The following is a 119,398-nucleotide window of genomic DNA, read 5'->3' on the forward strand; positions in this document are numbered from 1 at the left end:
GGCAGCTGGGAAAGCCCCCTGGCCACTTTGGGCTCCTCATGCTTTTGGATCGACAGGTCAGGAAGGGTGTCACTGTACTAAGTGGTGTGATTGATCCTGATTACTAAGGAGAAATTGGACTGGTGTTACATCATGGAGGTAAAGAAGAATATGTCTGGAATCCAGGAGATCCCACAGGCCGACTCTTAGTGCTACCATGCCCTGTGATTATAGTAAATGGTAAATTACAGCAACCCAATCCTGACAGGACTTATAAATACCCAGACCCCTCAGGAATGAAGGTCTGGGTCACCCCGCCAGGCCAAAAACCACAGCCAGCTGAGGTGCTTGCTGAGGGCAAAGGTAATACAGAATGGGTAGTAGTAGAAGGTAGTTCTATTACGACCACGTGATCAATTGCAAAAGCGAGGTTTGTAATTGTCAATGTATTTTCTTTTTATGTGCTTATTGCATATCTTTCCTTTGTTCACGTATGATATATCAGATACAATTGGACTCAGTGTGTTTTCTTTCATTTATATGTATGATAGATGATTGATGATGTGTGATTTCATCAATGTCCGGAAATTAGGTAAGTATGTATGGTTAAAGGATTGTGTTGAGGTGTCAGGTTGGCAAGGGGTAGATTGAAATACTTTATTGTGCCAGTCTGGCCGATAAACACATATGGGATTAATTGAAGGGCCGAGAGATAAATGGCTTGGTGAGCCTCGCCTTTCTTGTCTCTCGCTCTTTGATCATCGGACCAGTGTGAGGCTGCCTTGTTTGTTCTCTGCCTCAATTTGCAAACTACACTACCTGTGGGACACCTAATCTGTGAACTGTGTCGCTGTAAGTTGAGGTCCCTTTAAGACTTGCCTCACCAGAGAATTGGAATGTACATCTCTGGAGCTGGGGACTGATGGTTGATGACCTGCCTTGCTGTTTGCTGCCTGTGCTGAGATAGCCTAGCTCTCTCTACAGAGGACTACCTGGCGGCCCTCAAGACTTGAAGGACTGAGTGTGTCTCATAACTCTCTCACGGGAGTGAGTTGCACTGAGCCATTTGTACTGCTTTATAATTTAACTGTTCATTTCTTATGAAAGGCTGCAGGTCCCTTTGGGGAAGGCTAGAAGGAAGACTAACAGTATAGACCTTTGGTGTTGTAGCAGGGTCCTCCTTCAAAGGGACCCGACCTTCCCCTCATTCAAGGGATTATGGGTCTGTAAACTAGCTCAGGTCTGGGAATTGGTTGAGCGATCGTGACTGTCTATTCTGCTGTTCACCTGATCTACCATTCTTCTGCTTGTATAGATCACATAAATATTTAGTAGGTTTTCCATCTATTTCATTCCTAGGGACACCGTGGCTAAGTCGCCAATGCTATAATTCCATACAAGACAGGCTGCTTTGATTACTATGGAAACTTTGTTGTCTATTATAACCATGCCCAACCTGTCTCTGTCAACAGAGACACCTGCCCTCTACCATCACAGGGACCAATCAGTCCCATTGTGGCCAAATGTCAGAGTTTGCTTAGGGCAGTGCCCACTGTTAATCCTGGTGAATATAAAATATCAATTACAGGAGTCTTCAGAGATGCTGGGACCCACTTCACTAACTTGTTCCTTATGGTTGTGGTAAAGGGTATGTTCTCAGGACACCCCCTTTTTGGGTCTATGGGAATATCCTGATAGATCCATTCCAACATACCAATTTCTCTAAGCTTTTGGATGCCTTCCTCTACGGTGTACCAAGGTAGGTCAGGTACTTCAAGTTGGTCTAATCTAGGCCATCGGGCAGTCCATGCTTCATTGAACCAACCAAATGAAAAATTAGATCATCTCTTAGCCTCTCTCGTAGAGACATTGAATTAAGAGTCTGTGCTTAGGGGTCCCATATCCAGAAACTCAGACCGGTCTAACATTACATTTCGTGCACCAGTATCCCACACCCTTGGTAACCATTCCCAGGGATATTCCCCAGGCATTTGCTTGCACGTATTTGAAAACTCGAGCAGATCTTTATGAGTATAGCACGCTTCTTCTTGGGTAATCATCTCAACCTCACCTTTAGGAGGTTTCTGAGACTTAATTTTAGTGACAGGTCTAGGGGAAATAATGGGTGGTGAGGATGTTTCCCGGGTGCTCTCAGCAATATCTGGTAAAGCATCTCCCTCAGGCAATGCTACCCATGCAGTCCCACCTGGCACATCAACTTGAATAGTTTGGCTAATCTGCTCAGGTGTGGATTGTGAAACAATACTTTCATCTGGGAGGGGTTGATCTATAGACTGGGTTAGGCCAATTGTTTCTAAGGGCTCAATATCCTCTTCTTCTGTATCATCAGCCCATATGTTGCTATCCCATGTCTCAGGGTCCCAACTTTTCCCAATCAATGCCCTTACTTTGGTTTCAGACACTGCTCTAGATCTGCAATTCAGCTGCCACTGATTCAGCCACTCGTATGAGACTATGGACCTGGTTCTCAGCAATGTCGCCTCTTTTACTAGAGAAGGCTCTCCTTTGCAGCACAGATGGAAGCTTTCTGAGGCGCGCTTCTGAGGCTCTGAGACCATCCCTCTCCTTAATCACACTTTCCATGGTAAGAAGGACCAGCCAACCAGCTTCCCTATACTTGTCATAACTCCTGAAAAATATCAAACATACGATCACTCAGAGCCTCTCTCCTTTAGTCAGCATCTTATCTATTGGTGGTGCTACTTTAGGTATTATCTTTGCTATTTCACACCATGGGTTAGGAAGAGTAGAATTATTCATGCTTTGGGGTGTTGAAGCAGCATTACTAGTGTTAAGACTAGTCAGGCTGGAGAGCCAATTTAAGAAGCCCATTTTTATGACTTTATTTCTCTAGAAGCAATCCTGGTACCAAAATGTGTTAGACAGGGTTCTCTAGAGAGACAAAACCAGATTGCTGATAATTATATTATATATATATATAACACAAGAAATGAACTGTTAAATTATAAAGCAGTACAAATGGCTCAGTGCAACTCACTCCCATGAGAGTTGTGAGACACTGTCAGTCCTTCAAGTCTTGAGGGCCGCCAGGTAGTCCTCTGTAGAGAGAGCTAGGCTATCTCAGCACAGGCAGCAAACAGCAAGGCAGGTCACCAACCATCAGTCCCCAGCTCCAGAGATGTACATTCCAATTCTCTGGTGAGGCAAGTCTTAAAGGGACCTCAACTTACAGCGACACAGTTCACAGATTAGGTGTCCCACAAGTAGTGCAGCTTGCAAATTGAGGCACAGAACAAGCAAGGCAGCCTCACACTGGTCCGATGATCAAAGAGCGAGAGACAAGAAAGGCGAGGCTCACCAAGCCATTTATCTCTCCACTCTTCAATTAACTCCACATGTTTATCAGCTAGGCTGGCACAATAAACTATCTCACTCCACTACAAATGAAGTTGAGGTTTTCCAAAGGGTAGGCCCAGGAGTTGGGCCTGGCAGCAGGCCCTCAAAAACTGGGAGTCTGAGAAAGCATCCAAGTGAACTGTTCCTTCTCAGAATGGAGCTGGGTGAGCATACGGAAGTCCAAAGGGACAATAAGTGGCCTCTGCTGAAGCTTCAGTAGCTGTATACCCCTATAGCATTCTCCAAGGTGGATCTGGAGGCTGTGCTAGACCCCACGCAGATGAAAAGCGAGGGCTGTTTATGCTTGGGCTAGCAGCATCTACGTGCTGTAGATCACCTACAATGTTTGCACACAAGTAACCAAAGAGGCCTCACAGGGGCCCATTTTTTACATGTCTTGACCATTGTCCTAGGGTGGAATCCCACCACAGACAACCCAAGAAATATCAGAAATTGTTACCCTTCTCTCCCATTATGACCTGTGCTTGCACGTTTCTCATGAACAAGGGTTCATGGGAAAAATTGCAATCCCTGAACCCCAACATGAATGAGGTCAACAGGTTATCTGCCCAGGTTGGGATAGGGTAGGCACATGCTGAGCCAGTCAGTGTAGCTGGTGTGCCTGGACATCTAAAGCCATCACAGTCCTGTTATCAATCTGTTATCACTGACCACCACCTGCCCCAAAATTTGTGTAATACCAATTAATATGTTTCAACAAGCTGATGAAGCACTGGAAGGACTCACTCTTCTATACTGGAAATCTGGAAGACAACCACTTGGCCAACTGACTGGAAGAGATCTATACTTGTACCCATTTGAATAAAAGGTGACCCAACAGAATGTGTAAAGTATTATCATTGAGATCACATGCAAGTAAAAATCTGCTTAAGATAATCCAACAACAGTTACAGCAGTACATGGCCAGGCAGCTGCAGCAGAGGTTTGGGTCAGATTCAGAAGAGGTCATGGTTTGAGAACAAATTCCACAACACTTGTGTTCACGCAGAACTTGTACAGGGAGCAATATAGGCAGTTGTGTGAACAGAACTAGGGAACATTGCCTGGTTCTTAAAAACAGGAAAGCTGTGCATCAGGGCTGTATCCTATCAAAATACTTAATCTGTATGCTGAGCAAATACTCAGAGAAGCTGGATTATATGCAGTACCAGGATTGGAGGTAGCTTATTAACAGGATGAGAGATGCAGATGAAACAACCTTGCATGCTGAAAGCACGAAGGACTTAAAGCACTTGTTGATGAAGATCAAGGACTGCAGCCTTCAGTATGGATTATGACTAAATGTACAGAATATAAAAATCCTCAACTGGAACAATATGTAGTATCATGATAAATGGAGAAAACGTTGAATTGTCTGGATTTTTGTCTTGCTTGAATCCATAATCAATGCTCACGGAAGCAGCAGTGGAGAAACCAGAAGACGTGTTGATTAGGTAAATCTGCTGCATAAGACCTCTTTAAAAGTGTTGAAAAGCAAGGATGTTACTTTGGGGACTAAGGTGCACCCTCACCCAAGCCATGTTATTTTCAATTGCCTCATATGCATGTGAAAGTTGGACAATCAATAAGAATGCAAAAAAACTGATTTCAACTATGGTATTGGTGAAGAATCTTTAAAGTACCATGGGCTGCCAAAAGAAGAAAGTACAGCCAAAATCCTTGGAGGCAAGGATGGCAACATTTCCCCTTACATACTTTGGATATGTTATCAGGAGAGCCCAGTCCCTGGAGCTCATCAGGCTTGGTCAAGTGGAGGCGCACTGAAGAGGAGGAAGGTCCCAATGATATGGATTGACACAGTCACTGCAATAATAGGCTTAAACCTAAGTACAATTGTGTGCATGGTGGGGTAAAGTGTTTTGTTCTGTAGTTCAGAACATGGAGTCGCTAGGAGTTGGAAGCGATTTCATGGCCCCTAACAACTACTGTCCCCTTGCCTCACACCTTGGACAAAAGGGACAAAATCAGAATTCTGCTGCAACGTGTTTATTATGTGCCAAAAAAACTACACCACAGCTTACTCCACACATCCGTGGGAGAGTGCAGTCTTGCCTGCATCTGCTACAATGAGGTAGAGACTTCACACACAGCTTCACAAAACCCACAGAGTAGCTGGGATATGCAAAAATGCAACATCAGTTCAGCAGGAGGGGAGAGGGGAGGGGAGTTATGACACTGATTCTTTGGCACACAGCTTCCCAAAGAGGGGCAAGTAGTTTAAAAGAAAAAAAAAAAGAGAGAAAGGAAAAAGTCAAGTTTCCAAATTCCAGTAGCATTTCAGTCGACTGCAACTGTTGTTTCATACATTTCTCAAATGAAAGCAATAAAGAAAGGGTACTTGCCCCTCCAAGAGAAAGGGCTCCTGTGAGCCTTCATCTGCCCCCACCAAAAAGCAGCCCTTTTTAGCTGTTACAAAAAAGAAAAAAGTCCTGTGACTTTGTGATTAAAAACTTCTATCAACCCTCCCCCCAGACATCAGTGCAACTTAGAAAGGTGCAGTACACCATTTAAAACTATATACAGCAGCCATTCAAATGTCATTTTATCCGGTCCAGTTTCAAATTAAAAAAAAATTCTCCTTGGTCACAAACGTCTTGACTTGCAACGGTGAGAAACAGTGACCAGCAGTCCCCCAGACACAAATTTGCTATAATGTTAAAAGCTGCCAGGAAAGAAAAAAATCTCTTGTTCCAAACGACTTAAAAACTGTTTTAAGGAGTGTAAAAAGGAACTGGTAAAAACCCTCGAGCGTAAAATATGAAATATGATTTTGGTTTAAATGAAGAGCAAAGTCTCCTTGTTGTTTACAGTAAAAAACACCAGCTGAACACTCAGTTTATGCCGTTCAGGTGGGGGTTAAATCAATGGAAAGGCACTGTATGGCAGCTGCAAGAACGAAGCCAACGAGACCTGCGCGTCATCACCATCAGTATTGCAAGGAATGTAAAAAAGCGCTTTCAATAAATAAACCTAGATGTAGGCATCCGTGTCAACACCTTCTGGACACGTAGTTTCTTTGCTTTGTTTTTTGCTTTTCATTGGCAAAATGAGGAACTAAAATCTGGGAAAACTGCAGAGTCGCTTGGAGGGTGAGCCAGAAGGTCCTTGCCCTGGCACACCCCCTGAAAACAAAACCCGACAAAACTCATTGTGCATTAATTAGTGCAGAAACAAAGACAGATTCAGCAAGTGCAAAGGTGACTACAATTTTCCCTCGTCCTCGGGAAGCCAGCTCCTGGCCACCAGGGGCAGGTGGTAGAGGCTGAAGCCTGGTGGGCCAGCGCCTTGGTTGCCATCTTCTAGCTGGAGTCTCGGTTCTTCTGGTTCCGCATCAGTGGGCTGTGGTGGCGCAAGCCCTCCATGCTGTGCCGCCAGTGCCAGCAGCTCCGGCAGAAGTACTTGAAGCAGACCTGGGTTGAGGGGAAAGAAGAATGGAGATGACATGCCTGTGTGGGCACCAGCCAGGGAAGCTGCTGCATAAGCTGTTTGCTCTGCTTGGAGAAGAAATGGGGGGACTCCACCCCAGTGGCATCTGTGGGGTGAAGAGAGGAGGTTTCTAGAAATTGCCTTATCTTTAACAGAGAGGACTTAACCACCAAGACAAATCTATTGAGCACATTTCTGTGGGTGCCCTTGTCTTAGTCCAGCACACTGGGCTCCACCTGTGTAGAGAGGCTGTGCCGCTCTTCCTCCTCCTCTCTCATGCCCATAGCTATTCTTTTTACATTTTATTAGGGGCTCACACAACTCTTATCACAGTCCACACATATACATACATCAATTGTATAAAGCACATGTGTACATTCCCTGCCCTAATCACTCTCAAAGCATTTGCTCTCCACCTAAGCCCTCTGCATCAGGTCCTCTTCTTTTTTTTCTCCCTCCCTCCCCACTCCCCCTTCCCTCATAATCCACAGATTGTTATTTTGTCATATCTTGCTCTATCCGGAGTCTCCCTTCCCCCGCTTCTCTGCCGTCCATCTCCCAGGGAGGAGGTCACATGTGGATCTTTGTAATCGGTTTCCCCTTTCCAACCCACTCACCCTCCACTCTCCCAGCATCGCCCCTCACACCCTTGGTCCTGAAGGTATGGTCCACCCTGGATTCTCTGTGCATCCAGCCCCCATATGCATCAGTGTACAACCTCTGCCCTATCCAGTCCCGCAAGGTAGAATTCGGATCATGGTGGTTGGGGGGAGGAAGCATTCAGGATCTGGGGGGAAAGCTCTGTTCTTCATTGGTACTACCTCGCACCCTGACTGACCCATCTCCTCTCCTAAACCCCTCTATGAGGGGATCTCCAGTGGCCGACAAATAGGCCTTGGGTCTCCACTCTGCACTTCCCCCTTCATTCACTATGGTATATATATACACTTTTTTTTTTGCATGATGCCTTTTGCATGGTCCCTTTGGCACCTCGTGATCGCACAGGCTGGTGTACTTCTTCCATGTGGGCTTTATTGCTTCTGAGCTAGATGGCCGCTTGTTCACCCTTCAAGCCTTTAAGACCCCAGACACTATCTTTTTTGATAGCTGGGCACCGTCAGCTTTCTTCCCCACATTTACAGCTATTTTTTTTAATAAATAAAATTTTACTGGGAGCTCAGACAACTCTTATCACAATCCATCCATCCATTGTGTCAAGCACACTGGTTGCCATCATTCTCAAAACATTTTCTTCCTACTTGAGCCCTTGGTATCAGCTCCTCATTTTCTCCCCTCCCTCCCTCACAAACCCTTGATAACTTATAAATTATTATTTTTCCAAGTCTTACACTGTCTGATGTCCCCCTTTACCCACTTTTCTCTTGTCTTTCCCCCAGGGAGGGGGTATATGTAGATCATTGAGACCAGTTCCCCCTTTCTCCCCCCACCTTCCCCTTCCCCTCCTGGGTTTGCTACTCTCATTATTGGTCACATGAAGGGATCATCTGTCCTAGATTCCCTGTGTTTCCAGCTCTTATCTGTACCAGTGTACATCCTCTGGTCTAGCTGGATTTGTAAGGTAGAATTGGGATGATAGTGGGGGAAGAGGAGGAAACATTAAAGAATTAGAGGAAAGCTGTATGCTTCATCAGTACTATACTGCACCCTGATTGGCTCGTCTCCTCCCCAAGACCCTTCTGTAAGGGGGTGTCCAGTTGCCTACAGATGGGTTTTGCGTCTCCATTCTGCACTCCCCCTCATTCACAATGATATGATTTTTTTGTTCTTTGATGCCTGACCCCTTCGACACCTCGTGATCACACAGGCTGGTGTGCTTCTTCCATGTGGGCTTTGTTGCTTCTCAGCTAGATTGCGGCTTGTTTACCCTTCAAGCCTTTAAGATCCCAGATGCTATATCTTTTGATAGTTGGGCACCATTGGCTTTCTTCATATTTGCTTATATATCCACTTTGTCTTCAGCGATTGTGTCGGGAAGGTGAGCATCACAGAATGCCAATTTAAAAGAACAAAGTATTCTTGAATTGAGGGAGTACTTGAGTGGAGGCCCAATGTCCATCTGCTACCTTAATACTAAACCTATAAATATATGCACATAGATCTATTTTCCCATCCTTATAAATATATTTACATATGTACATGTCTGTATTTAGACCTTTATAAATGCCCTTTGCCTCCTAGTTCTTTCCTCTATTTCCTTTTACTTTCCTCTTGTCCCACTATCATGCTCAGCCTTCATTTGGGTTTCAGTAATTCCTTTCTGTTACATTGGCCTGATCAAGCTCTACCAGGCCTCCTTGTCATTGATTTTGGATCACTTGTTATTCCCTTGTCCCTGGGTTTGTTAGCACCCACTTCCTTCCCTCCTGCCCCCGGCCTCTCCCCGTTGTCCCCACATAATCATAGCTCCCATTGTTTTCTCCTCCAGATTGTTAATCCTGCCTATTTTATCGAGACCTGCAGAGATAATAATGTGCATAAAAAACAAGACAGAGCAAAACAACAACAATAAAACCAACAACAAAAAAGATAAAAGCCTGTAAATAGTTCAAGGTCTATTTGTTGACCTTTAGAAATGTTTTCCAGTCGAGTCTGATGGGGTGCCATGCCTTTGCCCCAAAGTCTATTTTTAGTATTCCCTGGGGACTTAGTTGCTCTGTCCCCCTTCCTGTTCTGTTGCACCTCCTTAGTGTTTCACCTCGGTGTGGTGGGATCAGATTGGGCGCAATTACCACACTGTTTCCAGTGTTGTCCCCAGTCAATGAAAGACGTCATGTCTTGTATTGGGGCTAGCCTTATGGTCCTCTCTGTGCTTTGGCTGCTCTGAGCTGTAATATTCTCCTCAGGGCTTGGTGGGCCAGGATGTGTTCCACTCTCTCTTCCTCTCCATTCATTTGCTCCCTTGTGCTCTGATCAGACATGTCCCTCTCCCTGAGCTGTACCTTCAGTGCTGTCCTCTGAAGTGAATTCTTCTGTGGGGATAGGGACTGTCCACATAGTTGGGATTGGGGCTGGCCCCTCAGACCTCCACAGCTGTTCTTCCTGCCCTGGTCTCCCTTGTATCTACCTACAGAGAGGTGTATCACATGGCTGCATCAGGGAGAAATGTGAAAGGCAGTGACCACAGGTTCCAATGCTATGCAACATAAGCCTTCATCTTCAGGGTAACTCAGCAGAGGCGACTGGGCTTGCACCCCAGTCTTGGTCCTCCTCTTGCTAGCTGTGCAGCCTAAGGGAAGCTTCCCAGGAATGATCTGAAAGTGGGAGTCATCTGTAAAGCACTAACCCCCCCAAAGCCTCGAGAAGAGGCTGACAAGAAGGGTGCTTTCAGGCTTACTCAGCAACCTCCTTACTGCAGCAAGTCTTCATTCCGGAGCCTCCGTCTAACTGCATCTACTCAGACCCTCTAAACCTAAGTGAGTAATGAAAATGACCCAAAATGGGTTGACTTCTAGTATCCTGAGGGTCTCCGGCTTCGCTTACCATGCTCTTCTGCCTAAGTGTGGTAAAGAGCAATAATATCAGCACCACTTGGGAATGGGTGAGGAACAGACCCACTGAATACAATCTGCATGAAACAAGACCCTGAGGTGGTTTTCATATGCATCAGACTCCTGTTTCTGACAGCTAGTAGATCAGGTCCACCCACGACATGCCGCCACAATCCACAGGGGAGAAGCGCACTCTAGCAGCAATCAGAGCAGCACGCAGCTTTCTGCAGGCTACAAAACACCCAATGAGGGGTATGATATGTGAAGACTGCACCAAGAAAACAAAACAGAACCAGACTGGACCAATGTTTCCCATGGCTGAAGGGGAAAGACATTTAAGGGGAACTGAGACTATGTCCATGGTAGTGGAATCTGCAAAAAGGAAATCAATGGCTGTACAACATGAAGAGTATAATCAATGGCACTGATTTATACAAGTAGAAATTGTGGAATTGGAGAATGTTTTGTTGTGTGTATTTTTGCCACAATTAGAAAAAATTACATGAATATCAATGGGCACAAGGAAGAAAATATGTCTAGAATTGAGTATGTTGACAGTTGTACAGCTCTTCTTGATAAGATTAAATTTTTGAGTTGTATAACATGTGGATAAAGTGCTTAAAAAAAAAAAAGCAAAAGCACCTATTCAGCAATAGTGCCCTACTGCAGCACAACATCCCAGGCAAGAAGAAAGGCTCAGTGCTGATTCCATTTCCCAAGAGTCTGAGTCAAGCTGTTTGTAGCGTAGCCCTCATTTGATCACCAGCAAGCATCACGACTGCCTCCTCCATGCTCTCTGAGGCAAGCAGGAAGCTCACAGACTGCTCACGTGTTCTCAACTCACCTGGTCTCGACAGAAGAAAGGGCCAGGCTGAGAGCTGCAGACATGACACAGAGAGTCTTCTAGGTAGGGGTCAATCTGAACCTGCACAAAATGCAAACAGGAGAATGAGGAGGTGAATCTTCTCTCAAGGAGACCAGAGGCTAGAAGGAACGGAGCACCACTGGGTTACAAAGAAGAAAGCAGGATGCTTGCCTGTTTTAAAGGCGGTCTAGGGAATTATCAGACAAGGACCCACACAGCAGGAATCACACCAGGCCAAGCTGGACACATCTGTGATATGAGTGATATGAGCACCCACACTTTACTCTAGGCCCAATACTCCAGCCGTCCACCATTTGGCATGTGAGTAAGGGCTGGAAAATGGAAAATCAAGCTACTCAGCAATGCTAAGTAAAATTCAGTCAGGGAAGGCACCCACAAACTATGGAGGTCCCAGAGTCTTAGTTCCCATTCCTTCCTGAGCCTATCCAGACCAGGCCCAGTCTAAAACATAGTCTCATTGAGTACCATTAGGATAGGTCCAAACTTTCGTCTCTGATCTGCCCTGGGTCATATTGGCCCAGGCCTCTCAAATGCCCCTGGAATAAGGGCATGAACCAGCCTACTCACCTTCTTGGTAAACTTGGTGGTTTTGATCTCCACAAAAGCTGCACTAACTGCCTTCAGGTAACTGCGTTGGTTGTTGAAAGTCACACGTCCAGATCCTAGGAACCAGAAAAACAAGTTACTTTCCTGTTAAATTTTCCGAAATGCTACCTGGCAACATGTAGAAAACCTTTTTTTTCTAAACTAGTGCAGCCAAATAGAAATATGACGTGAACTACTCACTTTAAAATTTTCTAGTAGTCACATTATAGTGAGAAATAAACCAGTAAAATTAATTTTAAGAATATGACTCCTATAGTCTAGCAGGCACAAGGAAGGACCCAGATGATGTTGTGGGACAAGATCAGCAGTTCAAAACCCACTAGGCTGCTCTGTGAAAAATAAGGCTTTCTCTACTCCTGCAAAAGGGTTATAGTCTTAAAAAATCATAGAGTTCTCTTCTGCTCTGTAGGGTCACTGTGAGTCAGAGTGACTTGGTGGCCATGGGTTAGTGTAGGCAGATGCATAGTTAAGGTCAAAAGGGTTCCAAGCTTGGGAGTAGGAACCTAAATGCTAACCAAACACCTCTCTTCAAGACTGGGCCCAGCAGTCAAGCCTGGTCTAGAGAGGTATTTGGAGATCTAGCTGGAGAGCCAGAAAAAGCTCCATCCTGCCAAGTACCGCCTCCATCCCTGCAGCCTCTGAAGTCCTTGTTCTCAATCTGCGGTGCAGTACTGATGAGCACACAGAACTCCTTCCTGGCCAGATTCCGTGTGAGTGGGCAGACAGGGCTTTGGGGAGGTGGGTTAGATCAGAAAGCTCAAGGCTCTGCTGCACCATCAAATGCCACCACTGTGCCCCGACTTGGGAAACCGATCTCCTCTCTCAGATTCCGTACAGGTACCCAGGTCAGAGTTTAAGGCCATGGACGCAACTAAAATGGGACAGCAGTAGCTATGACTATAACTGTTGTCACTGGAGCCACTCTGAGTCCTCCAGCAGTTTGACCTGATTTCTAAAACTAAGACAAAGCAAACAGATCTTTTTGAGAGCCCTTAATGAAGGACGTCAGGTAGGTTCCAAAAGGTCCTGGCCTCTTAACAGACCAACTACTGTCTGTCCCAGAATGATGTTGCTGTGAACTTGGGGCTTCCAACCAGTTTCTGCCTATCTCATATCCTGTCACTTCATATAGTCTCATCACTTTAGGGCGGGGGGGCAGGCACACATGAGGTAGGCAGAGTGGGGTGCAGAGAGGCCACTGCTGGTGATTTATCTAGGGGAAAATGTTATGCGGCATGGTAATGCAGATCTGCAAACCTGGGTCCGGCCTCTCTCCCCACTCTCACGGGGAAGTAGCACAATCCTGGTTCACATCCCAGGGGCCACGAAGCCTTCCCACACAGAAGTGGGACACTTACCAATGGGATACTTGTGCTTATCTGTGTCAATCCCAGCATACACCACTCCACCAAATAGGTCATTCAAGATGGCTGCCAGGGCCTCGGCGTTGAGCATCCCGTGCAGAGCGCCGACAAACACTGTCCTGCTGGGGTCAAGTCTCTGAGATGGGCTCCGGACAAAGTTGCTGTCAGCCAAGACCCAGGGGATCACCTGCACCTAAAAACCACCCAAAGATGCATCAGCCCTACCACAAATAAAGAGGTTCTTGTGTGCCAAGTTACCTGCTATGGAAATACTAAAGTTGGGTCTGCCAAGCCCTTACAGTGCATAAGTAGGGGTGATGACCTGTCCTAGACACACAGACATCCCAAAAGTCACCCTTTACTGCAACCCAGCTGACGTTAATTTGTCCTGAGGGCTCCCCCTGTGCATAATAGTGAAAATAAGTGGTATAGGACACCACTCACTCATGCTGGAGAGCAGGCCAAAAAGTATTTAATGGTCATATCCAGGAACCAAACCCTCTGTCCTAACCTCCAGCTGTGTTCTAAGAAAGGAGGCTCGGACAATGATGAACAGAGAACATGATCTGAAGTCCTTAAGAGTAGAAGGGCTCAAAGAGAAATGAAAGGATAAGAGCTTGGTGGACAAAGGGGGTGGGGGTTTACGCTGCATGTATGGGACAGCTACTAGTCTAACCCAGAAGCAGTGGGAAATCACTGGAGAGGTAGGGTGGAAAAGTCATGCACAGAAAACCACTGAAGTTGTGTGGAGTGGAGTACCACTATAGCAGGTGTTGACCATGTCTTTTGCCTGAGTTCCCTGAGCCTATAAAAAAAATCTGGTACAGTAGGCAGAAGACTCCACAACCAAGTGAACTGACAGATGTCCATTAAATGTTTAAAAGATTAACATGTGAGGATTTTAAAAATGTCTGGAAATAGGAAGAGTTCTAAGAAAGAAACCAGCAATCAGGAAAAAGCCATAGTTGGAGGAAAAAATATTAAGGTTTGGACAAACTAATGTCACTGGACACAGAACAAGCCCAGGCCAAGGATATGATTCTACTCAAGAGTTTACAAACTGACGGGGCATGGTGAGTAAACAAAGAAGAATCAGAACCAATGGGCTGCACTCTGGGTGAATGTGGGATGGGGAGGCCTGGCAGAAGTTACCAGGGGAGCCATTTTCATTGGAAGCTAAAAAAAAAGCACACAGACGAGTGGCCCTAAGGAGTTCCAATGGAAGTGGGGGCTGAGGTAAGCTAAGAGGCTGGAGAGCAAAGTGTGGGTCTCAAGACATGAACAAAACCAAACCACACTGCCGTCAGGTAATTCCATCTCCTAGCAACCCTACATGGGGCTTCTTAGACTTAAATCTTTACAGGAGCACATAGCCTCATCTTTCTTCCTTGGAGAGGCTGGTGGGTTTGAGCCAACACTCAGAACAGACGTGAAAATAAATAATTTATCTGAAATGGGAAAGAACCGATGAGGTAGTCAAGTACTGACTACGCTGTGATGGGAGGAGGGAGACACAATGGAAAAAGACAGAAGAAGCAATCAATCAAAGAAAAATTATACCACTACAAGGTGCTCAGGGAAAAATGGGAAATAGAAAGGTATTGGCAGGGACACTGAGAAAAGGAAAAGGGTCTAAAGAGTAAGTCCCTTGTGAAATCAGGGGACAGGAAGGAAGGCCCTGCTATCCAAGTCCCCCACCAGAATACACTGGGTTAAGTACATGAGTTCCATGCAGCAAAGGAGTTGGGAAACTTTCCAAGGACACCCATAAAATGACTTTCATCTCCAAGACAGAATATGCTCTAACACCAGGAAACTACAAAATGAAAGCCCAGCTTTAGTACTCAGATCATTTTAAATCATAGGTGGCCATCTCCCAATAAAATAGGCATTTTAACTCCCCATTTCATAGATAATAAGCTTCAAAAATGTTCAAATACTTTGTCCTATGTCACAGAAGTGACATCCTCTGGAATCAGATCTTAAAGACCCCAACACTGAACTAAAAATGTCCTTTGCCAAGTGTTTCTCAAACATGATCCATTAGGCCCACTTGTTGAGCTTGGTCAAAGTGGATACTCCTGAGGTCCATCTGGCTGAGTCAGCTAGTCTGGGATAGGGCCCAGATGTCTTCAGTGAGGTTCCCAGGTAAGAAAACTGTTTAGGGATCCATGCTATCAAGGACAAACCAGGATGACAGCAAGAAAAGTGTAAGGAAAGAGAATCTTATGGAGAAAACATCGTACTAGTAAAGCCTTGTGTGGGAGCAACAAAATGTAAATGGGTAGCAAGGGATTTATCTAACTCAGACTAGGAGGTCAGACATCTACCCTGAGGCCAGGGCTATGGAGAAATAGCTGTAGGTTTTTTTGTTCTTGCTATTTGAGATCATTTTTTTAAGATCATTTTATCGGGGGCTCTTACAGCTTTTATAACAATCCACATATCAACTGAATCAAGCATTATCTGTACATATGTTGCCATCATCATTCTCTAAACATTTACTTTCTGTTTGAGCCCTTGGTATCAGGGTCCTCTTTTATCCCTCCTTCCCCCACCCTCATACCTTCCTAAACCCTTGATACATTATAAATTATTATTATTCCCATGTCTTACACGGACCACTTTCTCCCTTCACCTATGTTTCTGTTGTTTGTGCTCCTGGGAGTGGGTGGGTTATGCATCAATCATTTTGATCGGTTCCCCCTTCCTCAGCTGTACCTTCCCCCTACACTCCTGGTATTGTTACTCCCATTTCTGTTCCTGAGGGGTATAGCTGACCTGGATTCCATGTGTCGTGAGCTCTTATCTGTACCTGTAAAGATGCTCCAGTCTAGCCACAACTGAAAGGTAGGACTGGGGTCATGATAGTGGGGAGTGAGGAAGCCTCAAAGAACCAGAGGAATAGTGTGTGTTTCATAGGTGCTATACTACACTCTGGTTGACTCATCCCTTCCTTGTGACTCTTCTGTGAGGGAACACCCTACTGGTCTACAGATAGGTTTTGCTTCTCTGTTAGTTGGCCACTTGTTTAACTTCAAGCTTTTAAGACCCCAGACACTATATCTTTTAATATCCAGGTACCATCAGCTTTCTTCACAGTTGCTTATGCACCCATTTTGACTTCAGCAATCGTGTTGAGAGGGTGAGCATCACTGATTGAGAGGCTGTCAGAACAAAGTGTTCTTGCATTGAGGGAGGGCTTGAGCAGAGGCCCAAAGTCTGCCCACTTCCTCAAAGTACTGCCATTTAAATATATATATATATATATATATATATATATATATATATATATGTATGTGTGTAGGCCAATACCTTTATTTTTATGAATTAACATATAATTCTATGTATATATCTACAGGAAATAGATGTAGAATTTATCAGTTAAATTCAAATAGAGAAAATTGCTTTAAATTTTACCTATAAGCAAGAGATTTGGGACAGACATATTGGCTAAATAAAGGTAAAATAAGGATTGGAAGATACTATGATCTCCATGGGCAGGAATGTACAGATACATGTGTCTGTGCGTGTAAGTGCGCGCACACACACACGTCCAAAGGTTAATTTGCTTTTTGGTGTAATTCAGAGGATTCTGTCTGTATTGTAGGGCAACGAGAACAGCCTTGTCTTGGCAGGAATTGGTGGTGTCACTAGGTAGGTGCAGACCACACCAGGTAACACTGTCAGAGGATTGACACCAAAATGAGGATTGTGCGGTGGTTCAGTTGTAATGCATTATTTTTAATAATTTCTGTAGCTAGCTGTAACAATGTAAGCCTAGCTTACATGTATCATACCTACAAGGCTAAAATCCTAATTTACTTCTTGAATCTCCTAAGACATTTCTGGTATAAGCACATGTTTCCATTGCTGCAGTGTTGATATAGATAGTGCCTTTGTCAAATACTCTGGTGTCTTAACCACAATGTAGTGGTAATTAGTACTGGGTAAACCTCTATCATTAACTTTTCTGACAATGTAGTAGTAAGAAAAGAGGCAGAAAAATTTAAAAGGAAATTACAACTGTATTTGTTTCACAGTATTCTATGATTAAAATCAGTAACAGTCATTACTAAAGGTTCTATGTGGTCTGGTCCAGAAATCCATGGGGGCGGGGGAGCATGAGACCAGCCCTAGAAACAGCACTGGCAAGCATCTGTGGCCTGCAGAGCCACCCAGCCCAAGGAGTGCAGTGTCTCGTGCCAATTACTTTGTGTAGAAAGGAAAAGCACTCTCTCACCTCTTTGCAGCGCATCCTTCGGCTGGACATCTTGAAATAATATTCACTCAGGCCATCTGGGCTCAGTGGGTCATGAGAGCAAGCCTGAAGCAAGGCTCGGACAGATTTCTCTAGTTCAAAGACCAGATACACATACCCTATTCCCAATGAAAGGAGAAATCACATTACTATCACTGCCTCATGGTTATTTTTCAGTCTTGACTTTAAAGAAGTTTCCACTAAAGAAGAGGTCTTATGAGTCAGGTTCATTTTGACCCAACTTCTGACAAGTCCTGATTGGAAGGCACATTCTTTCTATATCAGATGCCTGGGCCAGGGGAGGGAGAGGCACACCATTCCCCCACCCTAATAAGGAGGGGGACTGGCAAGCTGTGACAGAGGATGGGACCAGTATCACATAATTCTCTATTCCAGAACAGGCCAGCACAGCCAGGCAAGACAGCACTTCTGTGTCTGGTCTGCCAGAGTATGGAGGTATTATTTTAAAAGCCTAGTTAAAGCCCTGGTTCAGTTCATGGCAACATTTTCAGTGAAGTTGGGACAGAGTGAAAATAGAACCTACATTCCTTTCTACAGGGAGGGGTTCTCGTTTGAGACCAGTGAGAAATCAGATGCTTGGTTCTCATTCCTGCCAACTCCAAAGGGATCTCAGAATTAGGTCAGACAACAACTTAACTAGGCAGAGAAGGCAGATGAGGGAAAACTTTCCAGATGCCTCATTTTAAAAGGAAAGGTGCTGCCAGGGGATTCAGGTTTACAGTGAAGGGCCCAGAGTAGGGGGACTGAGTGGCAGCTCCCACTGCAATATAAGTTTGGACAGGTGAAGCATTAGTCAGAAGAAACAGAGGGGTGTGCTAGGTTGAAAAGAAAGAGGAGCCAGCTGAAGGGTGTGTGCCCATACCATGTTACCAGCATGCAGCTGTGACATCCCAGCAACCACTCAGTGCAGTTATGTAGGAGGGAAGGGAAAAAAAAGTTCCTACCATGTCTTTATTACCTTTAGGCATATTACCTTTGGGAGGACACCGGGGGTGCTTGCCATCCTTACCAGGCCACTCGACACTCAAAGAGCCAAAAACACGGAAGGTGTTAACCAATCCAGCTACAGAGAGACAGAAGAAAATGGCAAAGTTGAGGCACTGTTCTTCCCCAGGAGGGACACAGTGAAGAACACCAGTGTTCTCACCCCCAGGCTCAATCCCCTTGACAAATAACTCAGAAGTGACTTTTGGTCTCAGGAGACAAGCACAAATACATGACACAGAGGCACTGTGGGAGTTCATGAAATGCACCCGCAGCCCCCTCAGCTGCTACTCTACCCACGTGTGCTCAGGCAGATGACCTTCAATCCAAGTTTCAGGCTCCTGAAAGACGTGCTCCAGTGTCAACTCTTGTAGCAGGAAACTCAAAGTCATCTCACCTTCTGTAATATCCCAGGGAACACCTCCTAGGAACACCTTGCAAGAGTAGATGGGGTTCTTGTAGTTCCGGGGAGGAAGCTGGCCGCTCCAGGTACAAGTGGCTTCATTCACAGCTTTGGTAGCAGAGAGAAATAGGGGCCAGAGAATCAACAGTCACTAACCTTACACCTAGAATTTATCTAGGAAGAACTACACTGGCCACAATCATAACCCAGCTGCCTGGCTATTCTGAAAGCTAAGAAATCTTGGGTCTCACCAGCCCAATCAATGATCATCCTAATTCACTAATTCTGCTGCCATTGAAATTGCAATGACTATCAAATAGGATATTTACAGTAAGAAGTGTCATACCTTCCAATGCATTTCCAAACCATTACCATAACTGATAATAAGGCCTGACAGAACAATGGACTAAGCTTGGGCTGCTAGCTGAAAGGTTGGTGGTTCAAATACATCAGCAGTACTTCCACAGGATAAAGATGAAGTGGCCTATTCCCATAAAGATTTACATTCTCAGAAGTTCAACAGAGCAGTTCTACTGTCTTAAGGACCCTATGAGATGTCATTTCCTTGACAGCTGTGAGAAAAAAAATGGCAACCAATAAGCTAATCACAAAGCAGTTTTAGCTAGCTATTGTTTATAGAACTTATTAATTTAAATTTATAATTATTTGAAAACAACCAGAGCAATTTGGTATAATGTGATTACAATGTCCTATAGGCTATTCCTTTACTAGTCAAGACAGGCCTTCTACCTATTTAAATGAGAGCCAGTCTACTTTCTCCCTGGCTTGACTCTGAGCTCATCAATCACTAAAGTTAGGACAAAGCCAACAACAACAAAAAACGAATCACTACAATAGTCCAAAATGAGAATGTCACAACTGTTCCTTAAGTCAGACCATGGCCTATCCTTGTGACAGTTATTCTCACAGTACTTGAACAGAAACCAGATCTTCCAGATTTATAAGATAGTGAATTTTCCTTCAACCACTCAAGCTTCCTATTCATGCCAAATGCAAGTTTATTCAAACTCACTGTTAAGTTTCTTTGACTCAAGCACTATGTTAAGAAACAAGTTCTAAGTGCTTTCTCCTCTTTGCTATACAGACGGATTCCAAGTTACAAACTAGATCCATTCAGAACTCTGTCTTTAAGAATTTGTAAGGTAGCTGGTAGGGTGGATACAGTTCTTTTTTAGCCTTACTTTAGTACCAAAAAAGGAACACGCCTCAATGGCATAATGGGTTATAAGTTGCGTTGTTAACAGCAACTGAAAGATGGTTGGTTTGAACTCACCCAAAGTTCCTAACTGCAAGGGCCAGCTGTTCCAACCCACCAGCCACTCCTAGGGAGAACAATGAGGGTCTTTTTTTTGCTTCCATAAATCTTTATGGCCTCAAAAATCAAAGGAGTTCTACTCTGTCCTACAGGTTCGATACAAGTCAGACCTGATGTCAATGAGTGTAGTTTGGGTTTGAGTGCAAAAAAAGACTTGAAGACTTTTCAATGATTCAAAACTTGCACATGCAACAAACAAGGTGATTATGTTGAGGAATTTTCTACGAGTAGGAGGGTTGGTGCTATCACTTCAAAATGAAGGCAAAATTATATAACCTTAAAGGGAAACTAGGGGTTGTCAGAGAATAACTTGGGGTCTGACCCCATTTCCTTTTTGACCTACCCTTAATATCTGTAGAGGCCTCCCTCTTTTTGTGACCACTCCAGCCTTCTATAAATCTTTAATCATGTCCCCACCGCCAGTCTATGCCTTTTCAGATCAGACTTGTCTCTCTGCCCCTTCTACCTTCCTCCTTTAGCACTGAGGCAGAGCCAATGAAATAAACATCATTTTAAATCAAGGCAAGGATCTGAAAAGTCAATCCCTAAAAGGCTTAAACTAATTGTGTTGCTCTATCAAGAAAGTGAGTACTGTCAGCAATAATCTTCAAACAAACTCAGAAGTTTATATAATGGTCTCATCCAAAAGCCTGGTAATGTTTCTCAGGACAACACTGGCACTAGAGACAGTACACGGCCATTAGTGAACAGGGTAGCTGCAGTCTAGGGAGACTGAGATCAGGACTGATTCTATGAGTACCAATGTCTATGGAAACAAACAAAATGGAGAAACTGAAACCTCAGTCATCAACCTCAGGACTTCAAAACAAGGGTGATGCTCTCCCTGCAGCATCGGACAATGCGTAATCTAATTCACTCACTTCCAAATACTAAGATGAAAAACAAATTCAGTAAGTCATTAAGGTAACTTAAAAAAAAACCAACAGGACACTTGCAGGATCCCTCACACCTTGCTGTTGTTAACTTCAACTCACAGTCATACCATGCTGTGCAAAGCAGCACTGCTCCTAAGAGGTTTTAAGACTGTGGCTTGTTGGAAGCAGACTGCCAGGTCTGTAGTCCAAGTGACCTCTGGATGCGTTCAAACCAAACATCTTTCAGCTAATGCTGGGCCATTTGTGCTACTCAAAGACTCCTTCCCTTACCTCAGAGGTTGACACATGCCAACTACCCACCTCCCAGTGCATCATCTCTGAGTGTACCAGAGTCTTTGGGAAGAGAACTCCAGCATAGGATATTTTCTGAAGTAGAAAATGGGAAGCTAGACAAGATTCTGGGCATCAATCACAGAGTTTGTTTTAAGGATACCCACCTGTGAAAGAATTAAAAGCAATAGTAGCAACAGCACATAAGCAAGTGAGAGGCAAAGCAAATCCCTATGGGGAGTGTGTGTGTTCCTGTGCAGCAGATTATTTGCCTCTTTCCTCTCTATTCAACCTGAAAGATGTTGCTGAGTTTGCCCCACATCTTTCTTTGTATATCTGGATCCTTCACCATACAATTAACTCTCTTGTCTCTGGACAATTCACCAATATGTGTGCTAAGGTCACTTTCTGTTTCCAGGATGGGGTCCCAAGCCTCATGCCTGGCCACAGCCACACTTACCTGCAGCTTGCCGGTGCAGCCTGGCCTCCCTCTCTATGCTGAAGGGGTCTTTAGGAGCTTCAAGAAGGTCCCAGGATGGCCACACAGATGTTCCTGGCCATTTCTTTGATGCACTGGTTGGGGAGGGTGTGACGGCAGCAAGAGCAGCTTGATCTTGGTCCATCCGGGACCCAACCCCCATCTTTAAAGGGTCTCTGGGACACCCACCCGTCAGAGACAGGAAGGGAAGAGGAGGAGAAATTCGAAGGCTTGACTACAGAAAGAAAAATGAAGATATAAATTTTTAAAGTAAAGTTGTGATATAAAAATGAGGGGACTTCACAAAGTTTAGAGTATAGAAAATATGAAATACTATTATGCTAATATACAAGGGCAAGTCAAAAGTATTCCTATAAAAATCATGGAAACCTTTACTAGAAAAAAAAACCTTTACTAAACACAATTATCAAAATGTAAGGCTATTGTCTCTCAACATCTCCTCCACATAGGTCTATAAACTTCTGAAGGTAGTGTCTCCATCTCTCTAGCCCTTCTCCAGGAGTCCTGCACTTGATTTATACTATAGCAAAATGGCAGGTTTGGCATCTCTGGGGGACTCAACTTGTGCTCCTTTTAAATGCTCTTTGAGTTTTGGGAAAAGTCTGAAGGAGCAAGATCAGGGCTGTACAGTGGGTGGGGTAAAATTCACCAAGATAATTCTCACAGGACAGCCCTTGCTACCCTTGAAAAATGGGTAGGTGCATTGTCATGATGGAAACCAGTTCCTTTGTGCATTCCCCCCAGCTTTTTTCTCATCAATGCACTTTTAAATCTTCATAAAACTTCCTTCCTAATAAGCCCCATGGTGGTCCTAATGTTCCTTGAAAAAAAAATCTGTCAAGATTACTCCTTTGGGATGCCACAAAACTGTAGCCCTATCCCCTTGTGAGCTAACCTTCCTGCCCAGCAAATCCCCGCAGAAGCCACTGTTTTGATTGGACCTTCTCTCTGGATTATAATAGTCAATTCAAGATTTGTCCCAGGCTCTTATTTGTTCCATAAAATCATCTTCATGAACTCTGATCTTGCTTGAAAGGCAAGAAAGATCACCTCTCTGAGCTAACCTTCATGAAACATTTTTGGCATTCACCGAGTGAAAAGCTAACTGAGGTCAATTATGTTTGCTTAAATGGGCAATGCAGAATCATGAGACTTAGACTTCTGTCACTATCATGTCAATGGTAATTTTACGGGTTTCCTCCACCACTTTCTGAACTTCCGCCACAATTTCTTCATTTGTTGATGGTCTTCCCTCTCTTGATCCTTCATTGAGGTCTTCCTCACTTTCCTTAAAATGGTTGATCCTCTAAAAACAGTAGTTTTATGAGAGTCAGAATTGCGGTAAACTTGCTGCACAGCTTCAAGGCTTTTCGAAGATGATCACTTGAGTTTTGTTTTCTCTTATGGCCCAAAAATATTTATGTATATTTTTTGTTTAAAGGTATCCTAAACCAGACTAAGACAAGTGTATTACTGAGAGAACTTATCTGCATCTAACCACTGATCACCCAAACATGTGCAAACACATTTTGTTTGGGATATGTGCACCTGTGCATGTGTGAACTGGAGCCCCAGCAGCAACACTTTTTGACTTACCCATGTACATTTGCCATTTGCCTTCCTTTTAGATTTTCTCTCTATCCATCTTGAAGATTAATTGTACTTTACTGTGACATATTTTTCTTCTCTCCCAAATGTTTTTCATGTTACAAGAGACATCTTCATAGTGGTTGTACATTAATTTATGGCATTCTATTTAAGGAACAAGCTACCTCCCATTGACCCATTCCACTACTGTTGAACATATAGGTACTTTCCAGGATTATTGATAACAATTTTAAGCCTCTTCATATTGTGTGTTTTCTTTGGTCACATTCCTAGGAGTGTCAAAAAGCTTTCTATGAGAATGCTATTTCTATTTTAAAAATGTATGACAACACCACTTCCACTACAAGCTTATGCCAAGGTTTTCATTGGGTAAAAACAAGATCACATTATGGATAAATAGTTGATAGAATATTTTCTGACAGTCTAGATACTGCCTCTATTAGTTCTTATATGAATACTATCTGTCTTATGTCCCATCCCCATTTGTTCCCTTGTGTGTGTGGGGTAGGGTTTATGAATGTTCTTTATTAAAAATAGCAGAATATGAAAGTTAGGGGAGGTAAACTTCCTAGACTGAGTCATATATAGAATAACAGAAACATAGCTAGAAGCACCTCATCTGGCCCCATTTAAAGGGGCATAAGCTGCAGCCCAGAAAAATAAAGGGACCTGTGCTTGTGGTTTCTCCTCTGGAAATGGGATCGCAACAGCAAAGCCAAAGGATAGTGGGAACTCCAAATGCCAATGCCAGCTCTCATATTCTAGGACCAGCTGAGGGGAGACAACAGGTGAACCCTACATGGAAAACTGTTAGCACAACCACTGTGGTCAGTCTGAATGTGAATGAGAAGAGGATGAGAAATAGACTGTGTTTTCAGTTATTAAACATTCAGTCAATGGGATTTAGCAATAGAAAAGCCAGGCTCAGAAGGTATCTGAAATTGCATCTTCTTTTAGGATAATTTCTTACTGCCAACATCACATATTTATTTCTACTACCTCCTTCCCCACATCTGTTCTAATCCATTTACCAACTACTCTCAAAGCATGGGTACTGCCTTTGTCATATAGGACTGTAGATAAGAGCATTAGATATACAAGTGAATTTTAAGGCAGTATTTCATAAATTCACCACCACCTCAGATTGAGTTCACATGGATCAGTACAAAGAACAGAGGAGCTAAAGTCATCTAATCTAGATCAAACCCTACTCCTGCTACCTAATAACCATGTAATTTTAAAAATTATCACTTAAAATATCAGAATTAGTAAAAGCACATACATATTGTTTTAAAGTTAAAGGAATTGTCATTTGATTCAAGAAACAGAACATTGCCAAGATGGCCATGTTTACGTTTAAAATGAACTGTTTCCAACAGCAAAAGGAGAACCCTCAGTTCCATTACGAAGTGTACTGTTCAAAAGGAGATACAAAGAAGCCCTGATTCTGTTGAGCAAGAAAAGCTCCATTCACTCCTCCCTACATCCCACCTTTTAGTGGGCATTCTAGCAGATCTGCAGTCCCACTCCAAGCTCCAAAGGAGGTACTGTACCCTTCCCACCCGGACTGGGCCCCCATGAGCAAGTTACATACAATCAAATCAGAGAGATGATCTGATCCAGAGCTGAAGCCACTGGTATCTGAATCAGAGGGGCTGCTGGAACGAGAGTCCAGGATGGGCCGGGTGTCCAGGCGGGATCCTCTTAATGTGGGTGTTGGAAACTTGTCCATCAAGTCAGCTCCCAAGGGATCCAGAGGCAGGAAGCTCAACGAGGGTTTCCCCAGGACATTTCCCAATGGTTTATGGAGCATGCTCAATACTAGGAGGAAAACAAACAAAAAGAACCCTCATGATTTTATAGTTTTCTTCCCAAGAATAGGCTTCCAATAGCTCTTCTCTTCTCTCCTACAGCTACTCAATAAGATACACCTAGGCAGGGTCCCTAAAAGGATGCTGGTATATAATGAACCAATTCTGATATTCACCAGTACTGAGAACTAACCACCCAGGGCCCATCAGAGGTGATCACAGGATGAATGACTGAAGACTAGAACTCCTACTATTCACAGTAAAAACAAACAAACAAACAAAAAAACAACAACAACTGCTGAGCCCAGGCTTCTGAATTAATGACAGCATTTGGAAAATCTCTGTGCCACATGGGACCCTATCACAACTGTTATTAATATCTACATACACCTGCTTATGCCACTACAGGACATGATGTCAGCACAACTAGGGAATAAATCATACTCTCTCCTTTGTGCCTATCTATAAGGATTAAGTTTAAAAAACCGCATGCTCTATATTAGTATAGCAAGAGCTCTAATACACGAGTTACGGAGAGCTACCAAGCCGTTCCCTTATGAAACTTTTTATGACAGGGATAGTCTCAGCTATGTATCCCAGGTTTTCCAACATTTAGAAAGGGTACAGAATGATGATGTGGTTAAGCCTACTCTTACTTAAAACAAACCCGAATTGAAACTCTAGCTCTGCATTTCCTGTATGTGGCTCTGTGTTCTGGGAAACTGAGGTAGTCCAAGCCTCCATTTCCTTATTGGCACTTTGGGTGAAACACGAGCTACTTCCTAACATTGTTAAGCGGGCGCAACAATGAAATAGCAGATGCAAATGCGCAGTAATCTATTGGCCGGCACACAATAAATATGTACATATCAAACAATGAAAGAGAAGGGAGTAGAGGGGTTCAAAAAGAAAAGGGAGATAGAGAGCAGAAGGGTTTCTTCCACAGCTGGTTTCCTCTCAGGTCTCCACGTCAGTCTGAATGCCTGCTGGGGCTACGGGACTGAGTGGCAGAAGTCAGGGTATCAGACATACATGCCACTACCACCACATCATAGGCACAAATTTCAAAACAAGTGTTATTATGGGATCAGATTGGTCCACTCACTTTTAGGCACTTTATGATAAAATTAGTTCTTTTATGTGGCCATTTGCCTGGCTTCTTTGAAAACCACAATTCAGGATTTCTTTCTCCTAAGCCCTGAGGAGTTCACCTTTGCCCCCAGTTTTCTACCTTGGAGGGTTTGTTTCTTTATTCTCGGCTTATTGATGTTTCCTAGTTAAGTTGCAAAGAACATGATGGTTTGATACTTTTTGTCAGGCCCTGCACTGTAGCCTGCCATGTGCCTTGCAGGGACTCGTCAATATACTATGCAAATGAAGTGACCAAGGCCTAATACAAGATCAGTTTGTGGATGCGCGCATGCACATGCATGTATGATGACTTGATTTGACCAATTTGTTTACACAAGTATGTGACATTATTTGTTTGGGTAACATCCATCTGACACACATATATCTGTAAGCTGGGGCACCCCAGAATCTGAGTGCCACGTTGCCAGGCCTTCATTTTGGGGTCAGAGCCCCATTTCTGCCTAGCTATTGCATGGCCCAGAAGTAACCTTGTCTGCAGGTATGGAGGCCCAGGCCCAGGCCCAACCCCGTACTCCCTTGGCCCTAGTATGGTCCTGTAGGGTACAAATAGAAATGTATGCACCTGGCCACACCTTTGGTCTGTACCATGTCCTCCCAGAGCAGGTTCTCATGGGCAAATTGGTCTTCCCTGCAGGTGGCTTATCAAAGAAAGCAATGACAGCTGGGCAGGATGCAGTCAAGCACTTACTTGATGTTTTCCAAGCCAGAAGTGCCCAGACTGCTCACTGGCCAAGTATCCACCTGAGACATCCCCAGCAAGAGCTATCCACTGATAGTAGCCCCAAGAAGCTCTAAAGCCCCATGGGCATAAGTGTTCACAATGTCCAAATCATAAAACATGAACATTAAGGAACACATGTATGAGGGGCTTCAAAATATTCATGGAAAAATAGAATTAAAAGATAAGTTTTCCCACAAACCTTTAAAAAATTTTAAATCACTTTATTGGGGGCTCATACAATTCTTATCACAATCCATACATCCATCCATTGTGTAAAGAACATATGGACATTTGTTGCCATCATCATTCTCAAAACATCTGCCTTCTGCTTGAGCCCTTAAAATCTGCTGCTCATTTTCCCCCTCCCTCATGAACCCTTCATCAATCATAAATTATTATTATTTTGTCATAGATTACACCGTCCAATGTCTCCCTCCACCTTCTTCTCTGCTGTCCCTCCCCCAGGGAGGAGGCTACACATAGATTCTTGTAATCAGTTTCCCCTTTCTACCCCACATTCTCTCCACCCTCCAGGCATCGCCACTCTCACCACTGGTCCTGGAGGAGTCATCTGTGCTGGATTTCCTCTGTTTCCAGTTGCTATCTGTACCAATGTACATCCTCTGGTCTAACCAGATTTGTAAGGTAGAATTGGGATCATGATAGTGAGGGGGAGGAAGTATTTATGAACTAGAGGAAAGTTATATGTTTCATCATTGCTACCCTGTACCCTGTCTGGTTCATTTCCTCCCCACAACCCTTCAGTAAGGGGTGTCCGGTTGGCTACCATTGGGCTTTGAGTCTCCATTCTGCACTCACCCACATTTTCAATTACATGATTTTTTTGTTCCTTGATACCTGATTTCTTCAACAGCTCGTGGTCACACAGGCTGGTGTGTTTCTTCCATGAGGGCTTTGTTACTTCTGAGCTATATGGCCACTTGTTTATCTTCGTGCCTTTAAGACCCCAGATGCTATATCTTTTGATAGCTGGGCACCATCAGCTTTCTTCACCACATGTGCTTATGCACACATTTGTCTTCATTGATCGTATCAGGGAGGTGGGCACCCATTGATATGATTTTTAGTTGTTTGATATCTGATAACTGGTCCCTTCTGCTCCTTGTGGTCAGACAGGCTGGTTTGCTTCTTCCATGTGGGCTTTGATGCTTCTCAGTTAGATGGCCACTTGTTTATCTTCAAGCCTTTAAGATCCCAGACTCTATATCTTTTGATAGCCGGGCACCTTTAGCTTTCTTGACCACATTTACTTTTGCACACGTTTGTCTTCAGTCCCACAAACCATATATGTATATAAAACCAACCCCAGAGTTTTGCAGACCGAGAAGCAAAAAGGAGAAAGGCTCGAAGAAGAAAGCAGGGATGAGGAGCCTCCTAAAAGAGCTACAGTACAGGTCAAAGGCTTTAACTCTGAAGAGATGGTGGCACCAGGCCCAGAAGGGGCCCGGAGGCAGAGTTAGTGGTAACAGCAGAAACCTGTTGTGAGGAATGCAGCTAAGAGAACTGAACAAAACAGCTGAGCTGAGTGATTAGCAGTGAAGAGGAGGAAAGCTGAGGCCAAAATCAGAAAAAACTTGTCCTGAAGGGACTGAGAGAACATCTGTCTCTTAGAGGGTCCAGAGGGAGATCTTCCTCAGGAGGTGTGCATAGCCCAGAGGGAGAGAGAATGTTAGCCCAGAAAAGAGTTGGCTTGCTTGTATGACTGAGAGGAGCTGGGGGTTGGGGTTGGGGGTGGTGGTCTCACACTGAAGAAAAGAGGGATGCACTCACTACTTAGGAGGAGACATCCACATTTTGCCTAAATTGCAGCCTGTTGATCCTGATCTCAAATTGTACCTGGCTACCCTTAGTAAACCACCTAACTATAAGTATGATCTGAATTATGAAGCCCAGCAGAAAAGTAAAGTATACTGTGGGAAGGATGGCTGGTGTCAGAATTGGTAAAAATATGGTGAGTGGAGGTTTTGCCTGGAGGTATGTCTGATTTCCAGACTTTACAGGGATCAACTTTGGGGTGACTTGATTTACATTATATCCCCTTTGAAGTTAGGACAGGTTCTAATGCTACTACTACCACTTCACAAACACCTTTTTGGGTAAAAATATAGTAGGTGCATCTTAACTTTTTAAATACACGACAGACTGTTTTAGACAAAAGGAATCACTGTATATTTCCGCCAGGTAGCAGTGATAATTTGGGTCCTTCCCACATCCTCACCAACACTTGACGGGTTCAGTCTTTCGGTTTTAGACAATCCAATAAGTGTGTAGGGGTAGGCAGGTTAAGGGTTGCAATATATCAAGAAATTCATTTATTATTTTTTAGTTTTTCAATGAAATTATTTTTTGCCTCGGTAGTTTAAAAGTAGTTTCCAAAGCAAAGTAACTTTCTTTAATTGCATGCTGCACTTAAGAGTCTTACAATGTTTGGATTCTGGTGGTGGTAGTGGCTTAAGTTAGTGTTCAGGAAATCGCGCATGACTGGGAAGAAAAGAGGTACAAAGAATAAGCATATTATATTCTACTAAATGCAAATTATATTTCAGTGAAGCTGATTTGAAAAATAACTGCTTAAAGGAATAATTAGGTGATAAATTCTATAGCTGCAAGAGGCAATAAAAAGCAAGAGATAGAAAGAGATAAAGAACAAGATTTAAAAATTTTAAGATGGAAAGGATTTGAACATTCTCAAAAATTCAGAAAAGGTAAGGCTGAAGATATAGGAAAAAATCGAAGAAACTACAGAATTAAGTAAGATCAAGGAAATCAATATAAATAAGAAGATAATTACTTCCAGAAGGTAGGGAAGAAGTATGAGTGGAAGCAGTTTAAGTGATCCGACTTGATCTGGGAAGTTAAGGCCAGATAGGTACTCTCTCTGCCATGCAAAGTAGTGCAGATGAACAGGCAGTGGTCTGAAACAACTGTTGTGGGAATGACAACCTGAGATATCTGTCTGAGATATCTACTGCTATTATGGCAGAAATACCAAAAATAAGTGGCTTTAAAAAGGCAGAAATTAATTTTCTCACAGTTTAAGAGGTTAGAAGTCTGATTTCAGATCTAAGACAAAAGGTATTGCAGGCCAGACCCCAGAGAAACTCCCCTTACACACACACATCAGGCCATGATAGGATTCAGGGTGTTTCATCCCACCACTGAGGAGCCCAAGTGTTGCTGTCTGCTAAGTGTCGGGCTACTAACCACCAGGTTGGTGGTTCAAACCCACCAGCTACTCAGGAGCAAGATGAGTCTGTTTGCTCCTGTAAAGACTTACAATCTCAGAACCTTGTACAGGATCTCTGAGAGTCAGAACTGACTTGATGACAGTGGGTTTGGTTTTGGATCTATCCTACTGTTAATCTTTTCACAACTGATTGATTTGGCTTATCACATCAGATCACACCATGGGGGCATCATTATATAACTGCCCGACCACTGAGGATCATGGCCCAGCTACGTTGACATATTTGGGTGGGGGAACACATTCAAAGCTTAAAAAAATAGTTTTATTAGGGGCTCATACAACTCTCATCACAATCCCTATGCACATCAACTGTGTCAAGCACATTTCTACTAATTCATTGCCCTCATTCGCAAAACATTTGCTCTCCACTTAAGCCCCTGGCATCAGTTCCTCATTTTCCCCCTCTCCCCACTGCCCCCTTCTTCATGAAACCTTGATAATTTATTATTATTTTGCCATATCTTGCCCTGTCCGACGTCTCCCTGTTGTTCATCCCCCAGGGAGGAGGTCACATGTAGATCCTTGTAATCAGTCCCCCTTTCCAACCCACCCCCTCCCTCAACTTTCCCAGTATTGCCACTCACACCACTGGTCCTGAAGGGATCATCTGCCCTGGATTCTCTGTTTCCAGTTCATATCTGTACCAGTGTACATCCTCTGATCTAGCCAGACTTGCAAGGTAGAATTGGGATGATAGGGGGACGAGGAAGGAAGCATTTAGGGACTAGAGGAAAGTTGTATGTTTCATCATTACTACATCGCACCCTGACTGACTCATCTCCTCCCGGAGACCCCTCTGTAAGAGGATATCCAGTGGCCTCCAAATGGGCTTTGGATCTCCACTCTGCACTTCCCCCCTCATTCACTATGGTTAAGATTGTTTTGTTCTGATGATGCCTGATACCTGATCACATTCAAACCTTATAAGCATCTCTTCCCCCAAATCTCTTTGTTAACCTGTGCTTAATCTTTTATATCTCGAAAGATAATTACTCAAGATATACTCTACACCAGGGTTTCTCAACCTGTGGGTCGTGACCCCTTTTGTGTATATGTGTGTGTGTGTGTGTGTGTGTGTGTGAGAGAGAGAGAGAGAGAGAGAGAGAAACAACCCTTTCACAGGGGTCGCCTGATTCATAACAGTAGCAAGATTACAGTTAAGTAACAATGAAAATAATTTTATGGTTGGGGTGGTCACCACAACACAAGGAATGGTATTAAAGGGTCGCGGCATTAGGAAGCTTGAGAACCACTGCCCTACACTAATCCTGCCTCATCTTACATACTTTGGACATATTTTCAGGAGAGACCAGTCCCTGGAAGAGGACATTATGTTTGGGTAAAGTGGAGTAGCAGCGAGCAGAGGCAGGCCCTCGACAAGATGGATGGATACAGTGACTGCAACAATGGCATAGGAACAATTATGGGGGTGGCACAGGACCATGCAGTGTTTCATTCTGGTTGTCCTTGGGGCCACTATGGGGCAGAACTGATCTGATGGCACCTAATAACAAAAGTCCTGCCCCACTAACACAACAAAGACTGTTAAGAACCCAAAATAAAATTATTTAATACAATAAAAACTACAACAAAGGCAACCTATTCCCCAATAGAATTATAATCACTGACAGAGATATTAGAATTTACAACCCATATTCATGTTTTTGGGAGACACAACTCATTACCATTCTACCCTGTAGCCCCTAAGATTCTTATTCTTGCAGCATGCAAAACACATTCACCTCACTGTATCATCCCAAAAGTGTTAAATCAACTCCAAAGTCCTAAACCTCATCTTCTGAATCTTATTCATGCGTGAGAATTTAGGAATATCCATCCTAAGGCAAAATTTCTCTTCTATTGTAAACCTACAGAACAGCTAATACCTTTGCAAAGGACAATGGTAAAACCGGAAAAAGGAAGACATCATTAGAAATGGAAGAAAGTGAAAGGAAAGAAGGGGTCATAGGCACCAAAGTATAAAGCCCAGGAGATCTTATATTAGCTCTCAAGGTTTGAAAACATCTGTGCAATGGCCCTGCCCTCCAGACTCTATTCTACTTGGAAGCTTCTTGGCTCCTGGCTTCAGCTCTGCCTTACAGGTCTTCTGGATTCACTCTCAGCTTTAGCTGGCACCATTTTCCTAATCCATCTGCGTGTCGTTCCTAAACCCTTAGCCCCAGCAGGCTATGCTCTTCTGCTCCTTGAGCATGGTGACCCTATTACCACAGCGCACCTTAGCATCAGCTCCATACTCTCAGCTGGCGTCCAGGAGACGGTGGTCCTTGATTCTGAAGCTGAGAAGGCCCAGGATCTTTAAACAGGTCTTTCGGATCATCCAAGCTATTCCAGGATGGTCCTTTGCTTTTCTTGAAGGATAACAGATGTAGCTCCTTGGAACATTTCCTGCTGTAGAATTCCAGAAAAGCAATGGCATCCTCTCCCTTTTTTTCTCTGTCTCCTTCAGTCTAAATGGATGGCTTTTCTACTGGTGTAGTTGGTTAGCTCTATCACTAAAGATTGGGTAGCCAAATCTTTGGTGAACATTCTAGGATCTATGTCCTTAGTTTTCATTTGGCACAGTCTTTTTAAAGCACATTTCTTTCCTCTAGCATTTTACTCTTCAATCTTTCACCAAACATTTGAATAGAATGTTCAGACAAATTCTCTGACACTTCCTAAAAGCATTACCCTTCCTTAATTGTCCAATGATATGTTCATCATTTTAAAGCCTTACCAGAAGCATACTTAACCATCCACATTTCTAGCAACTTTTTGTCTGTATATTATCAAAGACAGTAAGAAACTTTTTCCTCATTTTCTTCTAGCCTCTCACTAGAAATGTCTTTGATGGCTATAATTCTATCAAGAATCTCTTCAAGGCAATCTAGGCTTTGTTATTAGGCACTTTAAAACTCTTCTAGTTTCTATTACTCAATTCCAAAACCACTTCCAATTTTGGTTCTGTTAGAGCCGTACCCAACTTTCACAGTACCGAATTTTGCCTTAGTTATCTAAGTGCTACTGTAACAAATGCCACAGTGAGTGGCTTTAAAAAACAGAAAATTATTTTTTTCACAGTTTAGAAGGCTAGAAGTCCAAATTCAGAGCTTTCTCCTTGGGAGAGCTCTCTCTGTGTCAGTTCTAGAGAAGCCATACAGATATTAAAGGACACTGAAAATGGTACCGAGGGCCCAGCTGAACAGGAAATTGAGTACTGGGTTTGTGAGATTTTCTCCAGGAATGCGCAGGAACTTGGAGACATTGGATCCAAGGGGGCATGTAAGAGCAAACAGGGCAAGAGAGTTGATGGTAACACTAACTAAGGAGGTAAAGAATGGCCCATGTATTATACACTAAGGCAGAGAAAAGTCAATAGAGTGGGAGCAGCTGTAGGAGTCAGCAATTTCTATGGGTTGACATCTACAAAAATAAAGATGTCAAGCAGAACAGACAACAGTAGGTGGAATTGTGGCGTTTTAAGAGTTCTGAGGTGGCAAAGTCCATGTTACAGGGCAATATAGGTGGGTGAAGCAGAATGTGTTCGGTTGAAAATATTAACTGTACAAATATTAAATGTACATTAGATACTTTTGACAATACCTGGACTTGAGGTTTAAAACAAAACAACAGGTATAAAGAACTTCTGTGAAGAAAGGGGAAGGAACCAAGAAATGAGGAAAAAAGATTAAGGTAGTATGATGGGCATATGGAACTGATAAGACAAATTTATCCTTCAAAAGTATAAGCAGTATAGTTCACAAAAACATAGTTTTTGTACTAGTACTGCTTTAACAGAAACCACAAAATGGATTTTAAAAAACAAATTTATTCTCTCATAGTTTTGGACACTAGAAGTTCAATTCGTCCAATTCATAGCACTGTCTCTAGGAAGGCTTACTTTTCTCTTTCAGTTCTGGGAAAGGTCTTCGTCTCCTTTCTTTATCTAAAGGTACGGCATTCCTTAGAGATCTCTGTGTGTTTTGGCATCGATATTCCTCCAGTTCTAGGAGTTTCTCAGTGCAGGACTCCAGGTCCAAAGGGTCCAGCTCCACTCCTGCTCTTTTCTCTTGATGGCAGTAAGACCTTTTGATTTCTGCTTGCTTTCTCTCTTTTTTCAATCATTTTATTAGGGGCTCATACAACTCTTATCACAATCCATACATACATCAATTGTGTAAAGCACATCTGTACATTCATTGCCCTCAGTAGTCTCAAAACATTTGCTCTCCACTTAAGCCCTTGGCATCAGGTCCTCATTTTTCCCCTCCTCCCTCCCCGCTCCCCCTCCCTCTGAACCCTTGATAATTTATAAATTATTATTTTGTCATATCTTGACTTGTCCGTCTTGTAAGATGAAGGTTGTTCCAGGACAAGCCCTAAGGAAGTTCTCCTTACAAGGTTTAAGGACACGACAAGATGAAAGGTGCTGTATTCTACCCTTAATCTTCTTATTGGTTAATCATCACATCAGATCAAGCTATGTGAGCTCAGTTATTAAATCAATTATAATTCACAGCAACCCTACAGGGCAAAGTATAACCACCCTTGTGCATTTCAGAGACTGTAAATCTTTATAGAAGAAAAAGTAGAAAATCTCCTCTTTATTCCAAGGAGCTGCTGGTAGTTTTGAACTGCCACCTTGCAGTTAATGGCCCAACATATAATTTACTTTTAACTGCCACATTACATAATTGCCAAACCATGGAGAATCGTGGCTCATATTCTGACGTACAAGGGGGTACTTTCCCCAAGACCAGAATTGCGCTGGGCGGTGTGGAGCTTTTGTAATACGCATTCTTTTTTCCTGCTAGGTGAGAATTGAACAACTTGATCTGAGTTAGTACATCTAGTGGCATCGCCTGGGAAGGTTCTCTCTGGTCACAGTGAATTTTTTCATAATAGCCGTTTCACTCAAACCTCATTTTTTTGTGATGGCCGATTTAAGAGAACAGCGCATGTGACAGAGAAATTTTGTTTCCTGCTCCAGAAAAAAACCTGTAGAAACTGTTGTGGAGCTGAACACAGCACACAAGGACAGCACTATGTGTAACATTCAAGTGCACTTGTGGTTTTCTCATTTCAAAAAAGGTGAAATATCAATTGATGACAAACCTTGTTCTGGATATCCTTCAACTTCTCACAGGAATGAAAATGTGGACTCCGTGTTGGAGTTTGTTCCACCAGGTCAGACTGTTAATCAAGCTTTCTATTTAGACGTTCTTAAAAGACTGTGTAACAGTGTACAACTGAAAAGGTCTGATTTGTGGCAGACAGGGTACTGGTTTTGGCATGGCAACAATGCACCTGCTCTAGCGACAGTTTTGGCCAAAAAAAGCAAACCTCTCTGGCCCCACGCACCTTACTCACTTGACCTTGCTCAGTGTGACTTCTTTTTGTTTCCATGAATGAAGAGTGACATGAAAGTATATTGATTTGATGATAGAGAAGCGATGAAGAAAAAACCAGAGGTGCTGTCAGTCATCCAAACAGATGAGTTTGAAAAATGTTTCCAAGAATGGAATCGCAAAAAAAAAAAAAGAATGGAATCACAGGTTTGACAATTAAGTGTAATGGAGAGTAAGTTGAAGGTGGTTAAGGTTGTTTTGTTAAAAAAAATTAAATATATAGCTTAGGAGAAAAATAGTTCAGTTTTCTGGGATTTTTTTAAAAACAATTTTATTGGGAGCTCATACAGCTTTTATCATAATCCATACATATATCAATTGCATAAAGCACACTTGTACATTCGTTACCATCATTCTGAAAACATCTGCTCTCCACATATGCCCCTGGCATCAGCTCCATTTTCCCCCTCCCTCCCTGCTCCCCCTTTCCTCATGAATCCTTGATAATTTATAAATTATTATTTTGTCATATCTTACACTGACGTCTCCTTCACCCACTTTTCTGTTGTCCGCTCCTCAGGGAGGAGGTTATGTGTAGATCCATGTAATCGGTTCCCCCTCTCTACCCCATCCTCCCTCCCCCCTCCCTGTATCAGCACTCAGTTCTCTTTTTTGGTACCCCCCTCCCCAATATCTTTTGAGGGGACATAATTTAGTCAATGACAATAAAAAGTCAAACTCACTGTTACTGAATCAATTTCAACTCATTAGGTCAGTGTAGAACTGCCCCTGTGGGTTTCTGATATTATAACGGTCAATGGGAGTAGAAAGTCTCCTCTGTCTCCAAAGAGAAGTTAGTGGTTTCCAACTGCTGAATTTGTGGTTAGTACATACATGAGGGTAAGGTAAAATGTAAAGCAATTACTTCTTGTTATATTCTTCCTCTAGCTCTATACACTTCAGATGCAGTTTGGGAGAAAGTGTAGATGCTATTTGATCATCCTACAAGATGCAGAAGTTGGAGGAAGCATTCACCAGGGACAAGATAAAGGGTAATTTTTTTTAATACTGGAAAACTATTAAACAAAAGTTCTTGAGGAAGATGTAAAACAGTAAGCAAAAGAATACTTATGAGGAAACACTGGACCAAAGAGTTTTATCTGAGGATGACATGGATAGAGTCTGGTGATGTGTCCTAACTCCAGGTTTAAACAAGTATGCTAAAAAATAATAAAAAAGCAACACAAGTGGCCACTAATCTTCATCCGCACAAATTTGCATTGACGCATCTGTTCTACCAGTCACAGATTTCAACATTTCCTACAATTCCACCCAGAGATAATTCCTTGACACTTTGTCAAATTCTTATGGGAAGTTAAGAATTAGGACTATAGCAACCCTCTAATCTAGTAAATAACCCGATCTAAAACAGCATGGCAACCCACAATGGCCACTGATAAGCTCTACTTTAAGTTCATGGACAATAATCTAGGCCAGGTTCAATCAAGCTCCTATCATTCATTAACATGAAGCATCTAGGATGTACTAGACACTAGCACAAGCACTTTAGGTAAGTAATCTTCACCAAATCTTAGATGTGGGTTTTATTACCCTATTTTCAAAACAGGAAACCACATTAGTATATGCTAAGTAAAGCAAGAGTAAGACTCCTTCCGACTCTAATCTTCCATCTTCTGTAGCGCTGCACTCACTAGCTACCTTTGTTTTAAATAGAACCTGGCATCAACTTGTCTTCATGCTTGTCACACCTTTGTAAACTAAACTTTAAAGCCATCCATTGTAGACAATCAATTTCTTCTAACTGAAAGTGCCTTGGGATCAAACTTACCCAGGTCTTAAAACTTATCAAGGGCCTTGCTCCTCTGGGAAGCCCCATTGAGGCCTTGTTTTGGAGATTAAGTTGTCCCGATTAGACCAATGGGCTCTTTCTATAGGATTTCACTGGCTGAATTTCAAAAGTAGATCATCAGGTCCTTTTTCTGTCTAGTCCATCGTAGTCTGGAAACTACTGAAACCAGCTCAACATAACAACATATAAGCTTCCTTAGACAAACAGGAGATGGCTGTACCTGAGGTCAATTGGCCAGGAATGGAACCCAAGTCTCCCCTATAAAAGATAGAAAATTTACCATTGAAACAGCAATGCCTCATACCCTAGGATCTTCTGAATCAGAATCTGTATGTAGCAAGAGTCCCAGAAGATTCTTATGTACATTAAAAGGATGAGAAGCACTGATCTAGAAAAACCTGAGACTTGCTACTTCACATTTCTAATCAATCCTCTTACCATACTCTAAAACACTTTCAGGTATGGTTATCTCTCTTAGAGGACTACAGGTTATTTAAATACAATTCTGACAGCACAATGTAAATAATACCCGAGAGGTAAAATAAGAGAGGCCCTAAAGAAATTATGGCAGCAATATTGGCCACCTTCCAAAGAGTTAGGCCTCTGAAAATAGTGTTGGCAGAAGGAATGGTATACCAGGATGCTGTACAGCACTGTTCTAACACATAACTTTCCTCCAGTTCTTTAATATTTCCTCCCCCTATTAGTATGGTTTTGGCTTTACCTCATTAATCCTGTTAGACCTGCATACATTCAGTGTATAATTAAGACCATTTGATGTGTGAAATCCAAGATAGATAAACCCTGCAGGAATTGTACCAATAGTGATTCCCTGAGGGTAAAGAAAGGGTGCAAGAGACAAGGGGAAATAATATATAGCAATGATGACTACATAAACTCACTCTCAAGGGGAACGAATGTCATAAGGGCAGGTATACAGATACATTGGATGGTGCAAGATATGGGGAGAAGAAAAAGGAATAATAATATTTAATAAAATAACAAGACTTCTTTTGGGGGGAGGGACAAAGGAGAGCTGATACCAAAGAGTGCAAGAAGTAAATGCTTTGAAAATGATGATGGCAGCAATTGTACAATCATGCTTGATCTAATTGAATTATATATTGTTATAATATCTGTAGAGCTCCCAATAAGATGGGGTAAAATACTCTGCTTTTCAAGACATATCTTAGTCTAGCAGGCATAGTTCTGCCTTAGTGAAGGAGCATTATTGAACATTTTGCTCTATCTTCAACACTTACTGCACAGTGTCCAGTTACTTCGGTGTTTAAGCTGTACAAATCAACAATCTATATATTTTAGTCTAAAAGCTGTCCGATATATGTATATTTTCATTTTCTCAACCTATACCATTGGCTAAATGAATGATACTATCAATAGAATTAACCACATGCCCTCTGGGAATGATTTATAATGTTCCCCAATAAAATGATAGCGATGTCTCTAACATGGACTAGGGATATATATAAAGGAAATATATATCAACAGCTTTTGAGCTCTCACTTAATTGTAGCCTCAATCCAAGAACAATCATTTCTTATGATGTAACCCTACTCAATAATTGCCTGCATGAAGTGATCATTGAAGATATAGGTGCTATAGCAAAGTGTGGTGAAGAAATCAGAGTTGGTTATCAGAAATAGCATCTGGCGTCTTAAAGGCTTGTCTTCAAACAAGCAGCCATCTAAGTGAGGCATCAGCTAAGTCTACATGAATACACACACCAGCCTGTGGGATCCGAGAATTGTAAATTATAAAAAAAATAAAACTCCCTATCAGTGGAAAGAACAATATTAAGAGTTTAACTTCTGAGCATCCAGTGTGCAGAAGCCTATGGCTGACAGTGCAGGGTCCCTATGTAGACTAAGCCTCCAGGGAAATGTCCTCACCATTGGCTAGGGATTTGAATAGCCTTGATAGACAGAGTACAGTAGAGAAAGTGGGCCCATGCAGTGATCATTTGTTCTCCTTTTTGATCAATTTTAAATTTGTTCTAGTTTTTATTATTTTGTTTTTCCTTTGAGATTTTTTTGGTTGCTGGTTTTCTTGCATAGTTTTCTTTATATGGAATCCAAGAAAAGAGAAATCTATAGAGGCAGTAACTGGATTAATAATGTTTTAGGGTTATGGCAAGAGAGATTGAGGAGTATAAGGAGCTATTAATGAGTAAAAGAAGAAACTTTCAAAATTTATCGCACAATTTTTTATTTTGTTTAAATCACTGAATTGTATGATATGTGAATTTTATGTCAATAAACTGTTAAAAATTAAGAGCTGGTGGTTAGGTACCTTTAAGTCAGTTCTGACCCTACTTACAACAGAGGAAAACATGTCCCTGCCCAATCCTGTGCCATCCTCACAATTGTTCCTTATGTTTGAGGCCATTCTTCTAGCCACTGTGTCAATTCGTCTCTTTATAGGTCTTCTTTTTCGCGGACACTCACTTTACCTAGCATGTTATCATCCTACAGGGATTGGTTCATTCTGATGACCTCTCCAAAGCACGAGATAAACTCTCCCACCTGCACTTCTAAAGGAGCATTCTGGCTGTACTTCTAAGACAGATTTGTTTGTTGTTCTGACAGCTATGGCATATTCAGTACTTTTTTACAACAGCATAATTTAAAGGTATCAATTATTCTTAGTCTTGCTTAGTTTCAAGAGTATCATATAAATTTAAAATTACTGAAGTTGATAACTATTTAGCTATGTATAAAAGTATTCCTATTCTTAACAGTGCAGAAAAGAAAGAGATACAAAGAGAGAAGAAAGAAAAATTTAAACTATAGGAGATTTTTGGTAAAGGAAATACAAGTATCCTTTGTATACTTTTAATTTTAAAATAATTTTCAAATACAAAGTCCTATAAAAAAATGAGAGAAAAGAAAACTAGTCAATTCCCGTTTAGCTTTCTTCGACTCTTTCAAAACACAATTGATCTATACAGAAAAGGGAAATCAAGCACAAAGTAATAAGGACATGAATCACCAGGGAAGAGATGGTAACTGCGTACCTTTGGAGTCTGTGCCCATGAGAGGAAGTAATCTTTTTATAAACAAGCTTTTTAAAGCCTCAAAAACATTTGTATAGATTTTTGTAGGTACATACGAAGTATCTGTACAAACCCGTTTTCTTGACCAAACATATCAAAGGTCATTGTTACCATTCCACTCTACCAGTAATTAGCTCAACACCTGTCAGAGACTAAGTGATCAGTATTGCTGAATATTATAAAGAAAAAAAAGAAATATCATTATCAACCAGGATGCTCACAGTTATGCTCAAGCTTATTAATCTTAAGGATGCATTGCTGACTTAGATAGAACCCAAGAAGGGAAGAACCTCCCCAGCCCACCACCAACACAGAGGTTTAGAGAGAAGTACAGTGACCATCTGCCATCTGATTTCAAGCACTTTCCTCAAAAGGAACAAACATACAAAACATACAGACTGAAGAGTTTCTCAGGTTTAGGAAGGACATGGTAGAATTTACCTCCTTCCCAAGCCCAATCCTCCCCAGCAACTGTTGGGACTCCCAGAGCCAGTAAAAAATGCTTCTGCATTCAAGTACAAAGAACAGGAAAGAGAGCCCCAACAAACACTACACTAACCACACAGAAAACCAAAAGTAAACACAAAAAAAACACCCTTAAATAGGGCAATATGGCTTAGATTGATGGCATAGAAAGGGGCAATGCCATTTGGTAGAGATGGAAGATCAAAATGCCCCTAAATTAAAACACCCACTCAAGCATATGAAAGTTGGACACTGAGTAAGGAAGACCAAAGAAAAATTGATGCATTTGAACTATGGTGTTGATGAAGAATTTTCAAAGTATCCTGGACTGCCAAAAGAACAACTAGATCTACACTGGAAGAAGTACAGCCAAAATGCTCCTCAGAGGTAAGAATGGCAAGATTTTGTCTCATGTATTTTGGACATTTCGTAAGAAGAGACTAGTCCTTGGAGAAGGACATCATGCTTGATACAGTGTAAGCGCAGCGAAAACTAGGAAGGCCCTCAATGAGATGGATTGACACAGTGGCTACAATGGGCTCAAACATTAAGAGAAATTTTAAGAATGTGGCAAAACAAGGTGGTGTGCCCTTCTATTGTACATATGGTAGCTACGAATTGGAACTGACTTGATGTAACCTAACAACAACAGCAGCATTGACCAGTTTCCTGCGTATACAACCGAAAGACCAAAAGTACTGCCTAGAAGGTTCAAGGAAGTCAAGAAAGATTAAGAAGACTAGAATTTTCTGGCTGTTACGGTTAAGCTGTGTGAAGAGCCAAATTTTTGTTAACTGGTCATCCATGGCCAGATGTCCTAGAATGGCCTGAGTGTCCTCCTATAGCCCAATCTCACACAGCACCTGGCCAGGTAGTTCTTTCAAGTACCTACAGATCAAAGCAAAGAAAGCAGAAGAGCCATCAGACTCTGGCAAAAAGTAAGACCTCATTTTGGGAGATGGAATTGGTCCCAGATTGATTCAGGAGATGCTTCCTCCCATATATGGTTGCTAAACAAGCAGAAACAATTCTTACCAGTGGGAGGTAGCAGCATAGCCAGCAATGGCTCATTCCCTGGGCTTGCTCCATCTTCCTTAACTCAAAGGAAACCAACTGAAAAGTCACTCTCACTAAGCCATACAAGCAAAAATCCAGTGAACCCTTAAGGCCACTACTCCCCACCACAGGGCACAGAGCTTCATGAGGTCTTATGTCATGTATTAACCTAGAAAATTTGGTGGGTGGGTTGAGGAAGAGAAGTTCCATAGTCCCTCCAATGGTGGCCAAGGCTCTGACTTCTTTGTTCTAACTTCGGGACATCAAGGAAGTCTGAGGCTTACCAAGGGCCTCCTCTGGCTCTGGTGGCCAAGTGTCCAACAAATCCACATCTTCCAGAGGTGACTAAGAAAGGCAGTGTGCCCGTACTGGCACAGAGGCAACAGCCTCACTCACAAGCTGGCAGCAATTGGCAACAGCTACAGACAGCTCTCGGGAAAGTCATGGGGAGGAGAGGACCTGGCAAAGGGTTCCACCTCATTAAAGCTACCTCAGAGGGTACAAGACACCAAATCAGCAGTAATATTTTTAGACCGATTGTTAACTTACTCCACTTTCAGCCTTCTGTGCCAGATTCTGTGGGTTGTACACAGCTGAGTCATTGCTCGAATTTTCTCGAGCCTTCCCCCGAAGTACAAAGGCACTCAGAATCTGACAGTGGTAGCAGCAACAGCAGTATGAGCCTGTCACTGGATGCTTACACTGCAAAGTCTTAGTCTGAACTTGGGCTCAGATGGGGTGGAAACTAGGTCCAATATATCAAAGTCAGGTGCCTGTTATCTAACCTTGAGTGGATCATATGAAAAATCTGAATTAACAGAAACAAAAAACTCACTGCCATCAAGCTGATTCTGACTCATAGAAATCCTAGTAATAAGGAGCTCAATATATATAGATATAAAGTCTCATACCTGGAATCCTTTCTCCCTATCTCCTGTGGTGAGGTTAGTTGTTCAGGGTCTAACAGAAAGCATAGAGGAGGGAAGGGGAGAGGGCAGCACCTGCCCCATGTAAGAAGACAGATAAAACTTTTGTCTGTGACCCTAAACCTGCACCTCTATTCCATGTCTTCATTCAAGTGGTGACCTTCTGAACTGGGTTCTTCCCATTCATTTTGAATCCTCAGTTCCAAGATGGTACCAAATGTTTCTCTTTTTCCCAATGTCATTCCCAGTCTTGCACTTTGGACAAGTTCTATTAATTGCAGAAAAGACACACCCAAGTCAAATATACAGTGAAAGCACACAATGCCCCAGTATCCAAACACCTTAATGTCTCTCTCACCTATGAGGTACACCATTGCTATTCTGCTTCCTAAATTCTCCCACCTCTCTGTGCTGAGTATCATTCCTAAATATGAGGATTAAGTAAAAATATTGCTATGACAGTTCCAGTTCATATAATATGCATGGCTTTATTATAAAGAAAATAAGTTTAAACAAGTCTCTGAGAACAGCACATGGCTTCAGACAATTTCTCTTTTAAAAACAGTAGCTTCTATGGGGATCTGTTGGGCTAGTTAAAATTCAAGGCAGAGAGGTCAGTTCAGAAGGTTGTGGTGACTATCCCAAAGGGGTAATCTTGATTGATTTTCTTCAGGAAAATAGGATGACAACAGGGGCTTATTATAAAGAAGTTTTAAGAAAATGGCTTTGATGAGAAAAAGATCAGGGAAGGTATGTCAAGGAATTGTTTTCCATCATGACAATGCACCTTGCTCATTCTTCAGGGCAACCAGACTATTCTATAAGAATTTCACTGGGAAAGCTTACCTGTATACCCTCCAGCCCTGATCTTGACCCTTCAGACATCTCTTTGTCCCCCAAACTCACAGAACATTAAAAAGGAACACAATTTGAGTCCGTTAAGGATGCTAAGACTGCTGTTTTGATATGCAAAATCAAGAAGTGTGGAATATTTCAAGAAATAGGAAGATGAAACACCACATTCAAAAGTATATAAACCTAGATAGAAGACATGTTGAAAAACAATAGCTTCACATTTTGATATTTTTTAATAAAGGTTTCTATATTTTGTAGCTATACTTTTTGACATACACTCATAGACTATTAGATTCTATGATAGCACTCATGCATGTTCCTGAACACAACAAAAACTTTCCATAAATGCATCACCATCCTTAGAAGTTATGGGGGTCCGTAAAGAACCTGCCCATTTAGCATAAGAATGGGAGAGAATGGTATGAACTAAACAACACCCAGGATTAACACAATGGCTCAAGCAATCATCATTCACGCAATAAATATTTACTAAAAACCCTTGAGCCAGGTACTGTGCTACTGCCTGGACTGCACTGTTAGAGAATTAAACCATCAAGATAGATTGTCAGGAGACCATGGCTGGGCCCAGGAAATCCATGTTCTACACGGAAGGGGACCAACCCAACTCTGAAGACTACCTTGGAAAAACTGGAAGAATTTGGGAAAAAAGCAGAAGCAGCAAAATAGTGAGAAGCAGCCTCTATCCTAGGCCGAGCTAGCTGGCAGGCCACTAGGGAGCCTGTTAGTGATATAGCACAAGGAATATTCCATTCACTAAGTAGAAACTGGAGAGAATGAATAGGTCAATCCCCAAGGAACTCCTAAAAGTGAGTGGGAGGAAACAGGACATGTCCTCTGGCATCCTCAGACTGAGCATCTGCTCCTCCCACTGGGCTTTTGTATAAGTCAGCCATCAGGAGTCCTTATTTTCAGTTTCCCCCAAAAGTAGATTATTGGAGTTACCCTACTTTCTCTTGCTGAGTAATGCTGCACTCAAAAAAGAGTCACAAGGAGAAGGCAGGAAGACAAATCCATCTAGAGATGCAGATGATGAGCTGACACTTAAGGGTGAAAGGGAGACAAAACTATTGATCATGTGCCTCAGTCTTCAGGAATCTCAGCAAGAAAACACAAAACCTCTGGCTAAATAGCCTATTTTCCCACACACTTTTTTGAAGCTCCTTTTATACAAAAGGCCCACCTTGAAATAAGAATTCTTGCCAACATACTAACGTTATGCTTAAAGGAACACAAGTGTAATAGAACACCTAGGACTTTTGGAACCAAAGGGGTCTGAATTGGAATTCTAGCAGTTGTGTCACTTTGACATTTTGCAACCTCTGTGAATCCATTTGCTAGTCTGTGAAACAGGATTAAGGAACCCTGGTGGCACAGTGATTCAGTGCTGGGCTGCTAATCAAGAGGTCAGTTGTTTGAACCCACCAGCTGCTCCACAAAAGATATGACAGTTTGCTTCCTTGGATACTTTTGGAGGCAGATCTACTCTCTTATAAGGTCATAAATTGAAAGTGCAACAGGTTTAAGATAAGAGTATTAGTAGTATCCACTTCACAGGGCTGTGCAAGCACTAACATCACTTGATGCACTTAGCAAAGGAAAAAGTCAATAAATGATAGCTATTAGTCACCCCATCCCTTCAACCTAGCCAGGATATTTAGGAAAGCTCCCCTTGCCCTGTTGTTCCATTATAGAAACTTCACACTACAAATAGGACCAAAGGTAGCCTGGACACATGCCACTGGGGGGGCGGGGGTCTCAAAAGAAAACTAACTTTTAACATTCACTTTGTCCTAAAGGGTTTTCCTCCCCAGGAAGAGGTGGGCCTCAGGGTAGCACAGTCTAGAGGAGGAAGACCTTCAAAAATACCACCATACAAACCAATGCTGGCTTTGCAAACAACTCTCCAGGACAGACGTCACTCCAGGATCTGAGGCCAGTAATATTCAGACAGTAGAAGAACCCTACCTAGGCACCGGAGAGTGGTCCTCATGGACCAGAGTTTCAGGCTGAGTCAATGAAAGGGTATCATAACACAGAGTCCTTAGGGGAAAAATATAAGTCTTCATCATAGCAACTTCTCAGTGCCATTGAGTTGGTGCCAACTCATAGAACAGAATATAACTGCCCCTATGAGTTTCTGAAATGGTAACTCTTTGGAACTAGAAAGCCCCATCTTTCTCCCAAGGAGCAGCTGGTGGTTTCCAAACCTCTGGATAGCAGTGCAACGCACAACCACTATGTGACTAGGGCTCCTATCAAAGCAATTATCATCCTGTATTTGGTATGCATTCCTATCTTGTTTTCCTTAGGACAGTTAAGGAGATGTAAAAAAAAATCATTTTATTGGGGGCTCATACAACTCTTACCACAATCCATACATCCATCGTGTCAAGCACATTTGTTGTGCCATCATCATTCTCAAAACATTGTCTTTCTACTTGAGCCCTTGGTATCAGCTCATCCCCGCCCCCGTCCCCCCACCACCCTGTGAAGATTCTTAAGAGCAACACTTTTATTCACTGATGTATCTTCAGTGCCTCACAATGCTTGGCACATAGCCAGTGAGCAATGGTTGCAGAATGAATTTATTCAAGATTTTCAGTCAAGAGTCCTGCTATCTCTAACCTTGCTCCATATATTGCTCAATACTTAAAGAGTGGTAAAATAAAAGTCAATGTGAAATCACATCTACTGAGGCAGAGGATCACCAAGCTTGCACTCTGGGCCCCATGGATACCCCTAGGGTACCAGACTATTTACAAGAATAAATTCCAGATGGTTTTATGTCCTGGAAGACCAAGTCAGACAGTCTTCTTCCACCTGAAGCCCTGCCCTGGAGCAATAGTTGAGTGCCCATAACTAGAAATAACCCCGCCCCTTCCACTGAGAAATTGAGCTAGACCTTTTTCAGAAGGAAAGGCAGTGTAGGCACTAGAATGTGGGCTGCATGTTCCAGCAATGCTGGCGAGAATGCGCGATCTGGTGCTGCAGCTGGCTGGTGGGAGGGCTGCATCCCACTCCAGGAGGCAGTACTCTTATGTGGAACTTCTAAAGGGCCCAGGGTTCACTCAGCAAGAGAGGTGGTCATCATAATGGATTCAAAAACCAAAGCAAGGCAATCAAGATGGCTATGTCCTCAGGCCTTATAAAGGAAAACAAGGAGGCTTCAAAAAGTTCATGGAAAAATTAAATTAATGGATAGTAATTTTCCCACAAACTTTTTGAGGTCCCCTTGTACATACTGATTCATAGCTAAATGTGTGGATAGCAAGATCATGCCGCTGTGGCAACCCTCTAGTACAGTGGTTCTCAACCTTCCTAATGCCGTGACCCTTTACTACAGTTCCTCATGTGTGATGAACCCTAACCATAAAACTATTTTTGTTGCTACTTCATAACTTTAATTTTGCTACTGTTATAGATCGGACAACCCCTATGAAAGGGTCATTTGACCCCCAAAGGGGTCGAGACCCACAGGTTGAGAACCACTGCTCTAGTCCTTTATAAATTCTGCACCTCTCACAAAGTCAAGTAATAGTCATCACTAATGTGATGGATATAAAAGGTAGAAAAGCTAATCCATCCCTAATTCAGAGACAAATAGCTACAGGTGCAAGTGGTGGTGAAGCTGAAATTGCGGTTGGATCCAAGTTATTTTTTTACAGTGAAATTCTATAATAACTTTGAGGTCTAAGACCCATGGTAGGCCCATTTAACATTTTATGTGACGTACTGCGGAAGGCCTCTTAAGCTAAGAGACACCAGAGCCCAAAAAGGACCATGTCCCAACTTGTTACTATTGAAAGTGAGTACACCTTATCAAACCCTATAGCATACATATAGGCACTCATCTCTAAGAGGATTATTCTGTTATTTGTTCAGACGCAGTGGTAGTGTGCAAGTTCAGCTTCACAGGCAACCCAGGTTGGCTTAGAAGTACTACCACAAGAACCCGCCAGGGCCTCCAAGTCAAGGTTCTCCACACAGAGGATATCAATGATACCACACTTCTCTGCACAATGGATTCAGGGCAGTTACCAACCTGTCTGAAAAGGTCTAAATAAGCTGAAAGACAATCCTCAAGAAACTCTACCTCAACCTAGAAGCATTTTCTTAAAATTAAAGCAGTTTTTCCCACCCACATTACATTAAAAAAAAATTCCAACCTCCTCCTTCACCAACCAAGAGATTTTACATAAACAACTGGGCATTCAAATGCCACAAAGACAAAACAGTTCCAGGTTCTGCAAAGCAATCTAAAATAAGGCCTGTGCCAACAGGGTGGAGGCCACAGACATCAACTAGACAGTGTCTTGCTGCCCCGTGAGGGGTGGGGAGGGGAAGGAATGGGCAAAGCAAGGAATCATTTTATCCTACTGTCAGCACCAGAAGCAAATGGTTTCCCCTCATCTCACCACTACTACCTACTTTTCCATCTTCCTATAGCCTCTGCTGCTAGTACTCTTTTTTCTAAGTTATTATTTGTATAAAGTGAAATATGTAGGTTTTTAAAAGTATACCTAGAATATTTCTCAAGTTCATATTTCGTCCCAAATACGCAAAGACTTGGGTCTGGCTAAAGTATCAGCTTGTATCACTAAAGAAAATAAATGGGCAACAGTGGAGAAGGTGTTTGCACAGAAGCAGTTCACGAGTTACTACAAAGCTCCTTCAATCAGTCCCATTGGATTCTATACTGAGGTGACAAGAGATCCCAAAAGGTAGTTGCTCATTCTTAATCTACCTGGTTACCCTCAATACAAAGGAAAAAGCCTTTGTAGCCGGAGTCACCCTATCCCTCTCACCCTGCCTACCCGATCTGCAGGATCAAGCCTCTGATGCTGTCAATTCCAATATCCCAGCACTACCTAACCTTGCCCAGGAGGGTAAGATTATTTCCTTCTCATGATGCAGAGACCACCCATATAGCTCCCTAGTTTTAAAAGTCATTGAGAAAAAGAATCTGGACATCCAGTGATCAGCCCTATAAGTCCCCTCCCCCACCTAAAGTGTTTTGCTTCATCATCTCTAAGACAGGCCTGGGCACCAGGGGGTTAGCTGGATCTTTTCTGCATAAGGCTGTCACCTTGGGGACTCTTCTCAGGGCTACCCCAGGTGCAGACTAACAACTCCAGGGAATTTGTCTGGATAAGTGGAAAAGCCATGCCTGTCTTTACATGCAACCATCTGTCCTGCCACACTTACAGCCAGCATTTACATCTCTTGCAAAACAGCTCCATGTTGTGTGTGTGGAGGGAGGGACGAGTGATGCAAGGGGGAAAGAACAACTGTTGCTGTGGATATCTTCGCTCACCACCCCACATGCCCCCTCCCCCAGTTCGCTTGCCTCCGGCACTCACCCGAGTGTGTGCTGCTCTGGGCTGAGGAATCTGAGTCTTGGGTGCTCCAGGGTCTCTCCCAGCCTGTCAGACTGAGGGATTGCAGGCCAAGGCACAAGTCATTTGCATCTGGGAGGCCACGAGAAGATTCTTGCGCAGAGGTGGGGAAAAGCATCCTGTTCGTAACTGTTTCTTCGGAGTCCTGGAAGTCTGCTTTGGATGAGAGGATAGATAGCGGAACCCCAGAGTTAAAGGTTGTTTTCCCCAATATTATCAATAATAACTATTATTAATAATAGTTTCCCCAGCCTCGGAGACCAGATATCCAAGCTAACTGGATGCCGCAACCACTGCCTCTGCACTTTTGGGGGCGTTAGAGCAAGAGCAGTTGCCATACAGCCCCCTCTTGACACACACACCCCTATCCCGTCTGCATTACAGACTGGGACAGCATGTGATCAGGCTGCTGATGCTTCCCGCTGCCAGTGACATCAGCCGGCTGAGCCGTGCAATAGAGAGCAGCATCATCCCTCACAGAACGGGGGAGGAGCAGGAGGGGATGACAAGGAGGAGACTTGCCTCCCAGGGAAAAGACAACACAACAGCCACTTGGAATATTCAGGGTGCAGTGCTGATAAGTCAGGGTGGAAAGCAGCAGGCTCCACTCTCCAGCAATGGTGGCCAATCGGCCTTAAGGCAGACTGAAGTAAGTCCTCACTGCCTACAGCAAAGCCAAAGCAGCCGACTGCCTGCTTGTGTAGCTCTGCCCTCCTGCCCCTCCCCTCCATTCTCCACCCACAAGCCCCAAAACACTCTAGTCCTGGACTCTCTCCAGCTGCTGGCTCAAGCCCTGGTTTTACAGCCCAATGCGAAGCTTCCAATCTTGCTTTCAAAAATTGAGTGCTTCCAGTAGCCCCTAAGCAGCACCCTGACACAGCTGTATTTACAACTAAGAGATGGGATAATATTCAGGAAAACACTGAATACTGGCCTCTGGGGAACAGCACCTTGTCTGGAGCAGCTTATTACACAGAAAAAAAATCAGTCAGGTTTGACAGGAGGGGGAGTCACCAGACTGTTCTATAAGTCATGTCACCTCATAGGGCAGGGCCCACAACCCAAGTTAAGACCTGCTCTGACTTGGGATAGACCTTAGTCCTAGGGTCCCTCACCCTCAAAAGGATGAGCATTTAGTCCTGAGCAGGCTTAGCATCTCCCCTCACTCCTGCAACTGTGGGCAAATACTAAGAAAACACTCCCCCAAGCAGTGTCTGACAGATAAAAACAAGAGAAACTCTCTAATGTATTATTTAAGTCTATAATAAACACTGCTTACATCACTTGGCTCTGTCAAATCTACACCTGCACTTATACCTTTAAGTGCCAGGGTCCCCGGTCCCCTCCCAAGGTAGCCTCCAGTGCGAACACCCATTTCTATGGCCATGAGCAGTTCCAGCAAATTACAGCTCTGCCCAGAGTTTCTGGAGTCTCCAGCAGTTCTTCTTCACTGAAGACCCCACCACTAGGCTTCCTCCTCAGAAAGGGAGGTGGAACAAAAGACCCATCCCCAGGCAGGCTCCTCACACCTGGGCTAGTTTGGCAGCAATCAATTCAGCCCTTTCTCCCCTGGATGCAAGGAGAAATAACCCAATACAGCAAGTACTCCCACCTGGAACCTTCCATAACAGAGCCTGAAGGGCAGGAGAGAAGATAATGAAATAAGCTTCAGGAATAGCTGGCCAGAGGTTCCTGCAGTATACCATATGTCCACAAGCAGATAGTCACGGCAAGGACTCCTTCCTTTGGAGACTCTTTTAAAAGCTCAGCTGCTGTGTCATCCATCCACTCCTTTCCTGTCTGGCTTTAGATACTCTGCTTGCTCCCCCCAGTCTGTCAAAGTCATATTTACTTCTGCACAGGCTGTCACCTCTGCATACAATGAACAAATACCAAACTCTTACAGACCCTGTCCCCACCCAGGCCATTCTGTTTGTTTATCTATAGTTCTTCCAGGCTGAAGACACACTTTAAAAAAACAAAACAAAACATGCATGTTAATAGCAAAAACATACCGCAGGTCTAAGATAAACTGGATGAACAATCTGGAAGAGATTGGGGGGACGTGGGAGAGGGGAAGGTTGGGGGTAAAGGAAGTGGTGTTAACAAACCCAGTTACTAGGGAACAAGTGATCCAAATCGGTGGTGAGGAGAGTGTAAGAGGCCTGGTAGGACGTGATCAAGGGTAATGTAACTGAGAGGAATTACTGGAACCCAAATAAAGGGTGAGCATGATAGTGGGACAAGAGGAAAGTCAAAGGAAAGAGGAAAGAGATAGGAGGCAAAGGGCATTTACAGAGGTCTAACTAAAGTCATGTACATATTATGTAAGTATATTTATATATGGACATGGAAATAGATCTATGAGCATATATTTATAGGTTTAGCATTAAGGTAGCATATGGACATTGGGCCTCCACTCAAGTACTCCCTCAATGCAAGAATACTTTGTTCTATTAAACTGGTCATTCCATGATGTTCACCTTCCTGACATGATGATTGAAGAAAAAGTGGGTGAATAAGCAAATGTGGTGAAGAAAGCTGATGGTGCCTGGTTATCAAAAGATATAGCATCTGGGGTCTTAAAGGTAAACAAGCGGCCATCTAGCTCAGAAGCAACAAAGCCCACATGCAAGAGGCACACTAGCCTGCGTGATCATGAGGTGCTGAAGGGATCAGTTATCAGGCATCAAAGAACAAAAAAAATCATATAATTGTATGCTCACCTTCCCACTATGATCACTGAAAGGCAAGTAGGTGCATACGCAAATGTGGTAAAGAAAGCCGATGGTGCCTGGCTATCAAAAGATAGTGTCTGGGGTCTTGTCTTAAAGGCTTGAAGATAAACAAGCAGCCATCTAGCTCAGTAACAACAAAGCCCACATAGAAGAAGCACATCAGTCTGTATGATCACGAGGTGTGGAAGGGACAATGTATCAGGCATCAAAGAACAAAAATAACATTGTGAATGAGGGGGAGTGCAGAGTGGGGACCCAAAACCCATCTGTAGGCAACTGGACATCCCCTTATGGAAAGATTGCAGGGAAGAGATAAGTCAATCCGGGTGCACTGTAGCAACAATGAAACATACAACTTTCCTCTAGTTCCTAAATGCTTCTGCCCCCCGCCCCCCACTATCATGATCCCAATTCTACCTTACAAATCTTGCTAAACCAGAGGATGTAAACTGGTACAGATGGGAACTGGAAACACAGGAAATCCAGGAAAAATGATCCCTTCAGGACCAGTGGTGAGAGTGGTGATACCAGAAGGGTGGAGGGAGGGTGGGGTGCAAAGGGGGAACCGGTGACAGGGATCTACATATAACCTCTTCCATGGGGGATGGTCAACAGAAAAGTGGGTGAAGGGAGATGTCGGACAGTGTAAGATATGGCAAAATAATAATTTATAAATTATCAAGAGTTCATGAGGGAGGGGGGAAAATGAGGAGCTGATGCTAAGGGCTTAAGTGGAGAGCAAATGTTTTGAGAATGATGAGGGCAATGAATGTACAAATGTGCTTGACACAATTGGATGTATATATGGATTGTGATGAGTTGTATGAGCCCCCAATAAAATGATTTTTAAAAATAAAGATATAATGCTTCTTTTAAAAACTATCATATTTAGGCAACAATTCTCCCCTAAACCATTAATCTATTCTGGTTCCTTGTACCTCAATCTGATGACTTCTATGACTACAAGTAGCCATCCTGCTCCTCCCCCGGCCCCTCCCCACCCACACACACACCTAAAATCAGGCTAGGTTTGTGTATGGCAAGACCTCTTTTGGTACAGTGGTTAAGCACTGGGCTTCTAACTGTAAGGTCTACAGTTCAAGCCCATTAACCATTCTGTAGGAGAAAAATGTAGCAACCCGATTCCATAAAGATTCACAGCCCTGGAAACTCAAGGGAGCAGTTCAGTTCTACTCTGTCCTACAGGGTCTCTGAGTTGGAATCAACTGGCTGGCAACAGCTTTGTTTTGATTTGAAATGTGTTCAAGTTAACTGAGGCTGAGAATTTTATCTTCAACTACACTTTTCCTACTCAGAAACATTGCTTGGCAGACAATATCAACATCACCAGGAGCTTTTGTTATAAATGCACAGGCTCAGATCCCATTTTAAACCTCTGGAATAAATCTGCATTTAACAAGATTCTGTCATGGAAGTTTGTGCAGTATTGATCTATTGATTACCACCACCACTCCCTTCACCCAAACTGAAGGGTCCCAGGTTTAACAGCAGGGTTTATTCAAGTTCTCAAGACAAAAAAGGCTACAAGTATCCAGGAGCTTAAGAAACAAAACACAACTCTGTCCTACTCCAGCATCCCCCCGTTCCCCATCGTTTCTTCCAGGTAAAAGGCTTTCACTAGCACTGTAGGGTTATTTCACTTGGCCCCAAAAGATCAACGGAGGCCACAAGCAATAAACCTTTATTAACAATGGTTTAGAAAATTAAGTAAAAGTCTGATAGACTGTTTTTTTTCCCCCTAGTTCTGCCATGGTACAAGCTCAGTCATGCTACTTATCCCTACTGAGCATCTTCACATTTGAAAAGTGTCAACATCAGTTACCTTTGGTATAGTATCTGTCACAAGGTATTTGCCTATAGGATGACTGTACAATTTGTCATCTAAACCAGGTGTGGAAGTTACATAATTTCATGTCACCTTGATAAACAGAGTGAAGGAATGGAGTTTAGCCTGTCAATCAAGTCATCCTGGTGATGCCTCCTTGTGGGTGTAGTCTTCTCATGAAGATTCTGGGAACTTCCTCTCTTCCTCCTTGGAGGCAGGACACTCTCTCCCTCTGCTTCATATTCCTGTTGACAAGCTACATGTAGCTGCGCCAATGGCAATTAGAGCCCTGGAGATACATCTACTGCCATTGGATCCACAGGACTTTGTACCCACTGGCCTGCGATCTTCCTACATTTTGCATCATTGCATGTGACATTACTCTGAAGAGGAATTTATGGACTAGTATCAGACATATGGACTTGTTCTGGACTGGGTTGGGATATTTACTCAATATACAACTGTTCTTTGATATAAAGCTCTCTCCTCCATGCATATAAGCGTCTCTGGATTTGTTTCACTAGTCAACCCAGACTAAAACACCAGTATAGTTTTGTTTTTTGCTTTACAATTTTAAGGATAACATTTACTAAGTCTTAAACAGAGTTAGGACAAGACAAAGACAAAAATCATTAGCATGAGGTCATAATGGCACCCAAGGTAAACCAGGATACTTCTGAGAATTAAAGGGACAACTAATAATCATTTGGGGCAAAGTTCAGTAAGGAATATTTCCAGGCAAATTGTGTACATGGCTACTCTTACAGATGGTATGCTCAGCCATGTGTTTGGAACCATTTACTCAAAACGTCTCCTTTCTAGTTGCTTCCTGGTCCCATCTCTCCACTTTACTCATCTGCTCTCTCTTAACTCCGTAAAATTTGCAAAGTGAACTATCAACACAGACTAGGATCTGAGTCAGAAAGATCTGAAAGCAAAAGACCTATTTTACTGATTAACAGCATCTGAAATTCACATCTGAAACAGAACAGGCACTTGACCCTTTTAATTGAAGGCTAGCTTTTATAATCATTTGCCAAACATCAATTTATCAGTCTTAAGATACTAAAAGTTGATCAACTTATCAGTCTTAAGATACTAAAAGACGGAAACAATTCCCATTCTAAGGCTATCTATTTGAACCACGTCTCAGTGTCGTCTTTCTCCCACACGTTTCTTTTATAAATACCTAGAAACGTTTCTGTTCCCTGGATGATGGCAAATGGTTAAGTGCTTGACAGCTAATCACAAAGTGGGGGCTTGAACCTACCCAGAGGGACCTTGGGAGACAGGCCAGGTGACCTGCTTCTGAATGAGTACAGCTATGAAACCCTATGGACTGGTTCTACTCTGCATGCATGGGGTTGCTGTGAGTCAGAACCAGCAACTAAGAGCAACATATAAAGATTTCAACATAAAAGGGGGATTATAAGGATCTACATAGAACCTCCTCCCTGGGGGGACAGACAACAGAAACCTGGGTGAAGGGAGATGTTGAGCTGAGAACAGTTATATTTTCAGCTAAACTCCCAAATTTCTCAGCCACTGAATGCCATGCATTTAGTAAACTAAACCCAGAATTACATTCACCATAGTCTAGAACAGAGCTGCCTTTGGCAGACTCAAAATATAGGCAGGAAAGTCAGTGACTCTGGCTCAGAAAGCATCATCTTTCTCCTGGAAAGCTGCTGGAGGGTTCAAACTGCTGACCTGGCAGTTAGCAGTCCAACAAGTAACCCACTATGCTTTCAGGGCTCCTGGTTCCTTACTGCAAAATCACTCAGAATCCTCTGCAGCTATCTTTACTGAGCACCTGTGTCAAGCAGGGGAAGTAAGAGAATATCCTCTTTATGCCTCTACTTGGGGAATGCTATAAAGGCCCCATTATATAGGGTCACTCAGAATTCACATCAACTAGATGGCAATGGGTTAAGATATAAGGCTCTGTAAGAAGATAGCTTCATGTGCCTCGGAAACCCATGTTGGCTTCACCAAAAAGGGCTTCATGAAACAGATACATCACAAGCAGGTCCTTGAAAAAAGTCTACTAGTTTTGAGGAGGTGATAGGAGAGAAAATAAGCAAGGTGTGCCATGGTTGGCCAGAAGAACTGAGGCTAGATTATAAAATTGATACTTAGGTACGTAGAGAAATAGGGAGTGAGGAAGAAATCTCTGTAAACTCTTAAATATGAGGTAATATAGTAGGGGCTCCAAAATGAACCAAGATCCGAGCTATGGAAGCAAAAGTCAGAGAAGCCAGAGTGCATGGGGAAAGGTTGAAGATGAGGAAAATATTAAATTACAAACGTAGATTACACCTTTGCAGCTATTTCATGATCCTAATATCCATGTGAAAATTCTGTGTTGATGAATAATGTTGGTAAAGGAGCACAGAAAAAATATGGACAGCTAATGCATGAGGGTTAATAGATTTTCTTTTGTTATAAAACATTTAAATACAAAATGAACACTGTCCTCTCCTATCTTTTTCCATCTAGAGTCTGAACAAATATACTCTATCCCAGCTTGTATAGTGACACACTTGAGGTCTCTTACAAAATCTCTACTTTATCCCCAAATTACAACCCCAGGGAAAAGCAGACAGGGCATTAAGCCATTTGTCCTCATTAGCTTCTTCAAAAGGAACGAATGCTTTTACAGACAACGGAGAGTACGTTAAGTCAATGATTAACAATTCTTCTTAAAGTTTTAACAAGTCCATAAAGTAGAATTTCTAAGAAAGTAGCCCTGAAAAGATACTTTGGGATACCATGTCCCAATAACCCCACAAACAAAACAAAAAGGCCCCACCAAAATCCAAATTGTGAAAAACCAATTTTAAATAGCTTAAAGAGAGACCAAAATAGCCATGAAGTCAAACATCTGTTAAGACCATTTCAACTGTCCTTTGCACTGTGGCCATATCCATATCCACATATTAAAGGGTGACTGTGTTTCTTAGTAGAGATTTTCAAATTTGAATATGCATACTAATCACCTTGTAATCTTTTTAAAACACTGAGTCTGATTTTGTGGGTTTTGGGTAGTTCTCCAGAATTTATAGTTCTATCCAACTTCCAGGTGATGTCCAGTGTCAATGGATCAACATCTCCTATTTGACTAGCAAGCGTTTCAAGTGTTCGTTCCAGAGTTTCTCCAAGTAATACATTCACTGCATCCTTATTCAACACTACTTTCTTCTTGGTTGGTAAGTAAGTGCCTTCAATGGTTCCCTATCACCTTTCAGATCAGAGCCAATCTTCAGCGTTACTTATTAACATTCTTGCACATTATTCACCAGACATAAAAAGGCCAAGGATGAGTTACAACTCACAAGAAGGTTACAAATTAGTGGAGGGTGAGTGGGTTGGAGAGGGGGAACTGATTACAAGGATCCACATGTGACCTCCCTGGGAGATGGACAGCAGCGAAGGGGGGGAAGGGAGACTCCAGATAGGGCAAGATATGACAAAATAACAATCTATAAATTATCAAGGGCTCATGAGGGAGGGGGGAGTGGGGAGGGAGGGGAGAAAAAAAAAAAGAGGACCTGATGCAAAGGGCATAAGTGGAAAGCAAATGCTTTGAAAATGATTAGGGCAAAGAATGTACGGATGTGCTTTATACAATTGATGTATGTATTATGTATGGATTGTGATAAGAGTTGTATGAGCCCCTAATAAAATGTAAAAAAAGAAAAAAAATTAAAAACAAAAAAACTCCAAAAAAAAGGTTACAAATTTTTGTAACAGAGAACAAATTATTGTTGACCTGTGTGGTAATAGAGTATGTATAGCAGTAAAACTCTGAAGAAAAATAGACTATTCCAGAAAGCAATCCTTATAATTGTAGCAATACATTAAATTGTATTGTTACATTTAAATATAAAAAACATTTTATACTTACCATTACAAAAATATAATTATTAGGTTTTAATCCCAACTGCTTTGAATAATTTTAACATTAATTCTGTGATCTTAAAAGTGATTTTTGTAGTATTTTAAAATATTTAAAAATTTTAAAATATCACACCATGTTCACATATTGGAAGATTCAATCAATATTGTTAAGAAGTTAATTCATATTAAATTGATCTACAGTCAATGTAATCCCAATACTACCTCTCCTTCAAGCAAGTTAGTGGGGGAATTATTTTTTAATAGTGCTGGAACTAAATATATACATAAGGTAAAAAAAAGTCGTGAATTTTGACACCCTACCCATCCCACTTATAACATGGATCAGATCAGAGAGATCGGAAAGTAAAAATTAAAACTATTTAGGACTTCTTTAAGAAAAAAAACTACCCATGATCTGGGGAGAGGGCTAAAGTGGGGAGGCAGAGGTTTCTTTCTTTTTTAGAGAAAGTAAGCTTTTATAAGATAGTGTTTTTAATTAAAAGATCGTTTTATTGGGGGCTTTTACAACTCTTATTATAATCCATACATCAATTGTTATCAGGCATATTTGTACATACGTTGCCATTATTCTTTTCTAGACATTAACTTTCTAGTGAGCTCTTGGTATCAGCTTTTTTCCCTCCCCCCCCCCCCGTGGCCCTTTGATTTTTAAATTATTATATTTATATCTCACACCATCCACTGTCTCCCTTTCCCCATGATTTCTGTTATTCTTCCCCCTGGAGAGTGGGGGGTGTCATTATGTATTGATCATTGCCTCAGTTTCCCCTTCCTCCCCTCCTCTTTCCACCTTCCCCTACCCTTCTGTTATCGCTATTCGCATTCCTGTTCCTGGATTCTGTGTGTCCTACGCTTTTATATCTTATCTGTACCTGTGCACATGCTCTGGTCTCGTTCAGCGTGAGAAGCGGCACAGGGGTCATAGGGGGAGTGAGGAAGCCTAAAGGAACAAGTGGAATATTGTGTGTTCTACTGTTGCTTTACTGTGCATCCTGGTTGACTCATCCCTTCGCTGCGACCCCTCTTGTGGGGGAATATTCCATTTCTACAGATGGGTTTTGAGTCTCTTCTCTGACCCCCCTCATTCTCAACAATATGTTTTTGTTTGTTAAGGGTCTTCTGATGCTGATTATCCGGTCCTGATGACACTTCCATGATCACACCGCTGGTGTGCTTCTTCCATGGAAAGTAAAGTTTTTGATAGAACATTCTCACAGACAAGAACAGTTCATATCCAAAAAGGGAAAAGCAAAGGTTTCTTATATGCAGAACACAGAAAGCAACAATTTAAGAAAGATTTGATAAATTCAACTAACCAAAATTAAAGTCCAGTGTTAAGATATCATTAAGAAAAATTATTAGACAAGCCACAACATGGGAGAGAACATCTACAACCATTCCTGGAAAATAGCTATTATCTAGGAAATAGAAGAAATCTCATACTCTGGTTTCTCTTCAGATCGTATAAATCTTTCGCCTTTAAAAAAAAAACAAAAAAGAAATCTCAAAAGAAGGCAGGCAGGCTTAGTTAGGCAAAGTCTATAAAAAGCACTTAACCAAAATAAAAGTGGCCAATGAGCACATCATCATTAGTTAATGTCTAACACGTGGATGCGTAATAAAACACAACAATTCAAGAGACCAAACATCCAAATTCAGGACACCACTTCTAGGGGAAATCTTTCTGTCTCTTTCAGCTCTGGGAAAAGGTCCTTGTCTCCTTTCACTATCTGTGGGTGTAGGGTCCCTTGAAGGTCTCTGTTTATCTTGGCATCAATATTCTCCTGGGTCTAAGTTTCTCAGCACCAGAGACCTTGAGTCCAAAGGATGCACACTCTGCTCTTGGCTCTACTTTCTTGGTAGTCCTGTGCTTGCTTCTCTTTTTCTTCTTTGAAAACATTCATGATAAAACGTTGGGGAAAGTTGATCATTTTTTTTCCTGTCAAAAAGCAAATCTGACTGAACTAATTTGGTCTGACAGTAAGAAATGACTTTGTTAAAGTGCTTTTATGGTTGACATTTTTCTTTCAATAACCAAACCCAACTCACTGTCATCAGGTTGGTTCTAACTCATAGTGACCCTGGAGAGCAAAGAACTGCTCCCACAGTTTCCAAAGTAATATTCTTTACCAAAGCAACCTCCTACACTTTCAGAGTGAGTGAAAACTTGTGCTTATGGTCTTGAGAGAAGTATACTTAATTAAAGCCAAGTAGCAAAAGGTATTTTAAAGTATTATATTGGCAAATGTATATTTTCTAATTAAAAATATTTTTCTAACCTTTTTGGTATATTAACTTTACTAAGATGTATCTAAGAGAAAGAGTAAAAGGTCATATGAAATCACGATAAAGAATTACTGTTTCATTTTCAAGAAATTTAAAACTAATGACCAGGTAACAAATCTCATAAATGAGATGATTTCCAGTTCCTGTTTTTCAACAAATAGGAAGTGAGGTGAATGGAACTGTCAGCAAGTAGCCCACTAAAAATAATGTTTGTTGACACTGAGCTTTTTTACACAAAATTCAAGAGTTCAAAGAATCAAATGATACTATATTTTTTGTAACTTTTCTCCTCTAATCTTCACAATAGAATAAGTAACACAAACATAGAATGTTTATATGAAGTCTGATAATAAGAAGCTACTGGAACTCAGGTTTATGATTCCCAATCCTAGAAGAATCTGGAAGTAATGATTTTAAGCAGGGAGTAAACTACCTACACTAGTCTCTGAGTTCTTGATCCTGGTTCTTTTTAAAATTTAAACATATTATCATGTCATATACTTCAGGTTTTTTTCTTCTAGCCGGAAAAAGACAGAGATTTTTATTGCAAAGAGTTATAGTCTCAGAAATACACAAGGGCAGTTCTATCCTGTGCTATAAGGTCACTGTGTGTCAGAATTGACTTGATAGGAAGTTTTTTGTTGGTTTTATTATTTTTCTCTTATAATATCACTATGGGGAATTCCCTTGCTTACCCTTCATGTCTATGTTCCAACAAAGGACTGGAAAATTTCCAACCCTCAGAACTTTAATTCTAGACAAAGTTAGTAAAATAAGACACAGATTTAAATGATTTAAAGGGACAGTGATCCCTTACCCTTTTCCTAGTTACTCCACTTTATTAGTAGGCAGTAGAAAAACATCACATTTCATCAATGTAAATCATGGGGGGGCGGAGAAATCAGCAACGAGACAATTTTAATACATTTAAATAATCTTTAGAAAGAACAAACTCACTGCCATGCAGTTGATGCTAACTTACAGAAACCCTGTAGGGCAGCATAGAACTGCCCTGTGGGTTTCCAAGACTGTAACTCTTTTTTTAAAGTTACTATAATTAAATTTTCTTCATTCAAACAATATTAGAGTATCTACACTTTTCTTTTTTAATTAATCATTTTACTGAAAGTTCTTATACAGATCTAATAACAAGCCATAATTCAGTTAGATCAAGTATAATTGTACAATTGCTGCCACCATCAGTTTCAAAACATTTTCTTTCTTATTGAACTCTTTAATCTCAGGTTCCCTTTATCCCCTTTTTCCCTTCCTCATCCTACCCACCAGGAAGCCTGATTATTATATAGCAGTAGTATTTTTTTACCCCTATCTTACAGCATCCAATGTATCCATTCACCTACAATTCTGTTATTCATTCCCCTTGAGTGGGGTTATACAGTCATCATTGCTATCAGTCATCCCTCCACCCCCGCCTTCCTATACCCCTAGGGAATCATTACTCCTGATACTGTTTCTGAAGGGTTATCTTGGAGTTCATACATCAAACCAACTTAATTATACAAATAAACATATCCAGGTCTAACAAGATTAATGAGTAAAACAAAGACCATGATAGTAAGGGGAGGAAATAATAAAGAACTAGAGGATAGTTAAATGCTTCATCAGTGCTATATCACACCCTGGATATGCAAATGATACTATTTTAACAACACCTACATTCCCTGTCCATTTATATATGTGAACAGTGTTGTTCAAAGCATAGATCTATGAATAATTTTTAAAATATATACTTTAAAAAAGCATTATACTTAATGTTGAAAACCCAAAGTGATTCTAACAAGTGAGTCATCCCAAAATATACGAGTCTTATAAAAGCTTCATACATCTTGTTGGGAAGCATTTCCAATAAGTGAATATTAAATAAACAAAAACTTTATCAAAACATATCTATATGATCTTAATCAATTATACTAAAAATCAATTGTCCTAGCAATCCAAAATCATTGTCTTTGTTACATAAATATTTAAAATTTCAATGTATGTACATGTTTTTGTTGCAGAGAAGCGTGGAATGAGCAACAAAGACTCCTACCCATAAAATATTACAGTAAGATAAAACTCTATGGAAGAAATAGGTTGGAAGCGAGGGGGGAACAGGGAGGGAGGGGAAAAATGAGGAGCTGATGCCAGGGGCTTACGTGGAGAGCAAATGTTTTGAGAATGATGAGGGTAAGGGATGTACAAATGTGTTTTATACAATTGATGCATGTATGGATGTGATAAGAGTTGTATGAGCCCCCAATAAAATGATTTAAAAAAAGAAATAGGCTGGAAATATGAGTAAGAGAGAAAATAATAAATTTTCCATTGTTAAAGACATATTTTGATGTATTTTAGATAATGGGTATCAAATCTCTAGTACTGCAATTTCATTGGATAAAGTTTCACTTATGAAAATATAGGTATCAAGTTAAATAAAGAGTATTTAAAAGGTTAATATGTTCATATATAAATGTTTGATACTTGCTGCCACCTACTATAGAACTCGAGATCGTGCTTATAAAATCTCCCAAACACCAGGCCTCACTGAAATATTTTTCTTTATGCCACCCAAGTGACCCGAAAGGTACATGCAATCTTCTGGAAGGATGAACATCTGACCCAAACTGGGCCAGAACAATCCAACCTATGACTATAGTGACAAGTCCAGGTACTGGTATGGCTCAAGCCAGGCTAATTTGGAATGTTTTCTAGAGAGTTTTCCTACTGGACACAGCAGATGCAGAACAACTTCCTGTTTGCTCAATGGACCAAGAGAACAGAAGTGCATCCCCTTCCTCAGGAATAAGTCTGAAAAATGAGGCAGGTACAGGGAGAGAAAAGGAAAAACAATCCTACAAAATTAGAGGCCACAGTGTGTTGGAATACACAGGATCAAACTGACACTGCGAGAAAACACAATAGACAAGTTCAGTATCATCAGCCAAAACAAGGCCAGGGCCGACCGTGACGCAGACGCATTGCTTGCCACATATCCAAGCTCACCTGTAAGTTCAGGTTGAAGCTGAGAAAACTGTAATAAACCCTTGACAGAAAATACAACCTCAAGTACAGACCACCTCAAAAACAGACTTGACTAATTAAATACTAATGATATAAGACCTGAGAAGTTGTAAAATAACACCAAAAACATCATAAAGAAAAATTTTAAAGAAGGAAAGAAAAGACCAAAGTGGTTATCAAAGAGACTCTGAAACTTGCTCTTGAATGTACAGTAGTTAAAACAAATGAAGAGATGAACAGAAATGTTTAAAGAGCTTGAGAAAACTCTTAGAATGAAATGCAGAAAGACCTAAGCTTTATAAGCCAAAAAGGACGAACAGGCTCAGCATATCTTAGGTTGAAAGAACTAAAGAAAAAATTAAATCAGCGTAATGAGGAAGAACTCCCTTGGTGAAACAGTACACAATGCAGGAAGCATCAAAAGTCAGTGGAAGAAATACATATCACTGTACCAAAAAGAACTGGTTCTCATTCAACCATTTTAAGACAGCATATGAGCAAGAACCAATGATACCGAAGGAAAAGGTCCAAGTTGCACTGTATTAGTGAAAATCAAGGTTCCAGAAACTGATGGAATACTGACTAAAGTGTTCTAGGAACTGATGGAATACGGACTAAAGTATTTCAATAAGCTAATGACTCACTGAAGCACTCATTCTTCTATGCCAAAGAATTTGGAAGACAGCTACTGGGCCAATTAAATTGGAACAGAACCATATTTGTACCCACACTCACTTCAAAGAAAGGGGACCCAAAAGAATGTAGAAATTATTGAGTATCAATAACACATGAAGGTAAAATGTTGCTAAAGGTTAATTCAAAACTGGTTATAGCAGCATGCTGCCAGAAATTCAAGTCAGATTCAGAAAAGCACGTGACATGAAATTATCACTGTTGATCTCAGCAAAAGTATATAATACCAGAAAGATGTGTCTTACTGATTATGCAAAGGCACTCAACTGTGAGGATAACAAATTATAGATCATCTTGAGAAGAATGGGAATTTCAGAACATGTTGCACCTGTACATGGACCAAGAAGCAGCAAACAGAACAAGCGAATACTGCAAGGTTTAAAATCAAGGAAGGTGGTGTGCCTCAGGGTCCTATCCTTTCACCGTATTTGTTCAATCTTTATGTTAAGCAAATCATTCAGAAACTGAGCTATATAAATTAAGAATGCAGCATAAGGATTGGATAACTTTAATATGCAAATGACACGACTTTGCTTGCTAGAAGAGGACTTGAAGATGATCAGGGACTTCAACCTTTAAAATGGATTACAACTCAATATAAAGACAACCAAATCCTCACAACTAAATCAATAGAGAGCATCATGATAAATGCAGAAATGACTAAAGTTGACCAATATTTCAATTTACTTGGATCTACAGTCAATGCTCAAGGAAGCAGCAGCCAAGGAATCAAAAGATGTCACTTTGGCAAATCTGCACTAACCCCCCTTAAACACTGAAGAACAAAGATGTCACACTGAGTATTAAGGTACACCTGACCCAAGCCATGGTATTTTCGAATGTTTTGGATAATGAATAAGAAATACCACAGAAGAAGTGATACATTTGAATTATGGTGTTGGCAAAGAATACTTAACACATTGCAATGGATTCCGAGTTTACTCATGTTTCGTGCGCCATCTGTTACGGACGGATCACGATAACCCGTGATTTCTACACGCTGTCTTCAGATGCCATCTGCTTAGATATATTTTAACTACTTGGTCTATTTAGGTGTTTACATCAGTAGTGAATGTATCAAACTTGATTATCTTCATGTTCTTTTTGTTTATTTAGCGTTTTAGTGCGTTTTGGTTAAATCAAATAGTGACTATTTGTTTGAATTGCTTTGCAAGGAGTTGTGCACTGATCATGATCAAACCTCAGTGAAATGTCAAACATCACCTAAATCACTCAAGTGGTCTCCCATTACACAAAAAGACACGAAGAAATTCTTAGCCCTAATCTTCTAATTTTTCAAAGTAATATGGATTATGTTGATTATTTTTACAAGTTTATAATTTCATGAAGATTATAGTTCATAAAAGTAATAATGTTCCACATATATTGCAAAATAGTTTCATAATGTGAGGCGTTTTATATTCAAAAACTGAAAGTTACAAATAAATATGATAAAAAGTTGATGAGATGTAAACCAATTTATGGTTTAATGCAAAACAAACAAACAAACAACCTAACAGTGAAAAAAAATACCCGACCACTTGGTTAAGTTGGTAAAAAAAATCCGATCTTTAATGTGTTGAGAGTACCAAAAATCTGTTTTGGAAGAAGTAGTTAGAATGCGCCTTAGCAGAATGGGAAGACTTTGCTCTTATTTTTGGATATGCTAACAAGGGAGACAAGTCCCTGAAAAAGGACATCATGCTTGGAGAAATAAAAGGTCAGTGGGAAAAAGAGAAAGACTCTCAAAGAGATAGGCTGATTCAGTGACTGCAACAATGGGCTCAAAGATAACAATTGTGGGAAGTCTAGGAAGTGCTTTGTTTGGTTGTGCATACTTTCTGAGTCAAAACTGACTCAACAGCATCGACAACAACATAAGTAGAGGATTAACTTGCTTTCTTGCTATCTGAAAGGCTAGAGGCTGAAGTCTAATCAGAGGTGTCTTGGAATAAAGATTCAGGATATGCTTCCAAAAATTAGCCCTTGAAAACTCTTTAGAGCAGTACTATTCTGACACAATACTACATTTCCATGATTTGAAACTGACTCTGGGAATTGGTAGAGATGATTAATTTTTCAGTAATTCCTTCCTATTCGGTGAATTAAATACCAAGAGTCTTCTGGCACAACCTAGGTTTTGCTAAAGCTAGTTCTGATTAGGTTTTTGTAATGCAGGATGAGAACTTCTGGGAACAAAGTCCCTAACACCTGGCATGGAATGAGAGAGTCATGAGAGAAAGGAGCGAAATGATTTTTATTCAAATCTGCTTTTTACTCGAGAGCAACCAAGAAAAAGGACCAAAGTGACAAAGGTGGGATCCAAATATAGGTTTGTTGGGACTCAAGAAAACCTACCCCCACCCTCCACCCCCCACCCCCTACACAGAAGCACTTTCTCGGGTTTGGATTTGTACTAACATATCTACAACTTGGAGTTATAACAATGGATTTTCTCTTTTCCACTTAGGTCCAAATGGAGCTTTATACTACCCATCTCATTCTATCAGGAGTCCAAAACCTAACACTAGACTCCTCCTCCTAACCTGCTCCCTCCAATCTCTGTTTCGTAAAATTAAAAAGCCATTAGTATTCTAGAGTTCTCAAGATCACAAGGCCCCATACATGGATTGTTTCTGAAGGTGACAATTTCAACACTCCCCATGGAAAGCAAAAGAGAAGACTGCTGATTCAAGGCATTATCTACTCAATTTTCTGTTTTAGTATAGAGTGTTTCTGCCACGTACTCTCTAGGCCTGGAATGAAATGTGCTATTCAGGATGTGTCCCCAGTTATATGTAGAACTGGTATAATGAAAACACAATGAAATGCTACTTTACCTGATGCTATACTGTGAGAAACAGGACTGGGAGGAGAGTGTATATGGATGAATTCTTTATTCTCAAATTTTAAGAAGCCTGATAGACCATGATTCTGGGGTGGAGGGAGGTCTTCACACTTGTGAGTTAGAGATGAGTCCCAATCACAATCTCCTAATTAATATTGACCCCCACAATATCTTACCTTAAAGTTACCTCTTACAAGCACAGGCTGATTGTTATCTGGCTGACAACTTTAACTATAGGAGTAGATATGGTATTGCTCTTGCAGTTCAGGAGACAGTCACTCACCCTTACTTGAAACTCCACCCCGACAGACACAGACATAGACACACACACGCACGCACGCACGCACGCACGCACGCACGCACGCACGCACGCGCTAGGTTACTCCTCCAATGAACTCAGGGACCTTTGTTACGGGCTTGCATGCCCCTAGAAGAGTAAAATGATAATGAGAATACAATCTCTCTGTGAGAACCTGGTTTCTGAAGTTATGGCAGAGGTGAGCACCCCAAAACTTTTGTCCATCTCTTAATTTCTTCCCTTCAATTATACAACTGCCCCTTTAGGACCCACCCAGATGTGGGGCTGGATCCCAAACTACATTGTTCAATTTGTGTTTGAGGAAGTTCCTTGAACAGAAACGAGAGACCCCTACAGATACCACAATGGATCTCAAGAATATAAAATTCAGTGCCTAAAAAAAAAGATTTTAAGAGGGAGGAATGGGTACTTTCATATATGGTATAAAGAGGTACATTTCTGGCAAATCTTACATTTGCTTTGAAAGTATTAATGGATACCTATTCTTTGATGAAGGAGGGTTCCAAATAATCACAGATGCAGGTAAAATTTTTCTCAGGCATTTCTTTTCAGTATTCTAAATACACACCTATTTAAACAAATTGTCCTTGAAATATGGGGTTGAATACATGAGGCTCTTAACCTTTTTATCATTTAACCGTTTAACCATTTGGCAGTTGGCCAAAGCTTATGGATGCTTCCCCAATGTTTAAAAGGTGTGAAATATTAGTTATAATTTTGAAAGTGATAAAATGGTAACATATGAAGACATTCACAATTGATACTGATATCGATCATGCTAATATTATGATTCATTTCCTTCATTCACAATTAAAGATTAAAATGCTACATACATTCAGCTAAATGTGCCACTGAAAATAAAGATGCAACTTTTTACCCATCCCAGTTACTGGACCCTTGAATTCTATCTGCATAGAACAGAGCTCTGGGAGGCATAGTGGGTTGCACCTTAAACTGCTAGTCAAAAGGCCAACAGTTCAAACACCAGCCACTCCACAAGAGAAAGATAAGGCTATCTACTCCTATAAAGATTTAAAGTCTCAGAAACCCAAAGGGGCACTTCTACCCTGTCCTACACAGTTACTGTGAGTCAGAATCAACTCAATGGCAATGAATCTGAGTTTTGATCTACACAGAACATGAATAACATAGAAATTGAAAGAAAAAGGGGAACATTTTATACTTGTACAGTGTGCTCAGAAAGATTTAACTTTACATGTGTGTACGTTAGAAAAATACTAGAAATATCAAAATGTTAATAAGTTCTCTCTGGTTAGTAGAGGCACTCTGGTAGCTTTTCTTTCTTTTTTTTTTCCTCTCAACTTTTTACTGTGATTTATTTTTTTAAGTCATTTTATTGGGGCTCAGGTAGCTTTTCTTTCTAATTTGTCTTCTTCAAAAAATTTTTAAATGAATATATTTACTCTAAGAAAAAATACAAACTATTAAACAGGGCGATGGGATTCAGATTTAAAATAAATTTCAATTAATTTTTTTTGCTAAGAAAAGCTCCTATCGCTTTCCTGGGCTGCCGCTTGGGTTCTGGACGCCGCCTCGGAAGCGGGAGCGGTCATACCCCCTTGTCTCGCCATTACCGATCAATAAAGACTGCGAGCCACATACACACACAAAAAAGAAAAGCTCCTATCAGGAGAAAAAATTTAATACTAGGAGCTTAATATGAAATTAAGATAGATTAATTTAAACATAATAAAGCCACAGAATATTAAAAATCAAAGGAAGTTTAGACTCTACTTAGTTTCAGTCCATTTCACAGCAGAAATACTTTGATTCCAAAAGTCTTAACTCCTGATTTCTGCACAGTCCCCTCCCTCCCCTGTATTTTCTTCTTCAGTCAACAAGACAAAAAACATCAATTAACATTTGGGTATTGGAAAGCACACCCTGAGTTGGACGTGATTTTCTTGACTGTGATTAAGACACAATCAATCCTTAGCTTTTAGTGGTAGAGCCCTAACATTCCAGCAGATGGGGATGGTACCATACTCACAACCAAGGCTTTTAGAAGTTAATGAAAACACATTTCCCTACTGTTTGAAGAAAAATAAGAGAAAAATCTATTTTTGAGATCAAGAGATGTTACGCAACTTAGAGCAATGGCCATAATAAAAACAATGGCATAAAGAAGGCATATATACCCATTTTACCCGTATTGAAGTCAAGACTCAGAAGAGACTTAAACAATCTAACCAATATCACACAGCTACCATTAAAGTTCATGCACCTTTAAACAATTTTTAGATTTTAATGTAAAATTCTATCTTGAAATACAAAGTAATTCAAGACAACACAAATACAATCAAAAGCAAACCATAATTGTCTTATCTCTACTAACACTCCTTGTCCTTATTCCTAACAGTATAAGATCTTTTCTGTTTTCTGTGCATTTGCAAACACCTTGACCAATATGAATATCATCTGATTTCAAGTTTTTCCAGTGTGGTAGGTTAAAAAAATTTACTTAATGAATGTCCATTTATCAGGCACTACTTGAGAACAGGAAGATGTGAACACAGCTACTGCTTTTGCCTTCACGGGTTTACAAATTTAGCAGTAGATGTAGAACCCAAATAAATCATATTATGATATGCTTTAATTGTGAATGTGGGGCTAAGAAGAAAACATAATATAGAAATACATTAATTGACAATACAGTAATGCTGATTTAAAATTTTCCTGGGGACGTGTACTTATAAATTTCATTTGTAATGTCCTTATTTATTAAATGACTGAAACACCTTTCTCAAAACAAATAAAAACAGCCAGTAGCTACCAATGTTCAGTTCATAGCCTGCTTTATTATTTTTTTGATGTGATTTTTATCTATGGCTAGCATTATCATCCTCTGAAAGATACTCTAAAAAAACTATTGCACTTTTCTAAGCAGTATGTAAGCACTAGGTATTTATAGAGGTCCCTATGGTTTTCAAATGTTATTCCCTTAAAACAAAATTTAAAAAGAACTCATTTATTGATTAGATCCAAGATAGCCTAGATCTTTGTCTGGGATAGCTGGAGTGCTGATTCAAAACGGAGCTGAAATTGGTCTACATAAAGATGAACAGTATTCCTTCCAGGTTAGTTCCTGTTATGTTCCTGAGAAGAATCCAGGCAAAGAAGCATAGATTCAAGTTGGTTTCACAGCTCTTCTAAATTCAGATTCACATCTTCACAAATCCTTTATACTCAGATTCAGAAATGCACAGGTGTGAAATCATGATGCTTACTATTCCTAGCAATCATTAACATTTCAAAAAGCTAAAGTTGTCTGTGTAAAATATATGTTATCTAAATCCACTTTAAAGCATTCTCTTACATATTGGGAATAAAACATGCATTAATCTAAGAGTTACATACTTCCACTTAACTTTCCAAAAGAGGAATCAGTTGTCCCTTTGGCATTGAGTTTTCAGACAATCTAATAATTAGTTTCCCCCAAACTTTTGGAGGGGAAAGGGTTAACAGAATTTCTAATGGGAAAAGGTTAAAATGCTAATATTAAAAATACTTGGCAGCTTCACTTATTTTTTAAATGTGAATTTAAATAAGAATTCTGCTTATAAGACAAGCATCAGATAGTTAAGTTTGGCGAATGAAGTCATTGCGAGGACCTGTGTGTGTGAGACAGAGCTTTTGGGGGCCTCCCCCAATAAAATAAAAACTGAGATACTCAACAATGTTCATGTGTCACTTGGTAATTTTCTTCCCTAGATGTACAAGTATGATGAGAAACGTATTCTCAAGCTTCTAGAGGGATGAGCGACCATGTTTCCATAAGTCACCAAGAATTTTAAAAATACTTAAACAGCTTGGCCAGTAATTTTATTGCTGAAAAACCACACAAATTAGTACTCCTAAATGCAGAGGGTTATCTATAAAGAAATGTCACAATGCTATTAATGGTGGAAAACAAAATAATGATTTCTCTTATAATAAAGAATTTAGGCAATAAAATTTCTATCAGTGACATAACCAAGAAAAATACTTAGGTGGTTGAACGCATGCTTACAGCTACATGAAAACATCCAGAAATATGCAGAGACCATGAAAGCCATCAAAACAACCAATCATACATGGGCTCTACATAGGAGGAAGTATAATATTTTATTTTTATTTCTCTGAATTTTCCAAATTGTCCAAACAAAATCCAACGAAGCCCAATGGAATCAAGTTTATTATGTCTCATAGTGTCTTTATAGAGCAGAACAAAAATGCTCTCTAGAGTTAGAGGCTGAAAATTTTTACAAGAGCAGAAAGTCTCATCTTTCTCCAAAGGAGGATCTGGTGGGTCCAAATTGCTGACCTAGTAGTCAGCAATCGAATACTTAATTAGACATTGCCCAAAAAATGTCAAACAATTTTAGCAATTTAAAATCAGGTGTGGCTTTTTGACAATGGGCTTCATTAAATACATTTTTAAAGTATACTTATGGGTAAAAAAACAGCATATCTAGATAAAAATGAATTGCTTAATTGCCTTTAATAATTTGGTAAAACCTTTTCTAGGACGCTATGTGGTACTATGTCTGTTTATGACTATACCCAGTAAAAACGTCAGTACATTAATGCTAGGATTTTATTAATGGAAAAAGGAGTTAAGGTCAAAGATTTTCTTACAGGGAAGTTAATCTCATTTAAATAAAAGTATCATTCATGTGGTAAAACTTCACATAAGAAAGGAAAATTATGACATGGAATGATTCCCTTCTTCTGACTTATAATCCTATGGGTGTCTTTTTCATTCATGCACACCAAGCACACACCAAATTTCCAATTATATACATACTTAAATATATAAGTTTATAACTTTAAAAAATATTACCCTTTGAAGATTTTTCCTATCAGTACATTTTTTATGGTTGGATGGCAGTCCATTTCATAAACATAACATTTCCCCTACTGATAGGTCTTCAAAGACTTTGTTCCCCCCAGGTTTCACTTCTTGTTCTTCTACACATATAAAGCAATGGATCTCCTTCCACATTTATCTTTACTTATGTGGGCAAGCATATCTGATAAATGTATATATGCTTCATGGTCCCGCATGTGAAAAAAAAATCGACAGATCTTGGCCAAAACTATCTCTTAAAAGCCATTTTATACCTACAGCAACTAAGTGGTTCTTAAATGCTTTTATTGCATTTTATAACATGTACCTAAAATCTACCACTATTGCTTCTAGCTTTTGCCTATTTCTCCAACATCAGGCTCATACAATTTCCCCTTTCTCTTTCCTGTGTTACCTAGCCTTGCCATCTCCTAATCTCTCCTAAAATATGCTAACATCAGGTCCTCCTGCTCTACTCATTGTTTGATTTGCTTTTAACATTCTTAGCCTGGTCTCAAATCAGTCTACAGGGTTGATGCTTGTCACTCAAGTCTTCAGCTTAAATATCAATTCGTCAGAGAGAAACCTTCCCTAAATAGTAGTACGAGGGAAGGACACATTTTGCTACCTGTACCATTTTTACAAACACAAGTTTATTACAAATAAAATGTGTTGTTCAAGGTTAGAGCTGATAAATAGCACGATTCATTCTTAAGTCATCTGCATCCAGAATCTGTACTTAATGGCAACGACTATCAAACTTTGCTATGCACTTCTGTGTCCTTCCAGCGTTGTCCCTGGGTGTTGTTAACAGTTAAGTACTCTAAATGAAAGATTGTTGGCTCAAATGCATTACACAGAGGTATCTTGGAAGAAAGTCATGGCAATCTACTTCTGAAAGTTCCCAACAGAAAAACCAACTGCACCTACAGAGTAATTAGTGAACTTTATTGGGAGACTGGATTGCAGGGGGGGTGGGGAGGTGTCATGCCTATATTGGAGGGGGCAACTGCACTTCTGATGGTGAGTGGGCCAAGTGAGGTACTCCACCAGCGGGGGAAAATGTTTCATATTCTTTTGAGACCTAATTCTTAATGAACCCCTAGTGACCCAGACCAGGGATAGGCTAGCTTCTGAGACTGAAGAGCCAATCCTATCTCTCACAACAATTTAACAATTATTTGAGAGCCATAAATATATTTTTACAAGAATTGAGTCCCTTGGTGAATCCCCATTGCACATTAAGTTAAGAACATTAACAGCCCTCCCTAATATCAGACAAAGAACAGTGTAAAGCTGGAATTTTAATAGCTGTATTTACACTGGAATGTAACACCTTGTAATTTTATCTCCCTCTGGACTCCATATGAATTTATTCTAAAATTTTAATATTTTCTGATTTCTTTTAGATTGAAGTATTTTTCTGTCTTATACAGTCATTGTTGCTGGGTCCTTGTCTGTTGTTTGCCTTTATTTCATATGTCCAGCTACAAAGTGAAACCAGGAAGGTGGGATTTATGAAGAGAGCAGCTAGATAAAGGATTGCCTGGGCACACAGAAGAGGAGGGTGGTGGTAGTAGGGACCCAACAGCAACAGGTCCAATAAAGAAAAAGATTCCAAAGTTGATTGTGGTAATGACTATATAACCCTTCTTGGTATGATTGAACTACTGAATTGTACATGTTAATTACAGCTAAAACAACAAACAACTACTGCTGAGTTGGTCCCAACTCAGGGGAGAATTGCCCTGCAAGGCTTCCATAGTTATAAAGTTTTAAAAATTCTTTTATTGGCAGATACTTCACACATCACACAACTTAACTGTTCAACCACATTAAGCAAAAATGTGCAACTACCACCACAATTAATTTCAGAACATTTTCTTGTTAGTTCCCCAATTCCCTCCGTTCTACCCTGTCATGCTCCAAACTCAAAAACAAACTCATTGCCATATCATAGGCACCCTGATGGAAAGGGTACAACTTGCTCCTGTGACTTTCCTAGACTGTAGCTCTTGATAGGAGTAGAAAGCTTGGTCTTTCTCCTTTGGAGCAGCTGATGGTTTCAAGCTGCTAGGTAACTATTAATCTGGTTAATATTTCTATAGATGTGGCTATCGTGGATTTCACATACAGAAATAATACAAAAAAGGAAGCAAAACGAAATCCAACTAGATAAACTTTGAAAAACCTCAATCAAAAAGAAGGCAGAAAATATGAAAAATGTGTCAAAAGGAAGATCAAATGATAAGGTATTGCATTTAACCTAACATCTGCCATAATGGACTTCAGGCTGTAAATCTTTATGAAACCAAAATCTGCTGTATATTTCTTCCACATTACAGAGGGAGTTAGTGAGTTCAAACTACTGATTTTTTAGTTAGCAGCTAATTGCTTTAACCACTGTACTACCAAGGCTCCTCTCCAAAAACTCAGTCTTTAAAGACTTTTAAGCCTACTCTAAACACATGGGGCTACCATGAATTTAAAGTAACTCAAGAGCAAACGATTTTGATTGGTTTTGGATTTTAGATAGTAGCTAGTAGTCACGTGTGGTTCGTTAAATTTAATTTAAATTAAGTACAATAAAATTCAGTTATACTAGCCACATTTCAAGTGCTCAATATCCGATTTATCTAGGGAATATTGCACTACACAAATAAAGAACATTTCCATCATCACAGAAGTTATATTGAACAGCACTGAGGTATGGCACCTTCCCATGAATGAAGTACAGTTACTCAAAAAAGACAAGGGCAGTTAGGCACATTTGTTCCTAGAAATATAAAATCAGTGTAGTGGGAATAGAGAGCAGAGATGCAAACAGAAGCAACAATGTAGCTGAACATTATTTACATTCTGAGCAAAGATTCCACTTAAGAATATTAATCAAAAAGAGAAAATAAAAACAGAATTTCAAATTCTCATTGAATCCAGACTTTCTGAGGGTCATGAAAGTTGGATGAATCCCTGAAACTATTGCCCTGAGGTAATCTTTAAATATGAAGTATTTAAAAATCCTCTTAAGTCTTCTTAACCAAAAAGTTTGACATAAGTAGTAAGTGTTTGCCTTGAGCATGATGCTCTCTTAAGAACTATTTACGACTTCCGGGAAGACGGCTACCGGAGGGACTCCACAGAATCCAACCCAGGAGTTGCTTAGAGGGAAATTCAACGCTGCTGGATCGCAGGAGGCACATCATAAAGATAAGTAGGCACAGACCCACAGGATTTTGAGGGGCTGGGGGCTTTTGGCTTACCTCAGTGGAAGCCGACTGGGGCTTGACCTTAGCCTAGCCACTGTATCTGCCGGAGCTGGGACCATTTGGAGCCCAGTCACTGTATCTGCCAGAGCCGGGACCATTTGGAGCCTGTGGTGGGGCTTGGTCTCAGCACAGTCACAGTTTTCCCCTGCCTGCCTCAGGGCAGGGATGGGGTTCAGCTACACGGTTGCTTCTGTTTGCATCTCTGCTCTCTATTCCCACACAGGCTCTGAAGGTTGCGCAGGGGCTTTTTCACGGCACAGTCACAGCTTGCCGCCAGGGACTAAACCCAAACCCTCACAGCTCCACGGGCAGGGATCAGGGTGCAGATACATTGCGGCTTCTGTTAACATCTCTGCTCTCTGTCCCCCCACTTCTCTTAGGGCTGCTCAGCAGCTTTCTTGCCACTCTTCTTGCGGCTCAGCTGCGGCCTGCCACTGGGGCTTGGGGCAGGGAGTAAGCCGCCCTTGCAGATTCACAGGCAGGGAGTGGGACTCAGCTACATAGTTGCTTTTGCTTCCCTTGCTTCCTCGCTTCCCTCTACCCCTACACAGTCTAAACTGTCTTACTTTTTAATTTTTCTCCTCCTAATTTCTGCCCTGTTCTCTCACACTCCACTGTGGATTTAAGAGGCACTCCCTTTGCCCTAGGGCATTTGCGCCTGGGCCACACCCAGCTAGGTTAGCTCCACCCTGCAGAGATAGCCCAAGGCTAGGGAAAGGCCTGCTTTCTCTCCAGGGGGCATAAGGCAGCTCAGCCAACACTTATCAACATTCCAAGCAATAGCAGGCACTTCTGCCCAGCCTCTGCAACATTGGGTCAGGCAGCGGAAGGCCATCTGGGGCACTCCCCTGATAGGGAAGCCACAGGAGGATAAAGTGTTAGGTTAATCTCATAGTAAAATCAGCTGTAGGCAGCTCGAAGAAGCATTACTATAAGTCTCCCAGAGAGAGCCTAGAAATGGCACCTGGTTCCTCTAAAACAACTCAAAGCAAACAGCCATCAGCCCCAACCACCTCAACGAAAAAACAGGAGAAACAAAAGGCAAAGGCAGAAATTGTCCTGAACATAACAACATACATAGAAGCAGACATTGAGATGCCATACAAAGAAACTCTCAGAATGCTGCTTGGAGCCATACAGGATATGAGGGAAACAATACAGAAAAAGGGATGAAACGATAGAGGAGATAAAAGCCACGCACCGAAGGGAAATACAGGAACTTAGTGAGGAGATAACAAAAAACAATAGCAGAATCACAGTCCTTGAGAATCGATTGGAGGAATCAGAGAACCGCATCAGTGACTTGGAGGACAGCCTAGCAGACTTTAAAAAACGTATACAAAAATCTAATAAGAGCATCAGAGAAGCTGAAGAAAACCTAAGAGCTATGTCTGATGCTATGAAGCAGAAGAACATTAGAATTATTGGCCTACTGGAGAGGAAGACACAACAAAGAAGTCATCTGCAACAATAGCAAGATAATTTTTTTAAATTAATTTTAACAATTTATTGGGGCTCATACAATTCTTATCACAGTTCATACATATACATACATCAATTGTATAAAGCACATCTGTACAGTCTTTGCCCTAATCATTTTTTTCTCTTTTCTTTTTTTTACATTTTATTAGGGACTCATACAACTCTTATCACCATCCATACATATACATACATCAATTGTATAAAGCACATCCATAAATTCCCTGCCCCAATCATTCTCAAAGCATTTGCTCTCCACTTAAGCCCCTTGCATCAGGTCCTCTTTTTTTTTTCCCCTCCCTCCCTCATGTGCCCTTTGTAATTTATACATCGTTATTTTGTCATATCTTGCCCTATCCGGAGTCTCCCTTCCCCCCTTCTCTGCTGTCCCTCTCCCAGGGAAGAGGTCACATGTGGATCCTTGTAATCAGTTCCCCCTTTCCAACCCACTCACCCTCCACTCTCCCAGCATCGCCCCTCACACCCTTGGTCCTGAAGGTATCATCCACCCTGGATTCCCTGTACCTCCAGCCCTCATATGCACCAGTGTACAGCCTCTGTCCTATCCAGGCCTGCAAGGTAGAATTCGGGTCATGGTAGTTGGGGGGAGGGCAAGAGAATTCTTGGAGGAAAACTTCCCCAGCCTAATGAATGAAAACCAGGCAACCATCCAGGAGACTGAAAGAACACCAGCACGATGGGACCCCAAGAAGAAACCACCAAGGCACATAATAATTAAACTATCCAACTTTGAGGAAAAGAAGAACATCATGAGAGCAGCTAAGGAAAAACAAGCAATCACATATAAAGGTTCCCACATAATATGCTCAGATCTATCAGCAGAAACTATGAAAAAAAGGAGAGAGTGGAGTAACATATTCCAAAAATTGAAGGAAAACAATCCAAATCCAAGAATACTCTACCCAGCCAAATTATCGATCAAGATCGATGGAGAATTAAGTCTTCCCAGACAAGGAAAAACTCAAAAAATACGTTACAACAAACCCAGCCTTACAAGAGATCCTCGCCGACTCAGTATGGGCAGAAGAACAACACTCACCAAGCATAAATAAGAGACCATCACATATAACCACCTCACCCAGAGGGCAAAAAAGAGAAAACAGACCCCAAGATAGCAATGGCTTAAGGATGGAAAGAAATCAAGAATGATACACACTAATGAGAAAGGAAAGTAGGAAAACTCCCAACATAAAAGGTATAAAATGACATCACAGAGTCCGCAGATGGAGATAATAACCCTGAATATCAATGGTCTGAACTCAGGCATTAAAAGACTTGAGACTAGCAGACTGGCTTAGAAAACACAACCCATCAATCTACTGCCTACAGGAGACACATCGCAAGGCTACAGACAAAAATAGGCTGAGAATCAAAGGCTGGAGAAGGACCTACCAAGCAAACAGCAATACACAAAAAAAGCAGGGGTTGCAATCCTAATCTCGGATAAAATTAACCTCAAAGTGCAAACCATAAAGAGAGATAAGTAGGGACACTATATAATGCTCAAGGGAATCATAGACAATGAACCACTAAGCATTGTAAGCATATATTCCCTGAATGAGAGAACAGCTCAATACGTCAACCAAACACTCCAAAAGATTAAGAAATCACAGACTCGACAATGATAGTGGGTGACTTCAACACACCACTCACTGAGAAAGATAGATCACAGGGAAAGAAACTCAAGGACACTAGAGAGCTAAACTCCACAATTAGACAATTTGACTTGATAGATATTTACAGAGCTTTTCATCCAAATATAAAATATTTCACATTCTTTTCAAGTCCCCATGGCACATATTCGAAGATAGACCACATGCTGGGGCATAAGGCAAATCTACATACATTTAAGCACATTGATATCATACAGACCTCTCTCTCTCTGACCACTGTGCCATGAGACTGGAAATCAACAAAAGGAAGACAAAGAAAATAAGAGCAAATAATTGGAGGATGAATAACTCTCTACTGCAAAAGGAGTGCGTACTGGTGCATATCTGAGACGAAATCAGGAAATTTCTCGAAACCAACGAAAATGAGCACATGACGTACCAAAACTTATGGGACACAGCAAAGGCAGTCATCAGAGGAAGGTTCATAGCAATACAAGCACACCTAAGAAAGGAAGAGAGACTCGTGACGGATACGCTGACACAAAATTTACATAAACTAGAGCTGAGTCAGCAGGACAACCCTACTAATAGCAAAAGAAAAGAAATTATAAAAATCAAGGCTGAGATTCAGGAGAGGGAAAATAAAAAAACTATGGAAAAAAATTAATATCGCTAAAAGTTGGTTCTTTGAAAAGATAAACAGGATCGATAGACCATTGGCAAACCTAACCAAAGAAAGGAGGGAACAAATCTCAATAGCAAGAATAAGGGATGAAAGAGGGGTCATTACAACAGACCCTAATGAAATCAAAAGAATAGTTATACAATACTATGAAGGATTGTACTCCAATGAATTCAACAATTTGGAAGACATGGACAAATTCCTGGAAAAACAATCCCTCCCTAGACTATCCTCGGCGGACATCAAGAATCTCAACAGACCCATAGCAATAGAAGAAATAGAAAAGGTTATCAAGGGATTACCAACAAAAAAATCCCCTGGACCAGATGGATACACTGGAGAATTCTATCAAGCATTCAGGGAAGAACTAATACCAATCCTACACAAACTTTTCCAGAACATAGAAAAAGATGGCAAACTCCCAAACTCCTTCTATGAAGCTAGTATAACTCTGATACCCAAACCGGGCAAGGATCCCACAAGAATCGAGAACTACAGACCGATATCCCTAATGACCATTGATGCAAAAATCCTTAACAAAATACTAGCCAACAGAATACAAACGTATATAAAACAAATAATTCACCATGACCAAGTGGGATTCATACCAGGGATGCAGGGATGGTTCAACATACGAAAGACCATTAGTATTATTCGTCACATTGACATGAAAAAGTATAAGAATCACATGATAATATCAATAGACGCAGAAAAAGCATTCGACAACATCCAACACCAATTCCTGTTTAAGACACTAGCGAAAATTGGAATGGAAGGAAAGTTCCTCAAGACAATACAAGCTATATATGAAAAACCAACAGCCAAAGTCATAGTCAATGGAGAAAAGACTAACACAATCCCACTGAAAAAGGGAACCAGACAAGGATGCCCCTTGTCTCCACTCCTATTTAATATCGTGCTGGAGGTTTTAGCTAACAGCATAAGGCAAAGAAGGGACATCAAAGATATTTGTCTGGGGAAGGAAGAGGTGAAATTATCGTTATTTGCAGATGATATGATTTTATATATGGAAAATCCCCAAAGTTCCACAAGGGGAGTACTGGAAGCAATAGAGGAGTTTGGCAGAGTGGCAGGATACAAGATCAACAAATAGAAGTCCATCGGACTGTTATACACATCAGATAAGGCCACAGAAGAAGAGATCAAAAAGGTGGTACCCTTCACAATAGCCAAGTACAATTGAAATATCTAGGGATACACCTGATTGAAAAAACAAAAGATCTATACATGGAAAACTGCAGAACACTATTACAAGAAACCAAGAGCAACCTCAACAAATGGAAGAATATCCCATACTCTTGGATTGGAAGACAATATAGTTAAGATGTCAGTTCTGCTAAAAGCAATATAAAAGTTTAATGCCATCCTGATACAATTACCATCATCTTTCTTCAAAGAAATGGAAAAACTTATTATCAACTTCATATGGAGAGGGAAGAAGCCCAGAATTAGCAGAGAACTCCTCAAGAAGAAGGACACCGTGGGAGGGCTTGCTTTACCTGACATACTATGCAGCCACAGTTCTCAAAACTGCATGGTATTGGTACAATGACAGATACTCAGACCAGTGGAAAAGAACGGAAAACCCAAAAATAAAGGCATCAGCATACAGACAGCTGATCTTTGATAAGGGCCCCCAAAATATCAAATGGGAAGCAGATGCCCTCTTTAACAAGTGGTGCTGGAAAAAATGGATATTAAAATGCAGAAAAATGAAGCAAGACCCTTATCTAACTCCATGCACAAGAATAAACTCAAGGTGGATCACAGACCTTGAAGTTAAACCCCAAACTATTAGGGTCATCAATGAGGGAATCGGGACCAACTTGAGAACTTTGGCGCAGGGAATACACAGGCTATCAGAAATAGGGAAGGACACACACACAGAGGAGGCACAAATTGAAAAATGGGATATACTGAAGATAAAACACTTGTGTACATAGAAAGAATTCACCGAGAGAATAAGAGAGTCCACAGACTGGGAAAACACCTTTAGCAATGACACATCAGATAAAGGCCTTATTACTAAAATCTACAATACTCTGCTAGCTTCCAAAAAGAAAAAAATAGCCCACTTGAGAGGTGGGCAAAGGACTTGAACAGAAGTTTCACAGGGGCAGAAATCCGAATGGCCAACAAACATATGAGAAAATGTTCCCGATCTTTAGCCATAAGAGAAATGCAAATTAAAACAATGAGGTACCACCTGACACCCTCAAAGGTAGCCCAATTCAAAAAATCAGAAAGCAACAAGTGTTGGAGGGGCTGTGGGGAGCCAGGAACTTTTATCCACTGCTGGTGGGCCTGTAAGGATGTACAGCCACTATGGAAATCAATCTGGCGATACCTAAAACAGATGGAAATAGAGTTACCAAATGACCCAGCATTCCCCCTACTGGGAAGAGGCAAGAAACAAACCAAGGCCAGACATCTGTGCTCCAATGTTCATTGCAGCACAGTTCACAATTGCAAGGAGCTGGAAGCAACTCAAATTTCCATCAACTGACGATTGGATTAAAAAACTGTGGTATATACTTACTATGGAGTACTACACATCACTAAAAAGCAGTGATGAACATATGAGGCACATAGCGGCATGGGAAGAACTGGAGGAAATCATGCTAAGCAAAGTAAGTCAGGCACAAAAGGACAAGTATAACATGAGCCCGCTGAGGTAAGTATTAAAAAAATGCAAAAGGGGCATAGGGAAAAAGCTACTGTAAGCAAACATTTTTGGGGTGAAGACTGTGTAGTATGGCAGAGACCAGATCAAAACCAGGGATGCACATGGTAGACAACTGGGGAGGAGGGGGGGAAAGGAAAATAAAAGTATGAATATAAGGAAGAAAAGGGGAGCTGGGACATGGGGCACTAACCCCCCCCCCAAGGGGAGGGTATTGTTTATATCTCCACAGGGAAAGAGGTATCAGACTTCAACCCAGTGGAGAGGTCTGGGTGGCTGGCCCCAGCACCAAAAATTAAGTGGATTCCTGCCCCTCCCCCGAGAAGAATTTGTTTCAAAGGATGGCATTGATTCTGCAGCTCCGGGAGAGGGACATATCTGATCAGAGCACATAGGAGCAGATGAAGAGGGAGGAGGAGAGAGTGGAGCACAGCCTGGCCCACCAGGCCTTGAGGATGATGTTCCTGATTAGAGCAGCCAGTCCACAGAGAGAACAACATGGCTGCCCCCACTATGAGACATGATGCCCTTCAGTGACCAAGGGCACTACAGGGGACAGCACCGGAGACACAGTGTGCGAATTGCACCTGACCTGATTCCACCACACCGAGGCAAAGCACTGGGGGAGTACAGCGGAACAGCAAGGGAATGGAGTGGCAAGGTCCCCAGGGAATGCTGAAAGTAGACTTTGGGGCCAGGGCATGGTGCCCCAACAGACTGGACTGGAAAACACTCTTAAGGGCCAACAAACAATCCTTGAACTAACTACAAGCTTTTCTTTCTTGATGTGTTGTTTTGTTCTTTGTCAGTGGTTTGTTGTTGTTTTGTTGTCTGGTTGTATACAGTTGCTTTGTTTTCTTCTGTCTTGTTTTCGTGCATGTTATTATCTCCACAGGTCTTTCTAAATAAGACAGGCTAGATGAACTATCTGGAGGAAAAACAACGGAACCGACAATTCCGGGGGGACTTGGGATAGGGGGAGGTGAAGTGGTGTTAACAAACCCAAGGACAAGGGAACAACATGGGACCCAAATTGGTGGTATGGGGTGAGTGGCAGGCCTGGTAGGGAATGATCAAGGGTAAGGTTATGTAAAGAAGAGGTATAGCTGTAACCCAGGTGAGGAAGGAGCAAGATAGTGGGGCAGGAGGAAAGTCAAGGGAAATAGAGGAAAGAGTTAGGAGGCAAAGGGCATTTATAGAGGTCTAGACAAAGATATGTACATATGCAAATATATATATGAGGATGGGGAAATAGATCTATGTGTCTATATTTATAGGTTTAGTATTAAGGTGGCAGAAGGTACCTTAGGCCTCTACTCAAGCACTCCCTCAATGCATGAATACTTTCTTCTATTAAATTGGCACTCTATGATGCTCACCCTCCAGACACAACTGCTGAAGCCAAAGAGGGTGAACAAATAAATGTGGTGAAGAAAGCTGATGGTGCCCGGCTATCAAAAGAGATAGTGTCTGGAGTCTTAAAGGCTTGAAGATAAACAAGCGGCCATCTAGCTCAGAAGCAACAAAGTCCACATGGAAGAACACACCAGCCTGTGTGAACACGTGGTCCCGAAGGGATCAGTTATCAGGCATCAAAGAACAAAAAAATCCTATCATTGGCAGCACACCTCCAAGATAGGATCGCCGAGGATAAACGGGTACATAAGCAAATGTGGCGAAGAAGGCTGATGGTACCCGGCTATCAAAAGAGATAGTGTCTGGGGTCTTAAAGGCTTGAAGGTGAACAAGCGGCCATCTAGCTCAGAAGCAACAAAGCCCACATGGAAGAAGCACACCGGCCAGTGCGATCACGAGATGCCAAAGGGATCAAGGATAAGGCATCATCAAAAATAAAAATACCATAGTGAATGAAGTGGGAAGTGCAGAGTGGAGATCCAAAGCCCATTTGTCGGCCACTGGAGATCCCCTCACAGAGGGGTCTAGGGGAGGAGATGAGTCAGTCAGGGTGCGATGTAGCACCGATAAAGAATACAGCTTTCCCCCAGATCCTGGATGCTTCCTTCCCCCCAACTACCATGATGCGAATTCTACCTTGCAAGACTGGATAGAGCAGAGGTTGTACACTGGTGCACAGGGAATCCAGGGTGGATGATACCTTCAGGACCTGGGGTGTGAGGGGCGATACTGGGAGAGTAGAGGTTGAGTGGGTTGGAAAGGTGGAACCGATTACAAGGATCTACATGTGACCTCCTCCCTGGGGGACGGACAACAGAAAAGGGGGTGAAGGGAGACACCGATAGGGCAAGATATGGCAAAATAATAATCTATAAATTATCAAGGGCTCATGAGGGAGGGGGAAGCGGGGAGGGAGTGGGGGGAAAAAAAGAGGACCTGATGCAAAGGGCTTAAGTGGAGAGCAAATGCTTTGAAAATGATTAGGGCAAAGAATGTATGGATGTGCTTTATACAATTGATGGATATATATGTATGGATATATATGTATAGTGGGGCAGGAGGAAAGAGTTGTAGGAGCCCCTAATAAAATGTTAAAAAAAAGAAAAAAAATTTACATGCCTTCAGGCACCCTTTAAACCTGAACTGCCTGGCCCTCTTTCCCTAACAACTTTTACCAAACAATAGGCAGGCCCATAAAGTAAGTATCACCACCAGGGAAGAACATATTCCTGTAGTATAATCAAATATAGGACACCAAAAGGGCAGCATTAGTGCAAAATAACAAGCTCAGAAGGCAGGGAATTTGAAACTCAGGAAACAGAAGAATGCTGTTACATTAAGGAGACTGCAACTAATGTCATGAAACAAAATGTGTATAGATGGTGAACTGAAAGTAATTTGCTCTGTAAGCTTATATCCAAACTACAATTCAGAAAGAAAACCTTAAAATATCAGTATGGGATGAAGTTGACAATAAAAAACACATTAAAGACTAGACAGTAACCTATGGCGCAGTGAATTTATATTCATGGAAGAGGGACAATTTATAAAAGGATAGTGAGAACGCTTGCATAACTGAAAAGGAGGAATTAATACCACTCAGTAGTACTTATAGAAATTGCAGTAATGGTTTATGGTTTGTTGTATATATTTTCAACAAAAAAATTAGTTTTTCTTACTCTCGGTTTCCTTTAATAATACTCAATTAAGAGATTCAATACATTTTTACGTTAAATATTAAGCTTATAGTTTTTAAAAAGGACGCACCCACCATGAGATACTCAAACATAATTAGTATACCGTATATACTCATGTATAAGCACATTTTTTGTGCTGAAAAACTGGGGTTTGTCTTATACACAGGTCAGTGATACCCTGCTGACACTGCGGGGCTTTGCATGTTTGTTTACTCACATCTAACCAATCAGAGCCGTCCTATGATGTGCATCTTTGAATAAGCCTTTTAAAGACCGTGTGCAAAGGATGTGGCATGAATGGATGTCATCTGGTCAAACCCGACTAACAAAAGGAGGAAATCAGGAAGCCTGACATAGAGTTAATAGCAAAGTGGGTTCGAGATGCATGGGAAGACATTCCAGAAGACATGGTGCGACGTGCCTTCCAGAAATGTAGTATTAGTAATGCTACGGATGGCAGTGAAGACTGCGCTTTGTATGAAAATGACAGCAGTGATGGTGATGACGGCAATCTTAGTGAGGACAGCGTCTATGATGACCTCACACCAGCTGAAGCTCTGCATTAGGATACAGATGATGATGAGGAATCCAGTTTTGAAGGATTTTACCTCTTACCATTTTAGCTTGGTTGCTGATTGAGCTCAAGGATAGTACTCTTAAGATATCATTGTTGATAACCTAATTGTTTTTGTTGAACCTATTTTCCCCTTACTGTGCTGGTTTACTAATGTTAAATGACTTGTCCTTTTATTTATGCTTTTATTAAAAATAAATATTTAAATACATTACCCCAATAATGTCTCAATTTTTAGTAATTTTAATTTGATTTGATTATTGAAACTCACCAATAGCTTCTGCATTTTCCACCCTAGGCTTATACTCGAGTCAATCAGTTTTTCTGGTTTCCCAGGTAATAATTAGGTACCTCGGCTTATATTCGGGTCAGTTTATATTCAAGTATATATGGTAAGTAAAAACCTGTGCTCTTCCCATCACCCCTATCCCCCAAACATGTGTTGTAAATCCTGGTCTCTATATCGGTGGTTATAATCCCATTTGGGAATGGGTTGTCTTTGTCATTAACATAAGAAAGGATTCATGTAGGGGGTTATTTTCAGTCAATCTCTCCTGCTATAAAAGATTAACCAACCTAGCAAGCTGAGAAGGAAGAAGAGTGATGACAAGCAACATGTTCAAGGTCTCCTCACCAAACCCCAAAACAAACTCACTGCCATTGAGTCATTGCTGACTCATAGAAATCCCTGTGGGCTTCCAAGACTCTAAGTATGTACAGGAGTAGAAAGCTCAGTCTTTCTTATACAGAGGTATTAGTGGTTTTGAACTGCTGACCAAACAGATCACACCACTACTAGGGATCCACCAAGGTCTCCAAGGAACCAGCAAACAAGCTGAAGAAGCAAGAAAGGTCCTTCTTAAAACAAGAAAGCCATCCCCTAAAGCTGGCCTGTTTAATTCTAACTCCTACAATCTTAAATTGTGAGAAAACTTGTTTGATAAAGCCACTTATTTGTGGTATTTCTGTCATAGTAGTACTAGATAACTAAGGCACTATGGTTAGCAAGAATGTGAATGTTAGCAAGAAAACTCTTACATATATTGTTATGTGAGGGTAAACTGATACAGAAGCCATTCTGGAGAACAGTTTAGCCATTTCTTTTTTTTTTTTTAGTAGTTTTCTTGATATAATATTCACACATCATTTACTTCCATAGCTAAATCACTTTAAAAAGGAGTTGTATATACATCAGGACCATAGAACCAGATTTATTTGCCTGTTCGATTCCTTACAATTACTGTTTAGCATCCCCTTCCCGATGTGAGGTTGCTCCTCCTCCCAGTTTGGCCATTTCTTATAAAGTTAAACATACCTTTTTGCCCAGAAATTCCATGCCTAGACATTTTTCCAGGAGAAATAATATATGTCTACAAAACAACTTGCACAAGAATGTTCATAGATGCCTTATTCATAGTAACCTCAAACTGGTAATCACTCAGTTAACCAAAAATGAATATGGACACCCAAATTATAGATATGCAATTAAGTATACTAAATAAAAATTAATGGTATATGCAACAGATAAATCTCAAAAACATCAGGTTGAAAAAAGGAGACATACTATATAACTACTTTTATATGGACATGGAAAATAATAGGCAAAATTCATTTGTGGTGACAACCAGAAAATAGCTGTGATGGTATTAACTGGATATAGATACTAGTATTGTTCTAAATCTTGCTTTTATAAGGGGGTTTACAGGTGCATTTAATTGTTAAAATTCAAACTGACTGCTTAAGAACTTTACTTGCCTCCAAAACTTGAATAATTATCATTTTATTGTTGTTGTGCACCACTGCGTTGAACCCCAGAGTTGATTACAACTATGACAAGCCTATTATGACAGGGTAAAAACAGCCCTGAGATTTCTAAGGCTGAAATATTTTTTAATGTCTTTTCAAAATTTATTTGATTTTCACAGACTTAATAAATTCTCATAAGATGTTTTATTATGGATTTAAGCTTAAAATTTTTCCAGTGGAACTTTCATAATTTAAAATCCTGGAGCCTAAAATTCAAAACCAATAATTCCTTTCAGTAATTTTGTCTGTGTCCTTTGGCAGTATCTTCTATTAGTTCAAGCAGCTACTAGAAATCTCCTCAAACGTCTTTCCCAACTCTTGCCTCTGTTCTTACCAAATGATCACGTAAGATTTTGTTAATATACTTTCTCTTTTCCTAATCAAATGTCTATTTAGTGTGAACATATGCCTTCACCCTCTTTTGCCTTCCTTCCAACTCAGTACATTCCTTTTGGCAATTTTAGCTTTTCCTATTCTGCTTTATACTCTATCTTCTTTCTATTACTCAAGACTGAAATCTTTATGGGAGCAGACTGCTAGATTATTCTCCTGTAGTGCAGCTGACGGGTCCAACCTATCAACTTTTGTTAGCACCTGAGCACTTAAAGCTATGCCGCCAGAGTGTCTCAAGAATACATTAGCCATGTTTTATTTCCAGGATTCTGAACTAGTTCTTCCTAGTTCAATCATGACTGACAAAGTGAAATCAGAACAGATGCAAATTTGTGAAACATGGGTGAATTGTTTAAGGATTAACAGGTACAGGAAAAATTATAGGTCCATACCCTGTTAGAAACTCCTTCTTAGAAATAAAGCCAACATGAACAGTGCCTAGCAACCAAATTTCCTGATCGACAAAGTTGGAAATACTGGCTCCAAGATGGCAACTAACGGTGCTGGTCTGAATATGTGTCCCTCACTCTTCAGTCCTGACAATCACCCTTTTCCATATCAGGCTCCTAAATAGTTCCAAGTACCTCTTCCAAGTACCCCAATTCCAGGATGTGACCCATAATTTTTCCTGTCCTGGTTATTGTTCGGCTTCACCCAAATTTTAAAAATTAGGTCGTTCTGATTTCATTTTGTCATTTATAACTGAACTGATTAACACTGGTAAAGCCCTATTTTATTTCTTAAGTTAAGCATAGGTAAACACTACTATGTGTTTCATTAGGTTTTAGGACTTTTTACAAGCTATATGTATACTTTTAAGTTTAGGAAATATTTCTAATATAAACAAAAAAAGTTAAGTTGGCTTTACCACAGAGTGAAGTTTTGAAGTATAAAATACCTACATTCTACAAGGATACATAGAAAATCTCTTATACAATCCATGCAGAACTGCAAGCTGGCATTCACTTTGTTCTTGGTGTTTTAAAGGCGCAACCTCAGAATACGTCCGTGGCAGAAGCCAACAAAAGGTGGTGTACTTCTAGATGCTAACCTATAATTTAATTTTTAATTATCTGATATAAATAAAATTTTATTGTGAATTGGGTGAAAGTTTAGCAGTCATGAGTTTCACACTTAGCTCATACACATTTTGTTTCCACTCACCTAATTGCAATCACCTCTATGTACCATCACTTAACCTACTTCTTCCCTGCACTTTGTTTCCACTCATCCTTCCTAAGTCTCTACACTTTGTCCTTGGGTAAATGCTAACCCTTTTAATCTTAAATAGTTGCTTATTCCTAACATGGGGTGAGTTCAGTTCCAGAACTGAAGGGTGACTACTAAGGGCCATACTCTGGGGAGTTCCACCAGTCCTTTTCAGACCAGTAAGTCTGAACTCTTACGATTATGAGTTCTGCTCCATATTTTCCTCCCATTCTATCCAGGATCTTCTAATTTGACCTGTTCCTGAGCAATTGGTAGTGGTAGCCATGCACCATCTAGTTCTTCTAAGTTTCAGGGTTGTGGAGAAGCTGATGGTTCATGTGTCCCATTAGCTCACAGGCCTGTTTTTAACATGCCTTTCAATTTTCACTATTCTTCTTTCCTCTGGAAAGGGAGAGACCTATACTTGCAGTTTATATGGCTGGCTCACAAGTTTTTAAGACCCCAGGTGCAATTCACTAAAGTAGGATGTAGAACATTGTCTTTATAAACTATGTTATGCCACTGTCAATGACTCCCCAAACCATGGTCCTGAGCCCCCGGCCCAGTGCCTCATTCTTTCAAGGTATTTGAGATGTTTTAACTTTCCCCCTCTGTATGCCTCCACACTTATGGATGTATTTGCAGCAAAGGTCCACACACATACAAATATCTTCTGTCAAACCTATATATATTGTCTGTGAGCATATTCCCAATCTCCCTCCCATATCTGTTAACAGCCAAGCATCTAACTCATAAATCACAAGTACTATAGGATTGTTCATACAACAGTATTTGTCACTATTGCCTTTAACTCTTACAAACATCCCAGTGTAGAGTAACTTTGAAAGAATATTTAAAAGTTTGAAGGCACTAGATTATATTAAGTGTATTAAGTTATAATTCATTTCTAGATACATACTCTAAATCTTGTACATGTGAAAAAGGAGATAAATGTGGATGTTTAAGAAAATATTGTTAAAACGTATTAATATGATTGAAAAATACCAAAACTGACCAAGTGAGGGTCAGTAAAAAATAGGAGGACTCTCAATAAAAGGTAATGACATGGCTGTAACATTAGTTTAAATATAGCAATGATTTTGGGAATAGTGAGAACTGGGCAGCATTTCCTTCTGTTGTACATAGACACTGCTACACGTTGGAACTGACTTGATAACACCTAACAACATCAAATACTGTGATGCAAGGGAACAAAAGCAAATGCCTGATACTCTTGTATAAAGTTTAAAAACACACAAATCAGGAGGGACATGAGGGGGTTGTCTAGATGGTGATGACATTCTATTTGGCTACAGCTCGAGTCATTTAAAACCCCAAACCCCATTGGTACTGAGTTGATTCTGACTCTAACAATTCATAGTTTTGTAAATCTTTGAGAGGAGATGTTCTCATCTCTCTCCCAGTTAGCAGTCCAATACTTACCCAAGCCTCTTTCATTGGTCATTAGGAAAATGGGAAGTAGAAATACAACACTCACCAAAATGGTTAAAATGCAAACAGACAATACTGATGATTGATTGGTGAGGATGTGGTACTGCTAATATACCATCACACACTGTTGACAGTGTAAACTGGTACAATCACCGTGAAAACTGACAGCCAAATATATGTACACCCAAGTAGCCTTGGTGCATCATAGTTACAAGTGGGCTGCAAACTGCAAAATCAGCAGTGTGGAAACCACTAGCTGCTCTGTGGGGCAAAGACTGGCTTTCTTACTCCCATGAAGAGTTACAGTCTGGGAAACTCACAGAGGCAGTTTTACCTTGTCCTACATGGTTGCTAGGGGTCAGCAGGAAGTTTTTTGTTTACGGCCAAATAATTATTCTCCTAAAAATATGCTCAAGAGAAATCAGAACACGGGATCACCAAAAAACATGTTTAGAAAGCACTATTTTCATTGGTCCCATACTGTAAATTACTCAACTGCTTATCAAGAAATTCTAGAGCATCCAGCCTAACAGCTCTCTAAGAGGCAAGAATCTTATGAGGCGAGTATAAGTTCATTACACAGTTGGCTTGGGTAAGAGATCCAGCTGTGGAGTGACCTTTCAGTCCTGCTTCAGTTCCTACCATCCTCCCTGACCCACACCAAAGCCTTTTCTGGTGGAAAAATAGGCAAAGGGCTCAAGTGCAGATCTCTTCTGCAGTAACTTCAGGGAACCCCAGAAGTCACAACTTGCTTAATTTTCAATGGAAGGCATCCAGACAGCTCCACAACTACCCTTCTTTTTTGCCCTACCTCTTTCCATTTCTCTTCTCTCTACTCAGCCAGGAGCAGGGAACAAATCCAATGCCTCAATAAGGTTCAACTTTGCCCTTTTTCTTGTAACTACCCTGCTTAGCCTGAAAGCAGAAAGCTAAATCCCATTCCACTCTTCTCCAATGAGAGCAGGGAAGGAATCACTTCAAATATTAATCTCCCTAGATAGTCTTCTACTTAGAACAGATGGGCTGAGATGTTCATGGTAGCTCCCTGAATTCTTGGTAAATCCTCAAAAGAATCATCTCACCAACACAGGTCACTTAACATTTCTTCATCTTCAACTTTGAGCTCTCAGGGGGAATTCAGAAGCAACAGAAAATATTTATTCAACATCCAGTTAACTTTGATACTCTTCTTCAAAGTCTTATTTCATATGCTGCTCCATTCAAATTGAGTTTGTACTTCTGTCACCACTCACTACATATAATACAATATTTTGTCATACTTAGAACAGTCTTGCATAAAACTATTTACATTTGTTCAAGTATGACAAAAATTACTAGTACACAACTATCGCAAAGTATGTATGTAACAAAAGTTAATTGTGCAATTTTAATTCTAATGAAAGATAACAAAATGTGATAAAAATATTAGCAGGGCATTTGAAGTTTTCTTCATGCCAGAGTCTAACAAGAAAATTAAACGAGACCTATGCAAACAGCAAAATGAAACACGATGCTAAGATATAAAATCATAAAAATTTTTAAATACAAACCATCTTTGTTAATAAAAGAGCCAATGGGGAAACATACAAAGAAAAATGTATAACTTCTTTCACTGTTTATTCTAGCCTTATTCTATGCACATAAGAGGGGGTACCCTCCCCCCAAAACTGGAAAAAGCCCTGCTGGGCAGAGCTTTCATAGTATGCATCAAACAACTCTGCTCTGTGTTAGTGGGGTCACCTCAGAAGAGTCTCTCTGGTCAATCTTTCCGTAAAAGCAGTTTAACTCAACCCTCAGTTTTTTGATTGCCAACTTAAGAGAACAGCATGCAGCTATGAAATTTTGTTTCCTGCTTGGGAGAAGTGCTGCAGAAACTGTTGTGATGTTGAACACAACTTATAAGGACAGCACTATGGGAAAAACTCAAGTGCACTTGTGGTTTTCTCATTTCAAAAAAGGTGACATGTCAAATGATGACAACCCTTGTTCTGGACGTCCGTCAATTTCCCGCAGGAACGAAAATGTCTACTAGTAGTGCATTTGGAGTTCATTCCACCAGGTCACACTGCTAATCAAGCTTTCTATTCAGAAGTTCTGAGAGGACTGTATGCCAGGCCTGATTTGTGGCAGACAAAAAAGGTCTAATTTGTGACAGGCGGGGGACTGGTTTTGCCATGACAATGCACCTGCTCATGCAGCCATCTCAGTGTGCCAATTTTTGGCAAAAAACAATCTGCCTCTCTTGCCCCATGTACCTTACTCACCCGACCTCGCGCTCCCTGAAACTTCTTTGTTTCCACCGATGAAGAGGGAGGGACAGCAACTTGAGACATAGAAGAGGTGAAGAAAAAAACAAGGAAGGTGCTCTCAGCCATCCAAACAGATGAGTTTAAAAATGTTTCCAAGAATGGAAGCACAGATTTGATGAATGTATTAAGTAAAATAGAGAGTACTTTAAAGTGATAAGGTTGTTTGGGAAAAAAATATAAATACATTAACTTTGGAGAAAAAAACTTGTTTTTAGGGAGGTACCCCCTAGTGTACATACTTAAAGCCATATTGTTTTGTACTGTGTTGTACTTTTTTCACTCGATAGTGGTTATTTTCTTATACTATTAAATATTCTTGTAAACATGATCATATTTAATGCAGAATGCTCCAATGTATGACTGTGCTACAATTTATTAAACCTGCTTCTGGCCAAAATATCCCTATTTTACAGTGCTATAAGAAATTGTATTTTTATGTTTTTATAATTCTAATTATTTTCTTAAGTGACACAATTATTTGTGATCAGAGGCTACAAACTATGTTCTAAGATTCTTCCCTAAAAATATAAACCCAAGGTTTCTTCATCAACAGTCACAAGGTTGGTGTTCTGCTGGCCTAGACTACCTGGAGTTCTTGCTGAAGAAATGTAAGAAAGATACTCTTTGCTGTGGGCCAGGGAACCCCGCATCACCACTCAAAATCAAGGGTCCATAGCCCTGAGCTGACAACTCTGGTGGAGGTCTGGTAGAGGTGGGCGATTCTTGACCACACAGTAGTGACTAGGTATGTATAAAGCATTCAGAACATCAGTTACCTTGCCAGGACCCTTATCTACAATCCATTAAGATCCTTTCCAACTGAAGGACAGCTTTCTCTGAGCCCAAGAATACTGTGAGGGACACTGGCTTGTCACCATTCTGTCCTATAGTTGGGAAACTGGACTTTTCAAGATCTAGCTTAGAACATATATCTCAAGGCATTCTTTCCACTGTACCTCTTAGAATATGTGCTCTGAGAAAGGTCTGAAGAGGCTGGGAAGTCTATCCCTGTAGTTGACCAGTGAGCAATTGTAACACTGTCACTAGATGGTGTATTGTTTACCACTGAGGCTAATAGCTCCCTGGCTATTTGCAAATTTACATTCTTCAAAGTTCCTCTCTAACAACGTAGCATTAATTGAAAAATGCTCCCAAATGAACTAGAAAAATTTCTAGTGTATATGAAGGAACCCCAGTAAGGTTTAAGCATTGCTGATTGCCTTAAAAAGAATGATAATCCAGGTTATTTTCTCAAAGGAGAAAATATAACATTTATGTCAAAACAAGCAGCCGCTGAATTTTTTTCAGGTAGTTAATAAATTTATTTTTAATCACTTTATTGGGGGCTTGTACAATTCTTATCACAATCCATACATACATCCATTGTGTCAAGCACATATGTACATTTGTTGCCATCATCATTCTCAAAACATTTACCTTCTACTTGAGTCCTTAATATCTGCTGCTCATTTTCCCCCACTCCCCCCACTCCCTCCTGCCTCATGAACCCTTTATCATTCATAAATTATTATTTTGTCATATATTACACTGTCCGACGTCTCCCCCTGCCTTCTTCTCTGCTGTCCATCCCCCCCCCCCCCCCCCCCGCCGCTGAATTTTTAACAGAGTAAATTACAAGAACAAGAGTTACTTCATGACTTTCCCCAAAAACCAAAATGGAACCCACTTCCATCAAGTCCATTGGAACTCATAATGACCCTATAGGGTTTCTAAGGCTGTTTATCTTTACTGAAACAGAAAATCTCTTCTTTCTCCTGCTGAGTGGCTGGTGGGTTTGAAATACTATCCTTGAGGGCAGTAGTCCATCATTTACCTAACAGTGCTACCAGGGATCCTCCACTTAAAAGATAATGTACAGATATGCTTTGGGTGAAGTTAGAAAAGAACCTCCTTCCTCCTACATGCATGCCCTTCTCTCAACCGCCCACCTGTACAATTTAAGAGAAACAAATTCCACAGATGCCACAAGTCAGTTGCCTGCTTAATAAAGTTCACATACTCCTCCATCTTTCTGGGGATTATTTTAAAGGCCCAATTAAAAAATAAATCAAAGAATTTATAACTAAAACACAGCAATTACCAGTCCTTGTTCTAAAAAGTCCCACTGTTAAACCTATTTTTTCCAAGTTCCATTTAAAATATTAAGATTCACTTAAAATATTAAGATAACTCAAACAAAAACAGTATTCTTAAAACATGTTATAACTCTTACCAAGGACTATGAAAACCTGTTACAACATCGAAGGCTCATTCGGAAAAGTCATCTTCAAGGGGTGCTGTACTCTCACCCCACAATTCTGTTGAGTATGGTAAACTCCATAAAAACAAAATGCTTACTGGCAGCAAAATGCTTACTGACTTCTATTCATGGTTATAAGCAATTAAAATGTTTAAAGGCTACATCATCCTATAAACTAAAAACCAAACCAACTGTCATCAAGTTAATCCTGACTCATAGTGACCCTATAGGACAGAGTGGAGCTGCTCCCTAGGGTTTTTGAGGTTGTAAAGCTCTAAGGCAGTGGTTTTCAACCTTCCTAATGCCGCAACCCTTCAATACAGTTCCTCACGTTGTGGTGACCCCCAACCATAAAATTATTTTCATTGCTACTTCTTAACTGTCATTTAGCTACTGTTGTGAATCGGGAAACCCAAAGGGGTTGCAACCCACAGGTTGAGAACCGCTGCTATAAGGAGTAATAAGTCTCATCTTTCTTCTCAGGAGCTGCTGACAGGTTTGAACTGCTGGCTTTACAGTTAGCACCCCCATGAGTCACCTTTATACACCAGGGCTCCTGCACATGTGACTATTGATATTTAATATAACTACTTTAAATAGAAATGAGCTGTAAAGTTGGACACACACAACTTTTCAGTCTCACTACTAACATTTTAAAAAATCTTTATTGATTATGTTAACATGGCTGTTTTTAAATGTTAGATTAAATATTAATTTCACCTGTTCATTTTTTTCATGAGGCTACCAGAAAATTTAAAATAATGTGGCTCACATTTTATTTCTCTATATAAAAATAGTCCTGTTACATTTCACTTATCCTCTTTTTATGCAGTTTATATTATAAACTCCTATATTCTAATCAAAAGCAATCTTCTCCCCAAACAAGCCCAATCTATAAAGTAAAACCACAAAAAGGGCACACCTTGACTCAAGGTCATACAGATTTCACAAAGCAGCAGCTCTCTCTGCCTACAAACCTCCTCCAATCATATGTTCAAATCTAAATCACCTGACAAATGGTCATGAATCCCTCGATTTATGGGTGTAGTGCAGACTCGGCTGAAATCCAGAGAATTATCCAACATGCCATTTATCCTTCGAAAGATATTGGCATTGCTACACGTGGAGAGTGCAGGTGCTTCCTGGTTGTCCCAGCAATCTTTGATCCTCCCAGTTTCTTCTTCCTAGACACAGACAAAGACATTCAGGTTTCCTATACCTTTTTATGGTAAATACAAAGCTTTCATTTCTCCTCACCTAACATCATGAGTTAAACACTTGCAGGAACTTGCAAATACATTAAAACATTTAACCAGTGTATTTTACTAAGTGCAAGGGGCCCTGAGAAAGATTTGAGGGAAAATACTAAAATGCCACTCAGTACCCTAATCTAACAGGGCACATATCTGAAACCTTTTAAAAGTTCACAGAAAAATTCCAATATTGTTCACAATCTCATTTTTCCAAGACTGCTTTTAAGCCCCTTGAGGTCCAGTGATTTAGTTTGTCACTCCCACCAAACAACTGTGATGGACCAGGAAGACTGGATGTATTTCCTCTTTTTCTGGTGGGCCTAGGTGAGAGAAGGTAAGGGAAGATGCTTACAAGATTCAGATCATCCCCTTCCTGTCCCGTGTATGCCTACAGTACAACCCCTTCCATCACATATGTGGTTACCTGTAATCAGGGGTGCTTGCACACCCTCTAAGTGTATATCTGCCTTGGTTAGAAATATATTCTCGGTGGAGGGGGGTGAGGGAGAGGGAGAGGAAAAATGAGGAGCTGATACCAAGGGCTCAAGCAGAAAGCAAATGTTTTGAGAATGATGAGGGTACCAAATGTACAAATGTGCTTGACACGATGAATGGATGGATGGATGGATGGATGGATGGATGGATGGATGGATGGATGGATGGTGATAAGGGTTGTACAAGGCCCCAATAAAATTATTTATATATTTAAAATATATATATTATGTGATTCAACTGTAAGTAATTAACAGGGGTAATTGTGATTTAAAAAACTTCGAACTCTAATGTAGGGTTTGGTCAATTTTGCCATTCCTCTGGGTATAATAAAATGAGCCATCTCACAACCATGAAAAAAGATGAGCCAGGAGTGGAGCACATCCTATGGATCCCAAGCAATGACATCACAAGCAGCAGTGGAGTAATAGGGCTACAGCAACAGACTCAAGCGTCAGAACCTGAGACAGGAGTAATGAATGTCCTGGTTTACAGAGCAAGTGAAGCCGAGTGTGTGCAGGCAGGAAGTTCAGGTGTAAAGCGGGTGCCTCCACACACAAATGGAGGAGCTAGCTTTACTAACCTATGGGGCTAGAGCTATGTACCTTCAAGCTGAAGTTTAGGGCTAAGTGGTGTCCCCTTGGAGCATTAATCAAGGTATGTCAAATGTCCAAGCAGACGTCATGGGAACATGTGGCTGAGAGACCAAAATATAGATCCTTCCCCCTTTGAGCACGACTGGGAAGAAGCTGTTCTGGAGGAAGAATTCTGTGTTGAGCATTTCTGATTCTGAATTGAAATCTGCTAACTTCCTAAATAAGCCCTTAATCACGTGTATGGTCTGTGTGGTTACTGCCATGAATTATCAAACCCAGTTGATTAGTTGAGAGTGCTATAAGAAGGTTAATTAATATCAGAAGTAAAGGGGGTGAATAGAGGTATATCTGACTGGCACCTCATAACAATCAGCTTATTGCTGATTTTGAGTTTGCTTCTCCATCCCCCTTATGAAGTCAGAGGTGGTCAGATGCCACTTTCAAGCCTCCTTTTTGGCACTCCTTGTATGGGTGTAGCATGGCAGGTAGAAGCAACATACATTTCAGAAACAAAGACCTGAGTTGAAATCTTGTTTCTGATGGTTTATCAATCCACACAATGGACAATTACTTGGCAATAAAAATGAATGCTACAACATGAATTGTGCCATGTGAAATAAAGGCAGTTACTACACATAGTTATGAACTCATTAAATAAAATTTCCAAAACAGGTTAATCTAAAGTAGATTAAAGATAGAAAAATGTGTAGGGTAAAGGACTGTGAGATGGTGGACAATGGGTAACAAGGCTTATTTTGGGGATGAAGATATTCTGAAGTTCAATTACAATTATAGTACAACCCTGTACATATAATAAAGATGAATTATGTAGAGGTGAATTTTATGGTATACTATCTCTATAGAGGTGTTAAAAATCTTGAATCTGAATTTATTGACTGTATTGTTAGACAAGTACTTAACATCTTCGTGCCTCAGTATATCCACTGAATTTTTTTATGACACATGTAAAAATACTTAACACAGCGCCTCTCATGGTGCAGCTAGTTTTATATCTCAAAGTATAAATACATAGAGGACGTGAAAAGCAACAAGAACAGTACAAACACCACCCAATGTAATTGACTAGGTGTGTTTATGCAATTCTTTGTGATGACTGAAGTACATACAATTCTATTTGCTAGTGTGAAGATATATAACAGAAAATGAAGAAGTGGTTGGCTCCCCACTTTGAAGGAAAAGAGTCGCTGAAAATCTTATGCATAGCTTTAAAACACTGTCAGATACTGATGGCCTAAAGGCCACAAGAATGGAAGCAGAACATTATCAGAGACGGTGCCAGAGAATAGGCCCCTCAAGTCCCAGGGCACTCGAATTGGGCCTTCAATGAGGTAGATCGACACACCACGGCTGCAACACTGAGCTCAGGCATAGCAAGAATTTTAAGGATGGTGCAGGACTTGTTAGAGGTTTCTTGAGTGGGTAATACCTCAGTTCTTTGCCTCACACGCTCAAAGAATTCATGCCAAATCACGTTGTATGATTCAAGTGGGTTTCAGGTTTGACTGTCTCAAAAGACTTATTTCTGGAAAGCATCCCCAGCTGCATGGAAGCCACGCTGGAGTTCACACCTGGGCTCGAATGACCATGTGGAAAAGAGCACCCACGTGTGTGGAACTTGGGGAGGGGATCCCAGGAGGCCAGAAGCCCAAGAACCCTAGAGGCTAAAAGCATGTGGACCCAGAGGCTATGAGCCCCAAGTAGGCCAGGAGTGGGCACATGTGCACCTGCACGGGGGAGGGAGAGCCTCACCCTCTACCTGTCTATGACCAAGAGCAGGGTAAGAGAGAGAGCGATGCCATTCCACAGCAAGGACATTTCAAACCTCTGTCGGAGGCGGTGTGGTTGATGGTATTGGTTGACCCCATTGACTGAGTTAAGCCCACCTGTGATATTCTTAATGTGGTTGTGTCCAAGATATTGGTTTTACCTGGACCTAGGGTGCTTGTGTCTGTACATGCTCAGTTTGGGGTCTTCACGGGTGTTCATTGGTTGCCTGATTTTTTTCCCCAACCTCCTGTATGGGGGGGGGGAGGGCTTTGCAGGCATGGGAAGGACAACCCCCTTGTCACTAAATCTAGCTACCTAACAGACCCCTAATAAACTTTCATATCTTACACAGGGGGGAGTGTTACAGATCATTGTAGTCAGTTCCCATTTATCACTACTCCCATGAGTTTACTACTGTACCTGGGGAGTTTATCTGTTCTGGATTCCACGTGTCCTGTGTCAAGAGCTCTTATCTGTCCCAGTGTTCCTGCTCCAGTCTAGCTGGATTTGTAAGGTAGAACTGGGGTTATGAGAGTGGGTGGGGAGGAAGCATTAAAGAACTAGACAAATGTGTATTTCATCAGTGCTATGCTACACCCTGGCTGACTCCTTCCTTCCTTTTTACCCTTCCTGTGAGGGAATTATCTCAGTTGTCTACAACTGTGTCTATTGTCTACAGATGGGCTTTGGGTTTCCACTCCAACTCCCAACATTTGCAACAATATGATTGTTTTGGGTCTTCTGATGCCTAATACCTGATCCCATCACCTCGTGATCACACAGGCTGCTGTGCTTCTTCCATGTGGGCTTTGTTGTTTCCCTGCTAAATGGCCACTTGTTTAACTTCAAGCCTTTAAGACACCAGACTGTATCTTTTAATAACTGGGCACCATCCACTTTCTTCAAATTTGCTTATGCTCCCATTTTGACTTCAGTGATCCTGTATGGAAGGTGAGCACCAGAGAATGCCAGGTTATTAGAACAAAATGCTCTTACGTTGGACAGAGGACTTGAATAGAGACCCAATGCCTATCTGCTACCTTAATACTTAACATTTAAATCTATGTACATAGACCTATATCCCTATATTTATCAGTGGGTCTCAACCTCCCTAATGCCATGACCCTTTCATAGAGTTCCTCAAGTTGTGGTGACACCCCCAACCATAAAATTATTTTTGTTGCTACTTCATAACTGTAATTTTGCTACTGTTATGAATCGGGAGACTCCTGTGATAGGGTTGTTCAACCCCCAAGGGGTCGTGACCCACAGCTTGAGAACAGCGGTTATATATTAATATACTTACATATGTGCATGCCTACATTTATACCTCTATAAATGTTGTTTGCCTCCTAGTTCTTTATTTTCACTTTCCGCCTATCTCCACTATCATGTTCGACCTTCACGCAACTCTCAGTACTTTTTCTCGGCTACATTGCACTTGATTCAAATCCCACCAGGCATTCTGTGCCTTCTTAGTCATCAATTTTAGATCTCTTTTTGTTCCCTTGTCCCTGGGTTTGTTGGCTACCCCACCTTCCTTTCTCCCACCTGCTCCTTTCCCATGTGCTCCGGAAGCCGTCGGCCCCATTATTTTCTCCTCAGAATTGGTTATCCTATCTTATAGAATCATGGTACTTTTAATTGCCTCATATACATAGGAAAGTTGGACAATGAATTAGAGAGATGGCAGAAGAACTGATGCATTTGAATTATGGTACTAACAAAGATTACTGAAAGTATCATGGACTACTAGCAAAACAAATCTTTCTTGGAAGAAGTACAATCAGAATGTTATTTAAAAGCAAGGATGGTGAGATGACATGTTAGAAGAGAGTAATCCCTGGATAAAGATATCATGCTTGGTAAAGTCATCCACAAATAGGAAGAGCCTCAATAAGACGGGCTGACTAGATGACTGCAATTGGCTCAAACAACAATTGTGAGGATGATACAGGATTAGGCAGTGTTTCATTTGCTGTACATCTAGTCACTATGAGTTGGAACCAACTCAATGACACTGAGCAATTTTGTCACTCTGTTTAGCCTATTAAAATCCAATTAAGCATGAGAATGACCAGATGCATTTATGGATTTGTAAACTCTGGAAGATGACCTTAATAGAGTTATTTCTTTAAAAGACTGCTATCCTTTATAAACTGTGAGGGTGATAAAGATGTAAAACCCTTCGAGATTGTTTTCTCAAATTCTCCAGATAACACTACTTAAAAAATAGTTAAATTCAGTGACATACGGCCCTTTTTACAACTGTATGTTCCTGAAGGCATTTTACAGCTTCACTACTGCAATTTCACAAGGACTAGCTCAAACGTCAGCATTTATAATCGGTAGATCTTAAGGCTGCACGCTTAATTAATTCATTATCCAATAAAAATTAACCACTTTCTTACCTCAGGGCCAGCAGAATATTTAGATAACGGCTCAATCAAATGAAGTTTTTCTGGAAAGAGAACTAAGACCTAATCAGATTATAACCTACAACAAAACCTATAAAGTTCTGTAAACAAATATTGTCCATAAGGGGGCTCAGAAGAAGAATAAGTACCTGGAAGTGGGGAATAAGAGACACATCTGAACAACAGACAGAACAAGAGGACATTATCAAGAGTGACCCAGCCAAGGGGAGCATCAGGAAAAGAGGCTCGCTTCCTGACTGTTGAAAGTGTGAGAACGATCATCTAGACCAGAGCTTTCCATTTTTAAGGAACCCTTCTAAATACACAAAATCTAACCTCATCTTTTTTCCCCTAACCCTATAACCTGATCTTATATAACAGATGTTATAGTATATCTCTGCATTATCTCATCTAATATGTTTGTTGTGTGCCCCAAGTTGTTTCCAAATCATAGTGATCCTATAGGACAGAGTAGAACTGCCCCTGTGGGTTTCTCAGACTGTAAATCCTAAAGGGAGTAAAAAAGCTGGTTTTCCTCCCTCAGAGCTGGCTGGTGGTCCCAAACTGCTAACTTTATAGTTAGCAGCCCAACAAGTTATCCACCAGGGATCCTCCTAGACCCCAGTCAAGTTTAAACCACATAAATTACAACTGTGCATTTGGGAAATGAAATGAGAATGGACTAAACTAAAGTGCTACAGTTGTCTGAGGAATACACACAGACATGAAGGTCTTTTTGGAGATACAGTTGTCTGAGGAATACACACAGACATGAAGGTCTTTTTGGAGATACTGGCTTCCCACGAAGGGAAAAGTCTAAGAATATTATTTTTAAGTGTCTGAAACAGTCTAATTTAGAAATAACTTGGCATCCTGCCTCACTACATCTCCCATTAGAAGTCTACACCATAACCTTCAAACAAAAGACAAGTCATAACTCGGATGTTTCCCTCTCATTCTCTAATGTATACCAAATCAGAGATCTAGTTTGAAATGATTCCATGTAATTAGAATAAAATCAAATGAGGTGTTCAATTTATACCCTAAACTGTTCCATCATATCAGTAAGTATAAATAAACTTGCCTTGAGTAACCAATTTGGGCTGAAGGGAGTCAGCAATGTGAGATTGGTAAGAGATCTAGAACTTAAACCTTATGTGCACAATGGGGATAAAACTTTAACATTGCTTCCTATGTGATCAGCACAGTGCCTGTCACATACTTACTTGTAAGCAAATGCTGGTTATCATTGTCATTATCATAAAGAGGAGTCAGAGGTCACCAGATTCTTAAAGAAAACACTATACTAGAGATAAGTAAAAACTATTGCTAAAATAGGGTTCTAGTCTATACATGCATGGTTTATGACATAGAAAATGTATTCAAATGTGTCTCTGAGATTAGTGGATGGCTGAAGTTTGTGTCATCTGTATCTCAGAGATTAACAAACCTTCCTTCAATGCTGATGTTTCTTCTTCCTTCATATAGTCCATCTTCTCCGATTATTTACTCAGCATGCAGATTAAACAAGTATGGTGAAAGGTTACAACCCTCACACACACACACCCTTCCTTATTTTAAACCATGTACTATTTTTACCAAACAATTGCCTCTGGGTCTATGTCCAGGTTCTGCGTGAGCAGAATGATGTGTTCTGGAATTCCCATTCTTCTCAATGTTCATAGTTTTAAAATCCACACAGTTGAATGCCATTGCAGTCAATAAAACACAAGTAACCATCTTTCTGGTATTCTCTGCTTTTAGCCAAGATCCATCTGAAGTCAGCAGTCATAGCCCTTGTGCTATGTCCTCTTCTGAATCCAGCTTGAATTTCTGGCAGCTCCCTGTCAGTGTACTGTTGCACCATTTGGTGAACGATCTTCAAAAAAATATTTTTATCTTCGAAATTTTACTTGCATTTGTTATTAATGATAGTGACTCACATTCTGTTGAGTCACCTTTGGAATGGGCACAAATACGAATCTCTCCCAGTTGACTGGCCAAGTAGCTGTCTTCCAAATTTCTTGCCATTGTTGTGTGAGTGCTTCCAGTACTGCTTCAGTTGGTTGAAACATTTCAACTGGTATTCTGTTAATTTTTGGAGCCTTGTTTTTGGCTAATACCTTCAGTTCAATTTGGACTTCTTCACAATTATCTCAATAGTCACAATTATATGAAAAGACTACTAAAATATCACTCCTTTTTCCAAATAAACATCTGTATGAAGTTGGATTTTCTTTATACATTTCAACCAAACACCACATGGCCATAGATTAAATATAGGAGCAGAGGAAAAAAAATTCTATGTCTTTCTACTAACCCAGACATTCTAGTAATCTGCCAAAAAGCATAAAACAATGTCACTCTTCTCACTACTTTTAAATATATATAATTATTTTCCATTAATGTATGTTACTAGTGTTAACATGTAATGGGGTTATTTTTAAACAATTAACAAGTTTTTTTTTCAGTTTTAACAACTCACTTTTTAAATAATATTTGGGTTCAACTAGACTCCAGGTAAAGCTGAGCATCAGAAAGATGAGTCTTCTAAATAAAAGGAAGATTTTCACAGTACTGAATTGTTACTAGTGCTCAAACTCAATGAAAAACCCTTAAAGCAGTTTTAGATTGAAAGAGGAACTTTAAAATGTTCAAATACAAAGAAATAGGAGTATTAGAATTTTTTGAGTTGAATAAAGATAGGGTGACCATAGAAAATCAGTACTAGAAGCTGAAGAAATGGGAAGGGGTAGAGCTTAGTCGGGAGTGGAAAAGGTATACAACTACCACCATACTCAACCAGTTTCTGCACAGCTTATTAAAAACAAGCACAATAAAGCAAGACTTTAGCACGTAAATCTTCAAGAAATCTAGACATTTTGAAGAATGAAGCAGAGAAAAAAGTAAGCTTTCTATTTTAATGTCTAATTTGTGAATATTGATAATTATCAACATATACAAAAGCCCTTGAGATCTTCAATAACATTAAGAATATAAATTAGACTTGAGATCAAAATACTTATAGAGTTATCATATTTGCACTTAACATCTAGACTGGAATGACAGCACCTTGAAAGGCTCAAGAGAGGGAGGAGGGTGAGGAGGGCAAGGGGGGGGGGAGAAGGCTCAAGAAATGTCCAAACACTCCCTTACTGAAGGGTTGTGGGGAGGAGATGAGCCAGTCAGGGTACAGGACAGCAACAATGAAACATATAACTTTTCTCTAGTTATTAAATGCTCCCCACCCCTGACTATCATGATCCCAATTCTACCTTACAAATCTGGCTAAACCAGAGGATGTACATTGGTACAGATAGCAACTGGAAACACAGAGAATCCAGGACAGATGACTCCTTCAGGACCAGTGGTGAGAGTGGCGATGCCTGGAGGGTGGAAAGAATGTGGGGTAGAAAGGGGGAACTGATTACAAGAATCTACGTGTAGCCTCCTCCCTAGGGGATGGACAGCAGAGAAGAGGGCAGGAGGAGACGTCAGACAGTGTAACATGTCAAAATAATAATTTATGAATTATGAAGGGCTCACGAGGTAGGGGGGAGTGGGGAGGAAGGGGGGAAAATGAGCAGCCAATATTAAGGGCTCAAGTAGAAGGCAAATGTTTTGAGAATGATGATGGCAACAGATGTACATATGTGCTTGACACAATGGATGTATTTATGGATTGTGATAAGAATTGTACTAGCCCCCAATAAAATGATATAAAAATAAATAAAATGTCCATAGAAACTGATAGGTCAGTGACCTTGGTAAAAAAGAGGTTTTCTTAAGCATGTGTGGAAAGGAAGAAGTGTTATCTGAGCCGGGCCTTAAGGATTAGAGAGATAAATAAGGGTAAGGCACTAAGGGCAAGGTGGTTACTGTTTCCAATAGTTAGATGAAACAAGTCGGCGAGGTTGGGCACTGAATGGTGAGTGCATGGCTAAGAAAAGTCTAAGCATAAGCATGACAGAGAGTTGATGATGTTTATAGACAGGTGAAAGGCAATACCAAGTTTAAGCAGCAAAGAGATCATAAGGGTATGAAAAACTTCTCTTTGAATAGAGGGTATTTCTTTTTATTATTAAATGAATTTATTGTAAGTTAGGTGCTGGGGTTAGATTTCAGATCAATTCTACATTCCACAGTTCAAACTACTCATCAACCCTAGCCCTTTTCGCTGATTTATCTTCTCCCTCTTATGGACCCCCAACCTCCCTTCACTTAACTCAGTAACTGTCAACCTTTCTAATCTGTTGCTTTATCTTTCCACCCCCTGCCCTTTCTCCCTTGGTAACTTCCAAAGTCTGTTTCCTTTATGTAAGTACTTATATTGGTTTTTTTTATCCTTGTACAAAATTTATCCTTTTGGGGAATGACTAACTTTATTCAACATGTTTTTCAGGTTAATTCATGAAAGACATTTATTTCTTCTTCAAAAACTGGAAGAAAATAAGGACAGAAGTTAATTGTAAAGGGCGAGAGTAGGGTCTATAATGATGATCCAGTACCCAGAGCTTTTAAATGATTTTGTTCTTTGATCCTTCCTACCTTTTTCCCATATGGCAAAGACTGTTACTTGATATAGGTTTTATAATAGGATACATGCTTTGCTTTGTTTTTTACTCAATGGGACTGGATTTGTTTATGCTGGTCAGGAGGTAGTGGGTGCCAGCTCTACCATCCTGCTGCTTTTCCATCCCAAGAACTCCACTAGGGATCAAACCAGGGCCCCAGACTTCAGTCTCCCTATTCCCTCTGCCACCAAGGGTGTTTTGAGAAACACAATGAGAAGAGATGGAGATCAGGCTAGGGAACTCCTCTGAGGTCACTTTGAAGATCTGATAGAGAAGCCGCTTGCAAGTACTCCATCTGACACACTCAGAGATTTAGCTTTTACAGACCATTCCATATTCAAGAGTGGGACTGTGAGCAGGAAAATCAGGATGGGAGAGTTGGTACCCACCACCTCCTGACCAAAAAAACCCCCAAAAACTCACTTCCACTGAGTCAGTTCGAACTCATAGCGACACTCTTTGTGGTCTTCTAAGACTGTTATTTTTTAATAGGATTAGAAAGTTTCCTCCTCTTTCTCCCTAAGATTGGCTAGTGGTTTAGAACTGGTAACCATGCAGTTAAACAGCCCAACGAGTAACCACTATGTCACCAGGGATCCTACTTCCAACCCAGCATAACTAAATACATCCCTGGGTCAAAAACAAAACAAAACAAGGAAAGTTTGTGTTTTATCATGAAGGTCCATTTGCCACATGGAAGGGTAGGAAGAATCCATGAGAAGTTCCAGATATCTAGGGCTCACTATCTACCTGGGAGATACAATTCATTAAGAACCAAGTGGGGAGGGGAGGAGCAAGGATCAAAGGGATGTGTTTAAATAGCAATGAGCCCAATAAGCTAGACACAGAGTAAATAGGCAGAAACACCTGAGTTTGAAGATGGAAAATATTTATCCACAGGAGACCTGAATTCATGTGAATGGTGGGAATAGAGAAGATAGTAAAAGGTTACAAGAGCCAGTATGAGATTACCCAATAAGCAAGGTAAGCACAGGCTTGATTGTGCTTACTTATCTGTGGTGAACAATTTCATATGTTTTCACCACATATAAGATTCTTCTTTCAGGTATGGTTAGCATCTCTCTCTCTTTCCCAACTTGATAGCATCTTCCTATAGAATGAAAGCCTTGTTTCAAGTATGTAACAATCCCTGGCAGGAATGGAGTACCCAGAGTAAGGTACCCAGTACCCTAAGTAAAGCACTGGTTTACTTATGCTTACTTACTACTGTACTGAACAGTTTCACACAAGGTGAAAAGTATGGTAAGCTGTTCACTACAGATTAGTTATTGTGCTCACAAGTCACAGAATTATGATCACAGCAACTATCTCTAATGATGAAAATTTGGATAAAGATTTCTAATGGAAAGCTACCAAGTTTGTATTTACTTAGCATCCTTCTGTACTGAGATTTCTTATGTTCAAAACAAATACTCAAGTACATATTTTTTGCCCCCAATAGGGTGCAGCAACTTAGTTGGGTGGCAGGGGAATCAAACTAATTAGGAGGGAGATTGAGTTACATTATCCCCAGGAGCAAAGAAGAGGGAAGAAATTGTTGTTTTTACACTTCTGTGCCTCAGATATATTCACTCAGTAGGCCAGTCAGTATCATGGATCTTGAGAACAATCAGGATTAAAGACCTCAACCTAAAAATTGGTCATATAGTGAACCAATCGTATACAAACAGGTATAAGAATCCAAGGATGAATCTAAGAGACTAAAAAATGGGGCAAGTGTCAGAACAAGATCAAAGAAAAAGTAGAAATGTATAGTCTTTCAAACAGTGAAATTTTTAAGTAAAGCAAGATAATCAGAAACACCAAGTCAGAAGTGTAAGAATTCTAGAAATAGAAGTCTAGTCTACATGATAGTTGGATTCCAGTTATGACTATCTCCAACTCATGTATAAACTGAAAACAATCACTTTCATTCTAAGCTTAATTCTCTTTGTCCAGAAAGAAGTCAAATTATAATATGGGTTTGGTGCCAACTCTAAATTATACCTAGGAGCAGTGCTAGATTATCCAGTCAGTAAACAAGGTAAGGACGGGTTTACTAGTGTTTACTTATCAATCTCACACTTTTTCACCACATCAAGGATTCTCTTTCTAGGTATAGCTGATATCTTACTCCCAACCCCATAGCACCTTCCTATAAAATCGAAGCTTTTTCAAATTTACAATCTGACAAAGTCAGAGTACTCAGAAAGCACAGGCTCAGATGGTTCTAACGCTTTTAATATAATTCAAGATTACAGCTTTAAAAAAAGTCGACAAAAAAGCCGACTCAGGAGAGACAGATGGTGATGGCAAAGCCAGAAACCAGGAGCACAAAGCCAGAATGCAGAGAGCACAGGTGTTAAATAGTAAAAGATTAAGCACATAAAACCACCTGCCTTTTAAGGTAACTACTTTTCTCCAAAAGAAAAGTGCCTTTATTAGACTACAGTATTCAAGTCAGGATGGTGCATATGAGCATATAAAACTGGCCAAGAATAAAGAAACCGGTTCAGTTGCTACCATAATAATAAAATACATGCAACTGTGACCCATTTTTAGCACAGATCACTCTTTATATCTGCCCTTTGAGAATTCTCCAATTACTTGAAGAGAAAACTCGCCACAAAGCACAGTAAAGCCAAAACAAAAATGTGTTATCACCATAATCCAAAAGGTCAGCTCCAACCAGACTCAAACCAAAAACCAAACTCACTGCTATTGGGTTGATTCCAACCTATAGAGACCGTATAGGTCAGAGTAGAACTGGCCCTTGTGGTTTTCTGATAATGTAACTCTTGACAGATGTAGAAAGCCCAGCCAGACAGGAATATTCAAAATTCAAAGTAGAATTTAAAGGCCATGTGCCCAAGTTCTTCTGAGCTACTCAAAGCAAAGCTCTTTTTCACTTAGGGACGTTCCTCCCATGTCCATTATCCAACAACACATTACATACATTGATACAAAGATTAATGTAAAAAATATTGCTACAAAATCATAGAAACATTTATTAAACAAAACTATCAAGAGGTGAAGCTCTTGTTTCTCAATAGTCTTCGTCTAGGTGTATACACTCTGAAGGTGGTGGTTTCTATCTCTCTAACCCCTGCTTGAAGGAGCCCTGGTGACATTGTGGGTTACACGTTGGGTTGTTGACAGAAAGGCAGCAGTTCAAAACCATTAGCTGCTCCACAGGAGCAAAAGCTGGGCTTTCTTCTCTCACAAAGATTTAGCGTCTTGGAAACCCACCAGAGCAGCCCTACACTGTCCTACACTAGTAGCAGCATTTTATTCACCTTCATATTGAGATGAAATGATCCCTAAACCATGAGTTTTTTAAATCCCAATGACAAAAGTCACTGAAAATTACATCTACCATTTGAATTCAACACTCTAATTTGAATACCGATTTATGGAAAATAGAGTAATTTCTCTGTAAGAATATGAAATATCACACACATTACATACTTCAAAGTACAATATTTTCAACCAGTTCACTGTGTGAAATGTTCTTTTCTAGGGGTCCTATCTCAAACATTTAAAACTTCCAGTATTTGGAACTTGGGTTTTTGCACAAGATTATTGGCTAAAGCTGGTTTCACTAAAAACAAGCTGCAATAATAGCAAGGGGGGAAAGGTGGGGGCATTTCCACAGCTGCAATTTAAGAGACAACAGAGGAGGCAATCCACGAAGTTTGATAAACTCTCAAAGAGTTCAACCAGGGCTGCTTGGTTTTAATATTATATTACAGATAGACAAAACATTCTTTATGTTACCTCCTCTACCCCACCCCTATCCCACCATGCTCTAAGTCCAATCCTTCACCTAACCACTCCTCATAATGGCTTTCTGGCAAGTTCGCTCCAGTCTGTAAAGTTTAGATATTCTCTAGGGAAAGCAGATCTGCAGAACAGGATGGCCCAACTCTTCCACAGCAGGAAAAAAATTTGCTTTTTGATCTAATTTTCTTGTAATGCCTCATCACTAGCCACTTAAGAAAACAGCCTAAACATCATTAAGATCCAGGGTTAGTGCGCATCTCTCCAGCTTTAAGCTAGAAGTATAAACCCACTAGTTTATTTGTCCTTTAAATATATAGCAACTTTAAGGAATGGTCATTTGTCAAAGGGACCAGAAAATAAAGCGTACATAAATATATACTATATAAACACTAAAACATCAGCAGAGAGAACTTTAGTCAGTTCTCCACCTAGCCATAAATAATAATAATCCACAAAAATCACATTTATAGTTAAGTGTGTGATTGGTAAAGGTGATGAGAAAAAAACTTCTCAGACTACAGAAAAAGCAATCTTGAAGGGAGACGTCGGACAGTGTAAGACATGACAAAATAATAATTTATAAAGTATCTAAGGGTTTATGAAGGAAAGGGAAGGAGAGGGGGGAAATGAGGAGCTGATACCAAGGGCTCAAGTAGAAAGCAAATGTTTTGTGAATGATGGCAACAAATGAACAATTGTGCCTGACACAATGGATGCATGTATGGATTATATGAGTTGCATGAGCCCCAATAAAATGATTTCAAAAAGAAAGCAATCTAGTTTGTATTATTTGGGTCTGTGTACCCAAAGAAAAACCCAAAGAAAAATCTCTGGCAAAAGTTCTGAATATGCTTTTAATATTTTAACTCCCTTAGAAGATAGAAATAAAAATACAAATCCTCTATATCTGTTTGAAAAGCTGAGTACATTTCTGGGATTCAAATTTTGTCCCAAAAGGAACTCCAGCCTCTCATTTCTAGGGCAAGGGTGCTTTTTGGCCTGAGAGCTTATCCCAGACTTTTTACTTCATACTTAAGTCTTCCTGGAAAGCTATATGGGAGTATTATAGGAATTTTGGCTAAGAGATACAAGGTGAGACTTACAAAGTTCCATTCTATTTTTATGGATTTTAAAATAATTATATAATTTCAAAATCATGTTTCAGAAGGAAAAGGCTATTGAAATGTTAACTCTCTTGAAAAAGGAAAAAAGTCTTTTGTGCAGAAGGTTAGCAGGGTCACCCACACAGTGGGAGGGACCCACTTTCTCCAAGCCTGGGGCTTTCTCAAGATCTGTTCATTGCTTTGACATGCATCATGGAATGACAGACACAGCGCATTCCTTCTGACAGCAACACGAATCAATTAATATTGAGACCCACAATGATTTCCACAAGAACCTGAGAATCCCTCCAGTGCAGTTAAGGTTCATTTTGCCTATAAATGTGGCCAGTCAGTCCACAGACCATGAAGTTTTCTGTATAATAACCCCTTGATCCCTCTGACACATCAGAACAAACATGACATAGGTTGAGCTATGGGACCAGGAAGACCTAGGTTCACATCCTGATTCCATTCATTTGCCTTGTGACTTGGCTTCTGAATCTTAAGTGTTTTCAAGATAGATCTCCCAAACTGGCCAATAGGCTGGATCTCATTTTCAGAGGCATGTTACATTTGATCCAGAGGTAAAATTATTTTTAATGCCAGATTAGTTTCTACAATCAAAACAGATTGCTAGCATAACTAGGAACATGTCTACTCCCTTTAGAGAACTATCTACAGACTCTGAAGTCTAATGGTCACTACATTTATTTTCTTCCTTTACTTATGTTGCCTCAGACTCTTGTGGGGATTTGAGTTTGCATCCAATTAAAAAATTACAAAATTAAAACTTGGTGCCCAGTGAAAAATGCTTCACTGTTGTTAGGTGCTGTCAAGTCAATGGACTCAGCCCTAGGTACAACCAAAGGAAACAGACTGGTCCTACACCATCCCCACATTTGTTATTTGAGCCCATTTCTTTTTCATTTATTTTTCATTATTCATTTATTTCCTTTCAATTATTAGTTTGCTTAACAAGTTGAGCATTGAACCTGACGGCTTACTACTTTTATAACTTTCCGCCTCAGGGACACCCATATCACAACAAAATAGACATCCACAGAGCCACTTCCGTGTCAAGAGCCCAATCCAAACCACCAATGTTTTCATGCTATGGTGACGTAATGATTGCTCATTGGGCTATGATCCACAGGGTCTACAGTTCAAAACCACCAGCCATTCTATGGGAGAAAGCCATTCCACAGAACTTTATACTCCGGTAAACAGTTATTGTTTCAGAAACTCACAGGGGTCCTATGAGTGAGCTGGAGTTTGGGATCTGCCCGCTATACAGATTGCCACAAGGTCCCTTCCATACAAGATAGACTCGGCCAAGTTAGTGTTAAGGGATTCTTGGGGAAATCAGGGAAAGTAAACTTTTTTATATTACAAAGGCTGTCTTACATATTCATATGGGGTAATCAACTTCCAAACTCGATACAAACAGAGGTTATGGTCGGGCCTCTCAAGTTTAAGGAAAATCACTGCGGTTAAAGAACAACCAGGACCTCAACTGCAATATACTCTGGGAATATGGTTCAGTCCGGGTGATTCCCGGGGTGGGCCCTCACAAGCCCAGAGTCCCCATGAATGCCACTCCTTTTTCGCTTCCCATTGGGACAAACAAAACCGGAAAACAATCGCCTAGGTGCGGCTGCTCCGGGTTTTAGTTTCCCTGGGTGGCTTCCCCCCCCCCCCCACCGCCCCAATCTGTGTCCCCAGGTGCCCAAGGGTGCAAACTCCCCTCCAAAGGCACTCTTCCGGCGGGCACGCACCTGCGTTTAGCAGAGCGCCTCCTGCGACCAGCCTGCCCCAGCTGGTCACGCCGTCCGCCCTTTACGCAAGGGCCCGGCAGCCGACCGTCCGTCCGTCCGTCCGTCGGCGGCCGGCCCGCAGCAGTCGCCGCAGAAATGCACCGCCCCTCAGAGCCCGAGCCTGCGGGGCGGCCTCGCAGGCGCCCACCCAGCTTGGCGCAGCCACCGGGCGTTTCCCGAGCGGCAGGGGCTTTTCCACGCCAAGCATCCCACTTGGGAGCCACGCGCAAGGCCTGCAAAGGGCCGGGCGCGAGCGCCACCGCCCGCCACCCCCTGCCCGCCGACGGGGGCACGACCGGGCCCGGGTGCCCTTGTGGCCCACTGGACTCCGGCCGACCACCCGACAGAAGGCCCCGCCGGCCCCTGGAGCAGAAGCGGCGTCCTCCCGCGACCCTCTGGGGTTACAGCCAGGACGCGGGGCCGACTCGACGGTAAAGAGGGCCAAGGCGAGTTGAGCCCCCTCCTGTCCGCGTTAGCGCCCCTCACCCTCCCCTCAGGCCAGGCGCTTGCGGGACGGGAGAAGTCGGGAGCGCCACAGCCGAGGCGGCCCCTCCCTTTGGCTTGGACTGAGGGGCCGATGCCTCGACGACGTCGGCCAAGTCACGTGCATTCGTCCCTTCAGGCCCTCGGGGGCCTGGAAAGCAGCCGCGGTGAGGCCTCGGGCTGCTTCACCTTGGCCACCTCCGCCACCTGCAGGGTCCCTGACCCCGCAACCCCGCCCCAAGCCCACCTCAAGGCGTTGGTCTCCGCCCTCAGCCGCCGCCCGCACCTTCTCCGGTGCGAAACCGAGTCGCACGTGCCCGGCTAGCCACCCGCGCGCGCGACCCTACCTGACCGCCCCGGTCCCAGAACTCCCGCTCCAGGGCCACGCCAAAGTGTGAAGCCACGTGATCTCCTCGCACGGGAGCGGGGGGGCGGGGGGCGTGCGCGCGGAGACTCGAGCGCTCGAAGACCTTGATGACTCCGCCTTAAAGGAGACGCGCCCGCGGCCGTCGTGGCGCTCGTCGAGTCCTCGCCGCCAGCAGCCCCGCCCAACCCAGGCCGCCAACCCTTCCCTCAATTAGTGCAACTAAGACTCCTCTCAGGGGGCGCTGCTCAGCACCTACGCTTCGGGTCTCACGTCGACGGCTCGAGAGAAAGGGGTCTTCCAGTCCCCGGAACTCCCTTCTGTGTGGTCCGTGCCCTTCGGGACCGACACCCGAGGCCAGAGAGTCGGCAGAGCCGCTAAGAAACCCCACAGACCGCCCCCAGAGGGCTGCGGCGCCTTTAAGCCCAAAGGCCCTGAGTCACGCGGAGGTTCCCTGCCCCCCGCGCCACACACCCCTCCACGAGGCCCCACGCCCGCGGGCACGTGACCTGCGCCCCGCCCGGGACTCGCGCGCTTCGGGCGCGGGCGCGGGGGGTGGGGGTACCGTGGCGCCGGCCGGCCTAGCGTGCGCGCGGACCGTTAGCTGCCGGGACCCGGACTGCGGCCCCGCCCAGCCCCGCCCAGGCGGGCGGCAGGCAGCGCTTACCAGCTGGAACGCCATGGGGCCGGTGTGGCCCAGCGGGACAGACGGGCCGCCGGCGGGCAGGCGCGCCGAGGGGCACGCAGACACGTGGGCACTATCTTTGCAGCGAGACGCAGCTCCGCACCCCCCCGGGCCGCTTATAAAGCCCCGTGGAGCCGCCCCCCCAGCCGGATGCGAGGCACCTGTGTCTGCCCCGCCCGGGCCCTCCCCTCCCCCCTCCCGCCCTCGCCCCGGCCTGCCCCGCCCCTACCAGCGGGCCGTGCGGAGGGCCCGGCCGGCGGCCGCCCACCCGGTGCTGGACGCGGGCACGAGGGCGGCCTGAGCACGGACTTCGGAGCCGCAGCTGGCCACAGTCACTCCCAGCCTGCCTAGGGAGCCCCAAACCTGAGCGGGCCACTCACCGCGTGACCCCAGTCAAGTCGCTTACTTCTTCCCAGTCTCAGTTACCACCTTTACGCAATCAGTCGCGGGTTACCAGGCTCTGCGACCCGGGGGAGATGGGTTGCTTGTTAGTCTCACCCTGCGCCCACGTTCCTCCTTCCACGGAGCCCGCCGGGGAACAGTGCCAGCCCCGCGCCCCCTGTCCGACCCTTCCTGCAGGGGCTCAAGCAGGTGCGCGGTGCCCGCCCCTTAGACTGGCTGCTTTTTGCGCTGGAGAGGCGGGCCTAGAGGAACTGGAAAGTTCCCAAAGAAACCAGGGTCCTCTCGGACCGCAGTTCCCTAGGGGGGGGTGGGGGTGTTGAAATTGTTTCTGACGCATCTGTCTCCCGACTGTGATAGGAGACTCGGCAGAGAGCAGGGTGGAGGCCACAGGCCTGCTGCTGGGGAAGCCCTCCAGAAACTTAGGGGACAGAGACAACACTGGGCTGGGCAGCTGAGGGAAAGGCGCCCTGGGGGCAGGAGCAGACCAGAAGCGCAGAGGCGGCGATGGCATTCCTGGAGGGGTGACCAAACAAGGGAGGAGAGAGGTGCTGGGAAGGGCTGCTCGTTCTGACTAGGGCGGAGGAAAATGCGTGTTGATCATGAAAGCAGGGAGCTTCAGGACAATTTGTGGAGGACCTTTATTTTGCAGGCAGCAGAAAACTAAAGAATTCTATGAGATTGGTAGTATCAGATCTCATTTTAAATGTCCCTGGAGCATTAGTAGAGGATAAACAATTACAGTCTCAGAAACCCATGGAGGGTCGCTATGAATCAACATTGACTGGCTGCAGAGCGAGAACCTGGAAAAAATTGGGGGGGGGGGGGAGAGACACGACTGTCATTGCTGTTTTATACGGGTTATATCATAGTCATGTGCTTTAATCACTGGCTCAAAGCGCTGCTCCTGGCAGTTCGGAAGATAGGCTAGCAACTGGCTGGCAGGCAGGGGAGACCAGGCGAGGTGCTCCCTGGGGTAATGGAGGGAGAGCACCTAGGTGGTCTAGCCTCCTGTTTCAGTAGAATTAATGGTACGTGGTAAGAAGAGATGCTGGCGTAGAAGTCCGTAAGATAACTCAGAGAGACCAGTCTCCATCCACCAATCTTCACCTTCCTGCTAAAGCTTCTTGGAGTTGCTGGGGGTCATGGGCAGGGAGGATGGGGCCTGAAGGGCCAGGTTAGGGGGTGGCCCTGGCACCCCCAGCCACTAGCCACAGTCCTTAAGGTAGCCAATCCCAGTGCTCTCCTGGTTAATTCTCCCCCCCCTTCTTTCCTGGCGAGCCCCCTGCCCCCAGACCTACCCTTACCCAAGCAGCACAGAGCACTTTCCTTGTCCTGCGGACAGAAAAGCTGGAAATACAGGTTGGTTTGTTCAATGTGAAATCTCCCCAGTTCTAAATTTGGTCACTAATTCGGATGAAGATCGAAGTCCAACATATCCAGGGGCCCCATGCAGCTGCCCATTTGTGACCCCTTATTCCTCGGTCTCCTTCCTGACCTCTACGCTGGCCATTATTTAAGTTTTCAGGAAGGAGACCGAGAGACAAATGACTGGGAACACTATTCATATTTCAGAATCCCCAGTCTTAAGAAAATGAAGACATCTTTCACATGGCTTACAACAAATTTCTGCTGCCTAAAATTCCATGTTGCAGGAAATAATCATGGCTAACTTTTGTAGAGCACTTACTGTATACTTGGCACAGTTGCGAATGCTTTAGAAGTGCTTGACAATGAAGAAACTGAAGCTCAAAGAAGTTAAGTAACTTGACCAAGGCCTCTGAGCTAGGCGTGGGAGGGCTTGGAGGTAAACCCAGACAGACTTCTGTTTCCAGAAGCTGCAGTCTTAACTAGAGAAGAAAACATCTGACCTTTTACATTTATGTTCAAGCTTCCTTGTGTCTGATCCCAGAGCTCACTGTAAATGCTAGTGCAAACACAATCATGGCCTCAGGTATTGGGGACTCTGCTTCCTGCCCACAAGTTTCCAGGCCTGCAGGTCTCACCATGCTTCTGACTCGAAGGTGTCCTCAACCCACAGGCCAGGGTGCAGGGAGGCAGAGGTGGACAGTAAATGACTTGGTCAAGTTCCCACAGCTGGTCAGTGGCAGGAACAAACAGGCAGCTTTATCCATTCTCCCAGTCAACAAACAGCCTTTGAGCCCAGCTAAGCCTGGCACCATCTCTACAGTCAAGCCCAGATTTACAATACAGGTTTTAAGTATAACCGCAATTAGTTGGACTAGATTTTAAACACACGTCATCATAGAGCAGCAGTTCTCAACCTGTGGGTCGTGACCCCGAATGACCCTTTCAGAGGGGTCGCTTGATTCATAACAGTAGCAAAATTACAGTTGTGAAGTAGCAACGAAAATAATTTTATGGTTGTGGTCACTACAACATGAGCAACTGTATTAAAGGGTGTCGGCATGCGGGAGGTTGCGAACCGCTGTCCCAGAGAGACAGGAAGGGTTCTATAGTCCTTTATGTGCATAGGTCTTCAGTGTTCCCCAGAAGGCAGAAGGCTGAATGGCTAAAAGGAAATAATTCCTTGGTTGCAAAAGGCCAGAGGGGGGATTCTCTTAGGAACACAGGCCCTCAAAGTAAAGTGGAAACACCATTTCTGCTCGAATTCTGCCACACTCTACAAAAGAGCAATATGCTCCCATGGGGGGGGGGGGCAATGTGTGTGTGTGTTCTTTTAAGTAGGATAAAAGGGTGGGTCAGCCCCACCCTCTATCAGATACAAAAATAGTCACTGAAAATGGAATACTTGGACATTTTTAGAAGAAAATATGTTACCATGTTTCCCCCAAAATAAGACACTGTCTTATATTTATTTTTCCTCAAGAAGATACACTTTGGCTTATTTTCAGGGAATGTCTTGTTTTTATTAAGTATGGTACAACAATCTCCATTTATTCAAATATAGTTAAGTCGTTGTCTTCTGGAACATCGGCCCACAGTCTGAGCCACAGCTTGCCTTCTTCCCCGAGAGGGCACGCAATACCTGAAGCAGAGCCTCCTGCTCCTCACTTCACTGAGGAGCCTTCTTACACCTTCTATGTCTCCCTGGATGCCTCAGCTTGCAGCGAGCACAGAACCACCTGGACCTGCAGGGGGAGCCAACCTTGTTGAAGGGGCTGCCGGTATCTCCCTGGTCACCTCCAAGAAGACAGCAGCTGTCACGACGGAGCAAATGAGAAGGGCTGCCCGTCTTTGTGACTGCTCCGCGCTGGTACACTGCATAGCCACGCCGCCTATCACTATGTCTTATTTTCGGGGGATGGCTTATATTGCACAAATGCTTAGAAAATTCTGCTGCGACTTATTTTATGGGTATGTCTTGTTTGTGGGGAAACACAGTAGCTGCCTCACTCCACACAGTATCTGAGCAATTTGTCCATGTTGTGTGCTTCCCTTTTTTAATTGCTAAGTAGTATTTCACTGTAGGCATGCGGTGGATAGACCACCATTTGTTCAACCATTCTCCTGCTCATTGATATTCAACTGGTTTCCAACTTGGAGTCTCTTCTGAATAAAGGTGCTATGATTATTCTTTATGTGAGGTTCAGCAATGTCAACTTAAGTTGACGGACTTGCCAGGTGGCAAAAAAGGTTAAGTGTTCAACTGCTAGCCAGAGGTTGGCACTTCAAACATACCCAGTGGCACTTCAGGAGCCTGGCCTGGTGGTCTGCCTCAGAAAGGTCATGGCCTTGGAAAATATCGAGCAGTTCTGCTCTGCACACTTGGGGTCACCATGACCCAGAGTCAACTTGACGGCAACTAGCAACAAGTTGAAGATATGCCATGATCCCAACATCCCCTCCACACACACTAGTTAAGTGTGTTCAAGGAAACATGTATGTATAAAATGAGGTGTGGGTAAAAAATGCCTATGGGTTGTCCATAATTATAAAAATAAAACAATTTTCATTTCTCACCACAGAAGAAGTGAGCAATATATTGTGGTATGGTCACACACCATGGGAAAATACATACAATTCAAATAAGTCTCCATGTATTAACATGAATGCCTCTCAATAATTTAGTGAAGGAAATAAAGGTTTAGGAAAATAAACACCCTAAGATGTCCTTTATATAACATTTTAAGACATACAGTACATCATGAAGTTCAATGTCAGCTATATGTTGTTTAGGAACCCATCTGTATATAACAAGTAAAAAAAAGTATGGCCATGATAAACAGCTAATTAAGAATGAGTATTTACTTTGGATAAAATGAAGGGTGCAGGGGATATTATTTGATAAATACTTTAGCTCCTAAACTGGGTGGGTGATTTATACACAGGTGGTTATTTTATTCTTTAAACCTGAACTATATCAAGATATAGCTAGCTAGCTAGCTAGATTGATTGATTGATAGATGATAGATAGATGTAAGCAAGAAGGATTAAGGATAACTAAGGGTAGAGGTATGCTGGGTAAATGTTGGCTGGGGGAAGGGTGATATATAGCATTTACCTATTTCTCTGACCTCAATACTCCCTGACTTAGGGAAACCTATTGTGACATCAGCAGTTGTCCTCTTGTAGGAGCCAGCTGAGCATACTGCTCAGGAGGGAGTATAGGTACAGCATGCTCAGGCCAGAGCTGGGGACCCAGGCTTCCTCTGCGACCAAGCCTGTGGCTAGTTAGATGATTCCAACACTCTGGCAGATGGGTCGATTGTGTTAGTTATTGCTGTTATGTAACCCCCAAACTAAGTAGTTTTGAAGTGGATGCAAAGCAGCATCTCACACGGTAGTGAGGGACAGAGGCCCCAACAGGGTGAGGCTGGCTCTGGTTCTCTCCTGGCTGCAGTCACACTG

At 41.6% G+C, this 119,398-nt stretch overlaps 1 protein-coding gene across 2 annotated transcripts; it reads right to left on the reverse strand.

Annotated features, from left to right (window-relative positions):
• Positions 1-5,365: 5,365 nt before the first annotated feature.
• Positions 5,366-113,886, reverse strand: CPEB1 (cytoplasmic polyadenylation element binding protein 1). 2 transcript variants are annotated; one of them, XM_075558043.1, is made up of 12 exons: positions 113,465-113,886; positions 95,824-95,998; positions 49,374-49,562; positions 25,042-25,268; positions 21,801-22,053; positions 18,833-18,946; positions 18,425-18,514; positions 17,413-17,549; positions 13,164-13,362; positions 11,767-11,861; positions 11,158-11,238; positions 5,366-6,788 (listed from the first exon to the last, which is right to left on the reverse strand). In XM_075558043.1, exons 2-12 carry the CDS (start codon positions 95,897-95,899, stop codon positions 6,678-6,680), a joined length of 1,572 nt encoding a protein of 523 aa, XP_075414158.1. In that variant the 5' UTR covers positions 95,900-95,998; positions 113,465-113,886; the 3' UTR covers positions 5,366-6,677. The 2 variants fall into 2 exon arrangements, with proteins under 2 accessions (XP_075414158.1, XP_075414157.1); XM_075558042.1 differs by having other exon boundaries at positions 18,410-18,514.
• Between the last annotated feature and the right edge of the window lie 5,512 nt (positions 113,887-119,398).

The sequence above is a fragment of the Tenrec ecaudatus genome, chromosome 9 (genome assembly GCF_050624435.1).
Source record: "Tenrec ecaudatus isolate mTenEca1 chromosome 9, mTenEca1.hap1, whole genome shotgun sequence".
In the NCBI taxonomy this organism is placed as follows: domain Eukaryota; kingdom Metazoa; phylum Chordata; class Mammalia; order Afrosoricida; family Tenrecidae; genus Tenrec; species Tenrec ecaudatus.

Excerpts from the sequence above, each read along its gene's own strand:
- CPEB1 (XM_075558042.1), bottom strand. The coding sequence starts at position 95,899 with ATGTTGGATAATTCTCTGGATTTCAGCCGAGTCTGCACTACACCCATA. Across the intron at positions 13,363-17,412 it reads GAAGGATGCGCTGCAAAGAG|GTGCAGGTGATCCCCTGGGT; the intron begins GTGAGAGAGTGC and ends GGTGGTTTTTAG. Across the intron at positions 11,862-13,163 it reads TAAGCACAAGTATCCCATTG|GATCTGGACGTGTGACTTTC; the intron begins GTAAGTGTCCCA and ends TCTGGTTCCTAG.